This window comes from Lissotriton helveticus, chromosome 3_2 (assembly GCF_964261635.1).
Source record: "Lissotriton helveticus chromosome 3_2, aLisHel1.1, whole genome shotgun sequence".
NCBI lineage: Eukaryota > Metazoa > Chordata > Amphibia > Caudata > Salamandridae > Lissotriton > Lissotriton helveticus.
Window position 1 is genome coordinate 365,216,679 of NC_136062.1, and position 144,179 is coordinate 365,360,857.

Sequence of the window (144,179 nt, forward strand, 5' to 3'; positions counted from 1 at the left end):
CTAATTTGCTGTTTTCTTTTTTGGGGAAGATCACCAAGTCTATTTCATTACTTGTCAGAGATTGTAGAGGCAATATTTTTCGGAGAAGATTGATTATTCTTCCTCGATTGAGTGGCACGTTATCGATAGGGAAGAGTTCTTCAATTATTTTATGTTTTGACGATGTTCCTTCCCCGCGTAAGGATATCTTATCGTCATCTTCTCCTGCTCCTTTAATTCTCAGCCCTATTTTTGAGAGTAGTGTGGCCGGGAGATATTCATCAGCTCTTGGATTCAATGATTTTACATTCTGTATGATTTTTCTGTCACTGGTTGCCTCGATTATGGTAGTATTGGGAATTGAAGTGACATTTTGACCCTCTCGGATTTTTAGAGGAGTAAGGTTTTTGAAATTTGAGTTTGTGCGCTTTCTTTTTATGAATTCTTCTTTGCGGCTTTCTTCTCCTTTTTTTCCCCCCTTCCTCTTGGGTTTCTTTTGTTTTAGAAATCTTGTCTCCTTGATCTGCATCAGGTATATTTTTAGTGATGGTTTCCTGATCATCTTTGTCACACACGGTTTTATGTGGATCTATCTTTTTGTTAGGAATCGAAAAAATGGAGTACTGTTTGAGATTATTTGATGATTCTTCTCTGAAGAGTTTCTTCAGGGAATATATGGTAGAGTCTTTGTGATTTTTCTGAGTTTCCTTTATTTTTCTTTCTAGTATTACTATTTTTGATGTTTGTGTACTAATATCACAGTTTATTAGATTCTGTGTATTTTTAGTGATATTTGTTATATTACTATTCTGATCTTGCATCATGTCAGATGTTTGTTGTTTTTTCGTTACATCAGCTGATTCTTTTTTTCTTTTTTCCTCAACTAGAAATTTAAGTATGCCAATTTGTACATCTAGGGTTTGATCCGAATTTTCAAGAATGTGACCTAAGAAAGTAAGGACCGATTCCAAAATTTCCTGTAGAGAGAAAAGTGCCTTTGACATTGGTGTTACAGAATTTGTAGAATTAATATTAAGAATGAAAGGGTCTGGAAAAGATTCTAGTGCTGGATCTTGTTCTAATGATTTTTTCAGAGAGCTAGTGAGTAACTTATCTGGGCTTGACTGTAGTTCTGATTTATTATCCGCAGACTTCATGCTGTTACCATAGGGATCCTCAGTATGGTCTGGGCTACCTAAACGTTTTATTGGAGTTAGAGATGTTGAGTGTGACACCTCATGATCCAAGATTTGCAGATCCTCTGATGATAAAATTATCTTTTGGTTACATTCAAGATCTTGTTCGCTTAAGTTTTGAGTGGATTGATAGTTCAAAGAAGAGAGCTGTTTTTCCTCCTTAGTTTCCAAAGGATCAGGGTTTTTTCCTACTTCCAGAGCGTGGATGGGTGATTGTTTTTTTGGAGATAAGGCAGAAAAATAATTGCTTATGGCCGGGGTCCTAGTTATCCGGCCATGTTTTACTGCTTTGTCAGAGGATTTCCTAACTGCTTCCTCGGTGCCCATTCGCTTCATAAATATAGTGCGAGGTCGTAACTTTTTGAATGCCATTATACTTTCCTAAGATAGACCTGGTGGATGTGAGTTTAAACTCCTACTCTGATGTTTTATTTGAGAAATGTTCTTTTAGAATTGGTTTGAAATCTTCTTGAGGTATGGTTACAAATTTCTCAGGTATCGATGACTGCTCCAATCTCCTTTGCCCGTGCCTCAATCTCGATATTTCAATTGTTACACTCCGCAGCCTACCTTGCAAATTTACTGCTTGACACCAAATTGCCAAGTACCAAGGAACAAACAAAATGAAATGAAAATGGGATGGCCCGTCCCGTCCTTGTACGTCCCAGGACGGCCACAGACGGCCCGCCCTTTGCCCGGGCTTAGCCCGGCGCCTGCCCGCGCGCGTCCCGCAACGCGGGAAGGGATGCCTCTTTTTGTGCGCCTCCTGGCGCGCTCAGCCTCGACGCGACTTCCGTCCAGGTCGCGGAGGCTTGTGGGGCTTGTAGTCTCAACTCCCCCGCTCGGCGGCAGCACAGGTAGTCAGAGGCTGCAGCGGGGGGAGGAGACCGGCGATGTCAGGGCAGCGGGCCGGACGATAGTAGCAGGCACCGCGGCGCCAAGGAAAGCCCAGCAAACAGCAGCAGCGAACAGCCAGGGAGCTCCTGACAACAGCAGGTAATCGCCAAAGACACACCCGCTCCCCAGCAAGGGATGCCTCTTTTTGTGCGCCTCCTGGCGCGCTCAGCCTCGACGCGACTTCCGTCCAGGTCGCGGAGGCTTGTGGGGCTTGTAGTCTCAACTCCCCCGCTTGGCGGCAGCACAGGTAGTTAGAGGCTGCAGCGGGGGGAGGAGACCGGCGATGTCAGGGCAGCGGGCCGGACGATGGTAGCAGGCACCGCGGCGCCAAGGAAAGCCCAGCAAACAGCAGCAGCGAACAGCCAGGGAGCTCCTGACAACAGCAGGTAATCGCCAAAGAAACTGGACCAGAATCACCAACGACCATCTAACCTCATCCCTCAGCAACTCCACCCCAACCATCGCAGAAAAAGACAGCACCAACACCGCAGCCCATACCTTGCACATATAGATCTCCGACAGCTCCAACACCATAACCTCCCTCAAGAAAAACAACAATACCCACGCCAAGAAAGCTAGATGGTTTACCACCGAACCGCGAAGAGTCCAGATGCACTTGCCGCGAAAAGGCATGGAGGAACATCAAATCCATAAAGCCCACAACAACTTCAGTGCCGCCATCAACGCCCACCACCAACTCATCAGAGAAACAAGAAAAAAACATTGAATACAGAATCTCCACTCATGCACAGAACAGCAAAGAACTCTTTAACATCCTCAAGGAGTTCACCCAACCCACCAGCAAGTCCACTAACATCCCTCCCTCACAAGACGTCTGCGACAAACTCAGCACCTTTTTCCACCACAAATTCAAGAGCATCTACCACAACTTCAACGAAGACAAACAACATACTGAACCCTCACAAACCACCAATGACACCCTTAAGCTAACGATTGACAACTGGAAAGCCCTCACCACCGAAAACACTCTAAAGACGATGAAATCAATCCACGCCCCCCGTACCCCTGCCCCCACCACATTTTCAACAGAGCCGCTGACACCATCGCACCCATGCTTTGCCACACCATCAACCGCTCCCTACCAACCGTCTCATTCCCCGATGACTAGAAACATGCCGAGATCAACCCCTTCCTGTAGAAACCCTCGGCGGAACCCACTGACCTCAAAGACTACAAACCCAAACCCCTGCTCCTGTTTCCAGCGAAAGCCATTGAGAAAGCCATCACCAGTTAACTCGCCACATTCAACGAAGAGCACAACATTCTCGACTCCTCCTAATGCGGCTACATGAAAAACCACACAACGGAAACCGCCCTCCTCGCCGCAACAGACGACATCCCAACCCTACTGGACAAAGGAGAAACAGCAGCCCTCATTCGCCTCGACCTCTCTGCAGCATTCAACACAGTCTCCCACCGCACCCTAATACGTAGACTCTAAGAAACAGGGATCCAAAACAAGGTGGTCGCCTGGATCTGCTCCTTCCTCTCTGGCAACGCAGCGGGTCAGACTCCCCCCACTTTCCTCTCAGACCCTACACCCACCACCTGCAGAGTCCCCAAGGGGATCTGCTTCAGCCCTACGCTCTTCAAGGTCTACATGGCTGCACTCGCCCCCATAGTCAGAACCTATGGACTCAACAATGTGTCATATGCAGACGACACCCAACTCATCCTCTCCCTATCCAACGTACCTAACACCGCCAGACACAACTGTCAGGCAGGCATGGCAGCCGTCGCCAAATGGATGAAAAACAGCTGCTTACAACTAAACACCAACAAAACAGAAGTACTCATCATGGGCTAAACCGCGACACCTGGAACGACACCTGATGACCCCCCGCCCTCGGTAGCCCGCTTACCCCCAAGGACCACACACGCAACCTGGGAATCATCCTGGACTCATAGCTCAAATCGGACTACCTGATCAACTCTGCCTCGTTCTCCTGCTACCACATCCTCCGCCTCCAACGTAAGACCTTCAAATGGATCCCATTCAAATACAGAACGACCATCACTCACGTCCTGGTCACCAGCAGTCTTGACTATGGCAACGCACTCTACGCCGGATTAAACAAAAACCTCCCACCCAAGCTACAGGACATCCAAAACGCCGCAGAAAGACTTGTCCTTAACATGCCAATGCCATATCTCCCAGCACCTGCGCCCACTCCACTGTTTACCCATCGAAGCTAGAGTCACCTTCAAGATGCTAACCCACGCTTACAAGGCCCTCCACGACACTGTATCAGCATACCTGAACATCCGATTCAAATTACACGCACCCCGAGCTAATGGAGAAAGTAGTCGAATGAGGCTTGAGAAGAGTCAAAGTGGAGGTTGAGGATACATTGCAAGAGATATAGGGTGAGATATAGGGTAGTGCATTGGATATGCTATATTAGAAGCAAAGTAATAGATATAAATATACATAAGTACATGGAAGGTATATACATGCATAAAGAAGGTAATATGTAGATTACAGTTGCATTTAATAAACTCAGACTTTCAAGTGTTGTTGTACATTTAATTAACTTATTTGTTTTTATTTTTTGTAATTCAAAGTCAAAGTCATTCAATAGTGAAGCAATTGTAGATAATGAAATTAGATATTTTCTATTCAGACAAATCATTAGTTTAATGATTAAATTCATTAATTTTCAATAATACTGGATGCACTAAGAAAGTAATAGATCAGGCTGTAGTCTGCAACCACGGCTTCTAAGTAGTGCACTAACAAGTGAGTTGTGGTTGATTTACTATTTGGAAAATTCAAGCCATGCAGGTGTAGGAAATAGGGCACTAACTTTCAGTAAGGGCCTGCTATCCCGCTCTCTGTAGCTTGTAATAGCTAAGTCTGTGCGGTGAACTACGCTCCGCCCGTGGATTTGCGGAGTATTCCGCACTCCGCGTTATGTGGAGCTCACAGAGTTCCCAAAAACGATTTTTTTTCCTCGCTTACGTTTGTCAATGTCAAGTTGGCGAGGGCGAGTGAGAACAATCCACATACCGGCGGTATTTTTCTTCGTTTGCAATCGTCAACATCTACTTAGCGAGCGTGAGCGTGGAAAATCAACCTCCCACGAGATTTCTGAATGCGCCGGTCAGATTTCTTTTTGCGAGTAGTTGTGTATATTTACCACCGCTCACGTTGTGAAACCGTCCATTCCCATTGAGAAAGCTGCTGCTCGAGTAAAAATCTACTTGAGCTGCAGAAAGGAAGCTGTGCCCGCTTGTGTGCAAGATGCCGCTTCGCGATGATTGCACAGTGCGGACAAGCACCTGGCACTGCAAATCACTGCGAACTGCATTTATCTAATGCACTCCGCTGCTTGGAGTGCTCCCCGTAGCGCGGAATAGGGTTTTTTTTGCACTTTGTGGAATTTTGCATAGCGGAACTCCGCGAACTCCGCCTAGGTTTAGTAATATCATAAAGCCTCACCAGCCAATCAGAATGTGAATCCCACTGGCTTCTTGGTGCTGTTTAGCCGTTGTCATGAAACTCACTAAGATTTTTCACCACAAAGTAGGTTAAGCTTAGAGAGTATGATGCAAAGGCACACTCTTTTATATCCAAATACTCACTAATTGTTTTCTAAACCTCAGGTGTCGCCTATAAGCTTGTTTTAAAAGCACTGATGAACGTTCTAAAGTGCATCATTATTGAATTAATTGTCATGCTTGTTTGTTATCGCAACGGGCTATTTTTCTCTGTTAAAGCCCCCCAAAACTGACTAATTTTTTCTGTTAAAGCCCACAAAAACTACACAGAGTCCAAGTGAAGTCAGTAACATGTCTGGCCTCACAGCTAGTCCTGAACAATTGTGAAATGGGATAGGATGTGAGGTTACGACTGGAACTGCCTACTTTGGCCCTGGGGAACCACGTTCGAATCTCGGTGTCCACACAACAGCCTGTGATTCTGGGCAAATCGTTTAATGTCCCATTTCCTAATGTGCATAAAATTATATACGACCTAGGATAGTGTAATTGGTGCTGATGTAAAGCGCTCCGAGGGCGGACTATGCGGTAAATACTGTGAAAATAAATAAATATTGAAAAATGCAATCAATTAAAGATCCCTGAGCATTTTCTTCCTCTGTGTTAAATATTTTCAACCTTTTTAGGTCTTGGCTAGCATAGGCTGCGCACATGCGCAGTCTCGCTGGCGAGATTTAATTGTTTCTGAGTAGCGAGGTTAAGCCCCGCCCCTCTTCTCCATTGTCTGGCCTCCTAAACGGCGGCCAGCCATTGGAGAAGAGGTCCCAGTGACGACATTCTCTCGATCTAAGCTGCCTGCCCGTCTCGCTGTTTAGGCGTGTCATGAGCAATATCGTCTCTGTCCAGAGAAACCGCTTCAGCGCCGCTCACCCACCGGCCTCCACTGTTGGCAGCCGTTTACCGTCTCTGGCGTGCCCGTAGCGCAGTTGCAGCCCTTACTATGTCCCAGATTAGGGCCCGGGCGCACACCGATCCGAGCCCGCTCTCAGCCCATACTTCAGCAGAATCTCTGCACAGCACTCCACTTCGAGGCAGGGCGGGACGGGAAGAGTACCTCCCCACCGCTCAGCACGAAATACTTCCTCAGTCCTCCCCAGATGGTGGCGACTGCCATCCCGGCACCACGGGGTGCACAGGGCCCAGTCCCGGCGATATCTACCCCTCTGTCGGCCTACAGGTTTGGCACTTCACTGGTGGGCAGAGTCCGCAGTGGGCATGTCACAGTGCGGTGGTCCTCCTCCTGTCGCCGTGAGGAGCCCCGGGGCAATGTTGCACCTTTATCGGATCCGGTGAGCCATCTTGGCAGCCGGATCTCGACGTCAGGTAGATAGCTTTTCTGCCCCAAATCACGCTGCATCGAGCACAAAGGCGGCCTCCTCTGCAGGGCTGAGAATCAAGGCACACTCGGCTGGAAGGCGAGAGCGTTATTGGTGGCTACAAGACAGGATACCAGGCAGAATTCGTGCCGGGCGAACAGAGCCTCTGCAAATACGGCTACTTAGCCATGCTGCTGTCCACTCCCCGGCATGCAGTATTTTAATGCAAATTATTTACTAGTGCTAATATTTGGATTTTATCTGGCTATAAGCTCACAAGAACCCCCTCCTAGCCTTCATGCCCTACAGTTCATGTCTTTTCTATGAGCCTGAATGTATACATAAACCAGCTTAGCAACTTTTGTATATAGCACTGTCATCAGTGCTCCATGGTGCAGAACGTTTTGCTAATGTAAAGTAGCCTTACATATGTTTTTACTACTCTTTCCCTTAATGTAGAATAGTTTTTTTAACTATTTTCTCTTGACTAAACTCTGTGGTAGCTGCCCCGCTATAAATGATTTTTTAAAGCTGAGCAAATGGTCATGGGTAATTGTGCATCCAGTTCTCTGCACCCTACAACTGTCTTGAGTATTTGTTAGAGAAAAGTTACTAATGTACACATATGAGCCAATTATTTTAAAGAATACACTATGTATCCTGGGAAATAAAATGTTTTGCTAAATAATGTGTGCTTTACTTACCTGGGGGTTCCCATCGATAATACGAGCTCCTGGAAGCCATTGATGAGTGTGAGGACAATGCAGTTCAAACCTACCATAGCATCACTGTTCAAATTTGTTGTCTAACTAGGGTCCATGCCACTTGATGTTGTTAAAATGTATAAAGCCAGTTCTGTATTGATATCCTCCTATGGTGCAGGAGTATGGGAGTACACTGACCACTCCAGGTTAGCGAAAACAGGTTTCTGCAAAGACTGCTATTGCCCCCCCCGACAGTGTCCTAGCCACAAGTCATAAGGAAATAGAGTGGAGGGAGCAGTGTCATCTGTGGAATGCTTCGACAGTGTTGAAAGTGCCCCAACAGTGGAGAGGGCAAGAGGGAAAATGCTTGATTAGCGAGGGAATGCCATGCCAGTGTGGCTCTGTGTGTGTGTATGTGTGGCTCTGTGTGTGTGTGTGTGTGTGGCTGTGTGTGTGTGTGTGTGTGTGTGTGTGTGGCTGTGTGTGTTTGTGTGTGTGTGTGTGTGTGTGTGTGTGGGGCTCTGTGTGTGTGTCCGGCTCTGTGTGTGGGTGCAAATGCAATAGCTCTCGCATTTGCGAGAGATTAAGCTATTGGCATTGTAAATGACAATGCCATTTATTTATCTGTTTTCAAAACCAACACATAAATAAAAATGTTGTCGTTTACAATGCCAATAGCTCTAACTTTTCCAAAGGCGAGACATTTGCATTGTATATGCTTGTTTGTTGTGGGCTTGATGCTTTTACGAAATTTTAGCGAAAACACTCTTCGACAAAATGTTTGCAAGAAGTCGGTTGCTATCATGGTATACTTCCAAAAGAATACATTTAACTCAACACTCCGAAATGGTAATGATATATTCTTCTGGGGATCAGTTCAGCGACAGGATGGCAGTGTGATGGAAGCTACCCCTTTACAACCCCCATACTCTAAGAATCACCAAGAGGTGGCCGCCTTTCATGGTAACTTTCTAGTAAACCGAGATGCTGCGGACAAAGTGCAACTGGCAGAGGAATAAAGCGCCATAGTTAAATAAAGTTAAGCCCCTTAGCATAAATATAAGCTTCCATGCATGCATTTGTACTTTTCTCTACACTATGATGTAATCTGTTTCCACAAATTCCAAATTACAGTAGGTAGTGAGGGAAAAAGGCTTTAAAACCAAGTCCTACAGTGGTTTCAGAAAGCGCTCATGGCCACTATCAAAATGCATTAAACAAAAAACGACACTTAAAAAGGTACAGAGTATAAATTCACACAATTAATCTCTAGTATTCTTTTTATATCCAACATAAGAGACCTATTTGGCAACTCTAAGAACGTTTGTTTATTTTATGTTGTGTAAAATCGGATAAGAAACCGAGTGGTAATGAATGGAGAACATAAGAAGGTTTGAGTGAGGGGTGAAATACACCATAGTAAAACAAAGTAACAAAACATAAGGTACCTGATATTTTGATGATAATATGCATTTTTGGCTTTCACTAAATCTGTAAGGTGGGACAAAAGGTCTAGATAGGTAGAGATAGATGGAAGGTAGGCTCTTAGCAAAGGGAAGTGGATAGACTGACAACCTTACTTATATTTTGGACAGACCTTTTTCTGTCCTACGTCGGCTCAATGTGGCTCTCAATCATGGGGTCCTCGTCAAAAAGTTAAGTAGGCCATTTAGACAAAGAAGTCTTAGAGAAGAACATTACTAATCATGGTCACATTAAAAGGGCTCGCCTATTTTGTTAGGCTTTCTGTCTGGGGCACACTAGCTCTCCCCACATTCTAACCCAATACATACAAACACACCTACATACTGCTGTATCAAGTCTCATAATTAACGAAGAATAAAGGAAGGGCCCCTAGAATTATGCGATTGTACAGCTGCAGCGCTTTTTGCGTAATTATAGATTTGCAGCATTTGCCACATAATTCATTATCTGGAGCATAATCTGCAGCCTTTCACAAAAAAAATTTGTTTCTAGCTCAAAGGGTTCTACATTTACTAATAAGTTAGCAACACATGTCGCTGCATGGGGGAAGGCCCTTTGCAAAGCTGTACTGGTCATCTTTCTGTTGCTTATTTCTATATTTGGTGTTAAACTGGTATTAATGAGTTGTGACAAATGCCTAGACAGTGTTACCAAGTTTAGAAATGTTGAAATAGTGTAGTAATACTATTGCAAAATGTGCCGCATAATGCCACATAATTTACCTTTACATGCCACATAAATTACTGAATCCTGCTGCTGCATAATTAGGCACTCTCCTGCCCCATTGGTCTAGAGGGGCTGTATATAGGCAGTAGCCGCTGCTACCGAACGGGCGTGGGAAGGCAGGGAGGTAAGGAGAGGTGGGGGGAGGGATTTAAATAGAAAACCACTCACCTGGATGTGGCCAGTCCCGCCGCCGCCTCTCCTTCATCCTCTTCCTGGCTTGGCAGCAGGAAGCACCCAGGCTACCCTGAGCCAATCACAACGCGGCTTTGTGATATGCGCGAATGCCATTCTTTGGCGCACAGCCAGGGAATGGGGGCCTGGGCCTGTGCTCCACCCAGGCTGTAAAACAGCCTGGGTGGAGAACATGCAAAGTACGCATGACATTTTATCCAACCCGAGACAAAATGTTATGCATACTGAGAAAGTGCCTACTACTCCCGCAGCCTCTAAACAGCCCAGCCCTGCCCCCAACAAACTGAGCCAGTAGTTTCATTATAATGATAATAACGTTAAGTAATTATCATTTTCTTTTTCTGTTTTTAATGCTCACCAAGTGAGCAGTGGGGTGGACGCTCCTCTGCCTTAGTAGAGGACCGGCCACTGAATTTTGGCAAATACAAGTAGTTAATGCCAGCGTTCAGGTTGGCTATGGTAATCTCTGCATTCCAGACAAGATGCTTACAAATTATACATGTATAAATTGTACATAAATAGTTGTTCATTAAATTGCCTCTATGAGGCAAAGCATTGTGAGCTACCCTCATTTAACTATTTCTACTACTTCGAGTGATTTTCTGTGTGCAGTTAACACACGTGCAAAACAACAGTTGATGGACAGAATGCAGAACAATGTCATACATTCACCCCAGTACAGAGATCTGGGCCTTAACACACACCTTTTCCTTTTCCAGCCGCAATCTCTTAGAGGGGATGAATTTAAACTTTTCAATTATTTTATTCACAATTCCCTGACATACCCATTTCCGGTTCATCTTGACTGCAAACTTTGTCAACCAAACAAAAAAAATGAAAAGCAAAGGAGGAATACCTAATCCAGTCCTATACCATAGCCCACTACCTTGTGAAAATAATTTTAAGATTGGGAACAGGCTACCCACAGAGCGACGCCCCAACTACTCGGACAGGAACTGAACTCTGCTCTTGTGTTGGAGTCAGTGGCGGCTCCTCTGCTAATGGGGGGGAGCGTCGTCCCACTGCTTTTTTGCAGTGACACAAAGGGAAAATAAAATTAGAATAACCCACATTATCATTTAATTTCACCTACTGCCACCCGCTTTACGTTACGGGCGGGGGCAGGGGAGGAGTGGTAACACCCTCTTACTGTGCTCAGTGACACCTTAGCCAGGCCTCTCGGGCAACCCAAAATAGTCTTGCGTACTGCAAATATGCTGCATGCAGGCTGCATTACACCCAACATGGAAAACATGCCCAGGCCCCCAGTCAGCATTTGAGCGCTGAAACACAGTGCTCAGACCAATCACAACACTGCTAAGACAGCGTTGTGATTGGCTGACTGGTCGCCTGGGTTTGCTACCGGTATGGCCAAGCAAGGGAGGACTACTGAGGCGAGGAAGCAGCGAGAAGGTACGTTTTAATTTTATATCATTTATTCCCACTTCCCGCGCGTCCTCCGCCACTTCCAACCCCACACTGTTACCTCCCATATCCTACCCCCCTCCTGCCCCTGCCCCCCTACCTCCGATCTGTGCCGGCCACTGCTGTTTGGTGTATGAAGAAATAGATAGGATAATACATTGTAGTCAGGGCACTCTTGCTGTAGCCTATTCTTAGCCACTATCTAGTTCCTGGGCATATTGCTGCCTCTCTGATGGTCATACCCAACAACAGACGATGGAACAAGCAGAGAAACCACTACAGCTGTTTCATATTCAGTTGTTAGTGTTAGCTCCTTGGCAACCCTTTACTGTATTGTTGTATGACGTAAGCTCTGGATGAAATAAAACAAATGCAACCCACGCATTTGATGTAGGTTATTGGGGTGGGGGGGGGACACGAGTGCTGTACAGGACAAGAGAGGTTATATGCAACCTTTGGTGGAAGCCAGTTTTTAATACTTCCCTGCAAACATGATTTAAAGTTCTAGGGGAGACCATTATGTTTCTTTGAGAAGTATGTTTAGCACTAAGTCAAGCTCATGTACAACTGTACACTCTTTTGGTGAATGGGATGCTTCTTTCATGTGTCTTGTGCTCCAGAAGCCTCACAGACGAACACGAAAGATGTGCACAATGGGACTAATGTGTATCAGATTTCAGGATGTCCACCAGGAACGCAGCAGCAAAAACATGTTCATCTCTATGGTGAATGATTGTTAAATGCCCTGAACCATCTCTCAACGGAAAAGCGAGCAAACTGGCATGAACACTAAATGTTAGGAAGACCCAAGACCCATGTCCTACGAGTTGCTAACAGACAGAAATGAGGATTTCCAGTGTGCAGCCTTTTAGCAGCTGCTATTTGTCTACTCCTGTGTAACTGCTGAAATAAATGTGTATTTGGTGTAGATAATCTACGCCCTTCGATTGCACAGGTCTAAGGACGGCTCAGTAGAAAGCAGCCTCATCCACCACAACCTAATGTTGACAAAGGAGAACTTCCATTGTGAAATAATGGCTGCTGAGGCATTCCTTCAGTGTAGCGGAGGTGCACTGGTACTCTTTATGTGAATGATTTCTCACCATCTAGTGACAGCATGTGTTCCTTTGCCTAAAAGCAAAAAGATGAGCGTGTGGTTATTATTGTCCTTCTTCCACTGTTTCCAGTAAACTGGTATGTAGGAAAGTAGGATCTACTTCTTATGGTTACCCCCACTAGTTGCTGATGTATCACTGTTTTTGGACTAGTTGGGCTGGGATCCTGCTATACAGGGCCCCAGTCTATTGGCATTCTCCCTTAAATTTCTATATGTGTACTTTTGGTACACTACAGATTGGATACTGAGGTACCTTTATCAGTACCTAGCATATGGAACACCATGTACCCAGGGCATAGGTACCACAGAGGCCTCCCATGGGCTGCAGCATGTATTATGCCACCCATGAGAGGCCATTCAAAATGACACGACAGGCCTGCTAAAGTAGACTGTGTAAGATGGTGCGTGCACCCCTTACAGAGATATAGCTTCGCTATTTCTATTTAAATCACTACACTGAAAAAAGTATCAGTACCCCCTATGGCAGGCCTTATCAATCCTGAAGGCAGGGTGCTGGGTTTTACATGAGAGGGTGCCCTGCATGAGCAGAGGCCCTCTGCAACATTCGGAGACCATTCTCCGGGGTAGTCTGTGATGCAGCCATATATAGATGTTTAAGTGCATTAAACCTCGTGGTAAATGCTAACTTTAAAACAGCTGCTTAGAAACATGTCGTGTTTGGTGTCAAACACCTTGGAATCATACCTCCACACCAGTAACTGGTGTGGGAGGTGTGATTCCACCCTTCTAGAACCACAACTGTGTGACACTGGTCTACTCGGTACCAGCTTTCTCGACCTGGGCAGCACAAAATGGATGCTGCCAGACACAGACACGATTCTGCCCTCCTGCTGCTGAGTCAAGCTCGAGCAAAGGAAGGCAAGACAAGAGGCATCCTGTCACAGGGAGGTTGACCACCTCCCAGACAGGATTTAGTGTATAGTGGCTGGGTGGGTGCACTCTCAGAGTGCCAGAAAGTCTGCACTGTGGGCACATTTGGTGTTCTTTTGCATAGTCCAGCTTAAACCAGTTCTGCTCATGCGTGAAACTGGACATAGGAAGTGGGTGTAGCCACCTCTCTGTTTTGCCCCTCCCCCAGGAGGGTACCAAGAATCCATCCAACTCCTTCCCATGAGTATAAAGTGGGTTACCTGACTACAGGATTTTAGATTTAACCTGGACAAGATTCTGCTAAGAATAAACCAAGTACTTTGACTGCTTGCACTACAACTGCATGACTGAAGAATCTCCCTTTGCTAGTGCATACGCTTTTTGGTTTTCCCTGAGCCTTTGCAGTGGACTACGTGTAGTCCTGACCCCGAACAGTATATGCACCGAAGAGATCCAGCCTCCACTCACCGAGTGCTCTGTGGGCTGGTATTTTGCACTCTCGCTTGAGGTCTCCTAGTGATCCCTGGTCCGTTGACCTGTGGGTTCTGGCGAGGGTCCCCTTATTTGTTCTTGGGCTTTCCTGGTTGCTCTAGATGGGCCCTGACTCTTCATTGCTTGGCGAATCGACTGGACTTGCTTGTCCAAACCATAAGATTGCGAAGATTGCGGAGTCCCATGCAAATTCAATTCTTTCCAACTTGTTGACAACCAATAACCTTCTGGATGATACTCAGCATGGGTTCCGCGCCGGCCATAGTATGGAGATGGCGCTACTGGCTATGATGGAGCATCTGCGTTCCACTATGGATCGGGGTCAAATGGCGGCACTGGTCCTATTGGATCTGAGTGCCGCCTTTGACACCGTCTCACATCGGATTTTGCTCCATCGGCTCGAAGAAGCAGGGGTTGCGGATCTGGCTCTTATGTGGTTTAGATCTTTTTTGTCAGGGAGATCCTTCCGTGTCTCTACCCACCCCATTTCTTTCTAGGGCACATGCTATTGAACAGGGTGTCCCTCAGGGCTCAGCTCTGAGCCCCACCCTGTTCAACCTTTACGTACAACCACTTGCTGCGGTCGCCAAAGTATGGGACCTAAACATCGTCTCATATGCTGACGATACGCAGCTGGTGGTCGCCCTTACGCAAGGTGTGATTGGGGACCATGTCAGATTCAAAGCCGGGCTGTCCGCGGTGGCTGATTGGATGACAACTAACTGTCTTCAGTTAAACGCTGCTTAGACAGAGGTGTTATTGGTTGGCAGGAACACCCATTTGTGGGGAGACCACTGGTGGCCATCTACTTTGGGGAAAGCCCCGGGGCCAAAGAGGGAAGTGAAAATCTGGGAGTCTGGTTAGACTCGACCCTAAACCTCTCTACCCATACAAAAAAAGTTGCCGCCACTTGCTTCGGTATCTTACGCAGCCTCAAACCTGTACTGATATTTTTTTGATTCGGCCAACAGGCAGCTGATTGTCCAGGTCACAGTGCTATCTAGACTTGACTATGCCTGTTCACTGCTGCTAGGTGCTAACCAGGCAGAAATCACCCGAATGCAACGTAGTCAAAATGCGGCTGCCAGAGCTCTAGTAGGTCTGCCCAGATTTAGTCCTATTTCTGCTACCATCCGTAGGCTCCATTGGCTGCCAGTAGCCCAACAAATACAGTTTAAGACTCTCTGTATTTCGTTATAAAACTTGAGACTGGCTACTCCTAAGATGCTCGGTATGCTACTGAACTGGTATGTCCCCTCGCGGGCACTACGTTCGGCTGGTCAAAACCTGGTTGAAGTTCCCCGGTTCAAACGTAGTAGAGCGGGAGGACGCTCTTTACGCGTTCTTGCAGCAAAAGCTTGGAATGCTCTACCAACTCACATTAGAGAAATGGAAAGTCTGTCCGTCTTTAGAAAAGCCATAAAAACTCATTTATTTCCGTAATATTCCTTCTTGATTGTGCCTACTCTGCTTTTCAAACTCTTGGTTCCTTCTTCTGGATTTAGCGCCGGTACGCCCCTTCGCTGGGGCAGCTGCGCGCTTACAAGCTTTTATAACATAACATAACATAACCTGTTTTCTGACCGCATGGGGTGCATTTGCCAAGGTTTGTTGGTGCTCCAGCAGGACAACGACCCCTCAGCACTCGACATCCTTCGTGGAACAGCTCATGCCCGGATCCCGTTCATCCCCGACGTCTCCTGGTCCCCGTGGCTGCAGAGTCATACATCTCTTCTTAGCACCCGACATTGGTGGGAATTCGACTGCAGAGCCCCTGGTCACTTGCCGTGACCCAGACTCTGTACCCTCTGCTATCAGGTTCTTGTCACCTTGACTCCAGGCTTGAATTCCACCGGACACTCTTCGCCTTTCTGGCAGCAGTATCTCTTTGCAGCTCTCCATTGAAAACGACAAAGGTTTCCGACACCACTTGACCCCTATGCGTTTGCATAAGTTCACCCCAATTCTGCCCTGTCTGCAAGTGGGATGACATCCCGGGTTCAAAGTAATGGCGCTAAGAGACTGTCGGTGATTTGGCACTTTACAAATATAATCTAACATAACATAACATATACACCCGGCTCCTCTGGGATAGGTAACACGGGTACTCCGTTACTCACTGGTGGGTTGGCTCTAGAACCTCCTATGTTCCAAAGGGTTTGCTCGTAGTCCTCGTAGAAGTGTCCTTAAACTCTAACCTTCCCACTGTGACTTTCCCATAGAGTTGTACAGAGCGTGCAATCGTGTATACTCACTGTACCCGTCCTCCGTGAGCTCCCTGTGTCACTCCTCTGGGTGGTGACTTGGGGTCCCAGCAATTGTACATGCTCTAGGCACTGTATATATTGAAGTCGTATTTGTTATACCATTCTGTTAGTATATGGTTCGGTCTCCCCCTGGAGCCCGCTGTGTATTTTGCTACTTACGAATGTTCTATCATTACAGTATTGTGTGCTTTATGTTCTAATCTTGTGTAGAGATTAGCAGAGATAGTTATATTTATAAATATATATTTTCATCTAACTACTATGTGGTTCTCCTTTCATTTAGTCATTCAGGAGGTAATATTCTGGTAAAGCAAGCTGCTTTACATTCCTTCATGAATAAGCCTGGAGGCTGCTCTCCACAGCTACCAATAGGATTGCTTTCTAAAGGTTGACCTCATACATCATAAGGGTCGTGTGGCCTGGTACAAGATGCCCATTTTAATTAGTGGACAGCATATACCAACTCACCTTCTCACATGGTAGAACTGATACTATAGGCCTCATGGTCTACACAAGCAGCTCCTTCAAAACCATGCAGGTATGGGTGGAGCATGCTGGTGCTTTTTCACCTCACCCTATTTCCTTTCCTGGGATCTATTGTGCCCAGGAGCGCAGCATGTTTTTTCCTCTCTTAACTGTGTCTTGTATGGCACCCCAATTCTGTTCTGCTTGCTACTACCTGACCCCCATCTATCTTGCCCTCTACCTGATCCCCTAAACCCAACATGCCTTCTCTCGGCCTACGTCCCTGTCTGCTGGTTATTGTGGGAGCCCTGTTTAATCCCGCATTCTTGTACATGCTACAAGGTTTGCATAGTGCTTTCGTAATGATTGTGAGAGAGTACTGGAGCCCAGCTACATATGCTATCTACAGTAACCAAGCCTACTTCCTTGGGGACTGGTGGCCTTTGCGCCATCGCATGCTATCTTCTACTCCACTCCAGTACAGTGGCAGGAAAGAAGGACCCTGCAGATTCAGAGCTGGTTGTCAGTATATGCTTGCCACAGTACGCCTACTGCTTCATTCGTTGTGTAGACGAACGCAACGCAGAAAGTTCACGACTGGGAGTAGCTGGGAGCACCATGGCGTTTTTCAGGTATTCCCTGCTTGATTCCCTGTTGTGCAACTGGCCTCTGAACTCTACTTCCCAGAAATTAAGTAGGGTAACGTACCTAGAAGTATGCACAGAACAGACAAGCTTTTGGTCGTTAGGTATGAGCCCAGCATCTACTTTACCTAGCTATGTGGAGGCTATCTGGCTGGTGGCAGAACTGCTTCACTTTTTAGGGTACAAAAACAAACCACTGTACCAAGGAGTGATGCCTACCATCAGCATTGATCAAACATTAAGAGGACGGATGTTGGAGTCTGGCCGCCAATAGAGATGGATGCCTGATCCCGGAGCACCACTGTATCGGGATGTCCTGGGATGATCAGCGCTCACGTCAAATGGTCTGTAACCGCCATCCTTCCTGCAGATGCCCTGGACTAATGGTGATGTCTAGGGAGCGACTCTGAGACTGGATTGCGGGGAGAGCTACAGAGCATCACAGCCTGTCCTGGGTAGTCCTGCTCGACTCCGAGGCTGGTATTATCTCCAGGCCACAAGATGCAACACCGCAGACTGGTGTCCCAGGCCCTAAACTTTCCCAGCCAGGGCGAGCCTCTAAGAGTACCAGACAGGGCTAGCAGGGTCCACCGAACTCCATTGCTGGAGGCACCTGAACAGCTGTGCAGAGCAACACTTTTCTCGGGTCAATCCCCTGCTGGATCACGCCTAGACCCTGCGGCCATCCCACAAGGATGAGGGAGGCCAGAAGGCAGCCTGCTACACCCCTCCCAATCTACCACGCAGCACTTTTCCCACCTGGGCGCAGGGGCACAAGCATAATTTAATATTTCACTCTCAACTATTCACCCATGTTGCACGGTCTGCTCTGCGAGATGCGTGGAGTGCTACAGTGGCCCCTATAACCCTGGAAAGTCTGGGGCCCGCACCACACTCCCCTTCTGATTGTGCTTTTCTCATGGTGAGGCCCCACTGAGCCTCTAGCCCTACGTGACCACCATCCCCCCTTGCACTGGATACTGCGAGAGATACCACTACATTGCTGCCATTTTGTACCCTCCTGAAAGGACACCACTACACTGTGGGCATGATGGACTCTCCTGGACTGAGCCACCATATCATCCAGTCCTGTCAGGCCCAAGGGCAGTGAGTGCAATGCCTAAGTGGAGATAACTCTGGACACTGAGACCTAAAGCCCTTTCCGTCCTGCCACTGCGGACGCTGCGGAGGGATCACATGTGATGCATCCTGTAAGGGGTGCGGGAGACCCCCTTCCAGTTAGCTTCTGACTGAGCCTTATGTTACCATCACACCTGCTGAATCTGATCACTTCTGTGGGGTACCACAGCCACACCCTTGCTCTGACCCTGGTTCATCAGGGGTCCAGCACGTTGGCTGGCAGCAGCTTCTTCGCTGCTACCCGGCACTACTGCACTGAAGCACCTGCAGTGGGGCGACCACTGACACAATGCTACCCAGGGGCACTCTGGTAACCCTCAACCATGGTCCCACTATGGCGTCCGTGATCAGCCTTGATGCGTTGGGGCCCCTTTGGACTGGTTCACCTCACGCAGTTCTCCTTGCAAGTCGTCACCAGTGCCAGCCCCTCTTCTGCCCAATAATCGTCAGTTCGACTGCCAGAGCCACATTATGACTGTCAGCCATTTGCCGCCTGGCACAGGAGGCGACATCACCCGTGATGGCCTCAGGGAAGCTGATGAGGCAACTGCTCTTCACAGAGGTGTTCTCCCAGTCCACACCCTCCACATTGAGCACCTAGGAGGCCACAATGGACCTGATCTTCAAGGAGGTGACTGCGCAAGGAGTTGAAAATGACGGATTCATGATCTGTGCTGAGATCTCCAGCTTCCACTACAAGGTGGAGGCTCTGGACCACTGCCTGTCCTCCATGGAATGCAGAGTCTAGCTTTTCCCAGACAGGGACCTAGAGCTCTGCTCCCTGGATGGGAAGATCATGGACCTTGTAGCCCGGAATCCAAGAGACAACGTCCACTTCTTTGGCTTCCCAGAGAAGGCGGAATGCACCAATGTCCGTGGCTTTCTATGTGACTTCCTGCCCACCCTCCTTAGTGTCAGTGGAAATGTAGGGAGCACACAGGATATGGTTGTGTCAACCCCCTGGGTCTGACAGGCGTCAGGCCCCTTATTGCCTGCTATCCCTGGCACAAGGAGGTACGGCAGTACTTGACATTGGCGAAAGCACATGGATCGTACGACTTCGAAGGCAACAAAATCTAATTAGCAGCAGACTTCTCCAGGAAGACCGATGACCGGAGGAAAGGTTTTTTTCTTTCCCTCTGGCCGCAACTCTGCAAGTGGAAAAATTTGTATGACCTTTTTAAATCAGCCCGTATATGTGGATTACGATGGGCAAGGCCAAGGACTTTTTCGACCTGGAGGCGCTGCAGGCCATGGATGCACTATGAAGTGGAGCCATAAATACGACCTTGGGCCCCCTCTGTGAACTTAGTTGTGCTCTCTGGTGCCCTCCTGGGTTGCTCCCCTCCCTAGTTCTCTCACCGCCTCATTTGCCCTTGGACCTCTCAGATGTGGCGCCCCTCCAGGTTTAGATCCGCTGATCACAGTTTTAGGGTGCGTTGTCCCTAGATATTACAAGTGTTCTAGGTTTTGTGCTTCCAAGTGACTAGTTATTTTTTATTTTCTCTTCTCCCACTCTCTCCCCTACCTCTCCTCTTCGTTTCTTACCTACTACCTAGTCAGCCTCCAACTCTGGCCATTTCTTCTTTCACCCCCCCCCACTGCCCCAGAACCCGTGGGAGCCTTACCCCCCAAACCCCCCTGATTCCCTTTTCTTACTCCTATTGAGTCGGCCCACAGGGACTGATGGGCCGCTTCAACCCCTCTGCGTTCCTCGTAGGTCTTTGCCCCCCCTACTTGGGACCTACAGCTGGCGATACCTTCCAACTCTGCCCTCCACTTTCTCTCCTGGACTGTTAACAAACTCACACACTATGTGTAAGACAAAAAAGTACTAACATAACTCAACTCCAAGCTTGTGGGCATAGCCCTCCTCCAGGAAACGTACCACGGAGAGGCAGAGGAGGAGAAGGTCTGGCGGGACTGGATGGGAAAGGAGATCCAGTCACCAACAGCAGATGGCTCGACGGCCTCCTTAAATGTGGTGTGTCCATCCTGATTCACAGGTCACTGCCTCATAGGGAGCTCAAAACATGGGTCAGCCCTGACAATGTGTGAAAAACTGTAGTAGGGTGGTAAGGTTATATGCAACGGTTCGGTGTACACTCCAACATGCCTGAAATACGCCTTCTTTCTACAGCGGGCCTGGATTTTGACAGAGATAAACACAGTGTATCTTATGGTTGGGGGTGACTGGAAAGTGGCTTGGGATGTGGTCCTAGACCACGTGGGCCCCACTGACATGATCAATAATGCGGATCAGGATCTCCTAGGTGACATCAGAATGGACCGCAGACTCAAAGACTTCTGGAGACTCCTGCACCAAATGGATCAGGAGTACACCTACCTGTTCCCGTCCAGGGCAAGCAGTAATGGCTGAACTCCCTTCTGGTGACCCATCCCTTGTATTTAAGGCTTCCATCCAAGAGGGCACCCTCTCTGACCACTCCTCGATTCACTTGCTGGCCGACATGAGACTGGCAAGGCCATTCCGGAAGCCCTGGCACCTTAATCAGTCCTGCTACAACCACCCAGTGGGCAAGGACTTTTTCAAATTCCACATCCGATCTTACTGTGAGCACAATAAGAGCTTGGTGGCCTCAGCCCTGGCCCTGTGGGCAGTGGCAAACGCATCCACCAGAGACCAGCTGATAAAAGATGCTGCCTTCTACAATAGGCAACGGGAGGAACAGCAAAAGGCATTAGTAGGGGACCTAGCACGTCTAACACGCGTCCACACAGACAATCCCACTGACGCCGTTAGGCACAGCCTAGAGAAGACGCGCATGGATCTCAACTCTCTCTTTACCTCTAAGGCGGAAGATGCGAATGTACAACAGATACAGCCACTATGAACAGGGGGAGAAAATGGGAGGGCTCTTAGGGGTGTAATTGAGCAGGCGTGTAGCAGGGATGGTTATACTGCTATCACCACTGATACTGGGATTATGGTCACCAATCCACAGGAAATTGTGGATGCATTTGTGTCCACATATAGCTCCTCTACTACTCTGAAATAGCCTCTGAGACAGCACAGACTGCCACCTTCTTGGACAACATTTGCTTACCCGGCCTCGTGGATGAGGGAAGTGTGCTGTTAGAGGGAGCAATAACTAAAGAGAAGATCTTGCAGGTCATCTCAAACTTGCCCTACCACAAGGCCCCAGGAGAGGATGGCTTCTCGGCAGAATTCTATAGGTGGTACAAACCTGAGATGCTGGATCTCAGTCACGAAGCCTTCGCTGCGGCAGACCATTCGGGTTCCCTGATCCTACTCTACAACAGAGGCCTGATATCAGTCTTCCCCCAACTGGGGAAAGACCCCCTCTTCTGCAGTAGCTCCCCGTCCTATCTACTTGCTAAACAGGGCGTTTAATATCTTGGTCAGCATCCTGGTGACTTGTCTCAAATGGACAAAGACCTCACTTATTAACCACATGCAAAAGGGGTACGTCCCAGGTTGCTCGTTGTGTAAGCACCTACGGACATTGTCTCACGCAGTCTGGATGGCAACGGACTTGCTGGAGGAGAACTTGGCACTGTCATTGGACACAGAGAAGGCCTTCAACAGGAAAGAATGAGACTACTACCCCATCGCCAGCACCAACAACATCCCACCCTCACAAGAACTGTGTGAATCACTAGCCATCTTCTTCCACCGCAAGATCGCTGACATCCACGACTACTTCTACACCACAACCGCCCGACTACCCCAGACTCCGCCTCCCACTGTGAACACCACCAGCGCCATCCGCCTGACCTCCTGGTCCAACGTCAACGACGAAGAGACATGTGAGATCATGAACTCCATCCACTCAGGATCTCTGTCAGACGCAGCCATCGCACCTCAACTACGGAAGGTCATCAACATCTCCTTCGAAACAGCGTCATTCCCGGAAAGCTGGAAGCACGCTGAAATCAACGCCCTCCTCAAGTAGCCCAAGGCAGACCCTCAAGAACTTCCGGCCTAGCTCCCTGCTCCCGTTCCCGGCAAAGGTCATTGAGAAAATTGTCACCAGGCAATTGGCCCGCCACCTGGAAGCTAAAAACAACTTGGACCCATCCCAGTCCGGATTCAGACGAAACCACAGCACCGAGACAGCCCTCAACGCCGCCATCATGCGCCAACTAGACAATGGCGAAACCTCAGCCCTCATTCTCCTGGACCTGTCGGCCGCCTACGACACGGTCTGCCATAACACTCTAAAGATACGCCTCCTAGAAGCCGGAATCCACGAGAGGGCCCTTGACTGGACTATGTCCTTCCTCTCCGGCAGAACCCAGAGCGTCCGCCTCCCACCCTTCCGATCCGAAGCCACTGACATCATCTGCGGCGTCCCCCAGGCTCATCCCTGAGCCCAACGCTGTTCAACATCTACATGGGCCCCCTCGCACAAGTGCCCCCATCACGACCTCAACATAATCTCCTAGGCCGACGACACCCAGCTCATCCTCTCCCTCACCAAGGACCCACACACCGCCAAAACCAACCTCCACGAGGGAATGAAGGCCGTCGCCCACTGGATGAGGAGCAACCGTCTAAAGCTGAACTCTGACAAGACTGAGGTACTCATCCTCGGACCCACCCCCTCAGCCTGGGACGACTCCTTGTGGCTGACCACACTGGGAACAGCACCAACACCCACCAACCATGCACGCAATTCATCCTCGACTCCTCCCTCTCCATGGCTAAGCAGGTCAACGCCGTCTCCTCCTCCTGCTACAACACCCTCCGCATTCTCCGCAGGATCTACTAGTGGATCCCGACCGAAACAAGAAGAACGGTGACACAGGCCCTCGTCAGCAGCAGACTGGACTACGACAACGCACTCTACGCAGGAATCCCAGCCAAACACCTGCGACGACTACAACGCATCCAAAACGCCTCTGCCCGACTGATCGTCAACGTCCCCCGCCGCAGCCACATCACCCCCCACCTGAGAGACCTACACTGGCTCCATGTTGACAAGAGGATCACCTTCAAGCTCCTCACCCATGCACACAAAGCACTCCACAACCCCGGACCAGCCTACCTTAACAGCAGACTCAGCTTCTACACCTCCACCCTCCAGCTCCGCTCCGCCAGTCTCGCCCTCGCCGCAGTTCCCCGCATCCAACGAATGACCTCCGGTGGCAGATCCATCTCCTACCTCGCCGCCAAGACCTGGAACACCCTCCCTACCCACATACGGCAGACCCAAGACCTACTCGCCTTCAGAAGACTCCTCAAGACCTGGCACTTCGAGCAGTAGCAGCACCCCCCTCCCCTCAGCACCTTGAGACCCTCACGGGTAAGTAGCGCGCTCTACAAGTACTCTGATTGATTGATTGATTGATATATGTTCTCCGCACTATGGAAGTTTGGCCAAGGTGAGGAGTTCATTTCCAGAGTGCGCTGACTCTATGACTGTCCCTTGGAGCTAGTTAACTGAGTGGTTCCCTCTCTGACCCTTTCCAGGTCCATGAGCCAGGGATGTCCGCTCTCCCTCCTGCTCTTTCTCCTCGCCACGGAGTCCAAGGCTATGGCCTTGCGCCAATCAGATCGTGGATATACCCACACCTGGGGGACCCTCAACATTTTACCTGTACGCGGATGATATTCTGCTCAGTCTCTTGGCCCTGTCCTCCTCCATACCTACGGTACTGAGGGGGCAATGATACTTTCGCAGCCAAATCATCCACGTGCGTGGCCATTGCAAGGTAACTATTTCAGTGGAAAACTTCCCTTCTTACATACCTGGGCAGTCTCGTCAACAGGGGTCATGAGAGCATGGTGGCTGACAATTTGGACCCACTTATTGAGCACATTGTATGGTCGGAGTCAGGCAAAGAGGATAGTAACCCTCCTCCTACGTGCTGGGTATGCTCCCCTATTAATGCCTCTCTTTGTACTAAGTTGTGTGGATAGAGATTTCAAAGATTTCATATGGGGGTCAATGAGGCCTCATCTGGCCGTCAGGAAGCTTCTAACCCATATGTCCACAGGCGGCCTAAGCCTCCCACCCATGGAACTTTATTGCTTGGCCTTCCACCAAGTGCAACTTGCATACATGCACACTCTGGTCTGAGACCCCAATTATGGGTTAGATCGAGAACCAGCTATTGGATAGCCTGCCGGGACTCCATTCCCTCTATTTTCCCCACTCCTCCAGTACCCTGACACAGAACCCCATGTTGCAGGCCATGTACAGTACGTCGGCGCAAGCTCACAAGGTTCTCTCGATGTACACACATCTGCATGACAGAACATGCCATCTGCAACGGGGGTACATGCTCAACTGGGTTCCTGGCATTCGGCAGGGATCCACATCCTTGCTCATATTCTGTCACAAGCTTAAAATGTTGACATCACTACAGGGCTAATGTGGTCCGCTGCTTGCGCAGCAGTGGTGCTACACATAACTGTGCAATTACCTAACAAGCAAACTTAGCCCACTGCCCTTGTCCATCCCCCACTCCCTGGTGCTCACATACCTCAACATCTGGGATCAATTCATAGGCATGATGTCTGGAACCTACAACCTACTGGTTGCCATCTATACTCCAAACCACAAATGGCAAGCTACAGGACAACCTAGCAGACCTGTCTGCTAGTGGAGTGCGAAGAGGAGGACTGGGCAAAGCTCCTGGAGCATCTGGTCCAGGAAGCCCAAATGCAGTTCAGCCTCCTTAATATACTCCAGGGTTGGAACTGGACATGAGAGCTGCTCCATTTCGTGGTACTGTTACCTCACACTGCCAGCAGTGCGACAGGGCGTTCCGTGACACAGTCCATATCCTATTAGAGTGCTCCGCCATCTGCTCCTTGAACTGCAGTAGGTTCCATGCTGCGAGAAACAAATGACTTGCCCATGCCCTTCCCGGAACCTCTAATCCTCATTCACAACCTGACGGACCTTCCCCAGCTGGCACACCATACTCGCCTCTTACTCGCCACTACTCCTGCGACGGCCAAGATATGCATCCTGCGGCATTGGCATTCCCCACTGCTGCCAACACACGAAGAATAGCTTGCAGCCATGTATAAAACCGTCTCCTATGGAAGAATAATCTAGAAATTGATGGATAAAGCTGATCTGTTTCTCCTTATATGGTCCCCATTCCTGCAGGAGGATTGACCATGCCATGGCTCTTCCCTCGGCTACTACGGTCCCCCTGCTCCCTCTGTTTTTCCTCTCCGCCATGCCCCCTTCCCCTCGCCCTTTCTGGTCCTCTCCTCACTACCTGGTCAACTGAGGAAGATGCCTGCTCATCCAGCTCACCTGTCCTCTGGCCCTGCCGAATTCCACCTTTCTCCACTGATCTTGCACTACTTCCGTCTCTCTCCTACCTCTTTCTTCCCACTCCCTCTCTATCGCTCGATTCCACTCCCTCCCCCACATTATCCCCATACTGTTTGATTTGATGTGCCCCCCTCGCCCCCACCGTTGTTGGTCAAGCATGTATTGCTAATGATGGTCGTCCACCTCTTCTGTACTCATGATGTGACATTGTCAATATTGTTACTTTTGGAGATCTTGATCTCAATAAAAATAATTACAACAACAAAAAAAGAAGCACGGATGAGGTTAGATTTCTAACCTGGTGGAAATACCAACTCTCCACTCTCCACTCCTTGACATACACCTATTGCTAAACACAAGACTTACTGAAGTGCACAACAACTATCCCCTTCTTCAAACTCTCTACATTACCAACAATGAGCCTCTGCTGTCAAAGTGCCACTTGCTCAACAGAAGGCTGCTCCCAAGTCCCAATTACAAAACCTCTCCAGCACAAGAGCACTAAATTGTTTTACTGCGGTACGTCCGATGTCCCTGCAGACTACTGTGTGCCCTAAAGTATCCAAAACCTCAGCACAGTCCCCCTTTGAGGAGTCAACATTGTCTTTGAGCCCACAAATAGTGTGTAGCTAACGTAGAGCTGTCCACGGTGCTGAATTGCCACTGCTTAACGTTGCGCTCATAATCTGACATTGCCCTAATATAATCTTTGTTATACAGCCTACAACTTTATCCTGCCTACTTGGGGTTATACTGAAATAAAACTTTGAGACAAATATTTCTAGGTTTTAATTTTTATGCTTTTGTATTGCAATTTGTTAATTGTCTTTTACATTAAGTAATTTCTCTTCAGAAAAAAATATATCTCACCAGACGTCATACTTTCTGATGTGATAATAATGAAATTATAACATATTTGGGACCAACTCTCAACTCACCTTTTAAAGTATGTAGGCCCGATGACTTGTGCTCGCTGCCATAAGCTTGAGTGCGTGCAACTGTTTAACTTGCGTTCCCTTTTACTGCACACTGTATCAAGGATACTAGAGGCTAAACCCACTCTCCAGAGTAAGTAAAAATAACAAATTAACTGAGTACAAACTCTAACTTGAGTGTGTAGAGTGTGTTTTAATCTGCTTTCTGTGGGTACAATTGTTTTTGGCAGAAGGTTTAGCAACTCGTTTTTTGGGGGTAAAAGGGCAGGTTTTGGTAGAGCTTGAAAGCATGGTTTAAAGTGGGCCTTACATGCAGAGTTTAAAGAGGACCTGGAAAGCGTTTATTGGGTCTGTCTGTTACTAAAGAGATTGTGAGCTGAAGCAGTAGCCTTTTCTTGTCCCTTCACCACAGTTTTGGGCCTAGTAGTTGGGTCTGGAAGCAGTATCACACTAGCAGCCTTTCTAACCACCTTCCACAGCCCCTTAAGTATGAGGTCACATGATCTGTACACCAAGGGTTTTTAGTGGTTTCTGTACCTGATATCTGATTCACCCTTGGGCTGGGCTTCTCACTGGTTTTACGGCTTAGGTTTTGGCTATTGCTAGTGCTAGGGTTCATAGTGGACTTAGGCGTGCCTACTGACTCGTTGCTAGGGATAGGGTACTGATTGGTTGCAAGGAATAGGGTTCTTAGTGGGTCTAGGGCTTGGTTGCTTATTGGTTGTGAGGGGTAGCATTATGATTGGTTGCTAGGGTTCTTATCAGCTCTTGGATATACTGCTACTGTTCTGATTCAGTAGGGTTAGTACTAGGTTTCCCATTGGCCCCTGGTCTCTTGATCACTATGGCAATTTAACCCTAGGGCTCAGGGTGTCCACTCAGGAAAAGGGTTGTAGTTTAAGGGTATTGCCTGTCTGGGCCTAAAAACTCAAAATTTCCAACATCAGAATTCCAGGTAAGCAACCACTCACTTACAAAAGCTCTATCTATTAATACTCCCTAAACTCCAGCTATGCGAAATATACACCCCTCAAATACAATTACTGAGTGATCTTAACTACTAATAAATCTCCTAATTAACCATCTAACTTTTCAAAATCAACCACCAACACCATACATGCTACCACAAACAATACATCTATTCAGTAATCACAACCCAGTTAACTTACAAACACAATGTCATTTGCCAGAAGTGAACTAAATATTCAAGGGAAGTCGCGGCGATATGATCACATGATTCCTTAATTGTACCTTCCCACTGCAACACCCTACACTCTACTCAATCACCACACAACACCGCAGTTACAACACCACTACCCACCAAAAAAAGTCCTCACACAAAAACATATCTCAAAATTATCATTTTTCTAAACAAGCAACCTTCCTTCTACCTCCACAAAAAGCCAAAACTGTAATACATCCAAAAACCATCCAAATTAAAATGCCCTATGCCACTCCACCTCCAACCACACTATACCACATATCCCCCTCAAAGCACTAGGGACCATATGTACAACCGTTTTTAGCGACTGAAAATGGGAAATCAGCCCTTTTGTGACTACTAAAAAGGGTTGCAGCATGTACCAAACCTATTTTGCGAATCAGTAACCTGTTACAGATTTGTAAAATAGGTTTTGCAAGTTGCTATTTGGAAGGGGCGTGCCAAGGTCACCCCTTTATAAGAGCAAGTCACGGGGATGTAAAATTGTTCTGTGACCGCAAATGCAGGTGTAAAACAATCGCATTCACTGCCAATTTCAAACTGGTTGTTAGCCAGTTGCAAACAGGGAAGGGGTCCTAAGGGGACCCCTACCCCTTTGTGACTGGCAGTAAAAATGTATTTTAAGAGAAGGCAGTGGTCCCACAGACCACTGCCTGCTCTTACAAAATGGAACTGAAACATTTCATTGTAATTTTTCAAATGCATCCCATGTTCCTTTAACCTAATGTTTTCCTCTAACGAAAATGGAAAAAATCAGGAGACGAAACAGACAAAAACACACTACACCACTAAAACAGAGCCTACAAAAGGTCCATCAGAACCAGAAAAGAACACCACTACTCCATGCCCATAACTAAAAGAGACTGCCCTTCTAAACAGCTACATAAAATTCTAACAGAATTCTGCAATCCAGAGCACCAAAACACAGAAACACCACAACCACAAGACCTCTGTGACAAAATCTTCAATGAAATTGTATAACAAATTAAGATTCAAAATTATCTTTAGGAGAAAGCAGGCAACATCACATGACCAAACCACCATAGAAAGAAACAATCAAAATCATCTATCAATGCATACTTTTAGTACCCTGTCAAAAAAAAGATTTCCTCGATATTATCATTACAGCCAGACCATCAGGATCACCTCCGAATCCAAAACTGCCAAATAATTAAACAAATCCTTTGCTGGGGGGGGGGGGGTCGTAGCTAGCAGCCGAAGAATATGGCCGCAGCCTAGAGAGGCTCTGTGATCCCTGAGTTGAACCCCGTCGATCCGAATATTAATCCCACAGCCTTCTCGCCCTCGTGTGGCGGAAGACCTAAGGTATCGAGCGATCTATACCTGGATTGTATAAAACGCTTTTTGGGGTGCTGAAGGCGTGAGGCAGACTGCGGCCTGGTGCAGCGAGGTGAGCCGGGGCCTCAAGTTTGAAGGTTATCCAACAACGGCGGATCGGCGCTATGAACAGGCGGAAGTGGGGGTAAAAGGCGGCTGACGGCGGAAGGCGCTGAAACGGCACACTCCTCTTGCCGGGACACAACATATAACAATGGCTTGTGTGGGCACTGTTAGCAAACGAACCGGTGAGTGCCGCGCACTTCCATTTAGCCGCGGGCTGCAGAAGTTCCTCACTGCGGCCGGGAGTGGGCGGAGGGAAGTGGAACTGTCGGCCGCCATTCCCTCGCTGGATACGTTCTGACCCGGGGCCCAGGCTTGATACCGCACGAGCTGGGGGTAGGCAGTCAACAGCAGAAAGAGCTGATGAGGCGTATATCATGTACCGGGACACAGCGTAGAATAGCGCCAGGTACAGATGCCATTGGAGGCAGACCCGGTGAACACCGCAAATTGTAGCATACCCGCCACTCCGCAGGCTGCAGACGCTTCTAATTGCGGCCGGGAGCGAGATAGTGGGACTGTTGGCTGCCATCCCCCTCACTGCACACAACCACACCTGGGGCCCAGGATTAGCGGCACACCAACTGAATCACCACGCCACAAGAAATTCAACTGGCGGAGGGGCATTGGCGTTGCGCGTTCCCCACAGGGAAGGATGCATTGACCGGCGCCATTTTGTAGCTCCGTTAAACAGTGTCGCAAAACTGCAGTGCCTGCCCGAGTGAAATGCACGGGCGGACTGCATGAGGATTATACTGACCAAGGAAAGTAAATGAGGGCGCCAAGGGGGTGGAGTTGGGGTGCGATAGCCGACAGGCCGCGTGGGCTGAGTTAGCTCTCAGGCAAGCGGCAGTGATTAGTATTCCTGCCCCCAGACTTGGCACATACGCATCCAAGCCGCAACGATGAGCGGCAGGATTACAAAAGACCTTAACCAATCGTAGATGGACAAGTATGCGTATGCCAAAGAGCAGACGGAGGCATCGGACAAAGTTACTCAGTCAGCAAACGGCGCGAGTACAGGCAAAGCACAAAGTTACCTTACAGGACATTATGACGACTCTGAATAAAGTGGACTCACGGATTGGGACTCTTGCAGTGAATCTCGCCCTAATCCGTGCAGACTTTAATAAAATGTCAACAGAGGTTGAAACTACTACGGCGCCATTGACGTCTGATAAATCCACCCTCAAGAAGGAAGTGCAACGACTCATGGCGGATAATAAACTAATGGCTGCGAAGCTGGAGGATCAGGAAGGACGGTCGCGGCGGAACAACATCCGCCTTATTGGTGTACCGGAGCCGACAGATGATCCAGCCCTTGATTAATTTGTGGAAGAACTATTCACGAACCTCTTACAGCTGCGAGGGTTGTCCAACTACTACTCTGTTGAGTGGGCACATCGAGTCCCAGGAGGTAGGCCAAAGCCGGGGGTCCCTCCTTGGCCAATTCTGGCCCGTATTGTTAATTTTAGATACAGAGATGAAATACTACAAGCTGCCCGCACTGCTCCTTCATTAAGAATAGACAATGCAACCATTACGAATTTCCCGGATTATATTGCGGCAGTTACGAAACAGCGGCAAGCATTTCTTGACGTCAAAAGACTCTCCGAGGTCGTGGAATTAAATATTCCTTGCTGTTTCCAATGCCTGTAGATGTGCAGGAATGGCGGTAGGGTTGGCGCAAGGCCACTCGGCTGGGCAATCAGGAGAAAACTACGCTAGGCACAGAGACCATAATATGGGAGAGGAACAGGAGTAGAACACTGTACTGGAATATGACGTTGTTGCAAGACGGCAGAGACTCGAAGAAACACAGCGATACCATCGCCTAGTACTATATGGACTGCTGAAGTTCCGGAGCAGCTGTACTGTTTCCAGCAGAGACGGTCATGGTACTATTGTGCAAGTTTGATAAAGGCCAGGAACTTTTCTGACCAGGTTTTGAGTCATGGGTCATCCATGATAAGAACGCTGTATCCTTCGATAATATAGTCCTGCTCGATCAGATAGAGGAAGGGGAGGGGGCAGCGGTTCAGGTAGACCTTAGGGGGTTCTAGGGGGCAGCGGAAGCTCACTTTCACCCCCGTCAACTGGAGACTTGGAAGGGTATTAAGCACTCTGCATGGTTGGAGTGGCGGGTAGTTTTGAGTCCGTCAAGCAGGGAGGAGGGTGAGAGGGGGTAACTGTTAATAAGGTGTATTTCACTGTTTGATGTAATTTTTACAAGGGCAAGTATAATAGACCAAATGTCCGCTATCACTCTTTGGGCATACTACGTTGCTATTTCTGTGATGTTATGTACTATCTATGGCAGAAGGGACGATGCAAGAGCAACAAGAGTCTAATTCAAATGCAACCACATTATCCTCGATAACCCCTTTGACACTGCTTCCATGGAATGTGCATGGGCTAGGGGATAAGATAAAGAGGGGTTTAGTTCAACAATACCGAAAACGCTGTGCACTGGCAGTGCCCTTGTTACAAGAGACACATTTGATGGGCTCTGCATGTAAGGCACTGGACCGATGGGGGTTTAAAATGGTGGTGCACTCTGAATTTTCATCTGGTTCAGGGGGTGTGGATATCCTGGTCAGAAAACAGTTCCCGTTGATAATCCAGCAGGGGTCGATTTGCGGCTATTACGTGGCAGTGGGTAGGGAGATCTTTTAATATAGTATCAGTACACATCCTCCCAGCCCGTCACACAGTGGCCCTCCCTGCCCTCAATGCATTTCTACTTGCTCTTCCAGAAGGGGAGATGTTAATTGGAGGAGACTTTATGATATAGTTGACGGGACCCTGGATCGATTAGCCCCCCAAGTGAACATGACAGGCACCACCCGTATACGGGGACTATTAGATGCCATAGGACTCACAGATACATGGAGATATCAACAACCCACTACACAACAATACACTTTCCAGTCAGGGGTACACAATAGCCTCTCCCGAATTTACTATTTCCTAACATCAACAGACAGCCTTGCAAATGTGGTGAACGTAGAGATCCACCCCAGAGGTATCTCTGATCACTCCCCAATAATAATGACATACACGAACCACCATAAGGTAAGATGGCGCATTTACCCCATATATCCCATATATTTACATATCCCCATGATATTGAAAGACGTCACTAGGACGACACAACAATACTTCCAAGAAAACGCCTCGTCGTTTTAATCAACTGGCATTCTATGGGAGGCCTATACAACGGTTATATGTGGGCAAGCTATTGCATCTATCACAGGACATAAACGTGAGAAACAAGCAGAGTTAGAAGCCATAGAATACGAACTCACTAGGGTCAATGACCAACACGCAGAAAATCCTACACTACAAACATCACAGGTCATGCGTCTTAAGCAGCACAAGTTTCTGGATTACCAACAGGAGGTGGCCAAAGCACGGCTTCAGATTACCCGACACATGGTATACGAAATAGGTAATAAGGCACGTAAACTTCTAGCCTGGCTTGATAAAAAGGAGAGGGCGCAAAGAACGATTTCACACTCCGAATGGCTCTATGGTGAATGCTCCGCAATAAATAGTGAATACAATGGCCGGGTATTTTGAACAAGTGTATGCGTCACAATCAGATATACGAACGGAGGAGGCTCAGGATTATATGAAAGATAACAATATGTCTAAACTATCACTCCTGCTGGAGGCTGACCTCACTGTCTACGAACTACAGATGGCCATCAGCTCCCTGCAATCAGGAAAGGCCCCTGGCTGGGCTCCCTCTAATTACAAGCTGGCTTACTCCCGTACAGCTCTGTTGGAGCTCCGATCACTCCCCACTGCCCGATGCATAATGCATGATCCAACACTAGTATAAAAAAATGTCACTCTCACATGCCCTTATTGCAACAGTGCGATACCGATAAACAACACTAAGATCCACTCTAAGTTACAATCCAATTTTAAAGAAGTCAACATTCTAATGGCCCTTATTAATGTGCGGTCATTGTGTAAGCATAGTCAAGAAATAGCGGACCTTATTACCGATAACAATTTAGACGTCCTTTTTATCACTGAAACGTGGACGGATGATTCGTCAGACCCTGACCTAGCAATCGCAGCACCTCACGGATACAAAGCCTACCGACAGGACAGGGTAAGAAAAAAGGGAGGTGGGCTGGCCATCATAGCCAGGGAACGGTTCATGGTCAGAATATCACCCATTCCAGCTACATCATGCGAAGCCTTGCAGTTCGGTATCAAGCTCACTGCCCTTTTCAATTTTAAGGGAGTACTCTTATACCGACCTCCAGGAACAAGGACTGGTTTTCTTGCTAACCTAAGCACAATACTGGAATCACTAGCCACCGAAGAGTCCTTCACAGTCATGGGTGATATGAATTTTCATCTAGAACTAGATAACGACAAGGACACCTCCGCCCTCATTACAGACCTGGAAACACTGGGTCTTAGACAAATGGTCACCTCCCCTACCCACCAGGCAGGGCACACCTTAGACGGCATCTTTTCCAACGTGGAGGGCCTGCATATATTAAATATCTTACCCATGCCTTGGACCGACCACTTCGCCATATTTAGTAGAATGACAATTCAGGAACTTTTGAGTAAGAAGGTCACTACCCCTGTCCCAGGCTCCTTTAAAGTATGGAAGAATATAAATCAGACAGAACTAAAAAAACTGCTGGACAGAACACGCCCATCTTTGTCTACTGAACCCAACACTGCAACTCGACAATTTCAGGACTGGATAGGTCATGCCACCAACCTCCTAGTACCCACTAAATCCCAATCCAGGAATAGAACCACACCGACCGCCCCGTGGTACACAGAGGACTTAAGAATGCAAAAACAACTTAGCAGGAATAGGGAAAGGCATTGGTGCAAAACCTACGACACAGAGAGCAAGACCAAATATAAAGAATCATTGGCCGTTTATAAAGCTATGATTGTTGATGCAAAAAAAACATTTTTCTCAGAGCAAATTGAAAAAGCTAAAAATTCCAGTAGGCAACTATACGACATTACTAAAACTTTGTCAGGTAACGCTCCAGATCTTACCCCGCCCCCCTCACAAGTACTCTGTGATGCACTGGCTAATTTCTTCTTCTCTAAAGTAAATGACATCTACCAAGCTTTTACTTCACAAACCAACATGACAATAGCCTCCCCTTCTTATATGCCCTCGGGAAATGTTTTGACCAGGTTCAAGGCTCTCACGACCGACCAAATAAAGATCATTGTCTCGTCGATTAAACTGGATCGGCATTAGATCCTTGTCCTTTTTCAGTCCTCCCACCGGTGATGGACACTGTCATCCCGGTCATTACTTTAGTTTGCAACACTATATTGGGTTCAGGGACATACCCGGACTTCTTGGAAAATACCCTGTTGAAACCACTATTGGGAGGGGTCATCACCATAATCAGTAAGAAAGGGAATTTCCAGGTACACAACAATGTCGCAGACAATAAAGGGAGGAGGCTGCTCACATCTATCAAAAGGGGCGACGAAACAATACACATAGCAAACATCTACGGGCCAAACGCGGTGGACAAGGAATTCTGGGAGGAGCTAGAGAGTGAGCTAAGCAGGATCCCACTGGGCGAGCTACTAATCACGGCAGGAGACATGAACCTAGCGATGGATAATGCCACAGACAGACACCCACACAGACCCAGCCACACCTCACAAGAACAGAACACACTCAAAAACCTATGCACCAAACTCGCACTAGCGGACCCGTGGAGGTTACAAAACCCTAGTGCCAGAGAATACACCTTCTATTCGCACCCCCACAACTCATATAGCAGGATAGACTACATACTCATGTCCGCCACACACACACACCTGACAGACAAAACAGAGATAGGACCCATAACAGTCTCAGACCATGCACACATATCCCTCTCCTTAAGTGGCAAACACAACGAAACACCAAGCAGGAGATGGCGCCTCAACAGTGACATACTCGAGAACCCCGCTAACATTATAGAAATAGAGGTAGCGATCACAGAATATCTCCAGTACAACGACACAGCAGACACAGAGGCAGCAACACTATGGGACGCGCTTAAAGCAACAATAAGAGGGAAACTCATGAATATCAAAGCACGCATGAACAGAGGTAGGAACAAAAAAATCAAAGAACTGGAGGAGCAGATTAAGGAGTTAGAAAGGAACCACACGGCCAACTTAATGGACAGGAACACACTCACAACACTCACAAAGAAAAAATATGAGCTAAACAGAATCCTAAGCGAGAGAGCATCCACTTGGATCAATAAATATAAATCCATAAACTTATGCTCGGCTAATAAAGCAGGGAAAGCCTTGGCGGGCTACCTGAAAGCCAAGCAAAGGCAGCACTCAGTCGCGGCAATTACAGACGCTGACGGCAAGACACACACAGCGAATAAACAAATCCTCGAAACATTCAGGAAGTTCTACAAAGACCTATACACTGGCGATACATCGCTGGGGGCAGACGGCGGGGCAAGCCTGCTAGAGAAGCTCGACTTACCCAAAATAAGCGACGAACAGAGAGAGGCCCTAGATCAAAATATTACCAAGGCGGAGGTAGGGAGGGCCATAGACTCACTAAAACCAAACAAGGCCCCAGGTCCGGACGGCTTCACAGCTACCTTCTATAAACAATTCCAACCGTTACTCAAAGACACGCTAGTCAGAATATTCCAAGCGTGTGCGGAGAAAGGCAATATGACACACTCAATGGCAGAGGCAAACATTATCGTTATCCCCAAGGAAGGGAAAGACCCCCAGTTCCCACACAACTACAGAGCAATTTCTTTAATTAACGTGGACTGCAAAATCTACGCTAAAATCATAGCAGCAAGACTAAACGCACATCTCCCCTCTCTCATACACAAATCTCAGGTGGGCTACCTGGAAAACAGACTCTCGCAGGACAACACCAGACTGCTATGCCATCTAATCAACCGCACAGCCAACAGTGAGGAAAAGGCTGTCATGATCGCATTGGATGCAGAAAAAGCCTTCGATAGAGTCTCATGGCCCTTCCTTAACCAATGCATGCTCAAGTTTGGACTTGGCGAGAAATATAAGGGCATGGTCATGGCCCTCTACAAAAAACCCCGGGCCCGAGTGGTGGTGAACGCAGCTACATCGGACACACTCGCACTAGGTAGAGGGACAAGGCAGGGATGCCCCCTCTCACCGGGACTATTCCTGCTGACCCTAGAACCACTCCTCCACATGATCAGGTCAAACCCCCGGATCAAGGGGGTGCAGATAGAAGGTCAAGCTTTCAAACTAGCTGCATACGCGGATGACATTCTGATCACCACAAACAACCCACAAGAGTCAATTGAGGCACTCGTGCAAACAATAGAAGAATATGCACATGTCTCAGGATACAAACTTAATAGGGAGAAATCCGAATGCAAACCTATGAACTGCCACACCACCAAGGCTGTCCTGGGCACGTCCGGCCTGGCATGGCAAACGAAACCCCTGAAATACCTAGGCCTCCTCTTCGGTAGGGACCTAAGATCAACACTAGACCACAATGAAGAAGCGATGTTAAAAAAAATTAAGTCCTAGCTAGACACGTGGGGCCCCAAATTCATAAGCTGGTGGGGAAGAATTGAGACAATAAAGATGATGGTCACGCCCATGCTAAACTACCTGCTCTCCATGCTGCCTCTCACACTCACAACAGATTTCCACAAACACATAGACAAAAGCATCAACACGTTCCTCTGGGGAGGGAAAAAACCAAGAATCAGCTTAGCGAAACTCAGACTTAAAAAAGAACAGGGCGGACTGAACCTCACAAACTACAAGGCCTTCCAGACGGCATGCCTTGCCAAACAGGGTATACACTGGATAGCCCCCACACCAGAATACATGCCGGTATGGCTGGACCTGGAACGGAGTATTTTAGGTGGTGCAGACCCAATTATGGCCCTCACGGCACACAAGCACCCAGAGGCCAAAAACGCAATAATCCGCAACACAAAGACAGCGCTGCTGAAAGTAGACAGGGAAATGGCAGTAAGTATCAAAGGCACCAAATGGGAATCACTGTGGCATAACACCAAAGTCACATACAAGGGAAAAACACTAGACAGCAAAGAATGGTATAGCAGAGGCATCACAACGCCGTCACAACTAGAAGCAGGTAACAATCCACTCACCTACAAGGCACTACAGCAAACAACCTCCCTTCCAAACAAGGAGTTCTACGAATTCCTAAAAATCAAAGCAGCTATCACCAAAGCAAACCTCTCGAAACTGACACCCACCATCATACAATACGCACAAAACTTAAACAAGACAGGCCACCAAACAGCGCAAATTTACAAGCTAATCACTCCACGCACCACAACTCTAAACAATAAGACACTGGCCTTTTGGGAGGAGACCATACATAGACCGCTAAACGAGGATGAAAGAGCCAGACTATGGACGACAGCGTCCAAAAACCAAATCACGCCACAACTAGCACAAACAAAATACTGGTTACTCCACAGGCTGCACTGGACACCAGCGAAACTAGGGAGAGTGGGAGCTAGCGAGAGCAACACATGCTGGAACTGTCAGAGGGCAACAGGAGATCTTTCTCACATGTTATACGAATGCCCCAAAGTCAAAACATTCTGGAACAAGGTCTATAACGTCATAGACACAGTCACAGGAAGTAACACACATAGAGGACTAGCGGGGATAGCCACTGCCTTCCTAGCAACAGAACTTCAGTCCAAAGAAATACGAGACCTGGTCGATTTACTTCTGACGGCTGCGGTGAAAACGATCTTGGGTAACTGGAAGGACACCAGCAAAGCCACCGTCAAACGCTGGTTCAATTGGGTAACCTTCCTCCGGGGGGCAGACAACATCACTGCCAAGCAAAAAACGGCGAACCACACTGCCAAAGACAACATGTGGGAAGCTCTCGACACCTATATGGAGCAGTGACCCCCCCCCCCCCTCCTTTTTCTTTCTCTCTTCCTTTCTTCTCTCTCTCTTGGCCCCACCAGGCCGCAACATTGCAAGAACAGTACAAGTACCACGAATGTTTTGCCTTTGTATATGGAAAAATTTACTTTCAATAAAATATTTTGAAATAAATGGAAACTAACAAAAAAGAAAAAAAAAAAAAAGAAACCACTATTGAAGAAACCGAGTCTGGACAAGGATGAATAAAGAACTACAGGCCCATAGCAAGCCTCCATTTTTTAGCCAAAGTGGCTGAAAAAGCTATGAATCAACAACTATCCGAGCATGTAGAGAAACATCGTTTACTGGATGATACCCAGTTCGGTTTCCGCAAGTATCATGGCACCGAAACCGCTTTAATCAAAGCAGCAGACGACATTAGAGCAATCCGAGACCAGGGAGGGACAGCAGTACTCGTACTGCTTGATTTATCTGCGGCTTTCGACACGGTCGACCATAAGATCTTGGTGGACCGTGTCGGAAAGATGGGCATTTACCTTGCAGCAAGAGATCTGCTCACATCCTTCCTGGCCGATAGAACACAGGCCGTCACCCTGGGGCCATACCAATCCGCAACACATTAGGACTAGCCCCTCACTTCTGCAGTTTCGCAAAAGATTGAAGACCTGGCTTTTTAACCAGTAATACTGACCGTTACCATTCTTGGAGCCAATAACTACTTGGGGAAAGTTATGTGAATAGTCTAGCGCCGAGACGCCTGCGGGTATTCGTTCGCGCTTAATAAATGGCAAAAATAAATAAATAAATAAATAAAGGCGGTGGGACCAAACGGAATACCCATCAAACTTTACAAAAAGACGGCTGACTTAACTGCCCCATATCATTTAAGCATGTTTCTTGAGAGTCTGGAGACAGGGGAACTGCAGCGAGATCAACGCATGGCCCCCCGAGGACTGCACCTCGTATCGCCTAATATTGTTGATTAATGCTGAAGCCAAAATCCTTGCTAAACTTCTGTCAACGCGCTGAACCCCACACCTTGCGACCCTAATTCACACAGATCAATCGGGGTTTATGCTAAGCAGTAGCACAACTCTTAACCTAAGGCGGTTGCATGCGGTATTGGCACGTATACCATACATCCAGGAGCCTGCGGTTATCCTCTCCCTGGATGCACGAAAGGCATTCGACATGGTGGAATGGCCCTCTCTTTTTGCAGTCATCAGACTCCTGGGTTTCGGTCCAAAGTTTTGTGCATGGGTACGCCTGCTGTACTCAAATCCACTGGCGCATGTAGTGGCTAATGGTCATATATTGAGGAACTTCCCACTATCACTGGGAACGTGCCAGGGATGTTTATGTTTATGGAACTTATAAAGCGCTCGTATACCAACGTTCTCATGGCGCTAAGAGGAGTAGTGCGCTATCCTACGGCTCTAACAATAGACGAGTGAATAACCATGTTTTAAGTTTTTTTCTGAAGCCGAGATATTCTGAGGTTAGTCTAATTTCAATTGGAAGGTAATTCCACAGAGTGGGGCCTAGAACCGAGAAGCGCGAGCCACCCATCCTCTTACGTTTTAAATCTTGGAACAGTTTACCTATTCATTGTTGCTGACCTAAGATTCTGTGTGGGCATGTATCTTGAGATCTTAGCAGATATAAACTTGGGTCCTGATTCATGAAGTGCACTAAAAATCATACAACCGGTCTTAAACATAGACCGCTGTATCACAGGAAGCCAATGAAGCTGCTTCATTAATGGTTTGGTGTGGCATTATCTCGGTAGCTGGAAAACCAGCCTAGCTGCTTGATTTTGGATGAGCTGTAACTTATAAATTTGGCTGATAGGGAGTCCTAAATATATGGAATTAGCGTAATCCTATCTGGACATTTTTTTTTTTTTTTTTTTTTTTAAAAACCTTTATTGAAAAAGAAGGGTAGAAGTACAAGCGCTGGCCTACAACCACAGGGGCCGGCCGCAAAGTCAGGAGAGTCAAAAAAAAGAAACATAGCAATGTATACGACAGGATGAATACAGGATGAATACAAAAATCACGACATCGCCAGCGCCAGGATATAGAGGTTTCATTTTACATTACTTAAAGGAGGTAGCAACCATATCTACTAGCGCGTCATGCAACATATATCGAAAAGAAAAACGGGGGGGGGTGGGAGGAAGCAGCCCCCACGCAAGCAGATGACACAGTAGGGCAGAGCCCAAAGACCACACACGCCCACATCAGGAGCAAAATAGACAAAGAATACCAACAAACAAATAAAGTGGACGCCATACGTACAGCCCACCCGCCCCGAAAAGGAGAAGGTGCAGACGCTAACGAATAAAGGAGCGAACAACAAGGGATACAGCCCACCTCCTAAAGAAGGCAAAAAAGGGACCATAGAACAAAACAAACTAAAACAACAAACACCCCCCCCACCCTACATCACTGTAACGGCTACGGTCTACCCCATTGAACAGCGTGCCTGTCGCCCAGAGTCACCCGAAATATAGAAAAAGAAAAAGAATAATAACGAGAAGAAAGAGGAATAAGAAAAGGAAGAGAGAGTAGAGATCCAGGAAAGCTGAGCCCATACAGTTACATCACAGCGTGAGCAGGCAAGAGCGTATCAGGAAACCAAGCGTTAAAGCAATTCCAGGCAATATGGCGGGTACGAATAAAACAACAAAGTCGCCAGTATAGCAATTCCACGCCATGTACAGAGCAGCCCACTCGCTACACTTCCCTATCCTGGACCAGAGCAGAAATTAGATAAGAAAAGCGCAGAGAAATAATAAAAATAAGGCCCATAGAAACCAACATGAGAACTAAAACCTACCCCCCACCCTACACCATCGCAGAGGCTACGGCCTACCCCCCCCCCGCAGTGTGTCTATCGCCCGCTAAAGAACCCGAAATATAGACAAAGAAAAATGAGAGGGAAAACCCTAAGAAAAGAAAAAAGAAAAAGGTCACTTTTTGGAATTAGGGAGAAAGAATAGAAAATCCTAATCTATAACTCCCAAGAAAGAAAAAAAGTGTGGGGAGGAGCCCATTAAACACCGAGTCTCTCGGACACCCCATCCATGTAGCAACTCCCATCCTATATATCACCTAAGGAGTATAATTTGTGCAGTATGAAACAAAATAGGGAGAGATCACACGCAACATAGTAGTACGCACATAAAGGGCGTCTCATCCCGAGGCCCCACCCGCCTAACAAGTCTAGTCGTCCCATCCCCCATGTGTACCAACAAGAACAACGCAAGGAGAGTTACAGTCGCATAATGCATGAATCATTGCAAACCGAGATGTAGTCAGCCAGGAAGACAAAGTCCACCAAGAAAGTCCGCTAACCCTGACCAGTACGTATTCGCCCCCACAGCCAAAACCCTCGCATGGCAGTCCAGACGGGCTGAACAAAGGGACAAGATGGCCGCTCTCGGCAGGAAGATGGTGTTCCACAACAAAATGGACGGGTCCGTCCACGATCAGTTCCATGTATCCCACTAGACAGCGCCAATGGTTGCTCACTGGTCAGCGAGAGAATGAATAGCAGCAACAGGGCCAGATGAACATGGGCAAGCAGATCTGCTAGCTGCCGCGCCCGCGACGGCATCACCAAAGGTAGCAAAGTCTCGAAGGAAATTGTGAGCACTGGTGGAGGTAGCAACATTGTAGCGCCGGTGAAATAAATAGGCATCAATTTGCGTTCGCCAACACTGCCGGGAAGCTGAAGGAGAGAGCAATCGTTCGGCAACAAAGTAGCCTGGACAGGAGTAACGACAGACACAGCTTCCCAGTGAGAGAGGCAGATCGGTGATGTGCAGGTCACCACGGGCGCAGCAGCCCCAAGCCTCCCATACAGTGATAAAAAGCCTACACGCATCTCTGCCCACAAGTCACGGATAGCAGCAAGAATGGAGCCATAAGTTGGGGCCGCCGGGGGTTCCATATGCGTCTCGATCACAGGCGCCGGACCCCAGACAAGACAGCGTCCAGGGGACCTTAACAGAGTCCAGGGCTTATCCGAGGCAGCGTTAGCAGGAGATGCAGCCAGGTTAGCCAGTGCAAGAGCCCCGCCGGGGGAGCAAAGGGGCGCAAGTGCCACAGAGAACACAGGGATGTAGGTCGCTGTCCGAACGCAGACATACAATCAGTGGGCGACCCGCGATGAAAGGCTCACGGTGGTCGGGATCAGGCTTGAGGGAGAGCTGCGGTGATTAAGCGTCCGCCATCATGGGGGTGACGCTGCGTACCTCACTTGCAGAGCTCGGCAGTGGAGGCGCCCGAGGATGGTCCCGGTCGGCAGGTACTCCGTGCACAAGTGAAGGGCAGGCGCAGATAATCGCAGGTAGAGGCGCCAGTCAGGGCGCTATAGGCACTCCGCCTCCATAGCCTCGGCAGCCGCCATGTCAGCGCGTCCGTCTGGGTCTCGGTCTCAGGGTAGAGATGAGCTCCGCAGTTCTCTCGGCCGTGCAGTGGGTTCCAGGCAGGTAGGAACAGCGGGAGAGCACCAGTCAATTCCGCACACCGTCTCCGTCCCCTCGTCAGCGTTTCGCAGCAGGATAACGTCAGGATTTCGGCGAGAGGAACAAAGGATCGGGGAGCCGAGAGACTTCACGTCCGTTCACATCGCCATCTTGGCTCCTCCCCCTATCTGGACATTATTAATGCGAGCAGGATAACTATGCTAGCCTCCTTGGAGAAAAATATCCTAATTTTCTTGAAAGTCCTCAGTTGGTGCATGCAAGTGGATGAAACCAGGCTAATCTGTTCCTGCATGGAAAGATCAGCATTTATCTTGATTCCCAAGCTTTTCACTGACTTTTTAGGTTTTGGGGGGATACCCAATGCAGCTGGCCAGTGTGCTGGTGTCCACTGTTCTGTTCCGTTGTTTGAGATAATTATCTTTGTCTTATCGGAGTTCAACTTGAGATAATTATGAGTCACTCCTTGATGAAGAGCATGGTATGTTGGAATGCGCCCTTGGAATCATTTATATCATCAAGCGGGAACATCAGCTGCATGTCATCTGCATAGTTGTATACCTTCACGGGGGATGTCCATGATCCCCATTGTTATTCACACTGGTGCTAGAAGCGCTTGCGGAGTAGATCAGATGGGAACCAATGATCCAGCGGGACAGATGGACACAGAATTGGAAAGACCGCATTTCTCTATATGCGGATGATGTGCTACTACATCTAACATCCCCTAGACGATCCATTTTGGAGCTCTAAAATATTTGCGAGATTTTTGATCGGGTATCTGGTTACACCCTCAATTGGTCTAAATCGATTATATATATCTTGCATGGCCCACCGCCGTTGCTTCCCGAGGGTTGTCCGCTACAGATCACTGCTGGTGCTACTTTGCCATTTATGTGACGCCCGAGTTTGACACATTTTTTCAAAAAAATCTGAAGCCCCCGTTGGAACGATTTAGGCGGGACACGAATATTGGAGCAATCTGCTGCTGACAGTGCTGGGAAAAGCAGCGCTTTTTAAAATGATGACAATCCCCCGGCTTTTATATGTCTTAGAAAACACCCCGTTTTAAAGCAATAGCGGCGGAAGTCTCCAGTCTGCTATGGGGGGATAAGCCAGTGCGCATTGCACAAGACAAATTGGTGAGAAACTGGTATGATGGAGGGATAGCTCTCCCAAATATACAATTATAATATTGGGCAGCCCACCTGAAAATAATCAATCAATGGATACATGCCCCCCAGACAGACCCAGCGTTCCAGGCAGATAAGCTATGGGCTGGGAGAAGAAGGGATCATTTTTTATTTATTTATTTATGTCAGCACTATATAACAAAAATAGACCTGCCTCCTTGATTGAGCCAACAGCACATACGGTTAACATATGGTACGCTGCCCATGTCAGATTAAAATGGAAAGGGGTTATCACGCAGATGACACTGCTCTGGAACACACAGCACCTAGGGTGACTTAGAAACAGTAAGGGGTTCAGTAATTGGGACGCGATAGGCATATCCACGATGGGTGATCTCTGGTAAAAGGGCGAGATTATCACATTTGAGCACCTGAGGGTCATATACGAGCTGGCACCAACGGAGATGTTTAAGTACATGCATATCAGACACACACTACAGGCAGTCTTACCACCCATCACTAACATACCAGAGGCTACTCCTCTGGAGGATAGGTCATTGTCTGAATATGCACAAGAGAGGCATATCGTAAATTAGTTAACAATTTGCCAGACCCGATGCTAAAACGTAGACAAAAATGGGTCCTGGACTTGGGAGACTTTGACAATGCGGAATGGCAGTAGGCACTGTCGTACCCACGTGGAGTTGCCATACCTTCATGGTTAGGGCTAGTGCAACTCAAGATACTTCATCGCACATATTACACCAGACTGACCCTCCACAAAATAGGGATGGCTCCACATCAGTTCTGCCTGAGAAATTGTAGAGAGGAGGGCACTTTTTATCACACCATATGGCAATGCCCACAGGTTGCAGCTTACTGGGTTACGGTAATGAGAACTGCATCCCTAACAGTGGAGACATCACTGGTACCAGACCCAAAATGATGTCTGCTAAACGTGTGGGAACCGAATGATCTTACCAACCCAGCGCAGGATTGGGTGACGTTAGGAATGATGTTTGCTAAATGCAATATTGCAAAAATGTGGGGTTCAGGAGAGTCACCTACACTCCGGGATGGTGCAAAGACATGGATGGGGCCATGGTGGCGGAAAAGGCGGTATTTGTACACTGCAGATGTCCACGTAAATGGGGAAAAGTGTGGGCAACGTGGAACAAATGTAGAGGTTATATGTATGAACCAACTGCGCTGGAGACGGACAACATAACCAAATAAGGGGAGTGGAGGATGAGTGGAAATAACAGAATGTGCGCAGAGATTTTTATGTTGCAACAGGTATTGTCACAGAACATTGAGTCACTGATTACTGCCCTATTATGTCATGTGCTTATATTATGCCTTGAATTTCGGGATAATAATATATATCCTTTGCTTACCCTGTGTAGGGGAGGTAGCCAAATGACTACTTAACAAGTACTTGGAGCTAGGTACATTCCAACCTGAGCTGAAACCTCCTACATTAGACCTCTCCACAAAAAGAAAAACCTTCACCCATCCAACCCAGCAAACTACCGTACCATCAAATATCAAATAGACCATTCTTACGGAAAAAAATTTGAGAGAACAGTGTCTACTAAACTCTAACTTTACAGGACATTATGACTTAATGACAGACCAACAGTCCAGCTCAAACCAGTCAGGACACAAAGTCAGTCTTCATATCCATCTGGGGTGGTCTAAAACTCATAGTGGACAGAAAAGGAGTGCCTTGTGCTTCCGTGTTTATCTTCTGCATTCGATACCATCCACCACCACACACTACTCCAAATTCTCAATGATCTCGGAATCTGAGACAATGCACTAAAATGGTGTGCTTTTTATCTTACAGAGTGACAAAGTTTAGTCTAACTACAACCTTTCACATTACCTCGACACACAACACTGCAGGGTTCCTTAGAGTTTTATCATACCCCTGTATTATTCAACATCTACCTAGCGCTCTTACCAAATCTGATTAAATCATACAATCCCATCTGTTACACCTAAGCAGATGACACCCAAATCATTTAAAAAATGTATAGCCCTGAAGATCTCTACAGTTTAAAACTTGATGACTACATTTGTGCCATAAACACATGGATGTTAAGCTCAATAGCACTAGGACAAAGATTTTGGCCTGTGTAGTACAGCAGAAGTACCAGTCTACTGCCAAACGGCCTAAGGAATGTGAAGCCCCTCCAATAACATCAAGAGAAAGTTATAAACCTAGGAGCAAACATGGATTCAGACCTATCCTTGATACAGCCTGTTAACAACATCACAAAGAGTGCATACTACACAATGACAAAACTACTTCACATCTACCCATATCTTGCATACAACCAAAACTCTAAGCCGTCCTCATACTCGCAATCTCTAAGCTTGACTATGCGAACAGCCTATACCTTGGCACATCTGCATTATGCATTCACAAAATGCAACTCCACCAAAATGCTGCTAGGCTTCTTCTCCGTCGTCACCCAAGAGAAAGAATGACTCCAGTCTGCAATCGCTCCACAGCTACTGATAGCTAGAACTACAGTGTTCAAGGCACTCTGCATTGTCCACAGAGTCTCCAAGGAAGAAGAACGCTATATTTACAAGTTAAAATTAAACAATATAACCAAACAGAACACTGTACTCCAGGTATGCTCCACTTATCATCCTACTACCTTACCATAAGAAATATGTAGGAGGCACAACCTTCTCAGTACAAGTCACCATGGCCTGAAACTCACTACTAGCCAACCGTAGAAGCACCCTGGAGCATATACACTCCTGAATACAGCACCCCCTACATTCCGGCAACAGAGCCCAGTAAACAGTTTCACCCTCAAGTGCAATCTTCAGATTACAAACCACAAATTAGAAACAACTCAACTAGCAATCTGCTTACATTATATAGGTAAGCTAAGAAGAGCTATGGCAATATATAGTTACTAACTTGCATGTATATCAGTTAAAGCCCACATTAATTCTAAGATCATAATATGAAGCAGTCAGGAGTAAATTGCAACCTATACGTCTTAAATTTACATGACATATCTGCTATCAGAGTTGTCCATCACAGTACGGTACAGCCAAAAGTACAACCATCACTAAATGACCAAGCATGGAATAACACAAGAGATCTCTTACACACAGAGGACATTAATATAATATTCACTGCAGGTCCCCAAATATCTATATGACCTGACCACCTCTTCACATCTCACATAGACCCTCAGATATGGGATTATAGTAGAAAGACCCAAACCAACAGTTCTCCCACATTCTATCTCCCTCCATGCCATCTCAAGACCACAAATAAACACAAAATCTGGGACAACCCAGTGCAGTCCAGCTAAGCAGATTATATCAATAAGAAATACCATAAAGGGACCAGCAGAGCTGTCATAGCTACCAGCATACTGAAGACCATAAAACTGTGCATCTGTCTCTCACACTTCATCCTCCACTACACTGCTACGCACTGTGTCCCATAACATGATGACCGCACCTCGGTGGTCAGCACACATGACATGGAAACATTTTCCACATAGTATCAACACAAGAACAACATCCTTCCAACCACACACCCTACACAGTGTAGTGTGATACCCATGTAGGCAAGTAATACAGCACTCTACATAGAGGTAGTTAGCGCTATGTCAATGCTACAATACAAAACAATAGGTGTTCCAAGGTATCTAATACACCTTTATCTAGCCACTGCATTGGAAGTACACATAAATCCAGGCCACTATGGATCGCAGATAGAACTTTCTCTGGGACGTATAGATGATCCCTACCTCCTGCTAGTATCTGCAAAACTGTCAGAAAGTTTGACAGCACAGGGTGAGTGGGGCTATTGTGTGGAATGAAAGGAGAGACAGAGAAATAGGCCAGGACACTAGAATTTTGACTATGGTAAAGCATTCCAGCAAACACTCTGGCTTGATCAATGACATGCGGATTGGACACTGAAGCATGATGAAGGTTATGTGGGTTGTACACTAAGGCACAAATCAAGTCATGTTAACTGCACACTTCAGCAAGGTCAATGTTATGATGATTGTGCTATTCGACAAAGTCACGGGTACGTGCGTTGGATGCAACAACATCATGGTCATGCTAATGTATATTAGTACTGGAGCATGGTTAATGTCATGTGGATTCTCATTGAAGCATGCCCAATATTATGTGAACTGAGCACTGCGGCAAGCTCAATGCCGCAGATATTGAATGTAGCATTGCGTTTGCCCACTGGAACACAGTCAATGCCACATTGATTGGACACTGTCACAAGCAATGTCATGTGGTATGTACCTGTGGCACTGTGTAATGTACACTGTGCCGTGGATAATGTCATGTGTGTAATACAGCATCACAGTCAACATCATGAGGATTGGAAACTGTGACATGAACAATGTCACATGGATTGGACAGTACAACATGGTCAAAGTCATGTGTGTTTGATGCTACAGAAGGGTTAACATAATGTTTCCTGACACTGCAACATGGTCAAAGTCATATAGATTGTCTCTGCAGCATGGCCAATATTTTATTGAGTTTTATTATCATGTCTCTTTCTCAATAACATGTGGATTAATAATGAAACATGGTCAATGTCATGTGGATTGGACACACAGCCTGATTCATGTACATGCCGTTTTGCGTGTCCCTAATAGCGAATCATAGCGATTCGCTATTGAGGACACGCAAAACGGCATTCATGTAGGAATTGCTACTTAAATAGCGATTCCTACATGTTCTTTATTTGCGAGTAGCAATTTGCTACTCGCAAATACTCCCCATTCATTCCTATGGGCCAAGAGGCCCATAGGAATGAATGGGGAGTATCCCTCATTTGCGAGTAGCAATTTGCTACTCGCAAATGAGATAGCGATTTTAAGGGTGCCAGGGGTGTCCAAAGGACGCCCTGTAGCACCCCTAAAATGCACATTTGAACAGGTGTTGCGCGCACACATGTCCAAAGGACATGTGTGTGTGCAACATGCAACTTAGAAAAATGCTTTTAAAAGCATTTTTCTGAGTTTTTGCTATTTACCGACAGGTCTGACCTCTCGGTAAATAGCGGCCCCAAAAGTCCAAAATCGCTATTTTGTTTTGTGTCATGAATAGCATTTGAGGAATCTCTATTAGAGATTCCTTAAATGCCATTCCACGCAAATATGCGAATTCTTACATAGCGATTTTTGCATTTGGTATCATGAATACCAAATGCAAAAATTGCACTCGCAAAGGGCCAGATTCTGAGAATCTGGCCCTTTGCGAGTGCAATTTACCTACATGAATCAGGCTGACAGTCCCATAGCTAATATCATGTGCATTGGCCACTGCAGCATGGTAACTGTCACATGGGTTGGTGTCTGTGGCATGTCCAATGTCATGTGGACTGGACACTGTGACACAGTCATTATCACATGGCCTGAAGCATGGTAACTGCTATGTGGATTGGATTAAACCCAGATCAGTTGACTGGGGGTGAGTGTTTGTATTGTCAACGCTCCGTCCATCATCACCTTTGGTTTTTCTTTGTTCGCCCTAAGTTGGCAGGGTATGCTCAGACGTGAGTCCCTTGCTCACTTTGCCACTGGAGTCAAGCAAGTCTGGCTGAAGACGGCTGTAACACCAGAAACCGGTCCTGGGAAGCTTGATTCCGGTCCAGGGAAGAAATGGCTTGGCAGTACGGGCTGAACTGTTCCCATGAGGCACAGGTCAGACTGATTTGCATATGGCCATGTCTGAACTGGGGTGGCGGAGTGAGCTAAAGAACGGTGATGGATTAAACCCAGATCGGTTGACTGGGGGTGAGTGTTTGTATTGTCAACGCACCGTCCATCATCACCTTTGGTTTTTCTTTGTTCACCCTAAGTTGGCAGGGTATGCTCAGACGTGAGTCCCTTGCTCACTTTGCCACTGGAGTCAAGCAAGCCCGGCTGAAGACGGCTGTAACGCCAGAAACCGGTCCTGGGAAGCTTGATTCCGGTCCAGGGAAGACATGGCTTGGCAGTTCGGGCTGGACTGTTCCCATGAGGCACAGGGTCAGACTGATTTGCATATGGCCATGTCTGAACTGGGGTGGCGGAGTGAGCTAAAGAACGGTGATGGATTAAACCCAGATCAGTTGACTGGGGGTGAGTGTTTGTATTGTCAACGCTCCGTCTATCATCACCTTTGGTTTTTCTTTGTTCGCCCTAAGTTGGCAGGTTATGCTCAGACGTGAGTCCCTTGGTCACTTTGCCATTGGAGTCAAGCAAGCCCGGCTGAAGACGGCTGTAACGCCAGAAACCGGTCCTGGGAAGCTTGATTCCGGTCCAGGGAAGACATGGCTTGGCAGTTCGGGCTGAACTGTTCCCATGAGGCACAGGGTCAGACTGATTTGCATATGGCCATGTCTGAACTGGGGTGGCGGAGTGAGCTAAAGAACGGTGATGGATTAAACCCAGATCATTTGACTGGGGGTGAGTGTTTGTACTGTCAACGCTCCGTCCATCATCACCTTTGGTTTTTCTTTGGATTGGTCACAGTGCCATGGTGAATGTCATGTGTATTTGTTACTTCATCACATTCAGTGTCATGTAGATTGGACACTGTTGTTTAATGTCATATGGACTGGACGTCTAGGCACGGTCACTGTCATATGGATTGGATACTACAGCATGGTCAATATGATGTATTTGGAACCTTCAGAATAGTCAGTGGGCCATGTGTTACATTTGGATTGACAGTGTGGCATGGTCAGTGTTGTGGATTGGACACTGCACTGCAATGAATTTGGAATTGGCCAGTGCAGCATGATTAGTGTTCTGTGGACTGGATACTGTGGCATGAGCAGTGTCACGTGGATTGGACAATGTTGCACAGTCAATGTCACATGGATTGGATATTGGAGCACTTTTAAGGTCATTTGAACCGGAAGCTACAGCACGGCCATTAAATTGTATATTGACAATGCAGTACGGCAAATGCCATGTGGATTGTGTCAGTTGCATAGCCAATATCGTGTGGTATGGGTCCTCTGGCATGCAGAATGTCATCGAGATTGACAATGTGGCGTGTCAGTGTCATGTATATTAAACACTGTTCCATAGAGAATGTCGTGTAGATTGCTCACTGGAGCACGGTCAATGGCATCCATATTGACCCAGTGGCAAGGTCAATGTCATGTGGAGTGTCACTGTGCCATGATCAATATCATGAGATAGATGCATTGAGGCACAGTCACTAGCATTTAGAGTGTGCTGAAAAGCTAGCACAGAGAGGGCATGCCCCCTAACAAAATGAGGCTTAGAGGAAGTGGGTGGAGAAAAGAGCAGAATGGAAGACCATTTTTCTGGAGGTGTGAACGATAAGACTGAAGTTTCTAAAGAAGGACATGAGTTGAGGGGTAGGTAAATCGAAGAGTCAGAAAAAAATCATCTGATGGAGCTAGAGGACTAGGAAGAAGACAAATCATGAATAAAGATTCTTAAGAGATGGGACTATAGGGAGTCCTTCATATAAGGATTAAGAGACCAGTAGATGGGGCAATTCAAAGAATATTGCGTCTGTATGCCACTCTGGTAACTCTTCGCCTGTAGAGGTTAGTAGCACATCAAAGTTGGAAAGATGGCGAGAGCTAGAATTTACAGCAAAAACATAAGAGGAAACATGGGAGTGTAGCAAAAAGAAGCCTAAATCAGACGCTTATTCAACAAATGTTTTGCTGTGAGGTAACGTAGCAGATTCAAAATACTGAGATCACTTTATGTGGATATCCCCTCCATTTCCTGTTGTTGAAGAATATTGTGCTCTATCGTTGAGTAGCCAGTCAGGAAGGGACCATCCTCTCCCTTCAAAGCATGGATACTAACTACTTCCTGTAAAACAGGAAGTGGTCATCTAGGAGGTCTGGTGTCCCCACCCTGCAAGGAATATCACAACAATACAGCAGAGTGTATAAACAAATGAGCAGGATGCTGCAGAGACAAAGGAAGTTTGAAAACTATGGGTTTTGGACAAAGCTTAAAAGTAAGAGGTCACTGTGGACGCAAAGAATAATACGAGAAATTGAAGAGGGGGAGGGCTGAAGGGGTAGGCGACGTGTGACTAAAATAGTTGCAACAATGATTCACACAGAGCAACACCTACAATGCCTAACAAAAAAAGCGAACTTCCTATATATTTTGTTTAAGAAATGTCTGATCGCATCTCCTACTGACAGTATCTGTCTTCCCTAAAGTACATGTTGTTTTCCAGCAGCCCCTACCTTCCGTGAGAGATAAAAGCCGCCACTTGCAACACACACCTTGAAAAGCAAAACACAAGGCCTGTCTCTGCCAGTAGACGTGTGAAATCGGAAACGGAAAGTATAGTAAACGGAAAGTATAGTTAATTAATACTTAGGGTTTGCGCGAGTTTAATACCTCCTGTGAGCTGAATGTTTATACATTCTTTCGCTAATTCTAAGCCAAGCTAAAACAAGGCCTTTCAAATGAGTTCTCACAGATTGACTGCAAGGCCTGGCAGGGGTGGAAGACGATACTTCCTGGTGCGCGGGCCTATCGGCATGCAATCTTCAAGCCTTCATATCAACATAGGAAGTTATCTGTTACCTGGAGCAACGCCGTGCTCGCCTGCACAATCACCCCGCTGTTTCGCGGGACATTTAAGAAGCAGCCACGTAAGACTTTCCCATGAAGCTGTCAGGGGAGGATCAGTCTACTTTTTTTTGTAGCTAAGCCTCTGATCGGATGCTTGAATCATTTTCAAACCCGCTCCTTTAAAAGTATAATAAGCTGTGTGTTTGAAGTCGCTGCTCCGTCTACCTCGTCGTCGCCGGGTTCGCTTTTCACCTCGCATCTCTTCTGCGCACATCTGGAATGTGCGCGCTCTTCTTACCGCCTAATAGAGCGCGGCCTAATGGAAAGAGCCAGGCCTAGCGGACTGTGCGGCGCTCTTGTTACGCCTGATGAAGGAGGGCGCACTCAACAGAGCCACGCGTAGGGGGCGCTTCCGTGGTTAAAAGGCAAGTTGTGTTGTGAGCGGGTACCCACCATGAGCCTTCGGAAGCATTGCCTGAAAACTAGCCACCTCCTGCTGTTGTATCGTAATCTGTGGATGTTGGGGGACCTGGGCAAGAAATATTGTGGAGTCATCTGTTCGTAAAGTCTTACTTTAATGCTTCCTCCCTGCGTGGGAAAACAATATTCAATTATACGTTGGCGTTTAAAAATAGAGAAAAATGACAATAGTAACAAATTACTTTTCCACGGCCCCTGGAAGGTATGGGCCCTGGGCAATGCCAATGCCTAAAAACATCTCTGATCGTAAGACTCACAATGTAGCAAATGTAGGTGCAGTTGTGGCACAAACACAAGGCGATGGGCACACATATCATGGCGTCCTCTGAGATTACCGTTGCCCATGGCATAACTGCTCAGCTCATAAGTGTGCCAGTCCAAATAAAACCCCACGTTTTCAGATCAGCAAAGTTCTTGACTGCTGCCGTCTTTGACCCCAGTTGTATTGATGTGCGATCCTTGCCTGTTGCTAGGGCTTGGTGGTTTCACTTTCAGTGGCCTGGTGTAATGACGGGGCGGGGGCAGAAGTACTCACAGTGTCTGTTGCTCTGTTGAGGGCCCACCACTGATGCATTATAAGGGCAGCACAGCTGTGTGTTACATCCCTGCTGTGTGATGTACCCATGCTCATCCAATCCTTGGCCTTTCTCCAGAGAGCACCGATTGTTGGTCAATTGTTGGTCACGTGTGTACCATTTGTAATAATTACTTCAAATTATTTACTCATTAATTTCAAACATCAAGCACTCACAAAGCTCACAGGTCTGGCGTGTCTTAGGCTTGTTTGTTGTATGATTTGTCTGGAAGCAATGGCAGCAAACTCACAAAAAAAACACCAAAATGCTGATCAGGCAGCATGCTGTGTAAAGCACAAGATTGTAGTTCACATGCTTAAGCCATGACCTTAGTTAATTTGATTCCATTTGAGTCCCCCATACACACTTTGTCATCTCTCTTAAACACAGTGGTCCACAGTAGGCTCTCTCCTTCAGACAGCTAAAAGCTGTCTCTTAGGTGAGACCTACAATTCTGACATAGTAAAAACTGTTAAATTATTGGAGTCAATTCTAAAACCTGGGGAGCAGAAAGGAGGAATTTCCGATTTGCTCCTCTGCGGCACTCAATCTGCAGTGTCTCTGGGAAGGCATGAGCCCAGCTGGTGTTACACATCAGAGTCAGGGTCATCTCAAGGATTTTGGGGGCCCTGAGCCAGAGGTATTTTGGGGGGCCCTCTTCGGAACAGCTTTGAGGTTATGATCAATTTTCAGCACTTTCGTGCCCTTTTTGGACTGGCCACTGACAGTGCATAGACACACATGCAAATTCTAACTGTGTTTATATCTAATATTCAGGGATAATGATGTATGGTTTCAATATTGTATCACAGCAGCAGCTAACTAATATTATTGCAAATAATCTCTTTGACACCCACCCATTTCTCAAAGGTGAGGTCCTGTTTTGATTTAAAAGAAACTTCTTTTTAGGGATTTTGCATGAATCATAAACCCAACATTTTCTCTGCAAAATAACTGTAATGCACTCTCACACATCACCCTAATTTAAAATAATTTAAAGGGAACAGTATTTAAAAATCTGCTTAAGAATTATTCAAAGTCATTGGACAAGACTCTGCAGCACAGAGCAGGCGCTATGGGGGGCCCACTGAAAGGCTAGGGCACTGGACCAGAGCCCACTTTGCCTTAAAATATCTCTGATCAAAGTGGTGTCTCGTGCACAGAAGTGTCAGACAGTCAAGCGCTTGTCATCCTCCACTGTGACACCCTAAGCTGTGATTGTAGAGCCGGAAGCTCCTGGTGCCAATGCGCCCCTTTAGAAGTGCCACTGTAGTTTGTTCCCTACAAAGTTAATCCAAAAAGCTGTGAAGGTTATTTGCTCCCAGCCGAAGCAGATCCAAATATCCTCTACTTCTCTAGGAGTCAAGCGCAAAGAGAGAAACAGAGTTGAGAGACAGCTATGTGGGGGGAAGGCTGAACCAATATGAGGGAATACGTGGGGGTAAAATCACAGAGGACAGGATGGCCGATCACCCTTGATGTGTGTGTGACTGTAGAGCTTGACCCCGCAGGTATTGATGCCTCGGATGGGACCCCAATGAGGACGCATGCCACCAACTAGGTTGGTGGGTGTGGAGTCTTTTGAAAAAAAACCTAAAGATGTTTTTTCCACACCTAGAGTGAGGGACATCGCTAAAGAAATTGGTTACGAGCTCGCTACTCTTGGATTACCAATATATCCTTTAGCTAACATATAGAATGTGCAATGCCACCAATTCTGCGGGTTATAGTTTCTACACAAACACTCCTTAGAAGAGAGATTCCGGATCGAATGGAAAAATGGACTTCTGAATACCTTCCCGCAGCTGCCTCTCCTTCCCGAACACTGCAGCAGATCAAGAGCGGCTATCCGCAAGTCTTCCTGGTGGCTATGGAATGGGCCAGGAAAGTCTGGTGCCAGAGGTCCTGAGCATGTGTATTGGTCCACCAATTAGGCTACCACTCTGGGAGTACATCCTTGCACAGCAGTATTAATATTTTTTAATTTTTTTAATATTGATTTTCAGTTAATATAACACAAATACCATTATGTATGTTCAAATTATCGGTACAGTAAGAGATACATTTACTTAGTCACAAAGTATACAGGAATAAAGAAGTCAGGACCGTATGCAATTATAATGTCAGCAAGCCTCCTGCAGGCATACTCCTTGTATTATATGTGATGGGGCAATGACATCACATAATATACAGCTCTCATTCAATTATGTCTGTGCTACCTTCCTCAATACTATGATCTACTTGCCTGATGTCTGACTCACTGTCGCCTGCACTCTCAGGGTCCCCTGTCTCTTTGCCTATCAAATATTGTTGGAATGGGCTACAGAAACCTTTGGGTCGGCCTTGCAGGGGTAGTAATTTGATGTATGTGTTTGTCTGAGTGTTATAGTATATCGTCTTTTGTCCACACTGCTATTGGTAGAATTGGGCCTTTCACCCTGGATAGTCACCCGTCTCTTGGCTAGCAGCAGATCCGTTGCCACCAGATGCCATGCACTCTTATCAATTCTTTTATTGTATCACAGTAATGCAAGGAACAGGTCAGGAGAAAGTGAGAGGCCAGTGATGTCAATGAGGGTATGAAACACTCTGTCCCAGAATTATGAGGTTTTGGGACAGTAACATGTAGAAATCCATCTTCTGGCTCTGAACATTGATAGCAGGTCACTAAGTCTCTTATGCCATATCTATAAAGTCTGTCTGGACTATATAGTCTGTCCGTCTGCCATATCTATATAGTCTGTCTGTCTACATGTGTAGTATACCCTGTTTATATATTTAAAGTGGATAAGGCGGTGTCTGCCATTCAGGGAGATTTGTCTTTTCATCTTGCGGCAGTAGCGTCAACTATTGTTGTATATTGCGCAATCTATATCTTTTTGCCAGTCTTGTCGCACTTTCAGTAATGACGATCATCTGTTTTCTTGGGTAAGGCTCTAGTGACCAATTTAGATGGGATGGAAAATCGGATATTGTGAGTAAGGGCTAGTTGTAGGTAATCACAATTCACCGATTCTTAAATACCGAATTTTACCGATTCGGTATTTAGGAATCAGTAAATGTGATGTAGGTAATAAATGGGTAAAATTTACTGATTTGGTAATATTCCTTATTACTGAATCGGTAATACCGATTTAGTAATGAGGAATACTTTCCCATTCGTTCCTATGGGCCTTCGGGCCCATAGGAACGAATGGGAAGCCATTCACTATTACCGATTTGGTAAATACCGAATCGGTAATAGCGGGAGCATATTCAAGGGTGGCAGGGTGTCACATGGACACCCTGTTGCACCCCTGAATCGTGCATGTGTGCACATGTGGCGCAAATACATGACCTAAGGGCATGTATGTCTGCCACAAGGCACTTTTAAAAAAGCAAATAATTGCTTTGTTAAAAGTATTCAGTATTTACCACCAACTTGTAGTTGGTGGTATATAGCGAATCCTTAAAGCAAAAATGCACTCACTTGAGTGCTTCCTACATAGGTTTTAAGGATTCGGTAATTTACAGATTCCTTAAATTAACGAATCAGTATTTTACAGATTCCTTAAAATAACAAATCGGTAAATTACCGAATCCTTATTTAGAGCATCCTACAATGGTAAGGGCTAAATACCGGTCGGTAAAGGAAAAATCACCGATTTTCAGCTATTACCAACCGGTATTAAGCTACCTACATCTGGCCCTAAGTGCTAACACCTCTGCCGGCTCTTGGAGATCTACGCTTAATAACTCTAGTAGTGCATGCCTGACTCTGAAATACTGATATTGGCAAATGCCGAATGAGCATGCCCCTATGCCAGTATATCCTCCCAGTTGCGAAGTATCCCCTTTTGGAACACATCCACACCTTCTTTAAAGCCGATCTTCTGTAAACCTGTAGAGACTTCCCTTTTTCTACCAGTTGGTAACCAGATTCACCACTCTAGAGGAATCAAAGGGGAGTACGCAATAGATTTTGCCAGGCATGTATAGTAGAATTGAGAGAATCCAAGGTGCTATGTTTTCTTATCGCAGTTTTAAATAATAACTGTGGCAGTGTGATTGGGTCTACTGCGTCTTTCTCTATATATAGATGTGGGCAGTACTGCGGTCATGTATCCATACGTGAGCATGTGAGCACTGGGTTGTCCTGTAATATAATTCACGATCTAGGGTATTAAGGCCCCCAATGGAGTATGGTAGTGTGAGCATTTCCCACTTGACCCTTGGTTGTTTACCGGTCCAAGCTAGTTACAACAAGAGTGACTTAATAGGTGCGAACATATGTGTTGGGTGGAGCATGGGGATATTTTGGAACAGAAATAGGAATCTGGGGAGAATTATCATTTTCATTAATGAAATCCTATCAATCAATGAGAGCAGGCGCCTGCTCCATCGGGCTGTGTCTACTTCCAGTCTACCCAGTGACTACCATAAATGTCTGTGAGTACTATTGCAGGGTCTGTGTGTACTTAAATGCCTAAGTATCTGACCGAATCTGTGGTCCACTGTAGAGGGAATTCCATGTTCCCTGGGACTGTAACTTAGAGTTAATGGAAAAATTAATGACTAGGGCCAGTTGATCCTCAGACCAGACAACTGTCCAAAGCGTACCACTACCCTGAGTACAGGAGGAAGGTGTTTCTCGGGGTCACTGATATAAAGGAGCATGTTGTCGGCATTGGCCAATGCTTTCAATTGGCAGCCTGGAAAAGGCACTCCTCTATGCCAGTGATTCTCCATCAAGGCACATAACAGAGGTTCCCATTCCATTGCATACATCATTGGGGACAGTGCCCCGAGTGATGGAGATAGTCAATGTAACTTTATTCGTCAATCTGATTCTAGCTACCAGGTACTTGTACAGTACCTGTACTAGTTGGATACACATCTCTCCTGCACCAATGCATCATAATACCGCCTCCATGAATGGCCATTCTACAGAATCAAAAGCTTTTGCAGCGTTTAGAAAGCCTGCTGTGGCTTTGACTTCTGGATTTATGTTTTGAATAGTGCCGAAGACGGTTCTGTAGTTGTAAATTAGGTTGCAGCCAGGGACAAAGCCTGCCTCCTCCGCACCTGCTACTATCAGGACAAGAGGTGCCAACCGGTTGGCAAGTATTATGGCAAATAGTTTTGTGTCCACATTCAAAAGGAATAGGGGTCGGTAGGATGAGCAAGCATTCAGATGGATCCCTGGCTTGAGGAAAGTGACAATCATTGTCTCCCTCATCGATGAGGGCATGATTATTTTGTTTGCAAACATCTCCTTAAATAGAGTGACTAAGTGTGGAATAAGTAGCTCTTGATATTTGTAGAAAGCGATTGTTAAGCCATCAATGCCCAGAGGGGCTGTGAGTTGTTCTCTGTGTGAGTCAGTTATCCATGTCATTTGAATATGTGCCAAGTAATATTCTGTCGCTTTGTCATCGTGTATTTCCCGAGACCTACATAGGTCCATATAGCAATTACAGATTCTTTTAGTTATACCAATCGTGTCGTGAACCACAATGTCATCCTCAACTATAATTTCTATGAACATGCTAGCCTCCCTCTTTTGGTGCTTTATTTCGGTAGTATGCCCCCAGGGCCTTCGCCCTTTCCATGTACTTGCGCAGGTGCATATTTGCCCAAGTGTTTAACTACACTTACTGCGGTGTCATGGCGCTCCTCAAGGACTTGTCTGTTGTCTTCTAACTGCCTGGTGTCCCCGGTTCTTAGGTGTACTTGTTCCAGTTGTGCTATTTCTCTCTCTAATCTAGCGAGCCTACCTTGTATAGAGCGTAATATCCCTGCATGCTACGATATGACCACCCCCCTTATATACACTTTCACCACTTTCCAAATTATCAAGATTGTAGATAGCGACCCAATATTGTCTTCAAAGTAATTTTCAATGGATGTGGCAATTTCTACATGGAACACTGAGTCCAGTAGGGAATAGGGGGGGAACCTTCATGTGAATGGGACAACACAGTCTGTATACAATTGTAACTCTAAAATAAACAGGGAATGATTGGGGTATGTCCTTTTAATAGTGGGTAAAACCTGAGGTGGTATCTGTGCGTTGTTTTCAGACATCCAGCAATCCCAACTGATCCATAATATCTATTATTGCTCCTGCTCCTGCAGCAGGTCCTCTAACCGGACCTCTGGATTGGTCCCAAGTAGGAGCTAATCTGCAATTAAAGTCTCCATCCCAGATTTGTGGGAGTTCATTTACTTTAAGTAAACAAGATGCCAGTGTATGATAAAACTGCGGGTCTTCCTGATTGGGGCCATAGACATTCACTAATCTCGCTTTAAACCCTTAATTATAACATCTGTTGCTAAAAAAAACGCCATTAGGGTCAATCTCCATTTCCTGTAGCTTGATGCCTGATTTAGGTTCACCCAAGTGAGGAAGCCTCTGGCGTGAGAAGTGCAGCCTGCGGAACCGAATTGCAGTTGTAGATGTCTCAGGGTTAACATGTGATTGTTAGGGGCTAAGTGGGTTTTTCTGAATCATTGCCACATCAACCTGATATCTTTTTAGGTATTCCACAACCTTACATAGTTTTCCATGGTTGTTCAGACCATAGACATTCCATGCCTAACCCTGCTGTTCATGTTTGTAAAGTGCCAGCTATGGTCCTACTATTTGCAGATTCGAGACGCTTGTCATGTGTATCTTGCGTACCACTATGATAATCTCATGAAAATGTACTCTACAGAGCCTGATAAGAATATTTCTCCCTAACAATCCTCCATCCATGCTATGCCATTCCTAACTAAGCATAGATAGTCATTCACCGTTTCCCTCCCACAACAAAATCGTTTCTGGGGTGGTAAAGCAATCAATGACCAAAACACATGGGAGTAACACATGTGGGCAGATGTTGCCGGCATTATGTCTTGCTCATAGCCAGCTAAGCCCATATCACAAAGTGTGATTTATTCCTCTAAATACAGTATCTTGCGTACCTCTTCATTGTTGGACTGTCCCCCTTCCCTACAAACCTCAAGCATACTATACATTTCTATTGCACATTCGATAGTTGGGAGCCCGGGAATATGGCCACTGTAATTCATTCCCCTAGCATATATACCTTCCCTACAGAAATAAGTTGGTCATTGTCTCTAGTGATCCAATATCAAGGGCAAGCAATAACCCGTGTCCCAGAAGTCCAGCCAATAAGAGAAGTGAGGTATGAAATAATAAAAAATCATCCTACTTCCTTGGCACCCAACAGTTACCTTAGTCTTTATAGTCAGTTTGACCCCACCTTATATCATAAAGCTGTTTCTCCTCTGCTCAATCAATAAGTCAGTTATGGGGCTCTACCTCCTGTCTCTCTGGGTGTATAGTGGAAGTCATTATTCACTGTTCCTCTGATTCTGGGGCATCATCGTCCTGCATAATTTGGGACCTTGGGGATCCTTTTTGGTTCTTGTCGCTCTCCCTCTTTAACAAGAATTGCAGCGCTTGCTTTAGTTCAGTGAAAATATGCACTTTTCCGTCAGCGTGTATCTTCAGCTTTGCAGGACACATCATGTTATATTCTAGATTAAGGTCACAAAGCCTTTGTTTTACTGGCAGGAATTGAGGTCTTGCTTCCTGCATCTGCTACGTGAAGCTTGGATAGAGGGAAATATCCATGCTCTCATATCTGAGGGATTGCAGTCCTCTGGATCTCCGGTGGGCATTATTTCTGTCCCTGTAGTTGAGTACCCTAGCAATGATGGGGCGAGGGGGTAATACAGCGCCGGTCTAGGGGCCAAGGAGCGATTCGCTCGCTCTAAGATGAAAATGTTATAAAAAGTGTTCCTGCCCAGTAGAGTTACCAGCAATTTCTCAACATCGAGCTCCATGTTCGTAATATTTGTGGACTCTGCAATACCAACTATGCAAATGTTACTTCTTCTGGAACATGCATCCAATTCTTCCACCTTAGCTTTTAAACTGCACAGAATTTTGTCCATTTTCGTGGGCGTGAGCAAATTGGTATTGAGCGCGTCTTCTGTGTCTGAACCCTTTTCTCGACTGAGTCCAAGCTTTCTGTGTGCTTGTCCAGGCATTCAGACATCCTGTCCATACGAAATGTGAGAGCATCGATTTTTGGTTAGACTATGTTGTATTGCCGCCAAAATTTATTTCAAGTCCAAATCCGCAGATGTGATTCCCCCATCTCGGATCCTGATGTGTATTTTTATGCACCCAGTTGCCTGGGGGTCTTGTACGGCGCAAATTGGACCTTGGATTGGAACTTTTTGGTTCTCCTCATTATGGAGTTCGTACTGGGGCACAGATCCCACAAGCGCTACGAAAGGTCTGCGGTGTAAGAGGAGGTCCCCTTTGGCTGAGCAGTGTTCTGCATCTGCACCCGTGGATCCTCAAGTGGCGACACCCCTGTGCCGCTGTCAACCGGCCCTGTTCCGGATTGACTGTATATGACTCTCAATAGTAATAGCCGTCCGGTTTTGTAGTAGCTGCACTGCGAATTTCGTGACAAACAGTCACACAGTTCCCTCAAGAGAGCCACCGCCAACTCCCTCTTCAGTACATTATGAGGCCTTCTACTGTGGGAGCACCCACCACTTCACTTTGTAGTATGTGTACGTAAGATCCGCTGCGGTTCCTACTCGCTTGTGCATCCTTTGCTGGTGCATGACCACATAGGGATCCAGGGGGCACTTCAACTCGCTCTTCACACTGCACACCCACACCAGGGTCCTGTCCGACACACTGCTGGGAGCCAACACGTTCAGTCACCGCTACGATTTAGGCCTCTCTCAGCGTTGAAGTTAACTGGCGCCTCCTTGCCCCAAGAAGATGTCTTCCATAAGAAGGGTGCCCTATATTTCCGGGCTCCCCCCAGGTGGACAGGTGATCATGCGCTATTGTGGCTGCTTTGTAAAGGGGACCTGGAGTGTCAACTTGCGCCGTGTGGTTGCTCGGGTCGCCTAGACCTCGCACTGGCCTAGGGACCGCGTTAGTGACTGGCGGCAGGGCTGTGGTAGCGGGCACTCCAGGGGGAGGACACAAGGTGCACAGCTGCAACTGAGTGGCGTCTCCTACTTAGCAGCTCCGCGTGAAGTCTAACTGGTTGATCAGGGCCTCTCTGGGGCTCTTTCCAGTCTATTTTCGGGACCCTGCACCATCCCCCGATCTGTTAAGCAGTGTCCTCACAGGCATGCCAACTGCACTTGTGGGATGGAGGCCTCACTGCTGTCTCCTTCTGCAATACGATCGGGGCTAAATCACACCGCTCCTCTGCCTTTGAATAAGGGCCGCCAGAAGGGCGAGGCCGCAGATTGGATCGTCGACAAGTCTCTCGCCACCGGACTCCGCATCGTCGCTCCAGCTCGGAATTCGAGCATCGATCAATGCCCAGGGTGTTCCTGCATCTCGAGAAGGGGTAGGAGGAAAGAATTAATGGGATCGTGGAGGATCGGTTACTGGACTTGCAGAGCTACTCTACAACGCAGCCATCTTTGGGCCAGGCAAGCTCCGCTCTCCCCTGTCCTTCTTCACACAAACATCCACAACTTAGACCTCCATGCATGAAGACTGAGTGGGGGCAGTTAACTGCATTTGATCACGAAATCAATCTAGGCAGGGCGCTGGGACAAGCTTGTAAACTGGTGTAGTGCTTGAGACAGGCAAAGCCATCTAATGACCTTTTTTTGGTTTGTCTATAGCCTAGTATGGTCTTGCAGTGGGTTCTGTAAAAGGTTATTTGTTGACTCTTTAGCCTTTCAGTTTACCACAAAAGCCATCCTTGTTTAAATCACCTAATGTGATGTGGTTTATTAAAAGTTTGCCCCACATGTTCCTTCCCAAACCATTTGTGATGCCTCAATAGGACCTTAATTTGGTTTTAACATTCGTTATGTGTAGACCTTTTGTGCGTATGTGTAGCTGCTCAATGCCTCTGAACACTGAGGACAGTTTTCCTCCTTATCATTATCAGTTCATCACATGAGTGAACTGCAGGCACTGTCAGTGCTATTGCCCTACATCACGTTTTTCCCAGACAAATTGGTGCTGAGCACTCAGCAGTCTTTTTACCAAAAATCATGACTCCATTCCACGCTGGACAACCCACCACCATATCAGCATTCTAGGCTCACCGACCCACAGGACCAGTAGGATAGGCTCACAGTAGGACAACAAGAGGTTTTGAGCTTCTACACAGATTGTACCAAGGACCATCGAGTGGACGAGCAACTTTTTGTGTGCTTCTCTCGGGCGAAATATTGGACGGCTGTGAAGAAAAAGACACTGATGAGGTGGATAGTGCTTTGCATGAAGATCTGTTTGGTACTGGCCAAGCAGCAGCCCCTGATGATCTGAGACCGTTTCACTAGGACCAGGGCCACTATCACTGCTTTGATATGTCCTTGAAGTATGCCAGAATGCGATGTGGGCATGGGTGCATACGTTCATGAAGCACTACTGCATTTTACAGTCAGTACCGGTGGGAAGGATAATTTGCCTGCTCGTTCTGCGAGACATTTTGGTCAGAGTCCACTCCACAGACCCTCTCTACCTTTGGGAGGTACTGCTTTGGTATACATTTTAAGGCGATTAATCTATGTTAACAGGGCTCCACTCGCACGCTTGCATTTGTGAGGGAGAATGGATGAGGACGAGCTATTTTTAGGTCCGACTCTCCCTTTCTGGTGAGTAGGAAGACAAACTAAGTATTGCCCTCTGTCTTTGAAAACGGAGCAAAAGTGACAAGATAGCAAGATTTAAAGGCATTTTTATTGCTCACAAAGGCAATGAGCAATAAAGATGCCTTTAAATCTTGTTAACTTGTCACTTTTGCTCCGTTTTCAGAGACGGAGGTCAAGTAGGTTGTAGTTGGGTCGGATTTCCCAAGGTACTAGACCTGCAGGACTAGTACCATTTTTCAGATTTTTCGATCCCTGGTTAAGAACTATAGTGACAAACATAATAAAATTATGGCAATGGGTTCTTGGTAATGTGGTTACGTTAATATTTTTTATTACAAACACATTATAGACCCTTAGAAATACCTACACGTGCAAAGACAATATAACGAATTGAAAAAAATATGTTTTGTTAGCTCTAGAAAGACAGGAATTGTTGATACATCGACTGGATTATTATATCCAGTGTTAGACAAACGTCTCTGTAAAGTTTAGCTCCTTGTTAAGGGTAGCTGTGGTACCCCTCATATTCACACTCACCTGGAGGTGAGTGGACGTTTTAAAACATTTGGGACCAATAGGTGGAGACTGTTGGTCCCCTCTACTGAGTTGCCTCTCCTTCCTCCTGCTGCCTACCCTCCCATCGTGGGTCATACCTATTTGGCCTGAATTTTCCCAAGCCCACTTTCGCACTCTTATTTCACTGCTACTTACATGTGGAATTAGAATAAAGGTGGGGTGTCTCTCCTTTCACCCAAAATCATGTATTTTGCCTCTAGGACCTTACACTGAGTTATGGATTAATCCCCTTCAACGCCTACTTATTTAAATCACACAGTATTAAGGTGGCAAAGGAGTGAGCAATTAACAAACAATACATGGAAATATTTAGGGTCTCCTGTGACAGAGTATCTATGCTTCAGTTTAGGAATGAGTAAAAGGGGTAATGAGATATTGCCCATTCTTCACACACTGGTGCTGAATGCATATGCACTTTCTGCCTTGCTATATGTATAATTTACAGCAGTGCTTAGGCTCACCCGGTCCAATTGCAGTCAATGATTATAACATTCATGTATGATCTAGATATGACATAGCTTTGAATGCCTGTTTTCTAATTATCAATCACAACACCAAAACTACCACCATGAACCTCTATGAAATATGTTGACCACTCCATTCTCTTGGGTCTGTTTACAGCCATTCATGCTATGTACCCATGGCTCATTGAAATGATGCTGCTCTAAAATCAATCAATAAATATATATATATATATTTTTTTGTGTTCAAACTGCTTTTATTAAATATTATAGACAGTACACAGCTTTCCATGCCTACAACCCGGAGGCCAGCAGCATTGTGTGCATCTGTGTGACGAAGTTGTAATAGGAATAACACAGCTATATAACCGGCATCCCGGAGGCCCGGCAGCATCAGTTCAGCACTATACAATGAATGTCCGACAGCTAGTACAGAAGTCATGCACCTTAGGATTTACCGCAGCAGAACAAGATTTTTCGTTTTTTGTCCATTTGTAGTCCTTTTAAACAGTTCCCAACTTTAAAACAAAACTGTAAGGGTTCGCAGCCACACTCGAGAGTAGAGTTCTGGGACGAATATATAGCAGTACATATCAAGGGTCCTTTAAAGCACTGCAAGGACATATGACAGTCCCAATGGTACCTGTTCACCTGGAGGAAAGGGGTGATGTGTAGCACCACAGGGCGGTGCCGGGTCCGGTAAGAAAGGTGTATAGGATTGCCAGGGCAGCAGGGAGTGCATGTCGGGCAAGGGACCGACGGTAACAGCTGCGTATGTATTGGCAGTGGATAATCTGCAGGAGAGTATTATGTAGGTGTGCGATCAGTAGGGTAACACGTGGGGCAGTATGTCAAAGTGATAGGTTGGAAGTGGTGTACGCGTCTGCAATTAGCAATCGGAAGCCCCAAGTGCCCTCGAGTAAGTTAATCACCGACAGACCCTCCCGCAGGGGTATCGTTGTCGTCCGCCTGGACAAGCAAATAACTGACCAACGGGCTCCAGATATCTTTGGGCTGGCTAGAGATCGGCAGTAGTACAGTAAAGGTGAGGTGCTGCTCCTGACAATAAGTTATGTCTGTCAGCCACTCTTTAGATTTGGGGGCTCTGCCCCTGCCCTAGCGACATGCCACTCGACGCTTCGCCAAGAGCAAGGCCATGTCTACGAATTTCCTGCAGGTTTTCGAGATGTGGGCCGTGTGTCCGAGTAGTGTGATGAGCGGCTCCGCAGCAATGGTTTCCGTAGTCATTGCTGTAAGAGCGTCTGTCACTTGCTGCCAGTATAAACGGACAGTAGGGCATTCCCAAGCCAGGTGCAGGAAGCCCGCGTGCTCAGCATGACAGCGCTCACACCTGTCGTCATCGGCCAGGTGGAATCTGTGTTTCTTCACCGGGGTGTAATATAGTTGGTGCAAGAATTTGTAGTGTATTATTTTGAATCTGCTGCTGGCCGATATTCAAGCCGTTAGGGCACAGCAGTATTGCCAGTGGTCCTCAGTGATGTCCATGGCTAGATCAGTACTCCAGCACGCTCGAGCCCCCGCCTCGGGTAGAGTGGCGACAGATCTGAGCTGGCGATAAAGTCCAGCAACCAAGTGTGTCCCTGCCTGCGAGCATAACAGAAAGTGGAGGGGGAGAAAGATCTCAGGTTCCCCGGGGAACTCAGGCAGTATGTCCTTCATGCCCTGACGAAGGCGCAGGTAGTAAAAGACATCCAGCGGGGTGCGACTGTAGGAGGCAAAAAAAACATCTGCAGATTTGAATGTGCCATTTACAAATAGGTCGCCCCACGAGGTGAGTCGCAGACGTTCGCAAAGCAACCGAAACCCTCGCTCTTGTAAAAGGGCAAGATTAGGATGAAACGCCAGCGGTAGTCTGGGGGAGTACGGTAGGCGGCAGGACATCCTCTTAGCAATGCGGCGCCACGCATCAAGAGTGCAAGAGACTGAGGTGTTCGGTGTCTGTATCAGTGCCTCTGGGCAGAGAAGTAGGCCATTAAGTGGAATGTGATGTACAATCCAATCTTCCACCGCCAGCTGAGGCATGAAGGGCGTCGGGACTAGCCAGTGATATGCATAATGCGCTTGTGTGCATAGGTAATAGGCCTCGAAGTTAGGGACAACGAAGCCTCCGACCTCACAAGGTAGAGTCAGCGTGGACCACCTCAACCGTGGGTTCTTACCCCCCCCGGAATAACCAACAGAGTTCCGATTGCAAAGTTTTAAAGAAGAACGCACCCGGATAGTATGGGATGTTGAGGAAAAGATATAAAAACTGGGGCAAAACCACCATTTTAATAAGGGATGCTCGGCCCGCCATGGAGAGCGGCAGTGCAATCCAGCGGTCAACTGTGGCTGTGAGTTTTGTGATGGCTACTCCATAGTTGCCTCGGAGCGTTTCATCTTTGTCACGTGATATTTTGATACCTAGGTAACGAAGATCTGTCCGACACCACTCGAGAGGATAGTCGAGGGGGAAGTCGGCCACTGCATCGGTCAGAGGGAAGAATTGGGATTTGGACCAATTTATGTGTATCCCCGACATCCTGCCAAACACTACAAATTCTCGTAATAAAGAATTGAGGTGGAGGTCCGGGTATTTGACATAGAGGGTAATGTCATCGGCGTATAAAGATACATCTATTTGGCTCTGGAGGCACTGTACCGCACCCTCTCGATGCAGCTGACGTATTCTGCAGGCTAGAGGTTCGACCGCAATGGCAAAGAGGAGGGGGGATAGGGGGCACCCCTGACGCGTACCCCTGGTAATGGCGATGGAGTGTAATAAGCGACCGTTGATGAGGACCTTCGCGGTGGGTTGTGTATAGAGTCGCTGGATCCAGGAAATAAAGAGTCTAGGAAACCCCATGTTCGCCAAGACAGAGAACAGGTATGGCCATTCGACAGAGTCGAATGCTTTGGTGGCATCTAGGAAGAAGGCAGCTACTGGTAAGTCGGAGTGAACTGTGCGAAGCAGGGAGAACAGGGTGCGAAGGTTGTGCGAGGTAGAGCGACCAGGAACAAATCCGGCCTGATCAGGTAAAACAATCCTAGTCATAAGGAGGGATAGCCGAGTGGCCAAAACCTTCGCCAGGATCTTAACATCACAATTTAGAAGGGAGAGTGGGCGGTACGAACCACAAGAGCGCGGATCTTTGCCCGGTTTCAAGAGCGAGGTTATGACTACTTCCCGCATGGAGCAAGGGAGGACGCCGTCGGCCAGCGACTCCTCGTATACCTCTCTGAGGACAGGGGCCATTATGTCGATACAGGCTTTGTAGAACTCGGCGGGAATGCCGTCTAGGCCTGGTGCCTTACCATTCTTCAGGGACATGATGGCATCACGAATCTCATCAATTTCGAAGGGGGCGGCAAGGAAGGCCCTATCTCCATCACTGAGCCAGCATAGCGCCACATCTCTGAGGAAATCAGCATATGGTGCAGCAGCCGTGGTATCAGTAGTGTAGAGCGTGCGGTAGTGAGATGTAAAGGCTTCGAGTAACGCATCTGAGCCCCTAATGACGTGGCCTTGGTCATCTGTGAGTTTTAGGATAACGTTGTGGTTTCGTGGTGCGCGTGTAAGGATCGCGAGTGCCCTCCCTGGCCTGTCCCCCTCGCAATACCTCCTGGTCTGCCAATGTTTCCCCCGAAAGTTTGCCTCCCTATTAGCCTCTTCCTCGTACTTCGACAGCTTGTCTCTAAATTCTGCATGAAGATCATGATGATCATCTGCAACCATGCGAAGTTCTAATGCCCTAAGTTCCTTGTGTAATGAGTGGAAAGTGTTTCGTATGTCACGCAGGACCCCGAAGCTTTTAGATATACAGCACCCCCTTATGGTGACTTTAAATGCCTCCCAGATGCATTCGACTGAACTCACAGACCCCTTGTTCCTAGGAAAGAAAGCGGCGATTTCCTCCCCCAACTCAGCTCTGAACAAACTATCCAGCAGTGCCGCCGGCTGTAATCTCCAACTCGGCCTAGGGTTGTCCCATCCAGGGATGCGTGTATGTAGCAGTACAGGGCTGTGATCAGAGTACGTTCTTGGTAAGTGTAAAACCCCCAGAACCTCCGAGGTGACCCCTTTGGAGATGAGAAAGTAGTCCAATCGTGACCATGTGCCCATGTGCGAAGTAAAGTGCGTGCCTTCTCTCTGGATCGAGTGTAGGTGTCTTGTGGAAAAGTAAATTTTGCCATGTTCTGTGTCCCTACGCCTCATCCATCATGTGTTATGTGTGCATGACCAATATGCATATGTTATTCCCCATTTCTGATTAAAGACGCAATTACAGTTGTGTCCACCTCTAGTATGTTAGTTTCCAGTCCTCGTGAAATACTACGAATATCAGGCCTATGTAAGAAATGTTGCCACGTTTCTCAGTGTGCACGTTATTCAATTATAAAGTCCCCGTTTCCAGGCCTCAAAAGGGCCCGGACCACAGATTCAGCTCCTGTCTCCTGAAAGCCTCGCTGAGGAGCGATACAGCCCCCACCTGTATCCTCGACCCTTCACTTACTTCCTGCCTTGCAGTGCCCGGTGCACCCCGGCTCTGCCTCTGAGTCTGCCAAAAGTATGTTATAGTTCCAGCTATCAGTTCAGTCCTCCTCCTCTGCATTCCTAAGCTACCGAACTGTATCAATAGTTTCCGTCATTGTCTAGCCTTCTCGTCTTCATGTTAGAGAAATACTGTATTTAATGGTCATTTAGTATTCTTCATCACGCACTACATGTAGAATAATGCATGGTCCAGTCTTAGAATCAAGTTAGCCTCTCCCCTCATGACTTCTAGTTTATATCGACATGTTCCCTAAACATTAGATACCAGATAGGGTTTAGGTACATGTCGCTCCGACCCTCCAGACTCTAGTCTCTGCTCCTAGCACAGAGTTCGTAGCCCCCAGCTTCTCCTAGTAATACGTCATTGCCAGTTTTCGCGCACCATTAGGTTAGAGGTCCCGGCTCCTTAGGTAGCCCCCTCCAATGTTCCCGCCCATTCATGACATATTCTGTTACGTTTTGCATCACATGTCTAAGTAAACTCCCAGTTACACCTCTTATTTCTCTTATCTCTCGCGACTGCTACGCGTCACGCCTTCTACTCCACCCACTGTTACGCCTACTGCAATGTAATGCTATGTGTTTGCGCTATGTATATAAGTCAATGTTTTGTTATTAAATGTTAGCGCGCTCATCCCAGACCTAGCCCCAGCAGCTGCTGGGCCTCTTTTCCCCTGCTGGGCCCCAGTTGTCCTGCTGGGCCCTGTCATTCTGTTCCTATGCAGGTTGTCCTGATCCTGTCCTTATGCTGTAATAAACCTGCAGAAACTCCTACTACCTCGAATCTTGACTCTTATTTATTGAGCTATCTGTTATGCTATAAGTCTAGTCAAAAATAGGGTATTATTTATTTATTTACCACATAATGGCGCCCGAATAGGGACTTGCCCTTTCCCCACGCGTCGGTGAAGCCACGCCGACCCCCTGACCCTCTGCAGTCGTGACGGAACCATACTGGCCAAGTGCAGATATTTCTGCTTCAAGTATCCCTCAGGCCCACGGAGGAGACGGAGGAGGCGGTCCAGCATCCGAACGAGACGGTGGAGGAACGCGGCGAGTCCCGACCAGAGCCCAAGCCGAGAGTCCAAGGTCCGAGGTATCCGGAGGCCCACCTGTAACTGAAGTCCGAAGTCCGAAGTTCGTCGTCCGTCGTCCAGTCCAGTCCGAGGCCTTCCGTTCCGTGCTGCCCGGTGAGTACCATTGCTGGGGTAGTGTCTAGACAGGGTCAGTCTAAATTGACTCCTGGTCCGTGGGTTGGTGGTACCCAAGCCCACAAACGAAGTGTTCACCTAGGTGGATACGGGTCTTGATGCGTTCCTTTATGGGACCGGTATGTTCCGTACTGTTACAGCAGTGCATCCAGTAACTCTAGTCTGTTCCGTTCTCGAGAATTCTGTTCTGTTTCTGTTTTCAGTATTTTCAGGTAGTATTCTGTTCGAACTGTTATGATGTGATATTGTTTAATGTATTTCCAATGTCGTGGTATGCCTGAATTGTTTTCCCAATTGTTATTGTTTTTCGTGTATTGTATTGTGTTCCGATTCAAGTTTAGAATGCCGCTCTTTTCCAAGTTACGTCAGTTAAAAACTAGAAAGGGTCTGCTGGAAGCAGCAGTTCCTGTTCCGCCTAGGGACAGTCCAGGTCACTTTATGTATCAGAAACATGGCATAAGCGCCATATTGTATCTAGATTTATGGGTAGAGTATACCAAACAGTTAGAAGAAAAGTATAGATGGCCCGTATCGGGTACATGGGATGCCGAATGTATCATGCGAGTAGAAGAAGCATTATGGAAAAAGAAAGCCAGACAGTCACAGAAAGATGCCATCGAGTTATGGCGTAAGGAAGCGCATAGAAGAACGGAAAAGGAAGTCAGAAAGTCAGAGTTAAGTAGAGAATCCCAAGAACGAGCCCAAGAAAGAGGATTAATCGAGATAGGTGAACAAGTCAAAGTCGAACAGTCAGACAGACAGAGGCATGCCCTTATTAAGGGTATGTATCCTCTCCTTGCCGAAGGTTTGCCAAAAGCGACCCCAGAGGCACCCAGTAATTTCCCGCCACCATTAGTTCCGACCAAGCTACGTCACCAACCGACGGCAGCTGATATTTTTATTTCGTCCTATTTGGACGACACAGTTCCAGAATATGCAAATCCAGTTCGCGCTCCACCTGTCCCTGTAAATCAGGCACTTCCCGTTCCTCCAGACACCGGAGTACCTGTTACGGTACCCCCGGGTCAGCCTGTCATACAAGTTCAGCCCACGTTACAATTACCGACCCTGCAAGCACGAAGAATGTCAGTCGACGATTCTAGTATAGGGGCCGCAGGAGGAGGTCCTCCTCAAACCCCACCGCCACACAAGCGTTTATCAGCACTCGAATTACATGCTCAAGCATCACAGCGTACTCCTAAAAGTAATAAGTCTGTTACAGAAATCAGGCAAGCCCTTGCCGAATGTGTCTATGACACAGTCCCAGGCGAGTATAATATGGTTTTATATTCCGTACGCGTAAGAAGGGTGACCGAGTATCTAGTCACCTTACCAAATATGAAAGAAGATCTAGACAGAATATATCGTTTCATCCGTACAGGGGATGATCCAGAAAGTATTGGCGAGATTATGTCTCAAAGGAAAGCCGAGATTCAGCTCATGATATTAAAGTTCCTGATCAATTGTCTAATAAGAGAACAAGATTATCCGTCTAAAGATCCCGCCGAAATGAGAATCTTAACAAGGTGGAGTGATAATATAGCCGAGGGTAAGCACAAGACCATTAGTGCCATGGAAAGTATGTACAAGAAAATTCGTAAAGAAATAATAAGGTTACACGAACAGCGTAAAGCAGCACAAGTAAGCGAGAAAGAAAGTATCTCTGATCCTGAAGAGGAAGACGAGAATCCCGCCAGAATAGCGTATGTAGGAAAATCCAGATTTCCAGATCGCCATTTACGTCCAGAACCTAAGTCTATTTTTCATCATCCAGCACCAGAACAAAGTTTTTTAGAACAAGTATTTCAAGCTACCGATCACATTCTGAAATCACGAGTCGGTTATAGCGAATTAAGTACCATGCACGAACAAGAACTAGCCCGATCAGCAGTCCGACGGATTACTGATTCTACCACTTTTCCAGACGAAATAGTGGCACAAATGTTTCTGAAACTGCCCCCAGCCGAGCAACGACTGGTGGGTATGTATATGATCCAGCACCTCATTACTCAGTATGAGGGTCAACATTCTGATCCAGGTCCGTTACATGATATCCTGAACGAGTTACTCCAGTATAGATGGAGAGGTCTAGGTACCGATTTAATTAGTGTCATTCTAGAACAGCGCCACAAGTATAGAACGTTCCTGAACCCGCATTTTGTTCATGTCTCACCCCCAGAAAGTAAACCATTCTACATAGACAGACAGAATCCGCTACGAGAAGTCCACCCAGTCCAAGGGGCGGGTGGCGTAATGCAACGAGTGTTTGTATACACTCCGATATCAAAGATGGAACTTCTTGAAATGAAGAAATTAATCCCCTGTCATGACAAAGATCCAGCGGGGTTCCATAGAGAATTAAAAGACATGCTCCGTATGGGAGAATACACTTACCCAGATATCATTAAAATGTTAAAGGTCCTGCTACCCGCAGGGGTGTATGAAAAGTTAAAGGAAAAAGAATGGGAGGTGGGAGAGAAAAAGATCGATTGGACAGCTCTAGAAGCTGAAGACAAGGCACGAGTACCAGGTACCGGTCTTGGAGATAAATGTAAAGAATTACCAGAATTATTGATTCAAGTTTTACCCAGATTATTGACAACTAGGAAAGAAGACTGGGATGCAATCTCAGCCTGTAAACAGAAACAAGATGAAGACATTAGTGATTTTTATTCTAGATTTGAGAAATGTTTCAGTATTAACAGTGGTCTCAAGACAAGTAGTGAGTCATACCCTCATCTTTTCGTTACCAAATTAGTCGAGAATTCAAGTCCACAAATTAAAAACCGAGTTTTGAAAGTCGAAAGCACCTGGCAAGCAAATACTCCGTCCCAGATGCTCCAGTACCACCAGAATAGAATCAGAGAAGAGCAAGAACACGAAAGAAAACGTATGAAAGACACGAAAATGAAAGTGCTAGTTGCACAATCTATTCCTCAAGACAGTCAGAAGAGGGGTCCGAATCAAGCCAGTCATCCTGCGGCTCCCGTTAAAGGGAACTGCAATTATTGTAAACAGCCAGGTCATTTTATAAACGAGTGTGCAGTTCTGAAACACAACATAGCTACTGGTAAGACTAAAGAAAGACCACGTCCGCCGAGACAAGAACAAGTTTCACAGACTCCTCAGTCACAGAATGCACAACAGACAGTTTACGCACCGCAGCCTATTGCTGCAACACAGCACGTTACATCGCAGATGTACCAGTATGCACAGTCTGAGTATCCAGAGTACCAGTCATATTCATGAAACAGCCTAGAGAGGGAGGTAGGCTTGCCTCTCATCGAGATACCTGTAGACCAAGAAGGTCCCTATGTTCACAGTCAAGTATTAGGGAAAGACAGAAAGTTTTTGATCGATACAGGGGCAAGTAGGACCACAATTAGTCACGCCGAAGTTCCAGGGGCTCCGCTCTCAGGCTCAAGAAATGTTTCCCTTGGATTTTCAGGAAAACCCATAGTTAATGAAATATCTAAGCCAGTTACTCTAGAAGTAGGTCCATTGTCCCGTACTACTGATCTGTTACTTACTAAGTCATGTCCAGAAAATCTATTAGGTATTAAGACACTGAAAGAATTAGGTGCAGTTATTTGCTGTTCCCCAGAGGGAATACGTCTGTTCCTACGTGACTTTAAGGGTCACTATGTATTACGAGATTTTGATTCAAGATTGTCTAATGTTCCGCAGCATTTATGGGCGCAAGGTCCAACTGATGTAGGTTACATGCAAATCACACCCTATCGTGTGACTCTCAAACCAGGTGTAGTGTTACCACGAATCAGGCAGTACAGATTGCCACCTGAGGCTGTAGCAGCCTTATCCAAAATTATTGACGAGCTCATGGCTCAAGGAGTAGTTGTAGAAACTGACTCCAATGTATGTAATTCTCCGATCATTCCAGTCATGAAACGTACTGACCCGAATGCACCCCCAGTATATCGATTAGTGATTGATTTACGAGAGCTTAATAAATGTATTATTCCTCAATACCCAGTTGTCCCAGACATTTCTTCCCTGTTAACAGCCATTGATTCCGAAGCCATGTTTTTCACTGTTATTGACCTCAAGAATGCATTTTTTAGTGTTCCAATTCATCCAGACAGCCAGTTTCTTTTCGGATTTTGTTTAAATGGAAGGAGCTATATGTTTACACGCGCTCCTCAAGGTTTCACAGAAAGCCCTAGTATTTACAGTCAAGCACTCAAGAGACAACTAGACAACATTCACATGCCAACTGACACTGCCCTGCTCCAGTATGTCGATGATCTACTGATCACAGCCCGTTCTGAACGTGCTTGCGAGCGAGCATCACTTACAGTTCTGTATTTTCTAGCCGAGATGGGGCACAAGGTGTCACCTTCGAAGCTTCAATTCTGTGTCCAGCAAGTGGTATACTTAGGACACTTGCTGTCCAAGTGGGGTAGGCAGTTGACACCCGACCGTATCCAGTAATATCCACTAATAGCGAGTCTTCCCCAGCCCAGAACCCAGAAGGAGGTACGTGCCTTTATCGGCCTTACTTCTTATTGTAGACAATGGATTCCCCAGTATGCATTCCTAGCCAAGCCACTGATACAGTTAACGACACAGGAGGCAGCCGTATCGACTGTCCTCCCTTGGACATCTGACCATACACTTAGTTTTAACGAGTTAAAGAAAGCCCTATGTCAAGCTCCAGTTCTAGCTACACCGAACTACAGTAAGCCTTTTACACTTTTCGTTACTGAACGCGAAGGTACAGCATTATCTGTCCTCACACAAGATCAAGCAGGTCAATACAAGCCCTGTGCTTATTTTTCGAGCACATTAGATCCAGTCGCCCAGGCGTTGCCTGCGTGCCTCAAGTCAGTTGCAGCCACAGCACTAGCTATTAGACAAAGTGATTCTATAGTTTTAGGACATTCCTTGACAGTACAAGTTCCACATTCAGTAGAAGTTCTTTTAAACCGAACACAAACTCAGCACTTGACAATTGCACGTTTAACAGGTTATGAATTGACACTGTTCCAGCCACACATAGGAATTAGACGCTGCAACGTCCTGAATCCTGCTACACTGTTACCATCAGTTAGTTCAAATCCAGACACACATGATTGTGTGGAAGTAGTTAACATTACGACAAAGCCAAGACAAGACCTGACAGACATTCCGTTACCAGATCCTGACCTGACACTTTATGTGGATGGTTCATGTATGAGAACTAGTACAGGAGAACTAGTCGCCGCGTATGCAGTGACTACTGACACTGAAGTTATTGAAACACACCGTATTGATACTCTGTCCGCTCAAGCAGCAGAGCTAGTCGCTCTGACACAAGCCTGTATACATGCCAAGAACCTGAAGGTTAATGTTTACACAGATTCACGTTACGCATTCGGAGTTGTACACGACTTCGGAGTGCTATGGCAGGAGAGAGGTTTTATGACTTCTCATGGAACCAAGATTCAGCATGGTCTCCTTATTCAAGCCCTGTTAGATGCCATACATTTACCGACATCTATTGCTATCATGAAGTGCAAAGCACATACGAAAGTTACTGACATTATTTCCCAAGGTAATGATTTAGCAGACCGCACAGCCAAGCTTACAGCACAGACTCCAGACATCCCAGTTAATATGACACATACTCCAGATCCGATTACATGCATGACAGTTAAGGACCCTACTCAAGATGTCATAGATATCCAGTCACATGCTACTCCTGATGAAATCAAGAAATGGTCTGTACAAGGAGGGGTCCAGACAGATCAAGGATGGTTAACGAAGGGTAGAGCCACATGGTTTCTCCCCGATTCTATGGTTCAAGTCATTATCAATACCGCACATAGTCCAGCACATTTAGGAGAAAAAGCTATGTTAGACAGTATCCAGAACATTTGGTTCAACAAGCATTTACGAGCTGCAGCCAAGCAGAAAGTCCGTACCTGTATGATATGTTGTCAGTTTAATCCAGGTAAAAGTGTCCCGGTGGAACAAGGTGGTTTCCAGCCCCCTGACCACCCTTTTGAGGTCCTCCAGATGGATTATATTCGAATGGAGCGATGTCGAGGTTTCAAGTATGTCCTTGTAGTTGTATGCGCCTTGTCCAGATGGACAGAAGCATATCCAGTCCCAGATTACACAGCCGCGACCACTGCCAAGCAGTTGGTTCGTGAATTCTTCCCTAGATATGGACTCCCTAGAGTCGTATATTCTGATAACGGCCAGCCATTCTCATCTGAACTCATGAAACACGTTTCCCTTTTGTTAGGGTACCAGTGGAAGTTCCATTGTGTACGCCATCCAGAAGCAGCTGGACTAGTCGAAAGGCATAATCAGACTCTGAAAATCCGTATAGCAAAAGTCTGTAAAGACAAGGGTGTGGACTGGTTAGTAGCTTTGCCAGTCGCTCTGTTTTACATGCGTATGGTCGCACATTCCAGATCAGGTCTGTCCCCGTATGAGGTCGTTTTCGGCCGCCCCCCTAATATGTGGGGTACTCCTAGACCCCGAAGTATTACCGATGTTTCATGTAATATGCTGACAGATTACCTAGCTTCCTTGATGTCTGCCCTCAACTCATGTCGTTCACAGGTTGCCGCCGCATTTCCAGACAATACCGAGGTGGCACCGCACGAGGTCGTTCCAGGCTCCCTAGTGATGATCAGAAATTTCGACAGATCAAGTCCGCTGGAACCACGTTGGAAGGAGCCACGTCAGGTCCTCTTGACCACCCGAACTGCCGTCAAGTTGGAAGGCAGGAAGGGGTGGGTCCACCTTTCTCATGTAAAACTTTTCAAAGGACCGGAACCAGTCTTCAAAAACATTTCCAAGAACATTTCCCAGGATTCGAAGGATTGCCGGAACATTGTTTTAAAGGACTGTCCCGCACAAGACATTATTACAAACCCTCCCTTGTTAGAGAAAACTCCGCAACAGGAGTATAAGTTAAAGCTCAGGTCTAATAAGTCAGCCAGTTTGATTGTATAAGTCCTCCCCTAGGTGAAACGGTTAGACTGTTTTCTGACATGTATAAAATAGACCCCCATAGTGAGAGAGTCAGTCAAAGCTCAATCAAATGTATCGTTTTTCTGAGTTTCGTATTATTCATCAGCATAATGATTTCCTGCACCAGCTATGCTTTCTATCTGTGTTTTTCAGTTCCTCATGTAAATATGTCTGCTCATGCTACAGTAGAGCACACGTTTAGTGATCTGCCTCCTCACGAATATGCATACCGCCTCGCTATGCGTAATAACACATTTATCCGTATGTTACATTATTCACACCAGACCAGCAATGCCACTAATTGTTGGGTGTGTGGTCGACTCCCCCCTTTCCAGACACCGAAGGGAGTTCTGCCACTCTTTCCTTATCCATTCTCACACAATGGTTCGTGTGGAGCATGGTCCACGTTAACGTCATCCTCAACAGATATGTCTTTTCTTAACAGTACATGTTTCCCAGACAAGCAAGGTCTCCCCCACAGAACAGGTTTAGATTTAGAAAATGAAGTATATAATTTAGGAAATTATTCGTCGAATTTCATGGTCCTGAATGTTCAGTCTGATACTACTCCAGACTTACCTGCTATTTCAGTACTACCAGTCAAAGGCGAATTATGTGTCCGTAGTTATGGTTCTGTACACCTAGGTCATAGTGAATGTACTACTGTTATCCAGTATAGTGACAGTGGGAAATCTATTTTCAAAGCTTCACGTCATTCTTATTTTATTTGTGGTCAAACTGCATATGTCCGTCTGCCCCTCGATTGGGAGGGAACCTGTTACATTGCTTTCCTACTGCCACCTGTTTTTCTAGCCCCACCTGACTATCATAGGAATTCTTTCTTAGTACACACTAGACACAAGAGAAATCTCCCGATTGTCGATTATACTGAAACCGCCGCAGAGCAATTCATTGATATAGATAAAGGTGTTTTCCCTTATTTAGGCACAGTTGTAAATAGTAAGCTAATCCGTAGGTTAACAAGAACCCTTGAAGCAGTAGTAGATGAGACTGCCTCTGCTCTAGGTAACCTAACCGAAGAACAATCCTTTATGAGAATTGTCGTTTTACAGAATCGTCTCGTCCTTGACGTCATACTGGCCGATAGGGGCGGGGCCTGTAGAATTCTCGGATCCAGTTGTTGTATTTTCATTCCTAATAACGCGCCGTCTGTTTATTCAGCTATAACCAGACTCCATAAAATTGCCCATCTGTTACACCAAGATCTAGGCACCTGGACATGGTCCGGTTGGTTCTGGAATATAATTTCCGCGTGGGGATGGAAAGTCCTGTCCTTTTTAGGTATTGCAGTAGCGATCATATTTAGCTGCTGCCTCTGTATACAATGTGGCCCTGCGATTTGCAGCATGTGTGCTACCTCTTGTATTCCCAGTCCCAAGCCCCGTTCTAAATCCCGTTCCAAGACAATTCGAGACGAGCAAATGGTACTGTATGAAATGATAGACGGTATCATGAATATTGATGTTTCCTGATGGAAACGTAGTGACAAGGAGGGAATGTGGAAAAGTAAATTTTGCCATGTTCTGTGTCCCTACGCCTCATCCATCATGTGTTATGTGTGCATGACCAATATGCATATGTTATTCCCCATTTCTGATTAAAGACGCAATTACAGTTGTGTCCACCTCTAGTATGTTAGTTTCCAGTCCTCGTGAAATACTACGAATATCAGGCCTATGTAAGAAATGTTGCCACGTTTCTCAGTGTGCACGTTATTCAATTATAAAGTCCCCGTTTCCAGGCCTCAAAAGGGCCCGGACCACAGATTCAGCTCCTGTCTCCTGAAAGCCTCGCTGAGGAGCGATACAGCCCCCACCTGTATCCTCGACCCTTCACTTACTTCCTGCCTTGCAGTGCCCGGTGCACCCCGGCTCTGCCTCTGAGTCTGCCAAAAGTATGTTATAGTTCCAGCTATCAGTTCAGTCCTCCTCCTCTGCATTCCTAAGCTACCGAACTGTATCAATAGTTTCCGTCATTGTCTAGCCTTCTCGTCTTCATGTTAGAGAAATACTGTATTTAATGGTCATTTAGTATTCTTCATCACGCACTACATGTAGAATAATGCATGGTCCAGTCTTAGAATCAAGTTAGCCTCTCCCCTCATGACTTCTAGTTTATATCGACATGTTCCCTAAACATTAGATACCAGATAGGGTTTAGGTACATGTCGCTCCGACCCTCCAGACTCTAGTCTCTGCTCCTAGCACAGAGTTCGTAGCCCCCAGCTTCTCCTAGTAATACGTCATTGCCAGTTTTCGCGCACCATTAGGTTAGAGGTCCCGGCTCCTTAGGTAGCCCCCTCCAATGTTCCCGCCCATTCATGACATATTCTGTTACGTTTTGCATCACATGTCTAAGTAAACTCCCAGTTACACCTCTTATTTCTCTTATCTCTCGCGACTGCTACGCGTCACGCCTTCTACTCCACCCACTGTTACGCCTACTGCAATGTAATGCTATGTGTTTGCGCTATGTATATAAGTCAATGTTTTGTTATTAAATGTTAGCGCGCTCATCCCAGACCTAGCCCCAGCAGCTGCTGGGCCTCTTTTCCCCTGCTGGGCCCCAGTTGTCCTGCTGGGCCCTGTCATTCTGTTCCTATGCAGGTTGTCCTGATCCTGTCCTTATGCTGTAATAAACCTGCAGAAACTCCTACTACCTCGAATCTTGACTCTTATTTATTGAGCTATCTGTTATGCTATAAGTCTAGTCAAAAATAGGGTATTATTTATTTATTTACCACAGTCTCCATGCGTCCACCAGACCGCCCTTGGTAATGATACCCTCCAGAGCCTCCCTGGACTTCGGTTTGTAATGATGTGCTCCGTCTGATCGATCTAGATGAGGTATTAATGCCAAGTTAAAGTCTCCTCCCCATATGACATGGCGGATCCCACATCCATGACCTTGCCCCAAAGTGTGGTAAAAAAGGAAGGCATATCTGAATTGGGGGCATAGCAGTTCATGAATGTAATTGTATCGTGGCCCATGCGCCCCCATAACAATGCATAGCGTCTCTCACCGTCCAGCAAGTCTCCATATTTATGGAAGGGCACTGTACGTTTAAGCAGAATGGTTACTCCTCTAGCATATGTGGAGTAGGAGGAGAATGCGCGGAGTCCAGCCCACTTGCTTGCAAAAGTAGCTCTGACCATTGGTGATAGGTGGGTCTCTTGTAGCATGGCAACGTGAACATTATGTCTGTTAAGATAGGCAATTACATCACGACATTTTCTAGCATTGTTGAGTCCCCTAACATTCCACGAGTTGCAGTTCAGTTGCGTATTAGACCCTAAGCCCGCCATAGGAAGCCTCTCATCATTGCACTCCACCCCAGAAGTGGCGAGATAACAGGCATTGTACCATTTACAGTAAATAGACAACCATTGTGGTTTGTGACTTGATTACCTCCCTCGTGTGTAATCTGCGTCTCCCCAAGCAAACCCGCCCCCTCCCACTACTGCATCCCAATCATGCCAGCAGCCCCCTGTCCCCACCCTCCCCCCCTCCCACTGACATATCACAACCAAGCCAGACAGTCCCCCCCCACGCCAACCCCCTCCCCAAACATACCTGAGTCAATCTCATCCCACAATAAACAATTAGCACAACTTTGTAGTAATATGCAAAAGCACACATACTCCCTCTCCCCCACACCCCCCTCCCACTGAAGCATCCCCAACTTGCCAGCATACTGTACCCTCCCCCCTCCCATCATACCCATCCACAACATTGTCTTTATCCAGTCAAGAGTTTGGAACTAGGGGGAACACCCGTCGGGGAACAACTCTAGCCGGCTACACAGCCACTCCCCTCCCCCGGCCCTGCGATCTGGGGTACCTCCGGGCGTAGCAAGGGAGGGGGAGTGGGGCCTGGTATACATTACCACCGGAACAGCCGGAATCTGTAGGCTGGATAGCCTTCATAGTTTTTCAGTCCTCGGCAGTACTGACAAATCACTGCCAACCAACAGCATAGAACCGCTTGGGTGGAGGTCACGGTCCATAAGATGTGACCTCAAGCTTCTTCATCCGTCGCTGGTGATCGGGCTTGCTCCTCAGGACCGCGTCCCGACGATCCCAGCTGCGTCGTTTTCAGTGTTCGCAGGTAATCCTCTGCCTGTTGCGGGTTGGTAAAGAATCTTTGCTTCCCTTGGTGAGTCACTCTAAGCTTGGCCGGATATAGCAGAGCGTAGTCTATCTGCGCTGTTCTAAGCTTTTTCTTCACCTCTAGGAATTTGCGCCTTTCTGCCTGGACCATCGGGGTGAAGTCCGGGTATATGGAAAAAGACACTCCATTGTAATTTAGTGTTTGTTTAGTACGGGCCGCTTGCAGTGCCACATCTCGATCGGATCACTGACATAATATCGACCTCACAAAAATCGAGATACAAAAATCTCGAGTCAAAAATATCGAGAGACAAAATATCGACTCCCTATCTTCAAACAGGTAAGTACCAAAATATCGACTCCAAAAATATCGACTTACAAAAATATAGACAGTCATAATATCGATTTTTTAAATGTTTTAAAATTAAGTTAAAACTAATATAGTAATAAATATATTTAATATAAACTTAGAAATAATTATTAAATAAATGTAGTATTAATAAATAATTAATATAATTTAAAAAAATTATATCACCAAAAAGAATACATATATATATATATATATATTAACATATTATTAAATAAACATATATAACATTTTTAGCGTAGCATAGAAAATGGTTAAAATGTATTGTTACAACTATATTGAGTTCAACATTAGCAAAAGTGTTGGATAGCGTAGAGGTAAAATTTACTATTCCCACTCCAGTGGGTGCAACAGTAGGGAAAGTGCTGGATAGCGTAGGGGTTAAAATTACTATTCCCACTCCAGGGATGTATGACGTTACAACGCATACTTTTACAACGCCTACCATTACAACGAAACTTTTACAACGCAAAAACTTTTACAACGCATACATTTACAACGCAAGATTTTACAAAGCATATACCTTTACAACGCATACCATTACAACGTAAGTATTGGTAAGTATATAATAATTTTTTTTATATAAATTAATGAAAATTATTATAATATAATTTAATTTTATTTAATTAATTTAATTTAAATGTAATTTTACTTTATTTTACTTTTTTTTTTACAAAGTACCCCTGTACTCAAAAAACCCAAAACTGACCCTGAACCCTAAAAATACCCCTTTACCCAAAAACTGAAAACTGACCCTGAACCCTAAAAATACCCCTTTACCCAAAAACTGAAAACTGACCCTGAACCCTAAAAATACCCCTTTACCCAAAAACTGAAAACTGACTCTGAACCCTAAAAATACCCCTTTACCCCAAAAACTGAAAACTGACACTGAACCCTAAAAATACCCCTTTACCCAAAAACTGAAAACTGACCCTGAACCCTAAAAATACCCCTTTACTCAAAAACAGAAAACTGACCCTGAACCCTAAAAATACCCCTTTACCCCAAAAACTGAAAACTGACCCTGAACCCTAAAAATACCCCTTTACCCAAAAACTGAAAACTGACCCTGAACCCTAAAAATACCCCTTTACCCAAAAACTGAAAACTGACCCTGAACCCTAAAAATACCCCTTTACCCCAAAAACTGAAAACTGACCCTCAACCCTAGAAATACCCCTTTACCCAAAAACCCAAAACTGACCCTGAACCCTAAAAATACCCCTTTACCCAAAAACCCAAAACTTAAATTTAATTTCCAAAACCAATTACTTTTATTTACAAAGTAAATTTTATTTAATGGTCAATTATTAATCTATTAACAAATTTAATTAGTTAACATATTTAATTAGTTATTATTAAATTACTCCCCACCCTATCCCCCTATAAACTCACAACCCACTACAGAAATTAATTTACTAATTATTTATTTATTCTTTAAATATTTATAATTACCAATTATATTTTAATTATTTACCAAATAATAATTAATTAACAATTATTATTAATTTACATATTTAATTAATTTAATTTAAATTACTTCGCACCCTATTCCCCTATAAACCCACAACCCGCTACAGAAAATATTTTACGAAAATGTAATTATTGATCAATTAATCAATTATTATTAATTACCTATTATATTTTAATTAATTAATAATTAATAATTAATTAACAATTACTATTATATTACAGATTTAATTAATTATATTTAAATTACTTCCCACCCTATTCCCCTATAAACCCACAACCCGCTACGGAAAATATTTTACGAAAATGTAATTATTGATCAATTAATCAATTATTATTAATTACCAATTATATTTTAATTAATTAACAATTAATAATTAATTAACAATTACTATTATATTACAGATTTAATTAATTATATTTAAATTACTTCCCACCCACAACCCGCTACAGATTTATATTACACAATTATTACAAATTATAAAACACTTACCTTATTTTCGATATTTTTGTTGTCTATATTCTATGTAGTCGATATTATGTCTAGTCTATATTTTTGATTCGATATTTTGGCTATTAATAGCGATAGTAATCGATATTTTTGTAGTCTATATTATGTCTGGTCGATATTTTGTCTAGTCTATATTTTTACCTCGATATTATGTCCAGTCGATATTTTTGAGGTCGATATTATGTCTGTTCACCATCTCGATCCCTATAATTTAGTAAACGTGCGATGATGGGCCTCGGAGGGGCTCCAGGCTTCGGTACAGGTCGGTGGGCACGTTCCACAATAAATTGAGTGGAGAAGGCATCCGAACCAACAGCAGTCAGTAGCAATTTCTCAACGTATTCTTCCATACGTCCAGTGTTGGTGGACTCCGGTACATCCGTTATGCGTATATTATTGCGTCTACTGCGGGCCTCCAAATCCTCATTCTTTGCAGCTATGACCCGCAGTAAGTTCTCCATGCGCGCTAGCTGTGTCGTATGTCCCGCCGTGATGTCTTCGGCATCAGATATCCGCCGTTCCGTCTCCACAATGCGTTCCTCATGCTGATCCATTTTGTGTACTATGGCATCCATTTGTGACGACATTTTATCCACCTTTTCCACCACTGTGGCAAATCCTTGCTTAATTTCGTCGAAGAGCTGCTGGTTATTCAGGTCAGCATTGGATGGGCCATCAGTCGTCTGGTCAGCCCCCTGTGACTGCGCAGTGTTCTCACTGGATGTCGTGCGTTTTTTTCCATTATCAAATGTTAGTTTCGGTTGGCGAGAGTCCGGGCGTCCCATTATTTCGCTTCCACTGGCGCCACACAAGCTGTTCCACTCCTGCGCAGATGCTAATATCCGCCTTCCCTCTGCCAGTACAGGCTGCAAGGGTACCGTGTCACAGCGCACTGCTTGCGTCTTCCCGGTGCCAGGGCAAATATCGGTTGGAACTCTAAATTACCAGAAAACCCAATTTATGCTCCGAGTTGGGCACTCCCTCGTGCAGCGCTATGTTATCATTTTTTGTCACGACCACGCAGTGTGGAGAATATCCAGGGCAATCCCTGTTGCGGTAGAGAAGGGCGCAGCAGTAGACCCAGGGTGCAGCTCAGTCCATGATCTACAGCGGGGTCCTAATAACCCATCCGCCAGCTAGGCCTCAATGCGACTGCTCTCATCAATACACTCTCCTCTGACAGCCAATTCAATGCAGTCAGCCCAATATTCCGACTTCTGTGCTGCCCAAGCACAGTACAACCAACCCAGTTCGTCACGCTGGATACCAATAGGAAGTGGAGGCGAAGCCAATCTTCCACGAGTACACTGAATGTCCAAAAGCACCTCTCCGGCCGTTTCGCCACACCCTCTATGTGCCACCTCCACCGTTAGCCTCCTCACCTGCACCAACAGCCAGACTGCTCACTCCGCGGTCCCCCGTTACCTCTCAGGTGTCCCGAGTCAGCACGTCGCACCACAAGACCACAGACAGCTCTGCTTCGCCATGGACGGCAGTCCGCTTTTGAAACCGGTAACAATGGCGCCTTCATGCGGGTCGTGGCGCGCTGGGCACCACACTGCAGATTCAGCTGATGTGTCCGACGCCGAGCACACACTATCTTCTAACGCGAGGCAGGCAGTTCTTCCGCACCATTTACCTGCGTGCGCTGCCCGGTTTCCGCGCTCCTCTACTTCTCGTGTGCAGGGTCCTGCGGCCTGCACTACACGTGTGCAGCAGCGGTTTTTCCTGGGCAAAGTACCCAGCAACGGTCACACTCGGTCACCAAGCTCCAGTCCCGGGTGATCTCCAACGGCTCCGAAACGGCAGTTCCCGCAGTCCGATTCACACAGAATTTGCAGCGACGGTAGAATACCCCATTTAGCAACACTATATGCAATCTCAGCTAGTTCCGTTGCCGGTTTATCAGGATAAATACCGGATTAATTACCAGGCTACAGGAGCCTCACCTTCAGGCGGCCATTCTGTAGTGCGCCCTCTAGCGCCCCCCAAAATCAATCAATAAATATAAATAAAAAATAAATATGGCGCTAAGTAAAATGGAAAAAATAAGTAATAGAAATCAGAAAAGAAATGTTTTAGGCACAGAAAGCAATTTAAGTGTAAGTGCTAAAACAGAGCTGGCGTCGAAGTCAGATCTAAACTACTGCAACATATAGGTGAGACTAACGGTGCATATCTGAACGCAATGTCCCTCTGCTTCTGTACTCATACCATCTTCGAAAACATGTTCTCACGAATGGGGTGTCTTCATGTTTCTGCTTTAGAGTGTTAAACTGGGCAAGATTTTAAAAAATGGTCAGGCTACTGAACTGTTCATGGCAATTTGGGTGAAGATCACCCGTCTGTAGCTCAAGTCAGAAAAGACAGAGGTGATAGTCTACGGAAAAAACTCCTCGCTATGGTTCTGGCCTGGTGGCCATAAGAAATAGGACACAGACCATCCAACCAAGCTAGAACCCTAGGATCATGATCAGCACTAATATATTGATGACAGATTAATCCAGCCACCTCCTCCTGCTTCCACACACTTAATTCCTCAAGAAAACCAACGGATGTCTCCCTCTCAACACCCGTCATACATTCACCCAAGCTCTAATAACCTGCAAGTAACACTACGGCAATACACTCTACTTAGGAATCTACACTCAACTCATCAAAAGCATGCAGGTCATCCTGAAAGCAGCAGCTAGACTTACAATAACCCCCCCGCCCCGCCCCCGCAAACATTTTCACTCTGCCCAAAAGCCTCCACTGGCTCCCAATCCACAAATGCACGTTCTACAAATTACTCACATACACAATCTAGTTTCCGGTTACCTCAACAGCCACATCTGATTTCCCCACCTCCTCTCCTTTGTCCCCTGCATCCGAAGTGCCAGAGCTGGCGGTCGTATCTCCTTGTACCTGGTTTCTAAAGAGTGAAATAATCTCCCCTCATATCAGAATAACGATCAAAATTAGTAGAATTCCAGAATAAACTAAAAACCTTTCTCTTCCTATACACCCAAGATAGAGCAGATTCCCCTCCTTCTGTTAGCAACAGGATAGTCTACTGAGTATGATGTGTGCTCCACAAATGTATGAAATATAGCAGAACATAAATAACATTAGATGTTTTCTATTCATTTCCCCAATACACCTCTTTAATGCTACATTTTGATTCTTGACTGGCTTCTAGTATATTTCCTCTGGTGTCTGAAGTACTCTGAAGACATGGCACATAAAACTAAACACTAGTTCATTCAACCTGCCAATAGTGCTCAGGCAGCAGCCTGCATAATGTCTATGTGCCCAGTTGACCCCCCTGATGATTATATATAACCAGTGGCAGCCGCTATTTACCGTGTGTGACTTGGTGGGAAAGGAGAAGGGAGGTGGAGGGGGGGAGCAAATTAAAATAATAAATAAGTTTAAAAAACAGAATCATGCAGAATCATGCCACAGACGTGTCACCCTGCTTGTCATCCATCATTAGCCTCCTCCCCAGCCTTTGCAGGTTAGTAGAGCGGCCACATGGGAATCGCTGTGCTCTGTAGAGGCATAAAGCTGATGGCTACCAATGGAACGTGGTGATGGCGACAGGGAGTTCATATAACTCGCATGTGGTCTTTGATCTGCATTTTGTACTGCAATTAGCCTAGGGCACCATCGCAGCGCTCAACACTGCTCTATTCAAAGATCTGTTTCTGGCTCATTACTGGACATGGATCACTTTCCTTTGCTTCCCCACCCAGTTCTAAACACCCCCACACATTCTCCGGCTATGCCATACTCACCACATTTCATTTTCTATTCTGAATGGGAGAGCAACTGAGGTTATTGAACTGATGCATTCCTTCGGAAAGATGTATGGATTTGTACCGTCGGCCACTGTCTTGTGGGTGTATATTCCCAATGCAATACCTTAATTAAAAATGAATTTTAGAAACTCTACAAAGACACTTTTTTGTTTCAGAGAATCGTGCCCACATAAAACCGTCTCCTGTATTAAATATGTGTCTAGCTATGCAGTGTTTAAGTGGTAACTAATGCAGGAAACATCCTGTGGTTGAGAGACTACTCCTTCTGGCATTTGGCAGCCATCCTTGGAAATGGATGACTAGCACAGGCAACCCACTAGTTTGCTAAGAGAGCTGTGAAATTTAATAATTCCCATGCACAATCACGTGGGCACTCACAATCACTGCTACCCAAAAATGATCTGGAAAGAGAAAAATACATAACACAACAGACAATAGGGGCACAGAGGGCAGACTACAGAGATTTCTCCAAACACTGATAGCATTTTAGAGTCTACCAGTGGCTCCTCCTCGAGGGAGTTCTGCGTGCGGTGAGGCGGGGCGGGGGGAGGGGCAGAGTGGGGGGTAGTAAACTCCGGCATTCGGCCGAACGGAATTAAGTAAATAAATAAATTAAACGAATTACATTGCACGCGCGGCAACGCCAAATGGCGATGCAGCACGCGCAATGTAATTTGCTTTATTTATTTATTTATTTACTTAACTCCGTTTGGCCATATGCCGGAGTTTACTACCACCCACCCTGCCTCACAGCACCTCAGCACTCCCTCGAGGAGCCGCCACTGGAGTCTACAGAAACAACAAATTAAGGATGTTTAAAAAGTTCAGGGGGGATATGTACAAGGTAGTGGAGGAGAGAGGCGTTGGGCTTCCTGGCTTAACACCTCTCTCCTTCACTTCTAAAACGCAAGGCTGCACCATAAAAAGTTTGTTTATGTGCAGTAAGGGACACCTTCTTACACATAAACAAACAACAACATTTAGCTTTTTCCATGTGAGCTGCACTTATGCTCGTTTCAACACCGAAGGACCCTCGAGACTTATTTACTCCAGCGAAAGCCTACTGCGGCTACATCCCTGTCGCAATCTTTCACCCAATTATGGCCATAACCTACAGTCTTCCATCAGGAATGGTAAGTCAAACCACCAGCTGTCGGCATAGTCCGTTTGTTCTGACAAGGCGCTACCACAGACGATGCAAGATTCCACTAGTTTAGGGCTAATGGCTCTACTGTGTCTCAGACTGCCACTGAATCGCACCTGCAGTGCCTACTTTAAAATGTGCATTCCATAATAAAGCACGACTTTGAATATAAACTTTTAATTGAGTCCCATCTGCCGGCTCTTGTTTTTGTCACTGAAACCTGGGTCCACCTACAATCCGACCATGACTTCATTGTGGCGATACCTTCTACAACTTTGATTGAACTGTTCAGTGCGGGGGTTATTGTGCTGTAATCCTCTGTCTGCTCTCTCTTGTGAAGCTATTACTTCTTGTGCCCAATTAACGGACAACGTGTCCTTAAATTGCATGCTGATTTGTCACACTCCGGATCCCTGCACACATTTTATTAAGGAACTTAATAGCTTACTGTAGGAAAGTAGGATCTACTTCTATGGTTACTCCCACTTTTTGCCTGTTGCTAAGCTGTATTATGACTAGTCTGCCTGGGATACTTCTAATCAGGACCCCAGTCTATCTGCTTTCTCTCTAAATTGTTGTATTGAGTACTTAGGTACACTCCAAATTGGATACAGGTGTATATGGTACTAACGTACCCAGGGCATAGGTACCCTAGAGGTCCTCCATGAGCTGTAGCATGCATTATGCCACCCATGTGAGACCATGCAAAATAGAACTATAGGCCTGCCATTGCAGCCTCTGTCAGTTGGTGCATGCACCACTTACTAACGGTATAGATTTACTATATCTAAGAGTCACTGCACTTACAAATAATAAGTCACTCTTATAGCAGACCTTTGCAATCCTGAAGGCAGGGTGCTTGGTTCTAAGTGAGAGGGTGCCCCTGCATGAGCAAGAAACCCTATCATGCTATCATATTAGGTATAAAACATGTTGGAAATATTCCCCACAACGTAAACGTGTGGGAGATATGATTCCAGGCACTGGAATAGCCTTCTGTTAGCCTCTCCGTGCTCCCGGGACCAGTCTGCCAGACCCAGACAGCACAAGATGGTTGCAGCCAACAAGAGACACTTTTCGAACCACCTACTGCTGAGCCAAGCTCGAGCAGAGGAAGGTCAGACCATAGGCATCCTGTCACAAATAGATGTTACCACCTCCCAGACAGAATTTAGTGTATTGGGACCGGGTGAGAGTGCTTGCCAGCACCAGAAAGTCTGCATGAGGGTTACACTTCGTGTCCACCTGCATAGTCCAGTTAATACCAGTTCTGGGAGCCATTGGCTCCCGCTCTGGCATGAAACTAGACAAAGGGCATGGGAATGACCTCCCCTATGTCCAGACCCTCCCCTGGGAGGGTCTCCTAGAACTCACTCAACCCTGCCTTTCTACCGTCTGGGCACTCTGGACTTTGCTGGACTTCGTTTGGGCCTGACTTAGTCTCCCTATCAGTCTGCTGCATCGTCTGTGACTGTGTATCATACAGGTACCTTCCAAGGCCTGTGAAGCATCAAAGACACTTGTAGAAATCTCTCTTGGAGTGTAGGAGTCACTCCCCTGCATTTGCAGGCACTGCAATTAAGTTGAACGGTTTACAGATCCTGAGCTCCTCTGGAGTACGTGGACTCTGCAACAAAGGTGGTGGTTTTTCACAGCTCCAGAGGCCTGCTCTACCCTTTAACCAAGGTTGAGGCCAGTAACACTTGTGGGGGGTTGCAAGATCCGAACCTCTGTGCACAGCGTTCAACTAGCAGTTGCAAAGCTTTTGGGTTTCTTTCCAAGAAGATCTCCGGGCGATGTAAGGGCTCCAAGTAGCCCTTACATCGAGCACCTCCTGTACCCAGATTCTTCAGCCACACTGCATCATGTGCATCATTTTGCGAGATGCTAGTGGTCCTCTAGCGACTCCAGTGCTTCCGGCCTGTGGGTCCACTTGACGGTCACACTTGATTCTTTTGGGCACCCCTGATTGCTCAGGGCCTGCCATGACTCCCCTGCCTTTGGTGAGTTCCCTGGACCTTGCTGGTTCTGACGTTGCTCCTTCTTTGATTCCTGCATGGCTTACCTTTGCTAAAGCGTGTTGGTGCTCCCTCCAGACACGACCCCTCGGTACTCGACATCCTTCGTGGGACAGCTCGTGCGCGGCTCCTGCTCTTCCTCAGCATTGCCTGGTCCTCACAGCTGCAGAGCCAAGGTGATCGTTAACCTCCTTGTAGCACCCGACATCAGAGGGCACTCTGAGTGGCATAGACTCTGTCACCTCTGCTTTGAGAAACTCCTCTTCAAGAATCCATGTTTGGGTTCACACAGACACTTTCTCCTCTTCCAGCAGCGGCACTTTCCTGAAGTTCTCCATTGGGTTTGACTGCGGTTTCCGACACCACTTCACACATATGCACCCGGCTTCCCTGGTTTAGGTAACATGGGCACTAGGGTATCCACGGAGGGGATAACGCTCCAACCTTGTGTCTTCCACAGGGTTTCTTCAGGGTCCACTGGGAAGGGTTCTTAATCTTTAAAAACCCGACCGCGACTTGCACATAGAGTGTTACGGAGCATTCAGTAGGGTACGATCACCTTGGATGGTTCCTTGGGGTCCCAGCACTTCTACGTCCTCTCAACACTGTCTTGACTCGAGTTGTTGTTCTTATACCACATTCTTAGTATATGGGTTGGTACCCCTCTAGGGCCACTGTGCATTTCGTGCTATTTACTGTGTTTCTATGTAAAGTATTGTGAGCATTGTGTTTATCTCCATAAAGGAGATATGGAAACGTACTAGAGAGTATTATATAATAAATTCATGTTTTTATAAATACTTGGTGTGATTCTTTTTCACTTATTCTATACTTTAAGATTGCATTATGGTAAAACAAGCTGCTTTATACTCCTTATGGAAGGCAGCTCTCCACAGCTACCACTTAGAGAGCTTTCTAAGGTTGTCTAAGACCTCTTAAATCACCGTAAGGGTTGTCTGCACTGGTGCAAGGTACCCACCTCGATTAGTGAGTTATGATGGGTATTGTAGCCCACCTAATCGCGCACTGTTCACCTGGTGCTCCGCACCTTACTTAGTTCATATTTTTACCAATTCTTTACATGCACTCTTATCCTTGTTGTTTATATCAACATTTTAATCATATTTTTGCACTTATTCATTTCCTCTTGTTATCAACATTATTCATGACAACGTATATTTACTTTCATAATGTCATATTTACATTAATACATTTCAACATTGCACATGTTGCTTTTAAACATTTCTTCTTGTGAAGCCCAATGCATTTCGGCACTGTTTAGTGCCTTCATCAGGGGCAATTCTGTAAAATATAAAATAACATGATGTAAGTGTTGTGTTCTGTATTGTACATGGGGGTTCGCTTGAATGTAGATGAAAATGTGCCTACCTGATGACACCTGTTGTGTGGTGTTGTTTGTGCCAATATCCAACTATTGCCACTGGTTTTCTGTGTAAATAAAATAAAATGAGGCCATATTTAGCTGACTACCTGAAAATGTTATGACTGAATTGTCATGTCCTGGTATAGTTACATACCTCTTCGTCTGCACTGCAATGCTCTGTAACAAAAAATGTACGACTGTAAGTGTTTATTTCTAATTTCTATACAGCAGCTGAACTTCACCAAAATAAAGAATGACACGTTCGTACCTTGTCTTCACTAACTTCTTGCTCTGAAAAAACAATGATAGGACCTCGCGGTTACTATGGTGTATACAAGTCTATCCGCCTACCACCCCTGTTGGCCCTTCTATTCGTACCTGTTAAATTCTTTACTGTCTCCTCAATTATCCAAGATCCGCTACCCTGTGGTATGGTCTATCTCCTCGCTCCGCATGAAGAAACGATTACATGAACTCCGCCATCTCCGCGTGTTAGCGTAGTGGTAAAAATAAAAGACGGACTGTCTATAAGCTTTAGAACTCTCCCTGGGAATATCCTAGCGCCATCTTAGTGTGGTAAAATACAACGTTTTCGCTGTGCTTTCATGGTTACTGTCTGCGCTATTCGTAGTTCGTTTTCACAATGATCGCCAATACACCGTATTGTATCGTATTTGGATCTCATAGGCATAGAAAATCATAGATTTTTTTTTTTTTGATGGACTGCCTGTTTATAGGTCATGTCTATACGACGATGTATACTTAACGCTCATACCACTGCCTTAATATCTATCCGTAATGCCAATTAAACTCTCATGAGGTTGCATGTACGGGTGTCATAAATTGGGCTCTAAGTATGTCTTTAGATGATGTATAAAAATGTAGTGATAGACCCATGTACATTGTCCACGTGTGGCTATGTTTTATACATTAAATCATTGCTGCAACCTCCTGTAATTATTGGCTTTCCCAATGGATAAATTGTCATATGTTGTGATATGCTGGACCCATGTTTCATCATGTTTGATCTCAGATGCTTATACATTTATACATACTTATTATACGATCATCTGTAAATTAAGTGTCCAAATGATTATTTTCTCTTCAAGAGTTCACAAGATTAAATTATCGTATGCATGCACTATGAATTGCTCAAAGTTCTGTAGGCTTATTTCAAGTGTGGTAATTAATTCTATGGTTCTCTCTATAGAAAACAAGCGAAATCATATTTCTCATTAAGGCCTGTTGGCACCATTGTGTTAAGATATTTAATCCAAAATATTTCCCGCTGCATTAATCTTTGATGGTTGTCAATTCCCAGTTTGATTTGTACCTGTTCAATCACTAAAAATCTTAACTGGGAGATGCTGTGTTTTTCCTGCTTCCAATGTTGAAGCAATGGTGAAGTCAAATTTTCATTGCGAATCCTGCTCTTATGTTCCGTTATCCGTGTTTTTATCTTCTGTTCCGTCTTCCCTACATACATTTTGCCACATGGGCATTTAATCCCGTACACAACGTTCTGTGTGTTACAATCACTGGTGTGTCTTAGGTGTATCAGTTTTCCTGTGTTTGGATGAGTACATGTGCTACCTGTAATCACGTTATTACAATTTGTACAGTTAAGACATCTCATTGTTCCCTTGTTTGTTGAAGACGTTGTTGGTAGTGGTCTGTGTTTCAGTCTCTCTCTTAAATTTGACCCTCTTGTATATGCATGTAATGGCAGTTCTTTAAACAATCCGTTGAAATCCCGTTCCGTGGATAATAGTTCCCACCTTTTGTTGATGATATCTTTAATTCTGGGTGATTGGGTAGTGTATTTAGTTACAAATACCATTCTATTTTGCGTCGTTCTTTTCTGGGGTTTCAGTAATTCCATTCTGTCCATTTGCAGGACTCTATCCATTTGTTCGTGCAATGTCTCTGATGGATATCCTCTTTCCTTATATTTTTGAGCTTGCTTTGCCAGTGTATTTTCACACACTTGTGTATCTGAACATATTCGTTTAATCCGTATGAATTGTGACACCGGAAGGTTCCTAATCAAACTCCTAGGATGGAAGCTCATATAATTAAGAGCATTGTTGCGATCAGTAGGTTTTGTATACAGTTCTGTCGTAAAACCAGTGTCTGATTTGGTGATTCTGACGTCTAAGAAGTCCACGACGTCTTTGTTGACCTTATGTGTGAACTGGATTCTTGCATCAACTTGGTTTAACGTTCCAATCAATGTTTCCAACGACTCTTGAGTGTCATCCCAAATCAAAAAAATGTCATCGATAAATCGACAATACATTTTCACATGTGACCATTCTCTCCGATTCATCAAATTTTGTGCTTCAAATTGAGCCATAAATGTATTAGCGTAGGCAGGGGCCCTGCAAAGCCCATGGACGTTCCATTCAGTTGTGCATAAAATCTGTCTTGCCAAATAAAGTAACTATTGTTGAGACAAAACTTAAGCAACTGTAACAAAAAGATTTTATTAGTTGATAATTCATCCATCTTAAGCAAAGCCCATTCTACAGATTCAAGCCCAGCATGATGTGGTATTGACGTATAAAGTGCGACCACGTCTATGGTGCACATTATCCAATGCTTTTGAAATCCTTCTTGTATCCACGTCAGCTGATTCAAAAAATGCATGGTATCCCTGATGTAGGACCCCCATTGTTGCACGAATTTCTGTAGGAAATGATCGATGTATCGTCCGAGGGGGTCAAATATTGACCCACATCCCGAAACGATAGGTCTTAACGGTGGATTGGTAGGATGCTTATGGATCTTAGGGATCATATACAGTCTTGGTCTTCTTGGGTTTTTCTCTGTTAAGAATGCCACTGTTTGGTCATTTATCCATTCATTAACTTTGGCTGTTTGCAAAATTCCATCCAGCATCGTTTGGAGCCTAGTTGTAGGGTCTGATGGTAACAGTAAATAAGTATTTGCATCTGCCACATGTTCATTGATCTTATGTTCATAAAAATGTGTATCCATTATTACAAGGGCTCCCCCCTTGTCGCCGAGTTAGGTATTCAAGCTGAGGAAAATCTCTACGAAGTGGACGACAAGTAGTCTAATAATTAATATCTCCTCGACAACATTAACTCAACAACAAATAATGACTTTAAACAAAGGTCTTTCATTCGTACCAACGACGGCAACAAATGAGTTAGAAACTGAGGGTGCGTTTTTTAGATTCATGCGAACACTAAAACTTAGACACTTCTTTGAGAATGTGGCAGAACCAGGAGACCACCAGGATGAGAACACAGAGAGACAATTCAAACCGAAGAGTGTGTACCAAGCCCCAGTATTGCACAAAATGTTGGACACATTTGAGATAATGGTGAAAAAAGATCTCCAATCACTGGATTATGGCAAAATACGACATAACAACTTGACCAAGAGTGAACAAAATATTGTGAATAACTTGGCAAATGACAAGACACTCACCATACAACCGGCAGACAAGGGGGGAGCCCTTGTAATAATGGATACACATTTTTATGAACATAAGATCAATGAACATGTGGCAGATGCAAATACTTATTTACTGTTACCATCAGACCCTACAACTAGGCTCCAAACGATGCTGGATGGAATTTTGCAAACAGCCAAAGTTAATGAATGGATAAATGACCAAACAGTGGCATTCTTAACAGAGAAAAACCCAAGAAGACCAAGACTGTATATGATCCCTAAGATCCATAAGCATCCTACCAATCCACCGTTAAGACCTATCGTTTCGGGATGTGGGTCAATATTTGACCCCCTCGGACGATACATCGATCATTTCCTACAGAAATTCGTGCAACAATGGGGGTCCTACATCAGGGATACCACGCATTTTTTGAATCAGCTGACGTGGATACAAGAAGGATTTCAAAAGCATTGGATAATGTGCACCATAGACGTGGTCGCACTTTATACGTCAATACCACATCATGCTGGGCTTGAATCTGTAGAATGGGCTTTGCTTAAGATGGATGAATTATCAACTAATAAAATCTTTTTGTTACAGTTGCTTAAGTTTTGTCTCAACAATAGTTACTTTATTTGGCAAGACAGATTTTATGCACAACTGAATGGAACGTCCATGGGCTTTGCAGGGGCCCCTGCCTACGCTAATACATTTATGGCTCAATTTGAAGCACAAAATTTGATGAATCGGAGAGAATGGTCACATGTGAAAATGTATTGTCGATTTATCGATGACATTTTTTTGATTTGGGATGACACTCAAGAGTCGTTGGAAACATTGATTGGAACGTTAAACCAAGTTGATGCAAGAATCCAGTTCACACATAAGGTCAACAAAGACGTCGTGGACTTCTTAGACGTCAGAATCACCAAATCAGACACTGGTTTTACGACAGAACTGTATACAAAACCTACTGATCGCAACAATGCTCTTAATTATATGAGCTTCCATCCTAGGAGTTTGATTAGGAACCTTCCGGTGTCACAATTCATACGGATTAAACGAATATGTTCAGATACACAAGTGTGTGAAAATACACTGGCAAAGCAAGCTCAAAAATATAAGGAAAGAGGATATCCATCAGAGACATTGCACGAACAAATGGATAGAGTCCTGCAAATGGACAGAATGGAATTACTGAAACCCCAGAAAAGAACGACGCAAAATAGAATGGTATTTGTAACTAAATACACTACCCAATCTCCCAGAATTAAAGATATCATCAACAAAAGGTGGGAACTATTATCCACGGAACGGGATTTCAACGGATTGTTTAAAGAACTGCCATTACATGCATATACAAGAGGGTCAAATTTAAGAGAGAGACTGAAACACAGACCACTACCAACAACGTCTTCAACAAACAAGGGAACAATGAGATGTCTTAACTGTACAAATTGTAATAACGTGATTACAGGAAGCACATGTACTCATCCAAACACAGGAAAACTGATACACCTAAGACACACCAGTGATTGTAACACGCAGAACGTTGTGTACGGGATTAAATGCCCATGTGGCAAAATGTATGTAGGGAAGACGGAACGGAAGATAAAAACACGGATAACGGAACATAAGAGCAGGATTAGCAACGAAAATTTGACTTCACCATTGGTTCAACATTGGAAGCAGGAAAAACACAGCATCTCCCAGTTAAGATTTTTAGTGATTGAACAGGTACAAATCAAACTGGGAATTGACAACCATCAAAGATTAATGCAGCGGGAAATATTTTGGATTAAATATCTTAACACAATGGTGCCAACAGGCCTTAATGAGAAATATGATTTAGCTTGTTTTCTATAGAGAGAACCATAGAATTAATTACCACACTTGAAATAAGCCTACAGAACTTTGAGCAATTCATAGTGCATGCATACGATAATTTAATCTTGTGAACTCTTGAAAAGAAAATAATCATTTGGACACTTAATTTACAGATGATCGTATAATAAGTATGTATAAATGTATAAGCATCTGAGATCAAACATGATGAAACATGGGTCCAGCATATCACAACATATGACAATTTATCCATTGGGAAAGCCAATAATGACAGGAGGTTGCAGCAATGATTTAATGTATAAAACATAGCCACACGTGGACAATGTACATGGGTCTATCACTACATTTTTATACATCATCTAAAGACATACTTAGAGCCCAATTTATGACACCCGTACATGCAACCTCATGAGCGTTAAATTGGCATTACGGATAGATATTAAGGCAGTGGTATGAGCGTTAAGTATACATCGTCGTATAGACATGACCTATAAACAGGCAGTCCATCAAAAAAAAAAAATTCTATGATTTTCTATGCCTATGAGATCCAAATACGATACAATACGGTGTATTGGCGATCATTATGAAAACGAACTTCGAATAGCGCAGACAGTAACCATGAAAGCACAGCGAAAACGTTGTATTTTACCACACTAAGATGGCGCTAGGATATTCCCAGGGAGAGTTCTAAAGCTTATAGACAGTCCGTCTTTTATTTTTACCACTACGCTAACACGCGGAGATGGCGGAGTTCATGTAATCGTTTCTTCATGCGGAGCGAGGAGATAGACCATACCACAGGGTAGCGGATCTTGGATAATTGAGGAGACAGTAAAGAATTTAACAGGTACGAATAGAAGGGCCAACAGGGGTGGTAGGCGGATAGACTTGTATACACCATAGTAACCACTAGGTCCTATCATTGTTTTTTCAGAGCAAGAAGTTAGTGAAGACAAGGTACGAACGTGTCATTCTTTATTTTGGCGAAGTTCAGCTGCTGTATAGAAATTAGAAATAAACACTTACAGTCGTACATTTTTTGTTACAGAGCATTGCAGTGCAGACGAAGAGGTATGTAACTAAACCAGGACATGACAATTCAGTCATAACATTTTCAGGTAGTCAGCTAAATATGGCCTCATTTTATTTTATTTACACAGAAAACCAGTGGCAATAGTTGGATATTGGCACAAACAACACCACACAACAGGTGTCATCAGGTAGGCACATTTTCATCTAAATTCAAGCGAACCCCCATGTACAATACAGAACACAACACTTACATCATGTTATTTTATATTTTACAGAATTGCCCCTGATGAAGGCACTAAACAGTGCAGAAATGCATTGGGCTTCACAAGAAGAAATGTTTAAAAGCAACATGTGCAATGTTGAAATGTATTAATGTAAATATGACATTATGAAAGTAAATATACGTTGTCATGAATAATGTTGATAACAAGAGGAAATGAATAAGTGCAAAAATATGATTAAAATGTTGATATAAACAACAAGGATAAGAGTGCATATAAAGAATTGGTAAAAATATGAACTAAGTAAGGTGCGGAGCACCAGGTGAACAGTGCGCGATCAGGTGGGCTACAATACCCATCATAACAGTATTGATTCAAGGACTGACAACCCTTCAGAATCGCAGCACCAATAGATAAGGATTAATCCAAGAAAAGGAAAAAAAACGGAGGGCTCCCCACGAACCCAATAACTACAATCACCTCCATTAGTGGACATCATATACCAGGCCATCCTCTCACATAGGTGTGCAGCGGCTGGGATTCAAGCTTGCATCGTGTTACCAGATAAATCTTTGTATTGAATAATTGAAAAGCCAGCACTACTGTTAGGCACATATAATATAAGCTAGGAATAAGTACGTTCTACTTAACTTGGGGTTGGGTAAGTCAAGACTTTGGCACACCGTTTCTCCAACCTAAGAGAGTTTAGTTACCACTAGGTTAGGTAGGTGCAACACCACACCAAACTTAGTATGCCTTCCAAAGGAGCTGCCAGTGGCACTCTGACTGCTAGACACAGTGAACATTTGTTCCAAGAACTGAAAGCACGGCGTGCCTCTAAAAAGGTTAAGACAGTGAAATGAGCCAGTACTTACACCTCTTATTAGGGATGTATAACGGTACAACGCGTGGTATTACCACACGTACCGTTACAACGCGTTTTTTACAACGAAAGTCGTTGCCACGACTTGCGCTGTAGGGGTGCTGGACTTAGAATAGTAAAATTTACTATTCCAACACCAGCCTACGTACTGTAGGGAAGGTGTTGGAATAGTACATCTACAATTCCTTGTCTTTGAGCGCCCTCCAGCGCAAGTCGTGGTTACGACTTGCGTGGTAAAAGATGCGTCGTAACAGTACTGCGGGGTAACATCCACGTTGTAAAGGATGTTCCTCCTTATTGGTGTTACTTTTAGATGACCACAGGAAAGCCTCAGGGTCAGATGAGCAGGAGAGAGAGGGTGGGGCAGGGACAGAAGGATGGCCCAGGGGACCCCTCTTTGACCTAGAACCTAACCCTGACCAGGTGGAGCCTGATGACACCCACCTGGACAATTCAGACCTCCCTGAGAAGTACACAGAGGGCTTAGTGGTAGCCTCCTTTGATCCCCCTGGGAAGGTGCAGAGTAGACCAAGGAGATCTAGAACCTCCTCTGCTGAATCCAATGGATCAGGACAGTCAGCAGAGACCTCCATTTCTCAGAGAAGGGGGTACTCTTTGGATGGGGAATACCAACTCCTGGAACTTGAGAAAGCAAGGCTTAGGCTCAGGCAAAAACAGTTATCACGAGAGAGTCGTTAGAAGGCCATAGAGCTAGAAAAAAGTTGGGACTAAAGTACCATGGTCACAGCAACGGTGTCCCTAGAGTTAAGGAACAATCCTTTGAACATAGGTACCTGAACAAGATTGTCCCTCCCAACCATGTAGGGGATGACATCCACAAATTATGAAATGCTTTAGAGAGGGACTGTAAAGTTCAGAATGTCCCTCAAGTGCAGTTATTATTTGAAAAAGACAAGGGCACCCAAGGCGCAATAAGCTAAGGACCATGGGTAGGTACTATATTATAAAAAACAAGGGTCCTTAGAGAAAGAAACTATAAAAAGAAATAAATATAGACCAAATGGAAATATATTATTGGGGGGAATGTCCAGCCGGACAGTTTATTTCCCTGATACAAAAATAATTATGCAACAATAGGACACTGAGTGTGATAAAAGCGGGACACCGGCCGGTGTCCGACTAACACACTAAGAAGACATACAACATGAAAAAATAGCAGGCAATAGCAGGACATCTGATTAGGGTAAATCATAAACCAGACAATCTGTAGCATACACATATGCAAGGGAAAAGTATAAAACAATTTATGCATTCAGTGTAATGGTGTCGACGACGTTTCGAACCACAATTAATAAAGGTTCATCCTCAGGACAGAGGGTAATTGCCTTAAAAATACACATTTGTAAAGATATCACTAGTAGAAATGTACATATGCCATACCATAGGAAGAGAAGGGAGACATAAAAGAATAAAGACATGTCATTAGAACATTGTTAAAACTGCGTGCATAAATTGCATGACTCATACCATGCCATAGTGTTGCCGGCAACGGGGTGTAGTACATGCTAAGTGCAGGCAGTGGAAACAACGGGAGGGGCAAGGCTAGTGGCGCAGCGTATCAACAGTGCTTAAAGGTGACTCTGGCTAGTACAGGCCGGGGTGCAATGGAGATAAATAACCGTGTGGGAAGTGAAACGGCAACGAACAAGAGTGCCAGCAAGTGCAACCACTGAGATGTGACGTTGTGAGGGAGTGGAGTGGCTTACCAATTGTGTAGCACTCAATTAGAGAAAACTTCTTATACTTGTTACATTTGTTTTGCTTGAGGGCAAAAAACCGTAATAGATCTGATAGGGGGGAAAAAAGGGAATCGGTGAGATGACTCGAACTGCTACCCAAATTTACAGGTCTGCAAGAACAAATCCTACCTTTGAGGATGCCCTCGAAAAAATGGGATCTGTGAAAGGAGGGGACGAAATTGTAATTAAGGTAAAGTGATAGCGTGAGTGGTGAAGGTTACAGGGGGATGGCTTACCCGAAGTGAGTTGCTCTCGGTATCCGGGTCTGGAGAAAAAATGAACAACCAAGCGGGCGGCGTGAGTGCCGGTTATCTCTTTAGCCAAATGAATTAGAGATAAACAAAGAAACCGGGACGGATCTCACCTGGTAATACAGCGTGCAAGTCCACAATGGGGGTTCTTGCTGGCACGGGGAATCTGCGCGGCGAAAAATGCAAGGCAGGACGCAATGTAGTGGGCAGGGGAGTCATGTGGGGGATGTGAACCAATCGGCGTACGGCAAGGGCTGTCGGCCATTTTGGGATGGGAACAAGACCCATAGAAAAGGCCGTGATACTGGAAACAATGAGGCGAACTAAAAGTGCAATAATTATTCTCCGAGTGAAGGACGGGGAATTGCATGCCGATAAGTACAACTCACTCTGGACACACAGTAACACAATGCCAGCATAATTAATAAATTTATAACACATGTTCACGATTTCCGGCAATAACAGTTTGAATTATTTGCATGTACACCCTAAAGGGGGGAAATACAGTTGTATTTGTAGGCGCCAGTTAAAATCAGTAAAAAGAATCAGTTTGCGAACATAGAGTCAGATTGTTAGATCAAAGAGGTCCAATCCTCAGTCCGATTGAGCCCAGTGTGAAGACTTTTAGTCTTCAAAATCCATCGCAGTTCCTCCTTATTCAGAAGTTGTTGCAGGTTGCCACCACGGCTGGGGAGTTTGACCAGGCAGATGATGGTCCATTTGAAATCCAATTCTGTGTGGGCCTGTTCAGTAAAATGCTGTACGAGGGGAGCATTCGCAGTTCTGCAACGTATCCTGCTCCGATGTTGGCACATCCTTGTTCGTGCCTTTTGTATTGTTTGTCCTATATAAATCATAGAGCAAGGGCAGAAAATTGCATAGATCGCATTTGAGCTATTACAATTTGAGAATTCTCTGCGTTCATATTTAATATCTCTGTACATGAACTCTTTGCCTTCTATAGTGCTTTCACACATGGAACAATTACCGCATCTAACATGTCCAGTAAGTCTTGGCAGTCCCCATAGTGTATCAATTGTGGTCATTTCTGCGGGGGCGGGTAATGCTGCCCGCACCAGATGATCTTTTAAGTTCTTGGACTTTTTAAAGGCAAACATAGGTTTTTCTAGTTGTAATTGGTCAGCATTCAGCACGGGCCAGTGTTTTTTAATGCTCTTAGTGAGGGAATTAGATATTGGAGAGAAGGTTGTAACACAAACCAAACGGTTCTGTGTCTTTTTTGGTTTGGATTCCAATAGGACTTCCCTTGGGCAAAACCACGCTCTTTTTAACGAAGTTTTTATCAACCTGCGGGGGTAGCCACGGGCGCTAAGTTTAGCACTAAGTAAATGAGCCTCTCTGAAGTAATCTTCTTTTAGATAACAATTTCTCCTGAGCCTTAGAAATTGTGAAAAGGGTAGAGAGTCACGGAGCGCTCTTGGGTGATTACTCTTATAACACAGTAAAGTATTGCGCTCAGTAGGTTTCCTATAGAGGCTAGTGATGAGAACACCTTCTTTATCCTGTATGTTTAGATCTAAGAAGGGAATGTTGGTACGACTAGTGGTGAGGGTGTAAGTAAGACCACTGCAATTAGAGTTGAGCCAGTGTAGGAATGGGGGTAGTAGATCTTCGCTTTCATTCCAAATCATAAAGATGTCATCAATATACCTTTTCCATAGGGCAATGCCACTATGGAAAGGGTTAGACGGGGTCAAGATACGCCCACATTCAAGGTTATCCATGTACAATACTGCCAGGTTCGGAGCAAAAACAGCCCCCATGGATGTGCCTTTGATCTGGCCATAGTACTGGCCATCAAACAAAAAATAATTCTTGGAAAGACAGATTTCCAAAAGCTGAAGAATGAATAGTGTAGGTATGAAATGGGGTCTTGGACGGTTGTTGAGAACTCTTTCAATGACTAACATAGAGTCATTTTGAGGAATATTTGTGTATAATGACTCCACGTCCAGAGTACAAAGCACATTGGACGTGGAGTCAAATGGATGTTCCTCTATCATATTGATCATATGTGTACTGTCACGTATGTAACATTGGGTGGCTGGCACGAAATCTTTAATAAAATGGTCCACAAAAAGGCCCAAAGGCTCTAAAACTGACCCACAGCCTGACACGATGGGCCTGCTGGGAGGATGTTCTACATTCTTGTGCACCTTCGGTAGTGTGTAAATAACCGGGGTGCGTGGAGATCTGGCATTGAGGAAAAGATATTCTTTTTTATTTAAGAAGCCTGAATCTAGGCCTTCCTTAGTGACCGACCCTATTACATTTTGTATCTCAACTATTGGGTTCCTCTGGAGTTTAACATAGTGTGAGGGATTGTTCAATTGTCGAAGGACTTCTGCTTTGTATGTGTCAAGATTTTGTAGTACAATTCCGCCGCCTTTATCCGCAGACTTAATAATTAAGTCAGAGTTTGATTTGAGGCTAAGAAGTGCTTTTTTCTCTTCCAAGGTTATGTTGTAAGGAATGAAGGTATGCTGCTTCTCTAAATTGGAGAGGTCCTGTAGGACCAATTTCTCAAATGTCAATATCTCAGGAGGCACCATGTTGCCCACTGGTGAGAAAGTTGAAGGAGGTCGGAATGGAGTATTTGGCATAAGTACTGGTTTAGGATGAAGTAGGAAAAAAGCATGTAGTCTCAATTTCCTAAAGAACCTTAATAACTCTGTCTGGACATCCAGATAATTAGGACGTACCGTCGGGACAAATGAGAGGCCCTTAGTTAGTAACGACAATTCAGTATTGGAAAGGGGGTGAAGTGTGAGGTTAAAAATGGGTAATGGCATGGGGTTAGCTGAATCTGCTGAAATAGGCATTGTATTAGTACAAGTAGCAAAATGCTGATCTACCATTGAAAATTTTGGCGTCTGGTATTCCTTTCGCCTGACGGATAGGGGCCTCGTAGGGCTGGCTTGGGTTTTCCCCTCTTGGGGGGATCGGATTGGCCTCTGGATAAAAAAGGAGCTCTGTTAGAAGGACCAGGTGCTCCACTTTGATCGGAGCTATCAGAAGACTCTGCTGAGGAGTCTGAGAAACCAACCAAAGTCTGTCGTCTGTTGTAGCGGCCCCACGGTCTTTGGTTCTGATTCTGTGGGCCACTATATATTCGGTTGGTGTAAAAATCTTTGGCTAGATATGGGTAAGCTCTTTCTTGCGAAAAGTTTTTAATATCTTTTCTGACTTTGGTTGTTTTTTTCTTCAACTCAATTCTATGAAAGTCGCTTACAGTTTTAGCTATATCATCTAATAGTTTAGTACAGTCAGGTACAGGGCATTTGTCTTTTATTTGTGTTTCCAGATCTAGTATTTCCAATCCTAGTTTTTTCAACTCCTCTGAGGCAATATCGATACCTAATGCGATCCACTGTCTAGAACAGCCAGTGCTGATATAGCTGAACCCTGTGGTATACTTGGGGTTATCGGTAAACACGCCTGGTATGTTGCGAACTTGCAACCCAAGCGGAATGATATTGGCCTTGAGGTATTGGGTAAGAAGAAGTATCATCAATTCCAACCTGACTGCCTTCTTTTTAATTTTTTCAAGTTGGTCACCTAATGGAACATTGAGTGTACTGGGACTTTCAGGGTTATCTGTAAGTAGAGACGGGCCATCTAGAAGTTTTTTTAAATACTCCTCGTTGTATAATGGCGTGTGGTCTGACATGCCCTAGAGAGTTAAAGGGAGATATAGAAAGAAGGGAATGGGAGTGGAAAGACTAACAAGGGACAGTGACCCGCTTCAAGGAAGGGGTAGGGGAGCGAACCCTTGCAACCGAGTGGTTGCGCTACGTGTTATTTGAAAAAGACAAGGGCACCCAAGGCGCAATAAGCTAAGGACCATGTGTAGGTACTATATTACTAACAAACAAAGATGTGTGGAGGGTCAGGGGAAATATTTCACGACTTGTCTGCTCGCTCCCCACTACTTTATACGAATACACAAGAGAGCAGAACAGGTCTAGAGATGGTGTGTGACCATCACAGAGACTAAGGGACAATAGGCCATGTAAGTGAACCCAAACTTGCTGGAAGTTATTGGAAACACAAAGCTAGTACAAGTCCCATCAGACCACCCATTGCGGTGGAGTTTACGTCATGTGGGAGTTGCAGATCAATCCATATCTCAACCGACCATATAGTGCCGGTGTAGAACTGGATGTCAGAAAACTAGCAAACATGTTTACTATTTAGTGGACTTAATAATGTGCAGTGCTCTAGATAAAGTGATAAAATAAAATTGACTACACAAACTCCGAAAGAACATTTGAACAGAAGTATGTGTGTCAAAGAATAAAAACCGCGCCCGGTAGAGCGTCTACCTTATGGCGCTGTGTGCAGTGTGGTCGACATGTTTCAGCCAAAAGGAGCATTACCCCGGCATTCTTCAGGACCTATTATAAATCAGCTACTGCAACCATAAATACAATTGTTGTGATTAAGTGAAAAATAACAATGAGATAACTAGTAGAGAGATACATATCTACCAGGAACTTCAACGATTTAAACGTCCACTTGAGGGAAAGAAGCATGTCTTCTTCCTATTAATAAATAAGATAATATTGCACAACAACTTTAAATTACACATACACAACCCCTGTTCACAAAGACACTGTATGGACAGAAACACCTGCATGAATAATTTACATTCTGCATAATAGAAAACAGCATAATAGCTTGATCATGTCGAGGCTTTTCCTCAAAGTGATACTCACCCAGCATTATGTGGGTGAAGACCTCACCTCACCCGGCAACCGCTCAGGAGTATAAGGCCCCGCTCTGTGGTGTAGAAAGAGGACACAGTAAATCCACAGTTACACTGTGCCCAAGCCAATTGCTCTACACACAAACCCAACATGCCTGTGATATGTAGTCAACTGTCACACTAAGTTCGCACATATCGCAACTGCCCATGTGTCGCATAAAAGCTAGCATAGTGCAGATATTAAAGGAAGACTAGACAAAATCCACTGATGGTAAATGGATCTCTAATTCAATTGTGTGTATTAGAGACTTTGTAGTGAGCCTTATCTCTTTATAAGCTTTGTAAAAACAAAACTAGTATAGTGGCACTAGTGAGAAGGACTATAACAAACCCACGCAAGACTATTTGGGCTATTCTCAAAATAGGTGCCCTTTCTATGTCTAGGACTTTGGTTCATCAATGAACCCTTATTGTATCCCCATCATGTTGAGATCAAACAAAGACTTAAAACGAACTGTTTGTAGTCTCTTTACTCAAAACTAGCCTGTCTGGGACTCTCTTATCTGTATTGCCCGGTATAAAGAGGACAGTTTAGGAGGACAATCACCTGTCCGTCGGTGCCTTAAGATGTAGGCCAAGCGGAAGTGGAGGCACTCCTAGGGTCGCTTTCACCCCTTAAATAGCCACCGAATGGTAATCAATGTGGCTGATACGACAAACGGTCAAAAACTCTTGACGCAAGCTCAGAGCGGAATACTACTTACTCGCGCATGCGCAATTAGCGCGAGACACGCAAATGAGGTTTGATATTACAAACCCTTTACATCCAACAATTCCAGGATTCTGCAGTCCGTAGCTGTTAAGTAGCAGCGTTACAGCGTTGTGTGAAAAATAAGCGTTGATTGTCATACAATCATAAGTACTGGCGCGAAGAGAGACACTGCTTACTCGCGCATGCGCACATAGCTCAATAACGTAAGTAACGCTTGGATTGATAGAAAAATGTATAGTTAATATCGCGGGCTGCTGTGCTTAAAAACGCTGATAAATATACCGCATTTATTAGCCTCCTATGACAATCTCAACTGTCAATTGATCTGGTATGCGTACCATATCTTGCAAAACCGATCATGGCGGGAGACTCGGCTCAATAAAGCGAGCATCAGACAGGTGGCACTCTAACAGGCTTGTTTGAAAACAGAGATATACCATGGCGGTGAAGGTTATAGACCCATATCTTGCACTCGAAAAAGCCATCAAGTTGTGACAGACCATGTGGATGGAAGTATCAAAACATAGGTCTAATACTAGATCAACCACCTTGAGGCAACATTGCTTGTTATTATAGTGGTTCCATCAGTATCGAACACACAAAGGGTTGTCAGAGAAATGTTGACATCAAGTAACCTTTAAACGGAGAATATAATAATGACTAGATAGACAGGAGGGGGAACATACACATGCACGTTAGGTGAGCTATTTAGGACGCTAAAACTGTGTTTGCATCCAAATTACTAGACCCGCAACTGAAAAGTTGCTCTAAATACTAACAAACAAAGATGTGTGGAGGGTCAGGGGAAATATTTAACGACTTGTCTGCTCGCTCCCCACTACTTTATACGAATACACAAGAGAGCAGAACAGGTCTAGAGATGGTGTGTGACCATCACAGAGACTAAGGGACAATAGGCCATGTAAGTGAACCCAAACTTGCTGGAAGTTATTGGAAACACAAAGCTAGTACAAGTCCCATCAGACCACCCATTGCAGTTCGTTTTAAGTCTTTGTTTGATCTCAACATGATGGGGATACAATAAGGGTTCATTGATGAACCAAAGTCCTAGACATAGAAAGGGCACCTATTTTGAGAATAGCCCAAATAGTCTTGCGTGGGTTTGTTATAGTCCTTCTCACTAGTGCCACTATACTAGTTTTGTTTTTACAAAGCTTATAAAGAGATAAGGCTCACTACAAAGTCTCTAATACACACAATTGAATTAGAGATCCATTTACCATCAGTGGATTTTGTCTAGTCTTCCTTTAATATCTGCACTATGCTAGCTTTTATGCGACACATGGGCAGTTGCGATATGTGCGAACTTAGTGTGACAGTTGACTACATATCACAGGCATGTTGGGTTTGTGTGTAGAGCAATTGGCTTGGGCACAGTGTAACTGTGGATTTACTGTGTCCTCTTTCTACACCACAGAGCGGGGCCTTATACTCCCGAGCGGTTGCCGGGTGAGGTGAGGTCTTCACCCACATAATGCTGGGTGAGTATCACTTTGAGGAAAAGCCTCGAAATGATCAAGCTATTATGCTGTTTTCTATTATGCAGAATGTAAATTATTCATGCAGGTGTTTCTGTCCATACAGTGTCTTTGTGAACAGGGGTTGTGTATGTGTAATTTAAAGTTGTTGTGCAATATTATCTTATTTATTAATAGGAAGAAGACATGCTTCTTTCCCTCAAGTGGACGTTTAAATCGTTGAAGTTCCTGGTAGATATGTATCTCTCTACTAGTTATCTCATTGTTATTTTTCACTTAATCACAACAATTGTATTTATGGTTGCAGTAGCTGATTTATAATAGGTCCTGAAGAATGCCGGGGTAATGCTCCTTTTGGCTGAAACATGTCGACCACACTGCACACAGCGCGATAAGGTAGACGCTCTACCGGGCGCGGTTTTTATTCTTTGACACACATACTTCTGTTCAAATGTTCTTTCGGAGTTCGTGTAGTCAATTTTATTTTATCACTTTATCTAGAGCACTGCACATTATTAAGTCCACTAAATGGTAAACATGTTTGCTAGTTTTCTGACATCCAGTTCTACACCGGCACTATATGGTCGGTTGAGATATGGATTGATCTGCAACTCCCACATGACGTAAACTCCACCGCAATGGGTGGTCTGATGGGACTTGTACTAGCTTTGTGTTTCCAATAACTTCCAGCAAGTTTGGGTTCACTTACATGGCCTATTGTCCCTTAGTCTCTGTGATGGTCACACACCATCTCTAGACCTGTTCTGCTCTCTTGTGTATTCGTATAGGTACTATATTATAAAAAACAAGGGTCCTTAGAGAAAGAAACTATAAAAAGAAATAAATATAGACCAAATGGAAATATATTATTGGGGGGAATGTCCAGCCGGACAGTTTATTTCCCTGATACAAAAATAATTATGCAACAATAGGACACTGAGTGTGATAAAAGCGGGACACCGGCCGGTGTCCGACTAACACACTAAGAAGACATACAACATGAAAAAATAGCAGGCAATAGCAGGACATCTGATTAGGGTAAATCATAAACCAGACAATCTGTAGCATACACATATGCAAGGGAAAAGTATAAAACAATTTATGCATTCAGTGTAATGGTGTCGACGACGTTTCGAACCACAATTAATAAAGGTTCATCCTCAGGACAGAGGGTAATTGCCTTAAAAATACACATTTGTAAAGATATCACTAGTAGAAATGTACATATGCCATACCATAGGAAGAGAAGGGAGACATAAAAGAATAAAGACATGTCATTAGAACATTGTTAAAACTGCGTGCATAAATTGCATGACTCATACCATGCCATAGTGTTGCCGGCAACGGGGTGTAGTACATGCTAAGTGCAGGCAGTGGAAACAACGGGAGGGGCAAGGCTAGTGGCGCAGCATATCAACAGTGCTTAAAGGTGACTCTGGCTAGTACAGGCCGGGGTGCAATGGAGATAAATAATCGTGTGGGAAGTGAAACGGCAACGAACAAGAGTGCCAGCAAGTGCAACCACTGAGATGTGACGTTGTGAGGGAGTGGAGTGGCTTACCAATTGTGTAGCACTCAATTAGAGAAAACTTCTTATACTTGTTACATTTGTTTTGCTTGAGGGCAAAAAACCGTAATAGATCTGATAGGGGGAAAAAAAGGGAATCTTTGAGATGACTCGAACTGCTACCCAAATTTACAGGTCTGCAAGAACAAATCCTACCTTTGAGGATGCCCTCGAAAAAATGGGATCTGTGAAAGGAGGGGACGAAATTGTAATTAAGGTAAAGTGATAGCGTGAGTGGTGAAGGTTACAGGGGGATGGCTTACCCGAAGTGAGTTGCTCTCGGTATCCGGGTCTGGAGAAAAAATTAACAACCAAGCGGGCGGCGTGAGTGCCGGTTATCTCTTTAGCCAAATGAATTAGGGATAAACAAAGAAACCGGGACGGATCTCACCTGGTAATACAGCGTGCAAGTCCACAATGGGGGTTCTTGCAGGCACGGGGAATCTGCGCGGCGAAAAATGCAAGGCAGGACGCGATGTAGTGGGCAGGGGAGTCATGTGGGGGATGTGAACCAATCGGCGTACGGCAAGGGCTGTCGGCCATTTTGGGATGGGAACAAGACCCATAGAAAAGGCCGTGATACTGGAAACAATGAGGCGAACTAAAAGTGCAATAATTATTCTCCGAGTGAAGGACGGGGAATTGCATGCCGATAAGTACAACTCACTCTGGACACACAGTAACACAATGCCAGCATAATTAATAAATTTATAACACATGTTCACGATTTCCGGCAATAACAGTTTGAATTATTTGCATGTACACCCTAAAGGGGGGAAATACAGTTGTATTTGTAGGCGCCAGTTAAAATCAGTAAAAAGAATCAGTTTGCGAACATAGAGTCAGATTGTTAGATCAAAGAGGTCCAATCCTCAGTCCGATTGAGCCCAGTGTGAAGACTTTTAGTCTTCAAAATCCATCGCAGTTCCTCCTTATTCAGAAGTTGTTGCAGGTTGCCACCACGGCTGGGGAGTTTGACCAGGCAGATGATGGTCCATTTGAAATCCATTTCTGTGTGGGCCTGTTCAGTGAAATGCTGTACGAGGGGAGCATTCGCAGTTCTGCAACGTATCCTGCTCCGATGTTGGCACATCCTTGTTCGTGCCTTTTGTATTGTTTGTCCTATATAAATCATAGAGCAAGGGCAGAAAATTGCATAGATCGCATTTGAGCTATTACAATTTGAGAATTCTCTGCGTTCATATTTAATATCTCTGTACATGAACTCTTTGCCTTCTATAGTGCTTTCACACATGGAACAATTACCGCATCTAACATGTCCAGTAAGTCTTGGCAGTCCCCATAGTGTATCAATTGTGGTCATTTCTGCAGGGGCGGGTAATGCTGCCCGCACCAGATGATCTTTTAAGTTCTTGGACTTTTTAAAGGCAAACATAGGTTTTTCTAGTTGTAATTGGTCAGCATTCAGCACGGGCCAGTGTTTTTTAATGCTCTTAGTGAGGGAATTAGATATTGGAGACAAGGTTGTAACACAAACCAAACGGTTCTGTGTCTTTTTTGGTTTGGATTCCAATAGGACTTCCCTTGGGCAAAACCACGCTCTTTTTAACGACGTTTTTATCAACCTGCGGGGGTAGCCACGGGCGCTAAGTTTAGCACTAAGTAAATGAGCCTCTCTGAAGTAATCTTCTTTTAGATAACAATTTCTCCTGAGCCTTAGAAATTGTGAAGTGCAGTGGCAGCTATCTTGAGGCTCTCCTTTGCAAACAAAGGTAGAGATAAGCGTCTCACTGTTAGAGAAGAGGATGCTGACAATTACTCAGTGTTGAAAAGTGCTCTAATTGATGGGTTTAGCTGAACTATTGAACAGTACAGGATTAAGTTCAGAGACACCCAAAAAGCACAGACCCAGGACTGGGTAGACTTTGTGGATAGTGTTATTAAGGTGCTGCAAAGGTTGGTTACTTGGCAGCAAAGTGCATGACTACCAAGTATTGTATAATTTGATAATGAGGGAGCAGATTCTTAATAATTATCAAAACCGGCTTTTTCATCAGTACATGGTGCTCTCATATCTGACTTCTCCCTAACGATTGGGAAAGAAGGCAGATCAGTGGGTCAGAACCAGGGTGTAGCAGAAAACCCAGAACAATAGTGGTGACCACAAGTAGCAAGATTCTTCTAAAACTCAAGATAAAGAAAGGGACAAGGGCAACAACAAGAAAGAGTCTTCTCAAGGGCCCCAAAACCCTGCATCTGGGGAGAGGGGGAGTCACAATCCAACAAGATAGGCAAAAAGAAACCTTGATGTTACTTTTGTAAGGTAAAACCCCATTGGACCAAAGATGCTGATTGTCCAAAAGCCAAGGAAAATACTCCTACTACCACTACCCCTAAGGGTACTGCGCCTCTTAGCTCAGGTGCAAGTGGTAGTACAGAAAACAAGGGAATAGAAGGGTTAACCTTGGGTTCTGTGGTGGGTTCTGTCTTAGTCAGATCTCCAGCTCAGTCTGTTCTAGTCTGTGATAGAGGCATAGATCTTGCCACCTTACTTGTCAGTCTCAATACCCTGAGAAAATACAGACAAAGGCCTTTGATCAATGGAAAGCAGGCCATGGCCTACAGGGACATAGGGGCTAGTGTCACTATGGTGACAGAGAAACTCGTGTCTCCTGACCATATCATACTTGGGCAAATGTACCAAGTGACCATTGCTATTAATGTCAGGACTGACCATTCTTTGGCATTTTTAATTTTAGCGGGGGAGGGGTAACTGGACCTAAAAAGGCTGCGGTTTCTCCAGAGCTACCAGTAAGTTGTTTGTTGGGCAATGATTTAGAAACTACAGCCTGGGCTGAAATAGAGTTCAGGACTCATGCAGAAATGCTGGGCATCTCTGCAAGCATGTTTGCTGTGACCAGGTCACAAGCAAAACAACTTTCCACTGAACAGGCCCTGGATCCTGGAACAATGGACCAGGTGCAATCCAAGAGGAGGAGCAGAAGGGGCAAGGCTGGCCCTACCCACAGATTCAGAGTGAGGATCAGTCTCTTGAGTGAGATGATCTAGGGCTCTGTGAAGAAACTTCTCCAGATGAACAGATCTCAGTTTGGAACAGTATATCCGATCCTCTCTTGATTCCCTTAGACAGCAAGCTGCTGCTGAGGTTGCTGGGAATGTCAGTAAGTGCCATAGGAGCTAATAGGAGGAATGACTTCTGTACTCAGAGGTAGAGATCCCAAGCCTGGTGCCATCCGGAGGTTGGTAATACCCCAGAGGTATAGAGGTATCCTGCTCACGCTTGCACATTCCCCTAGCAGGACACTTAGAGCAAAGTAAGACTTGTCCCTCACTTTCAATAGCCCCACATGTCTCTGGTCACAAAGGAGTTGTATTACTCCTGTGCCACCTGCCAAGCCAGTGGCAAGTCAGGCGGCATCACAATGGCCCCATTAATCCCACTTCCAGTGGTCTGGTCCCCTTTCAGAGGGTTGGGATTGATATCATTAGCCCCATGAACACTCCAACAGCCTCTGGGCACAGTAATATTCTAGAGGTGGTGGACCATGCCACTAGATACTCAGAAGCTATTCCACCTAGGACCACTACAGCTTCTGTGGTGGCAAAGGTCCTCTTGGGAATTTTTTCCAGAGTGGGCTACCCTAAGGAGGTCTTAACTAACAGAGGTACAGACTTCATGTGAAGTTATATCACTGCAATGTGGAAAGAGTATGGATTGAATTACAAATTCACCACACCCTATCATCCTCAATGCACTGGATAAGTTGAAAGATTCCACTAAACCCTATAGAGTATGATCAAGGGCCTCCCAGAAAAGCTTAGGTGAAAATGGGATGTCATTCTGCCATGCCTTCTCTTTGCCTACAGAGAGGTCCCTTAGGGTTGGCTACCGTCCTTTTGAACTTCTGTTTGGGCATCCAGTTAGGGGTCCCTTGTGTTTGGTGAGGGAGGGATGGGAGTTACCCAACAAACTGCCCAAACAAGACATAGTGGACTATGTACTTGGTCTCCGCTCCAGGATGGCTGAATACAGGAAAAAGGCAAGTAAAACAATGGAGGCCAGCCAAGAATTGCAAATAGCTTGGCATGACCAAATGGCTGTCCTGACTGCTTTCAAGCAAGGAAAGAAAGTGTGTGTGTTGATACCTGTGGCTCTAGCAGCTCTCCAGGACAAGTGGAGTGGAACCCACACTATCACTGAGCAAAAGGGTGAGGTTACCTACCTGGTGGACCTTGGAACTCCCAGAAGCCCCCATAGGGTGCTACATGTGAACAGGTTAATACCTTTTGTGGACAGGCTGACATTGGCTTGCTCATGGCAACTGATGAGGGACAGGAGGAAGAGAATGACCCTCTCCATGATCTCCTTTCACAAAACCCTGATGATGGATCAGTTGATGGAGTAGCTTTTACAGGCAGCCTCACTGATCAGCAGCAGATTGATTGCAGGTAGGTCCTTAATCAATTCAGGCATATGTTCTCTCTGACTCCAACTCAAACTACCCAGTGTATCCATGAAGTGTACACAGGTGAGAGTCTACGTGTGAAGAATAAAATCTACAGGCAGCCTGATCATGTCAGAGTTTACATCAGGACAGAGTACTAAAAGATGCTGGAGGTGGGAGTATTTGAGCGCCCGGACAGCCCTTCGGCTAGCCCAGTAGTCCTGGTACCTAAACCTCACACAAAGGGTGGAAAAAGAGAGATGAGGTTTTGTGTGCACTACAGGGGACTCAATGCAGCCACTAGGGCTGTTGCTCATCCAATTCCAAGGGCAGATGAGCTTATTGACTCTTTGTCCTCAGCTAAAGTTCTTAAGCACATTTGTACTCACTACTGGCTATTCACAAATCAAACTAGCTGAGGATGTCAAACCAAAAACAGCATTTTGAACTCCTAGTGGGCATTATCAATTTATTGTGATGTCCTTTGGGTTGAAGAAGGCACCTGCCACATTCCAAAGGCTGGTGAATAAAGTTCTCACAGGCCTGGAAGCCTGTAGTGCAGCATATCTTGGTGATAAAGCTATCTTTACCTCCATCTGGGCGGATCACCTGGTCCACCTGAAGAATGTTTTGGAGTCACTCCAGAAAGTAGGACTCACTATCAAGGCTACTAAGTGCCAGGTGGGGCAGCGTAAGGTTGGGTACCAGGGCCACCTTGTGGGTGGAGGCCAGGTTCAACCACTTCAGAGCAAGGTCCAGACCATAAAGGAATGGGTTGCTCCCACTACCCAGACTCAAGTCATAGCTTTTTTGGGCCTGACTTGGTATTACCGAAAATTTGTCAAAGGATATGAGTCTATAGTGGCTCCCTTGAATGGTCTTACATCAAAGAAAGTGCCCAAGAAAGTTTAGTGGACAGTTACCTGTTAGAAGGCATTTGATGACTGTAATCAGGCCATGTGCACTTCTCCGATTCTGCAAGGTCCTGACTTCTCTAAAACATTCATTGTCCAAACAGATGCATCTGACTTGGGGGTATCGGCTATGTTGTCACAACTTAATGCTTAACTGGATCAACCAGTTGCTTTTCTCAGCAGAAGGTAGACCCACAGAGAGAAACATTGGTCAGCTATAGAGAGGGACTGGGCCCTGAAGAAGTTGAGGCCACACCTGTTTTGCACTCACTTCATTGTACAGACAGACCATAGGCCTCTCTTATGGCTTAAACAGATGAAAGGTAAAACCATAGACCTGGGAGTAACCAAGCCAATGCAGATGGACTTTCCAGATATTTCCACTTAGAAACTGAAGACTCAACTAAGCAAAGTTAGTCTCATCTCCTTACGTTGGGGGTGGGGGAGTTGTGTAGGAAAGTAGGATCTACTTCTATGGTGACCCCCACCTTTTGCCTGGTGCTAAGCTGTATTATGGCTAGTCTGACTGGTATACTGCTATTCAAGACCCTAGTCTATCTGCCTTCTCCCTAAAATGTTGTAATGAGAACTTAGGTTCACACACGATTGGATACTGGGGTACCCTTATCAGGACCTAGTTTATGGTACTAAGGTAACCAGGACATAGGTTCCGCAGAGGCCCCCCATGGGCTGAACATGCATTAAGCCACCCAATGGAGACCATGCAAAATGGAACTACAGGCCTGCCATTGCATCTTTTGTAATTTGGTGGATGCACCACTTACTAAAGATATAGATTCACTATATCTATTGACCCTTAAAATCTATAAGTCACCCCTATAGCAGGCATTTGCAATCCTGAATACAGGGTGCTTGGTTCTACGTGAGAGTGTACCCCTGCATGAGCAGGATAACCCTGAAGCCTACTGAGTCTATTCTCCCTGGTTGTCAGTGACGCAGCCATATACTATAGAGAAGTGCACCTAGTAATTATGCGCTGACTATCTAGAAAACGGCTGAAACGAATCCTATCATGTTTGGTATCAAACATGTTGGAATGATTCACCCATACTGTAAACAGTGTGGGAGGTATGATTCCAAGCACTGGAAGAGCGCTCCGTTAGGCTCTCAGTGTTTCTGTTACCAGTCTTCCAGACCCGGACAGCACAAAATGGTTGCTGTCAACCAGAGACACAATTTTACTTCCTGCCGCTGAGCCAAGCTCGAGCAGAGAAAGGTGGTACAATAGGCCGGTATCCCTCGTGGGTGTAGCAATAACCGAATCCCTGTGCACAGGTTCCAACTTGCAGTTGCAAATACTTGTTGGTTTCTTTCCAAGGAGATCTTTGGGCTCCAAGTAGCCCCAACCTTGAGCTCCTCCTGTGATCAGAATCTTCAGCTACACCGCATTGTGACCTGCATCTTTTGGTGAGCTGCTTGTGTCCTCTCGCGACTCCAGTGCCTCCGGTCTGTGGGTTCACTTGAGGATCACACTTGGTTTTTTTGGGCTCCCCTGAGTACTCAGGGCCTGCCCTGACTATCCTACAATTGGTGAGTCCCCTGGACCTTGCTGGTCCAGACGTTGCTCCTAATTTGTTTCTGTGTGGCAGAGTCAAGGTCATCGTCATCCTCCCTGTAGCACCTAACATCGGAGGGCACTTGTCTTCCAAGTCTACCTGTCACTCTTGAGTGGCATAGATTCTGTCCCCTCTGCTTTCAGGTACTCCATTTCAAGAATCCACGTTTGCATTCCCACTGACCTTTTCTCCTCTTCCAGCAGCTCTTTCCTGAAATCCTCCATTGGGTTTGACAGAGGTTTCCAACACCACTTCACACGTATACACCCGGCTTCCCCGGTGTACGTAATGTGGGTAATACGATTGCATTCTGCTAAAACACCTTGCTTTACACTCCTTCTGGACTAAGTCTGAAGGCTGCTCTCCACAGCTACCACTTAGAGAGCTTTCTAAGGTTGTCTAAGATCTCTTAAATCACCATAAGGGTTGTCTGGACAAGGTGCCCACTAACATTAATGGACATCATATACCAGGGCAGCTTCTCACACTTACTAGTAGCTAATACTTTACTTAGTAATTTCACAATTCTATATGATTTTAGTTTTTATCTGGACATGCCCTCTGATGCTTACACTGCCTCTCTGCTTCATAACATGGAAGCACTTGCCTTTCCCAGAGAGTGGTGGGGCCTACTCATGCAGCAGGCCACAGACTTTATGGTATAATATCCAATTGTCTCACCTTAGGCAATATCTATTCACTGCCCCTTCTCTGGTCTGATCATATGGCAATCTTCTTTGAAATTGGTTACTTATCTTCCAGACATGCTGCCCCAGGCCAACCAAGATGGATTACTGCTAGCAAGCAAGTGGCATAACATTCGGGCCGACGATTGACCTCTCTCCGTTAGTCAGCTCCACTCCCAAAGCTTCAGACGATCTGGAACAAGAACTATCACACTACACTCATTGGCTAGATGCTGCTGGCCATGCCCTAGTAAAAAAGTCATTATTAAAAAGACAAAAACAATCTGCACTTTGGTTCAATGATAAACTCAGGTCAGCGAAGCAGGCAGGAGAAAAAAATGGAGACTTGACTACTCTGAGGTGGAGCGTATTATTTATAGAAAATGTATAGAGGAATATAAAAACGAATTATCCAGGAACAGTCCATTTTCTATACCACCAGAGTGGTAGAAGCGTCTACTTCGACGAAGGAGCTATTTGCAACAGTCAGCTAGCATTAAGGATTGTACTGACCATAGTCAAGCCTTCTGCGATACTTTGACAACTGCGTTTAGGGATAAAGTAGAGGGAGTCTCTAACATCTTTGCTTCGTTTTCACCATCTCAACCATCTGGTACTGTTGCCCTTCCTTATCATTTGCCAACCAACTCTTTCAGCGCCTTTGTTTCAACCGCTACGGAGAGAGTTGTTGAATTACTTAAGACAGCTAAATCTGTGTCTCCTTGTGACCCCTGTCCTCCAAAAATCACAGCACAGGTTGCAGAAACCATTGCAGCCGAGCCTACGGCGATCTTCCGCCTTATTTATCACGATGGCTCATTTCCACTAGAATGGATAGTAGCTTTAGTCCTGCCGCTCATTAAAAACAAGCGCTTGATCCTTCAGATACGAACAACAAACGTCGCATCTATTGCCTGTCACTTCCCGCCAAGCTGTTCGAAAAGATCATGAATGAGCAATTGGTCAAATATGTACAGGACAACAATCTACTGGATTCCACCCAGTTTTGTTTCATTCCTGGGCACAGCACAGATTCTGCCATTTTAAAGGAAGAAATTAGGAGCTCACACGAAAATGGTGGCAGGGCGGCTCTGATGCCGCTCAACCTGTCTGCAGCCTTTGATACGGTAAATCATGAGCTGCTGATGGATAGGCTGAGCAGGATAGAGGTGACGTCTGCTGCTTGGAAGCTCTTTCCTAAAAGCACGTGTTCAGTCAGTTTGTCTGGGGGATTTTTCTTCCAGGGAATTTAACTGCCTTGTAGTGTACCTGAGGGCTCAGCTATCAGTCCCATGCTTTTTTAACATTTATTTTTCGCCGTTAGCAACCCTCATTAGATTTTACAGCTTCACCACGGACTCTCTCCCTGAGCTTGTCAGGAAAGTAAAAAATCTGGGCGTAATCATTAATGATTCGCTCTGACTGATGGATCAGGCCAAAGCTGTTACTTCTGCGGCTTTCTACACCCTGAGAATTATAAAAGAGATTCTATCATTTATTCCCCACAACCTGCAGAAAACAGTAGTCACCTCCTTAGTCATGTCAAGAATTGACTACGCGAACAGCCTGTACCTAAACGGATTTTATTCAAAATTACCAGATTTCACTCCGCGGCCAACTCTATTATAAAGCTACATTGGCTTCCGGTCCTGTCTCTCTCCCCTATTGTCCGACCGGATGGGCCAGAGGTGATGGATCTGTTCACATCCTCTCACAACACTCAGCTCCAGGATGAGGGTAGCCTCAGCTTGGGGAATAGATGCTCTGTCATGTCCATTGCTGGAGGGTGTTCTGTAGGTGTTCCCTCTTTTCCCTTTGATACAGCGGTTTCTGAACCAGGGTGAGAAGGGGGAATGCTCTTCATGGCTTCAGCCTGGCCTTACTCATCCTGATTTCATCTTCTTGTAGCAACGAAGATGGACCAGGAATGGCTACTACCAACAGTTCTGTCCCCTCTGGTCTTTCCCATTCTTCAGGAGGAGTCTCTTGTATATCTCAACTAGCTTACCCGTCGCGCGTTTCTGCGATATCCGAAGAAAAGAAATTCAAGGAAACTCATCATGATAACATTCAATTTACATTGTGTCATTTTTATTGAAACTTATTCATTTTAATATGGAAAACATTTCAAAGTGTCGTTTTAATTCTATTTATTTATTCGAGTGCTTGTGGATACACAATTTGTTGTTTTTCCGTCTGGTGCGTACATCAGTATTCGAAAGATTATGAGGGCCCTGCGGGCCGATATTTAAAAAATTGGTATGCCAGAACCCTTCGCGGAAGTGTACTCAACAACTTCCCAAAGTTTCCTGGCGATCGGATAAATGGTGTTTTAATTCTATTTATTTAATCGAGTGCTTGTGGATAAACATTTTTTGTTTTTCCGTCTTGTGCGTACATCAGTATTCGAAAGATTATGAGGGCCCTGGGGGGCTGATATTTAAAAAAATGTTATGGTAGAATTCTTCGCGGGAGTGTACTTAACAACTTCCCAAAGTTTCATGGCGATCGGATGAATGGTGTTTTAATTCTATCTATTCATTCGAGTGCTTGTGGATACACGATTTGTTGTTTTTCCGTGTGGTGCATACATCAGTATTCAAAAGATTATCAGGGCCTTGGTGGGGCCGATATTTAAAAAAATGGTATGCCAGAAACCTTCGCAGGAGTGTACTCAACAACTTCCCAAAGTTTCATGGCGATCGGATGAATGGTGTAGTAATGCGTATGCCAGAAACCTTCGCTGGAGTGTACTCAACAACTTCCCAAAGTTTCATGGCGATCGGATGAATGGTGTAGTAATGCATATGCCAGAAACCTTCACGGGAGTGTACTCAACAACTTCCCAAAGTTTCATGGCGATCGGATGTATGGTGTAGTAATGCATAAAGGATAAACAGACAGACATGCATTTGTTTTTATATATATAGATTTGATGGCCTGGATGCTGAAAGGGCAGGGCAGTCTCCTCTACCATTCAGGCCTCAAGAAGATCACCCACTGGAGTCTCTTATGAAAGACATTGGCGTATTTAAGGAGTAGTGGGTGGAAAGACAGTTAATGCCTCTTTCTGTCTCTCTTCTTCAAATTTGATAATTTCTTCTAGATGGGTTTTCATTAGGGCTTTGCCCTTCAACGCTAAAGTGTGCACCAATAAAGACCTTTAGAGTTCCTCTGGGACATTTGGTGGAAAAACAGGGACTGGTGCAGAGGTTATTCTAGGGTTTTTCTAATATACGCCCTGCCTTACCATCGGTGGGAACTTACACTGGTCTTACAAGCTATGAAGTACCTGCCTTTTGAGACTATCCACTCGATTGATGTTAAAACCCTGACATTGAAAGTGTTTTCTTACTGGACATTGCTTGAACCAATTTATTGAAGTTGGGAGAACTGGGTGACTATCATGTAAGGCCCCGTTCCTTAGGGTCTCTGAGGATAAGATTGTGTTAAGACTAGGCCCGGGATTTATTCCCAAGAAGAACTCTTCAATCAATGTCCAACAAAATGTTATTTTGCCAGTACTCCGTACAATTTCACAAGCTCCTAATGAGGTCAGTCTTCATTCTTTGGATGTCTGGAGAGCAGTTCTGGAATCCTAGGAAAGTGTGGAAGCATTCAGGCCGGCTCTTCTTTACTTGATAACTTTGGAACTGCCAGGAAAGTTCGGGTACCTTACCTTTAGGGGTATAGGGCAGGTTGACTAGAAGTATGTAATCTTCTCAGGCTGTTTGTCACAGAGCGTTCTTGTCTGAGATTTGCTGGGCAGCCACAAGTGTGACCTTGTCTACCTTTAGCACTATAGGGTCATGAACTGGAAGATATTTTGGATCTACGCTTCTGCTGGGTAGAAATAGTAAAGCATAGTATGGCAATACATGGCATTTGGTTCCGCAGAAGTACGCAGTTGTCCTGGATTTCTTTTAGCTCGGGTACATCTCAACTAAGTAAGGAATCTAAGTGAGAGGGATGTGTAGGAAAAGCTTTGATTACTTACCGATCATTATAGTATTCCAAATCCAGCTCCGGCTAAGGTTAATTAGTCCCTCCCTCCCACCTTGTGTGGCCAGACCACCTGTATGTTAATCAATCAATCAATCAGGATTTTGTAAAGCGCACTAATCACCTGTTGGGGTCTCCAGGCACTGGAGGTGGGTGTGAGAAGCCCCGTTGGGTCAATACGAAGAGCCAGATCTTGAGGTCCTTCCAGAACTGGTGCAGTGTTGGGCTCCATTGGAGGTGAAGGGGAGTTTGTTTGTTTATCTCTTGTGGGATGGTAAGCAATTCACAGCCCTTCTGGGAACTTGTGTTGACAAGCTCCCAATAGGGCTGTGAATTCTCACCCACACCTTGAGAGATAAGACAAATCCCTTTCCTATTGCCCTACCAAAATTTAGAGTAGATCCCCAGGTGAGCTCGATATATATGACAACGACGTACCTGAATTTGATAGGGCGGTGGAGGAAGTTAAACTGTATATTTTCCAACTGGGTGTTGCAGGACACTCAGGTCAAAAGTCTCAAACTCATTCACTCTCTATCTCAAATACCAGTACCCTTGGCTGTCTATTACTGAGGATTGATATGGTCTAGTGAGGGATACTGAATTGACACCATCGACTGATATAAAAAAAAAATTTATTTTCCTACCAGTGTTCAAATGCATCAATGTGCTGACGGGAATGGTCGAGACCAATGTACCACAACAAAATCTAGATGGGCGACACTAGTCAGGTGCCCATTAACTAGAGAACACTCAATATATGGGTACCTAACACATTAATACTCTTGCGGGTCCACTCCAGCACAGTAGACAGGCTGGCAGACGTCAATAGGGATAGAAGAATAGGCTGAGCCCAGCTTCACCCATATGTATACACAGAGTCAAGGGGCTTGGCTCTTAGACAAAGACCAGGCTCAGGTTTGCATTACCAAGGCGTTTTCTGAATGAATCTTTAACTATAACAGAGATCTGGTTAACAGAAAACTGTCATAGAGCCATTACGCCGACTGATGAAGTCAGACATATTGATATATGTTAAATATATTTGTCAAAACCCTAGAGTAAATATGCCACATCACGCACTACACCTACTCAGTCCCGAGAGCGGGTCCTCCCACTGAATAAATACTGAATCAGAATGAAAGAAAGATGGTATCGTTTGAATGTATTTTTATGTTTGTCAAGCAGAATTACCATTATGTTCAGCCATTTTTAGAAGAGAAGAAAACTGATAATCCTTTAAGAAAAAGTACTTAATTAAGAAAAATCTATGATGCTATTAATACAGATTACATCAGTGTAACTGCTGGCTACACCTGAAATTAAACAGCTAAGCGAAAAATTGTCCACATACTCATCTGGCTCTGCTTTCCTAACCAAGACACCTCGAACCACAACACAAATGTCAACATGTTGCTGGCCGGACACAGATTAAAATACCATTTCTGCACCATCTACTATGATTTGGTAATGCCTCTGGGTGGCTCCCAAAGGCTACTTCCTTTATATATCTTATGGAGACGTTGGCCTGGTATCTACCATCTTCTGTGCTTTTCTTCCTGGTCATACGTACCAACAAGATAAATCTTGATTACTGATAGCCTTGGGTCAAATTTCTTACTTGAGCTAGTTTGAGGAGCCCATCCAGTGGTCCAACCAGTGTGTATTGAAATTTCTCTTCAATCTGTGTGAATATGGATATCAGAATTCAAAATGGCTATCTGGAATTACTGGTCTGCTGCCAAACTAAGGTCACATCCTCTCAGCTACTTCTAGTGGATTAGACCTACACTTTACCACCTACTGTGACAAAAACTGATCAACAATCCCCCGCTTCCGAAGAGCGACCTCAGGCGGCAGATCGTTCTCCCACCTCGCCGCCAAGACCTGGAATACCCTCCCCATCCACCTACGGCAGACCCAAGACCTGCTGACCTTCAGAAAAATCCTCAAGACCTGGCTTTTCGAGCAGTAGCAGAATTCCCCACCCCAGCGCCTTGAGACCCTCACGGGTGAGTAGTGCTCTTTACAAATTATATGATTGATTGATGGAACAATGTACAATTCTTTGTACCTGGCAGTCATGAACCAACATAAAATTATGATTTTTCTTCTAGGTATTCCCCTTTTTTAATTTCACATGTTAATCATATAGTTGTGAATGCAAATGCTTATAAAACAGGATGCACATTTATTTTATGTAATTTCTTTTTACATCATGATAATAAAATGTGCTCAAATATATCCACAGATTTTATTTGAAGCAGACTCTTTTGTTATTACATTGTAAATGAAGTTTCATGAAAAGCTGATACATAGGTGTCTGTTTGATTTGTTCCTGTTTACAGAATATAGCCTTCCTGACAGCAAATAACTAAAAGAGCAATTGTTTATTCTGAAAGATTTAACAACATCTAAATAATGTTATAAAAGATTGCGTGTAAAAGGGAACAGAAAAACTTTTTGCATGGCGAGGATATGCAGAATCACATTGCCTACTTTAACTAGAGGCTGGTGAGAAGGTATTCAGCCTTCAATGGCTACCCTATATATAAAGTGAGTTACATATCAAGATGGCCACTGAGTAGGAGCTCTTCCGTGAAGCTCTGGGTTGGGGATTACCTTATCGGTAGATATCCCTTCGACACCCTGCCATCCGAACCAAACTGTACCAGAATAATCATAAGACACTCTCATTTACTACGATTCAAAACTGGAACGACTCCTACCTGATTTGGAATCGCTGTAATCGCTCATTGGATTGAATCAGCCTTGACGACTCGCCTGCACGCCGCTCCTGGCACTCTCAGCTCGAGACACTCACACCCGCACTGAAGAAAGCTCCCGGCTGCTTTCCTAACTAAACGACGACTCATCACAGGCGAAGGCCTTACGAATCTGGTCTTTAAGGAGCGGTTTTCGTCCTCCAGACCTGCCCAACTCATGGCAATGATCATCGAACCGGTCCGGCACTACTCGCCTTTTAGCCGTAGGTTAACCCAACCACGGCGAAACGCATTGGCACAAAGGGATTGGATGTTTATGAAAATAAAGTAGAGAACTACAAGAGCCCCACTGTTAATTCATGTGGATTTTTTGTGATATTAACTAAATTGAGACTTTACATTTTGTGTGTGTGCTCCAAAAATATTGTTTGAAGTCTTTCAATCTCTGATTGAATTCAGGGAAGAAGGGTGTTCTCTTCCCAAACTTTGGATGCACCAAAAAAGAATTGCCCTAACTAAGAGATATTAAATGACAACTACTATATGAGCGCCCTTCAATTCTATACACCCAGAAGTCTTGTACTCGCCTTTCTGCCCCCACTACGAGAGCCACTAAGCATTTTCGACTGGACACCCGGAGGCTGCGTACCTGTTGGGTCATCTTCACCGATCGAGAGGTTTAACGCCGCACTACCCATCCTCCACTCTGCTTGTTAATAAGGTGGCTGTCAGCCTTGCTCCTTTATCGACCCGGAGACTGCAGTGCACTGCACGCTAGGTCTTCATCGCCGTTCGGCGGGAGGTCTAGCGCCACTCTACCGTCCTTCCACTCCTTTTGATAACAAGGGATGCCGCCAGCCATGCTCCTATGCTGACCCTGACGCTTCCCTGGGCCCGTTCTTTTTGGGAACATGAAGGCGCGAAGGGGCTTGTGGTTTTGATGCCACTCTACCGTCCTTCTACTCCTATTGATAACAAGGGATGCTGCCAGCCTTGCTCCTTTGCTGACCCTGACGCTCCCTTGGGCCCGTTCTTTCTGGGAACATCCAGGCGTGACAAGGCTTGTGGTTCCGGCCTTCTATGCCGTTCCGATGCAGTGATGTCCCTCATGGAGCCCTTTTGCTACCCGTCCCGGACGCTTCCTTGATCCTGTTTACTCCTGGCTCTGTTAGTGCAACTGTAGGAGGGCCACATTATTGCTCCGGACACAGACGCTCTGGAGTTTTGTCGCTGCGAATCTCACCTGTCCTTGTTTTTGATCCCTCCTCCTCGCATAGAGATGCTGGCGAGTTGAGACAGGGGGTCGGCATGCTCTGGGACAGCCTCGATGCTTACCACTCGGCAGTTGCACGTTTCACACATGCCCTCCCCCCAATACTTACCCTCACCCCCGACCTGCATGCTTGTGTACTGCCACCCGGCTGTTTAACATATGACCAAAATATCCGAAACCATCCTTTGTGAAGATATTGACATCCCCTTCCTCACAGAAACATGGCTCAAAGACCACTCAACACCCATACTCTACCTACTCTCCTCCCTGGTTACTCCATTATCAGGAAAGACAGAACTGAGCGAATAGGAGGTGGTTTGGCAATTATTTTTAAAAACGAACTCCAAATCTCCCTAGCAAAGATCACTGACTACACAACCTTTGAATACCTTCGAGCTAAACTTAAGTACAATGGCTCTCCCCCAATACGACTACACAATATCTATCACCCACCTGGTGAACCTCTGCCCTTTGCTGAAGAACTTACGCAATTGCTACTTTCTAAATATATAAATCTCTTTCTTGCAGATTTTAACCTTCACTGGAACGCACCCGAGGATCCCACAATCAACCTTCTCACTTATCTACTTGAGATTAGCGACCTCAAACAACTCTGCCACTCCCCAACCCACTCCAAAGGTGCTACTCTCGATGCCATCATCGCTAACGAGGACTCAACATCCCTATCCAACATCATCCCTATTGATTGGTCTGACCACCACCTCATATTGTTCAAGATTTCCCCATCAACCCCTCCCGCCCTAGCTAGAAACAACAAAACCACGATTACGACTAAAAATCTTAAGCAAATCCCTCCTGGCGCACTTGAGTCCAAACTCCAAACCCAACTTCGTCTCATCCCACCCTCTCTCAATGCAAATGAACTCACGGAGTACTGTTATAAAACTGTCTCCGAGATTTTAGACCAACTTGCCCCTCCCAAACTTAAAACACTAAAAAATATCCCTTCAAATCATGGTTAACGAAAGATGCTCATTTAGACTTGCAGAAAGAACATGGAGACATCATCCTTCCCCCTCCCATCTTGCCCTCCTTAGAATTGCTAGATCTACCTACAAAAAACACATGTTCTCTGAAAAGGCATCTTTCTTCCGCTCGCAACTCACCAGGGCAAAGAACCGACCCAGAGAACTGTTCAACATTGTTAGAAACCAAACCTCCCCTGCCCCCCTCAACATGTTGGCCTCCACTAACAAATGTTAAGAAACTGCAAACTTTTTCAGTGAAAACATTTCCAAAATTGATCTATCCTTCCATATAACTCAGCCCCTCCACCCCCAATGTCCTCCTGATGGTACCCCAACACCACACGCCCCCCTAATTTTCTCCCCCACTCCGTCCCTTTACCTCCCCTCAACTACCCTGCCTGAATCTGCCAGACTAAACCTCTGCTTAAAAACAATGCCTCCTGGTATAATTTCAATCCAGTGTCAGAACTAGAATTCTTTAATATATTATCCAAATTAAAACTGTCCTCTGACACAAAAGACCCACTTCCATCTTCCCTCGCCTATGATCTACAGCACGTCATCATCCCATACTGGACCAATATCATTAACTCCTCCCTTTCTACGGGGTGTGTCCCTGTTTCCCTCCAACTTGGACAAAGCACACCCATTCCTAAAAACCCCAAAGCTGATCCCAATGACCCTACGAACCTCTGCCCCATCTCCTGCCTCCCCCTTCTCTCGAAAGCCCTTGACAAATTTGCCCTTCTTCAATTAGAAAAACACATTGACACTTTCAACCTACTCGTCCCTCTACAATCCGGTTTCCACAAAGGCTGCAGCACAGAAACTGCATTGCTTCATGTAATGGAGGACAACCACCTCGCCCTGGATAAGGGGGAGTCATTCCTACTCACTCATCTTGAACTCACTGCTGCATTTGATACAGTTAACCACTCAAACTTACTTAATGCACTCAAAGATCGTTTCGGTCTAAATGGCACTGTCCTTAACTCGTTCACCTCCTACTTTCAACACAGAACCCAACAAATTAAAGTACAAAACTACCTCTCTTGCCCCACACCTGTCTCCCTCGGTGTCCCTCAAGGAACTATCCTCTCATCCGCTCTCTTTAACCTCTTTATGAAACCCCTTACCGTCATACTCAAACTAGCAGGAAATAACTAGCCCCTGTATGCTGATGACACCCAACTGTACTATACAATTAAATCCCACTACGATATCTTACACCTCAACACTGCCCTAACCAAGACCTAAGCCTGGTACTACTCCAATCATCTCAAACTCAATCCAAACAAAACAGAAAAAATTATTTTCGCTCCTAAAAACAATCCGCTCCCCATTCAGACTTGTATCACTGATCTTAATTCCCTAATCTGCTCTCTCTCCCTCGCCGAATCAGTAAAATCTCTTGGCATCACCATCGACAATCAGCTAATGCTAAATTCCCATGTAAAAAATTCGGCAAAGGGAGCCCTTTTCACATTCCGACATCTCACAAAAATCTTACCTTTTATTCCTGCAGAAGATTTAAAATCGGTTGTCCAATCTCTAGTCCTCTCGAAAATTGACTACGGATTTGCTTTCATCTACCGAACTCTCAAAATTCACCCTGCCCCCCTCAAATCTGTTCTCAACCTAGCGGCTAGGCTGACTGTAAACGCTTCGACCACATCTCACCTGCCCTCAAGGCCCTTCAGTTGCTTCCTATTGAAAGCTGATCCTCCCACAAAATTGCCTGTATTACGCACAAAACCCTTTACCAAGACCCTGCCTTACCTCTCAAACACACTCAATTAAGCGGGTTACGCCCGCCCTCTTCTTAAAAAACAAGCCTCACATTCCCGCTCCTTGTCTGGAAAGGCCCCAGCAACTGGAATGCCCTACCTAAAAATCTACAATTTCAAAAAAGTCCTTAAAATACACCTGCTCAACAAATCCTGGGGTTTATAATCCCTCTCTTACTGCACTTGCTACACTCCCCCTTCTCCCAAATACACTCCCCCTCCCCCCTTTCACCATACATCCCCATCCCACCCCCTTATACCTCGGCCTCCATCCTCTCCACAACCTACCAACCCACATCCCACCTTACTCACGCTCCCTACCTGCCAGTTAGAGTCTGTCCAATGAAACTACCATATGTTTACAGTAATATAATTTGTTACAACATTCTTTGATGCTATTTCTTCTTAAACTGCCATTTCTTTCTCTCTCTCTCTCCAATGTCTCTATAGCACTCATTATGCTATTTTTGCATACCATGCTTGATTGCTACGATTGAAACAGTTGTTCTGTATTCTTCTGAAAAGCATCCTAACAATGTTAAGGGCTCTGATACCCCTGGGTGGAGCCAGCGCTATATAAAACTTTAGATAAATAAATTAATTAGCTGAAAACACGAGACAAAAACAGCAGGCCTTGCTACTATATTGACTATAAAGAGTTACTGGTCAAACAAGTAGGCAAGTGTGAACTAACTGAAACTAGAACAAGGCCTTTCCTTTTTGTTATGATTAGCTAAGTAAGTAAAGAAATGAGGGTGGGCTTGTACTATACTGCCAAACCGATAGGATATTTCTTGCAGTTCACGCTTTTAGTAAACACTGCATTAACCCCTCTGTTTTACTTTATTGTAGTAACGATTCATATTGTGTGCACTGGGACAGGATTGTAATTTGACAAATAAATCTTTAAAATATATTAATGTTTTCCTAGTGTTTGTGATTAATGAAAAGTGGTTTGCGGTTTGAATAACTACCCCTATGATTTCTAATAGAATTCAATGCTACGTGAAACACATTTCAGTTAAATATTGCTCAGTGGGTTGTATGGGTGGTTGAAGTCCAACTGGCTTTCTGTCTCGTGTTGGCACATTGACTAAGTCCTTTAGGTCTGAGGATCTAGAAAATCTAGACAATCTAATGCTGGGGAATGTTCTAGAAGGAAAATCTAGAAAACATAATTCTTTCAAAACTCCACTACCACTAATTGCTGATCAATACTTCAAACTCTAAAACAAGTCACATTTTAAAAGTCCTTGTACACCGCTCTCTTCCTTATCTCCTCTATGCCTATGACAAATCCTGGACATCACTCAAACATACTTTCAACCACTGGATCCATCCTGTCCAGTACAATCCATCCACTTTCAATATGCTATCATCGCAAAGAACATTTCCCTGGGCAGCATATTGCTTTTGTAGAGAACACCTTACTAACACAAAAGCTATCTTAATTTCACGAAAATAAGAGCAGTACATCTTTTCTGGCAGAATGTTTCCTCAGAATCGCTTAGCTCCAGAAACTATAGACCAATTCCACACTTGTGCTTTATTAGCTGAGTAATGGTAATTTGAATTTCACCTTCAGACTTTGACCCACAGAGGCTGAAAAAGGAGACAAATGTAGGAAAAAAGTAAAACATTGCTGAGTAAAAGCAGAGATGAAAATACAAGTTAAGTACCTTTGTTATCACCTTTTTTGGTAGAGACTCTACCTATATGTAGAAACACAATTGACTCTATCTAACCACAGATTAGTCACCTTGTGAATTCCACCGAACATCAAACTAGATCTGGATGATTTACATTGCAACTCTCTTGTGTACCAGTAGGTGGAACCCAGCAACTCTACGTCAGGTCCATTCCACCCTGGATGTGACGTGAGGGCCACTATATTTGCGTCACCTCCATGTGCTGATGTCAGTTTTTTAAAAATCTGTGGCCCCATTGGACATCGAGTCTACAAAACTTATTATAACATTGGAATGTTGGGAGCTCCATTGAAAACAATGGAGTAGCTCCGGGCTTATAATGGCTGGTATAAGCCTGGAGCTCCAACATTCCAATGTTTCTTTGTTCACAGCACTGGCTGTGAACAAAGGGTTCAGGGAGCCTGAGGGGATTCCAATCCCCTCACGCTCCCAAAAGGCTTTGTTTTTTTTGTTAGAACATTCTGTCCTCTAGTGACAGAATGTTCTAATAGCCTTATAGCCCTTCGTAGATGGGCTATACCGCTATTAAAGTCCCTCTCCCTTGTTAAAGGCCCTCGCTTCGGCTCGGGGCCTTTAACGCTGGAGAGGGCCTTTAATAGCCGGTATAGCCCTCTACGGCGGGCTATAAGGCTATAGAATACCACTGTGAAGATTTCTAGTGTTGGGGTCTTATTAGTGGACTGTATCAGTGCATCCCACAGGAAGGGGAGGAGGGTGGTCGGTGAGGAATCGGATGTTAGATTCTCTACCAGAAATGGCTTTATGTAAGGTTAGTCACTTGTTCTTTTAAGATTTCTAACCACTGATTCCTCACCTTGTGAACAGCTACCATAGCAGTGCCTTCTCCGGTGGTAGGTTTGTGAAGTGCCTCAGGCCAGGAAACCCTACACCACAGATTGGAAGAAATGCCCATCTTGCCATACCTATGTGAACATATCAAAGAATGACCAAGTAGCGGCCTGCCAAATAGTCAATATTGGTACACCTCGCGCCTGTGCAATGGTTGCAGTCTTTGCTGTGGTGAAGTTATGTTATATTAAGGAAATCTGTGAAGTGCGTGAAGAACTGTTGGCATCTCAGTGCTGGTTAAGGAACACAAACTGTAGATTTAAACTCCTCGGTTACTTCACAAAAAGAACGGCTTTTAAGCATTTTCTGAAGGCCAGTTTGTTCTCAATTGTTCGCAGGGAGAGGGGCAGTGTGTTCCAGAGTTTAGCCACAGTGTACCTGAAAGATATTCTTCCCTTTCTAGCCATCTTCACGAGTGTAAATACAGTCAGCATTGAGCGAAGGGACCTAAGAAATCTTCCAGCTGTGTAAGGTGTAATTAGCTGTCTGATGATAGGCGGACCTAGGTCTTGAAAGGCTCTATGTGCTATGCACAATGCCTTAAAATTGATTCTTTGGGTGATTGGTGGCTAATGAAGGTCGGCCAAGGCCTGATGTGCCTGATGATGTCTGGGGATGTTAAACAGTGTCCTTGCCGCAGAGTTCTATACCACCTGAAATTTGCCAATCATGGCTTTGAGAGCTCCCAAGTATAGGGAGTTACCGTAGTACAGGCAAGAGAGAATCAACATTTGGACAATTAGCCTCCTAGAGATCACAGAGATCTGAGGCAAGCTTTTCTACAGCATTCTCAGAATCCCAAAACAGCTGGAGGAAACTTTCATAGCTTTAGTGTCAATGGAGATGTGATGATCAATCAATCAATCAATCAATAAAGTAATTTGTAAAGCGCGCTACCTACACGCTAGGGTCTCAAGGCGCTGGGGGGGGGGGGGTGCTGCAGTCAGTGGTTGAAGAGCCAGGTCTTGAGCAGTCTTCTGAATGCCGGGAGGTCTGTAGTAGGTGGAGGGGGAGGGCGTTCCAGGTCTTGGCGGCACAGTGGGAGAAGGATCTGCCCCCGGAGGTGGTTCTGTGGATGCGCGGGACGGCGGCCAGGGAAAGGTCGGCGGAGCGGAGTTTCCTGTTGGGTGCGTAGAAGGAGAGTCTGCTGTTGAGGTAGGCTGGGCCGGTCTTGTGGAGTGCTTTGTGTGCGTGGATCATGAGTTTGAAGGTGATTCTTTTGTCGGCGGCGAGCCAATTCAGGTCTCTCAGGTGGGATGTGATGTGGTCTCTGTGAGGGACGTGTAGGACCAGGCGTGCGGAGGCATTCTGGATTCTTTGGAGTCTGCTGATGAGTTTGGCCGTGGATCCGGCGTAGAGGGCGTTTCCGTAGTCGAGTCGGCTGCTGATGAGGGCGTGGGTGACTGTTTTCAGAGTGTTCCGCCAGGGGAAGACTAAACTATGCGGTCCATCCCAGGAACATGTGAGGATTGAAATTATTCTCTAATGTAATCCGCTCGGTTTTATTATCTTTGAGCTTAAGACATTAGTTGTCCATCCATCTGGCTACACTCTCCAGGCAAGACTCCAGGGAGGGGGCAATATGTTTGACACCTGGGGTGAAGGGAGAACACCAGCTGGGTGTCATCTGTGTAGGACATCTATGAGATCCCCCAGTGCAATACAGTGCCAGCCAATGGGTGCATGTAAATGTTGTTCAGCGTGGGGCTAATAGAAAAATCTCTGAGATGCAAGCTTTGGCAAAGACTTGAAAGGAACTGTCCTCCAAAAATGAGTTGATCCACTTAAGAGCCAGACCCGACACTCCTGCCTCTTCTTTTTGCATTCCTCTTAATAAGGGTTCTGTGGTAAACTAGGTCGGAGGTGGCACTGAAGTCTAGGAGGATGATACAGTACCTTCCAGATCCAGTTATATTTCTACCACCTCCACGACCTCCAAGAGGACAGTTGCAGTGCTATTCTTGGGCCGAAACCCTGTCTCTGTGGAATACAGGATGTGGTTGGCCCCTAGGAAGTACAAAAGGTGCATGTTAACATGTTTTTCCAACACCTTACTCGTCCAAGAAGAAGCGAGATGGGCCGAAAATTCTCCGGGCAGCAAGGTTCGAGATTAGTTTTTTTTTAGTATGGCTTTCAACATAGCATGCTACCACCCTGCAAGAAAAATTCCCTTCTAAAGAGATAGGTTTGACATCTCAATGAAAAACGGGAAAAGACTATTGGCTGCTTTTAAAGAATGTGAGGGGGAGCGGGGTCAAGTGGAGAGCCCGATTTAACTTTTGTGAAAAGTATGACAAAGCTCTCATAGGAGATGAAAGGGAATTATAGAAGTCTAGGTGTACAATCTTCCTCATTCTTGAAGTGACCGGCAAGCCTTCTAAAGCCTACATGCTGGTTAGCCCTAGCAGAAATGTATGCATAAGGTAACCTATATGGAGATGATTCTCTTCTGTATCGCTTTCCCTTTTTGGCTCCAGAGAAGCCCACAAAAAATTGTTCGTACAATAGATATTCTCTGGTCTCATCAATGTCAAATTTGGAGGCTCTCTTAGTATCAAGCCAGTGAAACCACTCCTCCTCTTTGGTGGGTTAAGGCAGACGGTAGAAGGATAGAAAGGCAATGGATTGCCCTATGTGAAAGAACATGACCACCTTTGGCAAGAGAGCTGCCTTTAGCAAGATAGTCGCCTTTATTCAAATGACCAATTGGTCCGGGAAAAAAGATGTGATGGCGCTGGTCAGACAATGCCTTGAACGAATTCACTTGCCGGGTAGATGCGATTGCAATAAGAGGAAAGTGTTTATATGGTTAGCAAGCACAGGGTACAGCTGTGCAGTGGCTCAAAAGGAGTGCACATCAAATATGTGAGGACCAAGATAATAACATCACAAAAAGTGTTGCTGGGAACAGGTGGCTCAACACTTTTAAAAATCGCATCACAATGGGTGATTTAAAAAGGGATGGTTGATTGGGCAATCATAGAAAGACTGAAAGATAGCTCTTAACTGTTGCCACAGAAAGGCCCTCCAGAGATAGATAAAGACCGAACAATACAATGTCTAATAACTTTGCCTGTAAAGGCTGAAAATTACAAGAGATACACTTACCCAAAACTTTCTCCCAGCATCCTGCATAGATAGTTTTGGTGAAGGGATGCGTGGCTGCTAGGATGACAAGTGATGAAGAACGAGTGCCTACGACTGTTGACATTCAATCTCCTTGCATGGAGTTGTAGTTTGTACAGATACAGTTCAAGACCAGGGCCTGCGGTTGTGAAAGGAGGTCCTCCCAAAGGGGAAGCGAGATTGGAAAACATATGCTCATTGCTCATGGCAAGATGTATTAGGTGCTACACTCTCCTCATTCAGTCCAGAGCCACTGAGATAATTTGATCCCAGTCTTTCATTATCTTTTTCAGGTAGGAGATGTAGGGGTGGAAATGCATTCAGGAGTGCAGAGCACAAGTCTAGGTGGAAGGCGTCTGCGAGGGAGTACTGTCTTGGGAACTCCAATAAGTAAAAGTGTGGACACTGTTTATTCTCTGTGGTGGCAAATAGATTGAGCTCCCCCATTGCTGGAAGATGCCGTGTGCCATGCTCAAGTGTAACTGCCATTTGTGATCAGCTAGAGAACGTCGGCCGAGTTAATCCACTCTGGCTTTTACAGATCCTGCCAGGTGCTGGGCAATCAGTGAATTGCCTTGAGCGGTCAGCAATTTACAGAGGCATTGAGCAGCCTGGCACAGCACCCACCATCACAAACTGCCCCGTTTGTGGCAGTACTACATGGCGGTTTTATTGTCTGTGAGCAACTGTACCTGTTATCCCTTGTTGATGGTAGGGAGGAAGGCCTTCAGTGGCAAGCGCATCACCCATTAACTCCCACAAACTGATAAGGAGATGGCTCTCTGCTAGAGACCAGAGTTCTCTTATATCCACTTATGTCTATGTCTATGTAGGGATATTTATAAAGCACAACTGCTACTCCAAGAAGTGTCCTGGCACTGATGCCGAAGAGTGTCAGTGGGGGTAAGAAGGAGCTACGGGCTGGAAACAAGCCACGTTTTCAGGTTCTTCTGAAAAACATGTTTCTATAGGTGAGGTGCAGTTTGTTTCAAAGGGACGGCCCAGAAAGGAGAGGGCCTTTCCCCCTTATCTAGCCTTCTTAATACAATGGGGTACTGGCCACGAAGAGAATCGCAGAGTGGAGGTTTCTCTGTGGGGCATAGAGAAAAATCCTGTCTTTTAAATAGCCAGAACCCATTCAGTATAATGCTTTCTGGATCACAATCATCGTCTTAAAGATAATCCATTTCCTCACCGGCAGCCAATGAATACTTCTATAAAGGCTTGGCACGTGAGCATCATGGGGAAGCTCAAAAATAGTTTGGGCCGCTGCCTTCTGGTCCAGCTGAAGCCTATCCATCAGGCACTTAGGGATGCCTGAGTAAAGACCGTTCCCATAGTCAAGGCATGAGATGATCAGGGCTTGAATCACTTGTTGTCGAGCCACCAAGGACAATAGGAACAGAAACTTCCAAAGGAGTTGAAGGAGTGAAAAGGAGGTGCCCACTACCATGTTTACTTGGGTATGGAATAGAAATTGACTGTGAAATGTCTGTCAATTCGATAGAAGTGTTGAGTATGGGCTTTACTGCTTCGCAGACAGTAGGAGTCCTTTAGTGAAGGAGTGGTGGGGTAAGAGTCAGAAGGAACCCTCAGTGGATGGTCTACATGGTGGCAGCGATTTTGATGGTGGTGATGGCAGGCCATGAGGTCAGGGTAAATTCATTAACCATGAGGGAAAGTTGAGTTGCAACGTTAACGGGGCCCAATTGAGTGTCAAATCTGCTACATGGAACTGATTTTGTTGCAAAGGAATTCTGAGAGCTTTTTGCAAAGGTCTTGTAGGGAGGTGATACTACTGGAGGCATCAGGAGGCGCTGTGAAATCTTTGATGGTGACAAAGATTTCCTTGTACCTGTTAGTGCTGGCTTCGATAAAAACTGTAAGAGCTGTGTGCTTGGTATTCCAAATCTGCTGGTGGTAGCGTCTTAGGGTTGATTTGAAGATGTCTCTATCTACAGTGTCCTGACTTCTTCTCCAATTTGTGTTCCAATTGCTGCTACAACCTTAATAGCTCTGTGTACCAGCTGGCCTGTAGTCAGATTTTTTTCATTGGGTTACGCATGAGTAGAGTCAGGTGGCGATCAAGTTATTGATTTGTCTGATAACTTTCAGCAAGTATCTGTTCGATGTTATGGGCTGCTAACCCTGCAAGAATCATCAGATCCTGCCTCCCACCAAGCAGTTGTGCTCTATTAAGAGTACAGTAAAGTAGTATGTCAGGATAGTGCTGTGGAGGGGTAGTGGCAGTAGACTGGTTGGTCTGTTGACTTTGACCATAGCGTCGACTGCAAACCTGCTGGGCACACAGTTGAGTTTGAATGGGTTGACTGTATGAGGTGCCTATGTCAGAGTTACAAAAAGAGCAATAGGCCTGATGTGGTTGGTGAGGTGGTATATATAAGCCCAGAGATCTTCGGGAACAACTGTGAGGACTACAGCAACTGAATCCCAAAGGGTATGGGAATAACACCTCAAGAAGTAGCTGACAATCACTGATCTAAGAGCCAAGCTGGTGGACAAGAAGACTCTCTTTCCAAACGTCTCCAGCAGTTTTGAATCCCTATCGGGGGAGTAGTTAGAAATGTGTTGTTTGGGTTTGTCCTGCTTGTAAATGTCTGCATCCACCACGCTTTCAGGGGAGAGGTGCTGAGATAAAATCACAGGGTCGCTGGGTCAGGGTGGTGATGTCTGGTGGTTAACTGGGGGGCCAGAGCAAGTTTGTCCCACGCCCCTAATGGGGTAATCATTAGAGCCTTTTTAGAAGGCAAGAGGGGCTCAGTAAAAGGTTTGACTCAAATGGAGGATTTCTGTCAGGACATTGGTCTTGACCTCCAAGGTGGGGAGCTGGAGGTCAAGGGCTTCAGCTACCCTATGCATCACCATGGCGAAAGAAGTGTCTCCTCAGTGGCAGGACCAGGGGCTGAGAGGAGCCCTGACTTAGGACAGGTATCAAGGCCAATAGCTTCCTCTAGGTCCTGATATCATTTCTCTTTGTGAAATGGCTGGCGAATCTAATCATCTGTAATGTAGTCATTGTCTGAATCCATGCTGAACAGTGAATGCAGGGTATGTGTTCTCCCTTGTGGCGGCAGCATATCAAGAGGATGGAGGTGTGCTTTTACAGTGACTGACCATGTCTTTTGTAAAGGTTATTGCGGCACAGCCTCGGAGGCAGAGAGGACATTAGGCACCTTGTGTTCCAGCATCATTAGAATGGGCATCAGCGTTGAAGTGCCGAGAACCAATTGCGGTGCAGTGGTCGGAACTGGAGCCGGATGGTCTTCCAGCGGCCAAGTGGCGCCAAGAGCAAATCATATAGCAGTATTTCAGATGGAGGTACTTTCAGTTCCGTGGGGCTCAAAAGCGCACCAGAGGGAGGCTACGAGGATCCAAAGAATTAGAAAATGGCCTTGTGGTACTCTGCGATCTGTTTGCGGCTCCCGACACTCCATTGTGTGGAGACAAATTTCAGGATAAGCTCTATGGTCGATCGCATTTGGCAGTAAAATCAAAACGTATGGTGCCGCCTGCGCCTTTTCAGGAGAGTTTGAGTGCTGGGGAGGGGCAGAGTCCTGCTTAGATATCTTGAGCTATTTCTTAGACTTACTCGACAACTTTGATTGAGACAAAGACCGACCTATGGAATGACTCCTGTGACTTCTGGATCTGAAACGGGCCCGGAAACTAACTTTTGATTTGTACCTGTCTTGATGAGGAGCTTGCAGATGTAAAGTAACGCTTTGCGGTTCCGAGTGGCCATCAGGTTCATTAGCGCGCAATCACTACAGACCTTAGAGTCATGACTCAATCTCAGGCATCACAGGAAAACCTGATGAGGAATTGCTTGCAACAGTTTTTACATGGCTTAAAATCTTATCTTATTTTCCTTGTACACTGAAATTAGAAATATTTTGAAGAGGTGAGTATTTCAAAAAGACAAGAGGTCTCCCAGTGTCTGGATGCGTGGAGAGAAAGGAACTGAAGTCAGTGTGCGGAAGTGCAGCCTTTCTAGCCTCTGCACAGCATTTCCGAAATGGACCAGCCTCACGTGAGCTGCAAGGCGCCACATACAGCCATGCAGTAGTACTGCCTATAAGTTTCTAGCTCCAGTCTGATATCTAGGGAATATTCAAAAGGTGGGAAATCTGCAGCTGAAATTCCTTATCAGAACCTAAAAGCTATAGGGCTATTAACTCTTTTGACCTCCAAGCTGTGAAAACAGCTAGTTTGATCAGAGGGTCTTTAATTCAAAGGATGGCTTGCTTTTCTCCATGAGTTCTAGCAGCTAAGCTATCAAAAGGTGCCTTTTCGTCCGGGGACTGGTATGTTTCCATCCACGGGCTCCAAGTAGCTAGCCTAACAATGAGAATGGCCTATTGCTCAGGGTGCTAGCTTGATTACGCCCATGCAGTCAAACCAGCTAACAAAGAAGCCTGGTGGTCTATTGATAGTGGCTAGAAGGTTTCCTATCCACGCAGTCCTAGTATTGGTCATGGGGCTGGCATGTTTTTCCCCATGAGATCCAAGCAGCTTCCCTACTAATCAGAGGACTAACTCTATTCTCTCAATGGAGCCCAATTATTTGTGTAAAAGCCAAGTAACTGCACAGCCTATTCCTGGAATTGATCACATCATGGTAGCTTCAGCAACAGTGATTTATTATTGAAAGTACTCTGCTGTATTGCCTAAATTGTTTTATCACATTAGAACACTTCAACTCTGGGCAACATATTTAAGTATAGTTACTATGTAGCATGTCGTGTATTGGGAATTCAGCAAAACTGTCCTAAGGCGTCTCTGTGGCATAATCCATAAACACAATTTCAGAAAACAAATCTAGAGCGTGAGCATCCACGAACCCTTTATTCTATTTAGTATGTTCCATGGTGATTGATAGGCACTCAGCTGATGAGCATTCATGCAACACAAGGCAAGATAAGCAAAGGCAAATAGCATACCAGAGGAAGCCCAGAGGCAGGGAGGGATTACAGGTTTAGCCCACAGGGATGTTTTATTGGCACAACCCTTACTCTACATATTTTAATATACATGTATGGTTAAAGGCGAGTAAAAAAACAATAGATATAATTCATGTGGCTGCCAGGACAAGCCAGTAAAATATAACTAAGACTGCATAACAAGCAAATATACTGTATTGTGCTTTGACGCTTAACATTTGTTACATACGTTTTTGTGACTGTTCTACACGCTAGGCACCCCATCTCTGCATAGGTATCACAAAACATTCACACAAGTAGGTCATGATTCTGGGGGTTGGGGGTGTGTGTTTCTAGACAGCATAGTAGTATGCAGTGGTCGCAGTGGGGGAAAAAAGTAGGGGAACTGTGGGTGGAGCATCAGGAGGCAGGAATAACAGAAGATTGTGTCAAGGGCGGAGTCAGAGGTGTGGCTAAAAAGAGCAAAACAAACCAACTTTTAGTATGTTTTGCATTTTACTGACCAGTTACAGTTTATAACGAACGTTATTTCTTAAAACCAATGGATACACGTTTATTTGAGGTTTAATATACGTGTTAATGACATTAAAATACATTTACAATGTGGGATACTTTTTCAATCACAGAGTTTCCGAAATACGCTTATAAGTGGAACCAGACCCAAGTTAGCTCCGAGCCATTCAGTTTCTTTCATCAGCACTTCTCTCTTTTTTTAACCAGTTCTGAACATAAAATTTGGGTTTAAATTCTATGACAGGAGACCCGACGTGTTGGGGAGTACTGTTGATTACAACATTCTGTGCCCCTCTGTCAATGCAAAATTGTAGTCCTACATTTTTTATGTGCTTCACGCAACATGTAATGAAGCCAGCTTTAGTTGCCTCCTGGTTTCCTGTTATTGTGTTTAGAAATAGCACTCAAAAATGAATATATACACCGAAAAAAACCCAGACCTGTTGGTTTTGCAGATGCTTTTATCAATATCAGATGAATGAGAAACAATTATTATATTAGTAGTTTGTGAAATTACTACTCAAGTTAGTTAGCAATGAGAATTGCAAATGTATCAATTCTGAAATTATGAAACTCAAACAGTGGTAGAGTCAGAAAAAGGTAGAGGACCTCGGATTATCTCAATCAGTTATTTTCTCCCCTTCAGACTAATATTCTCTGCAATAACTATTAGACAACTTCATCCTTTGTCTCTCCACAAGCACTGTAGGTGTCTAGAAATACCACCCAACAGAGACGGCATGAGGAAGTTCAAACATCAATGGCAAAATCTTCTAGTTTTCAAATGTTTTACAAATAATTATAGCTCTGCCATATTTGCCACATAATACATCATCAGTTGCATAATCTGATGGTTCTAACTAAAAAATTGTTTGTAGCTCAAAGGGATGAAAACACGTGACTTGTGTTGCTGTGAAGTAGAAGGCCCTTTACAAAGGTTGACTGCTGCACTTGTATGTTACACTGGTATTACTGAGGCAAAAGCTTTGCAGAGACTGTTAGTATGTGTAAAAAAGTCAAAATGATAAAGCATCCAAAAATGTACCACACAATACGCTACAGCCTTTCTTTGCTGCATAATTTAGTCAACACTGCAACATAATGTTGTACTTCATTGCTGCATAATTGCAGTGGCCCCAAAGCAGGCAGCACATGTTAAAAGTGATTGTGCAAGAAGCACAGAGACAGTAAAGTTTGCGCACTATGAGGCATATGTACAGGAATGGTGGCGCAGGGCAGCACAGCAAGTTATTTTGCTGTGCTGCCCTGCGTCACAGGGAAAGGGCAGAATGCACCGTATTTATCCAATATAGTAAATTTCTGTCTTTTCCCCCTGTACTGGCACTGTTTCGTCAGCCTAAAGCCAATGCAGGCACCCTGTTGCATGCAGAATTATTTTTGTGCAGGAAGGGGCACCTTCCTGCACAAAAACAACCCTAAGTGGTTTTTTCCTCTCTCTAAATGTGCTGCACATATAGAAAGAGAAAAAAACAGGGAGAAATAATTACTCCTTGTTGTGCCTCCCTTGGGGAGGCGTAAGATTTTGATACATTCCCAGGTTTACAAGGACTTGTAAATCTAGGAATGCATCAAAAACCATAAGGGACGCATTGTGGTGGGAACAGGACGCATTGTGGTGGGAACACCCAACAAAATGCATCCCTTGTGCAGACGAAGACAAAGCGGTGATTTGCGCTTTGTCACATTACTCCATATTTATGAAACAATTCAACTCCATTCAAAGTTGCTATGAGTGGCTGCATAAATATGACTTAGAGATTTGCGTCATGCATTTACCATGATGCATGGTCCTCGTAAATGTGCCCCTTAGTTTTATGTGCGTGCAAATCCTGCATTGTCGATCCCTGGTGAGTTTCACTACTATTGCTGGAACAAAGCCAATGGAGGCACCAATGGGTGAGACGGACTGGCTTCAAGGGTCCTGTAACCTCAGTGACAAAGTCTCTGTTTAGCTCGGGTGTGCTGCTTCGCAGGCCTGATTGCAAGACTGGAGATGATGTACAGTATGGATTGTGGTGGACAGGGCTTCAAGGTTAATCCACCCTGGCCACCGGAAGGGGCTACCTGCTGGTGCTAAGAGACTAGGGCTTCTATGGCCTAGGGAGACCTTCTATGGTCTAGTAGGGGAATGTGCTCCCTCAGGAGAGTGGTCTGGTCATGAAGCCTGATCCTGGTTCCCCAGTTTCAAATTTGGTAGCTCTGGCCATAGTGCTACATCTCCCACCCCCCCAACACATTTCTGCCCCACCGAGATAAACTTGCACTGCCTTCACCTACAACCCAATTTTGCCCAGTTATAAAGACCTGGATGTGACTCAATTTTTGAGAGTGAGAAGTGAGTCATTCTGCTGGACAGTTCTGCTAGTTTTGTTACTGAGGGCCGCTTTTGCAGTCCCCAGTAAGAAAACCAGTCTCTCACCCCTCAGGCCTTCTGCCTCCCACCCGATGCCCATTACGCCAGTCTTGCCTTGGTGCCTGGGCCTATTTGTTTTCACAGTCCCACCCTGGATGGGGTACACAAGTGGCTCAGGGGCTCGGGTGTCACAGAACTAGACATCTAGGGCTGATTTTTATTTCATATACTTAAAAAAAGGTAAAGAGTATTTTTTTCAAAAGACCACATTCCTGAACACAGACAGCGCAGCATAAAACATTTTATAAAATAAAATAAGGAAAACAGCTGATAAGACATTAAATGTTTTCTACAGTTATTTTTAGGTTTTGGCTAGGAAGCGCTTGCGCTGTCTCTTCAAGACATGCTGTATTAGTGTATAGATTTGAAGCTGCATCCACTCTCCGCCCCTATTGTGTATTTTTTTTTACTGTCCTTTGTAAATGTTGGGATTTGATTTGTTAATAGGCTTATTAGTCCCTCCTTAGTACCCCCCCTGTCTCCTGTTGTTACCTACCATCAGGACTGCCCCTCTTACATGTGTCCCTGCATTCTACCTTTCATTAAGTGGTAGGATGCACTTTTTACTTAATTCTTATCTTGCTGAAGCAAGCAGGTCAGAGGGCATAGAAATGGCACCCTTCTTGTTTGTATTTGCAGCAGCGCGCCATGCGCGCTTTCGCTTTAATAATGCCTGCAACTAACTTTAAATACATTTGTGGGAAGCCAGCTTCAAAGCCAGTGTTTGTTTTGCTCTCCACCGGCCGGCTTTGGCAATGGCGGCCGCGTGTTTATTTTTGTATAGCGCTTTCACCTTATTTAGTTTTAAAGCTAAGGATAGTTATTTACAAAGCTGCTAGTAGTAAAAGAAATGTTTTGAGGCGTTGCAGCATTGCACGTCCATGCATACGAATAATGATAATGCACTTACTGTTATATATTCTTACATTGAGTAGCATTGTGGTTTATATAAATGCGACACAAAAGATACTTGTATAATACCCACCTGAATTCTTGTATTTTAGAGTGCTCTCAAATGCAATGGGAAAAAAGAAGCACTGTCAAATAAAATATTTGACTAAGATCAGACAGTTTGGTCAAGTGAGGACGCCAGGAAAATTCCTCGGTTTTCTGATTTCACATTGTGCCATTCATCCTCTAGATGGGCATCTATTTCCCCCTCCTGTACTTATTCTGAGGTCAATGTGTTTTTCTTTCATTCTTGGCGCTTTAGGTTAGTGTGGTGGCAGACAGCAGCAACATCAAAGCTCAGAGCTCATTTTGGGATCAAGGGTCAAAGAGTAGTGAGGGTGTGACTGCAGCACGTGCAACTTTAGCTGCAGGGTAGAGAAATTACTAAAGTATTGCACGGTATAGCCAACATGATAGCTCCGGTCCTCACAGTTTTATTTATTACTATCATTAAGGCATAAAATGGAAAACTGCCTCAAACCTTTTCCTGCTGAAACAAGCACT